This window comes from Chinchilla lanigera, unplaced genomic scaffold (genome assembly GCF_000276665.1).
Source record: "Chinchilla lanigera isolate Chin_1 unplaced genomic scaffold, ChiLan1.0 scaffold00022, whole genome shotgun sequence".
Taxonomy (NCBI): Eukaryota; Metazoa; Chordata; class Mammalia; order Rodentia; family Chinchillidae; genus Chinchilla; species Chinchilla lanigera.
The window spans coordinates 14,381,186-14,525,364 of record NW_004955423.1 but is presented as its reverse complement, the minus strand read 5'-3'; the positions used below and the strand labels follow the sequence as shown (position 1 = coordinate 14,525,364).

The 144,179-nt window shown below is 34.9% G+C and overlaps 1 protein-coding gene across 1 annotated transcript; it reads right to left on the bottom strand.

Annotated features, from left to right (window-relative positions):
* Positions 1 to 37,561: 37,561 nt before the first annotated feature.
* Adgrl4 (adhesion G protein-coupled receptor L4) lies at positions 37,562 to 129,653 on the bottom strand. The gene is made up of 16 exons (XM_005385180.2): positions 129,264 to 129,653; positions 127,790 to 127,939; positions 84,365 to 84,517; positions 79,754 to 79,903; positions 79,191 to 79,261; positions 78,147 to 78,326; positions 77,858 to 78,041; positions 76,669 to 76,785; positions 72,646 to 72,851; positions 68,703 to 68,876; positions 67,286 to 67,489; positions 65,047 to 65,267; positions 64,850 to 64,916; positions 40,857 to 40,948; positions 39,311 to 39,479; positions 37,562 to 38,955 (listed from the first exon to the last, which is right to left on the bottom strand). Exons 1-16 carry the CDS (start codon positions 129,373 to 129,375, stop codon positions 38,893 to 38,895), a joined length of 2,313 nt encoding a protein of 770 aa, XP_005385237.1. The 5' UTR covers positions 129,376 to 129,653; the 3' UTR covers positions 37,562 to 38,892.
* Positions 129,654 to 144,179: the final 14,526 nt, after the last annotated feature.

The following is a 144,179-nucleotide window of genomic DNA, read 5'->3' as shown; positions in this document are numbered from 1 at the left end:
GTAAAGATCTGTCAGCTGCTCTGGCCCCCTGCACTCTGATGCCCCACGTTTTCCACAGCTCCCTGCCCTACAGTGGGCCTGGCTCTGCCCAAGCGACTCTTAGACCATTTTCTGTGTCCTCTGAAGTTGCTTCTCTGGCACTGGTAAACTCTACTGTGTTCTCAACTTCTCATTTCCAAATTCTCTCCATCTTTTTAACTGAATACTGCTTCCTTTCTGAGGACTCCAGTTGTGCCTTTTTCTGTTACTATTTTTTTTTTTTTACCCTGGACCGAAGTCATGACCAGGAGTTAGGCTTCGGTGTCCTTAGGAATCTCCATTATTGCTTCCAACCCATTACTTTCCACTCACAGTAAAACATTATGAATTTGTTTAGCTCAAGCTGATCTACTGAAGACTGTGTGGCCTAGTTGGCTGTCATCGTCCGATGTGTCTCAGAGCTCACAGAGGGTGGCATTCTCATACCCATCTCTTTCACTTCAGTTTCATGATCTAGTTGTACTTTGCTTTGAAAATCCCAGCCAGGGTTCATCCCTAACATCATGCAATCACCCGCAATTTCTTTTCCTCTAAAAATAAGTAATTCAAAACCCGCACTCCTTCCCAGTGCCTTGTACATGCTCAGCATACTTGTTTAATTCTGCTTTTTCGCAACTGCTCATCACCGTCTGTGTTGTTTTTCACTTCTTGTTCACTTATTCCTTTGTATGTCAACAATTACCTTTCATTCCTCTTCAACAAGATCAAATTTCGTGACTGGGCGTTCTGACAGCATTCTTACTACTATCTTAGACTTCCTTGCTTTCTTTTTCTCCCATTGTGTTCATTTGGAGATGATCAAAAAATTAAGTAGTCAAAATGATCTGAATTCATTGTTGAATCCAATGGATTCAACTACTGGATTCATTGTTGAATCAAAAATTCAGATCATTTTGACTATTTAATTTTTTCATGCTTCACTGCATTATGCACTAGAGTTCTCCTATCAGGCCCTCTTCTTCTGTCCTCCTCAAAGTTCCTTTCAAACGTCTCAACATAATTGTCTAAACTTTTCCATTCTGTCCTCCCAATTTACTCAGGCATTTGGTCTTGTCAGAATGTTGACCTCATCCTTCTGCCAAAACAATATTTGATAAAACCACAAATGTCTCCATCTCCCTGAATCCCTCAGACAATTATCAGTAATATATTTGAACTTTCAGCAGAATGCTTCCCTTTGGACTCACCCTTCTTGAAATATTCTCCCTTATTGTTTTCTATGTCCTAACATGCTTTACTTCATGCTTCTCTGGTCACTTATCTTGTTTCTTTTGAGGGGTTCATTTTTCTCTAGTTGCCTAATAAACGACATGACCAAGACTCAGTGTTAGGGAGTCTTCTTTTTTCATTTTACAGCATATGTTCAACACTCTATCACTAAGTTCAATACAGTATCTGTCACACTATTATTATAGAAAAGGGTAAAGGGGAGTTTTTATTTTTTACAACTACTTTATACAATTGTATAAATGGCATTTTTTCCTTAAAGGAAAAGCTACCTTAAATTCTGTCAGTTTACAAGATGACTTTAATTCATGACTTACAACTTCATAGGTATAAAATGCTCTTCAGTTTAAGATAATGTTTAATGATCAATGTATAAAGAAAATTATACATATTTTACAGTGCAGAGAACATCTATAATATTGTTGGTCCACTTCCTTCAAAGCCTGTAAACCTTTTTGTTGAATACCTGGGTAATTCTTTTCATTCAAGAAAAGTTTGCTTCTGTACCAGTTCATATCTGAAACTGTGGAGCTGGTCGATTCCTCATTAATCTTCTATCTTTTGTCATGTGATAATTTTTTATTCATCTCCCATAGGCTTAGAAATGGTGCTGAGTATAACTTATTTGAGTGTACATGTACTGCATCATGTTTTAAAAGATTTTCTTAAAATGTCATGACAAAACAAGGTAGAATGCTTTTGGGATATAGTGAAACAGAGTGGATTCAACAATGAATTTAAGTAGAATAATACCCCAGGGAAAGTTGAAGGTCAACAAAAAGAGCACCACCTTCTGGTGTATACTCCACACACTCGTGTGTGTGTGTGTGCGTGTGCACGCACGTGTGTGTGCATGTGCACATGTGTGTGTGTGTGTGTGTGTACAACTTGATGTATATAAGGCAGCGATGAGAGACAGAAAGGATGACTAGAACCAGACAGGGATGGAGATAGATAGAATTTAAGAACTTACGAATTTTTGCTTGAGGGTGAGAACTTCTGCCACTGCTTGGAGAATTTCTTCTTATATTAAGGGAAAGTAAGCCTGGAATCCCAGTACTTGGGAAGCTGAAGCAGGAGGATCACAAATTTGAATCCAGCCTGGGCTACATAGTGAGAGCCTATCTCAAAATAAAATAAAATAAAATAAACCTTTTATTATGGTGTTGTGGACCAAACTGGACCTCATGTATGTTGAGTAACCATTCTAAAAATATGCATTTTAGCTAGATCAAACACTGTGAAACCAGTAAAACTCTTTTCAGTTGATACTTGCTCATTTGAATAGGACTTTGCTTAATTCTTTTGAAGAGAACGGCTTGGTTGGGGCATGAAGCAGAGACAGAGAAGGAGGGAGAAAGAGAGAGAGGAAGAGACCGGGAGAGAGAGAAAAGCAGTACGGCAAGTCTTCTATCACAGTGCACGAAGTGGTCTGAGCCTACTCCTGTAGAATGGTTAGAACTACAACCATGAGCAGTATTTTTGTTGTTAGATTTAAGTAAATCAATTATTTTTAAAATTAGTTCTTTTAAATAGCACCAGATAAGATAGTGCTATTTTTCTCCACTTTACCTGGAAATTTATTCCATCAGAACCCTACAGACGGTGACTGCAAACTTTCAGAAACTGGGTACTGATTTGCTCAGCAAGGCTACTTTCCCCTGGGTGTTATAAAAATACCTTTAAAATCTTCATTTATCCATGCCCTACAATGATTTTAATCATTTTGTAATACTAATGAAAATAAATTTAAAAAATTAAAAAAACAAAAGCATCATACAGCTTCAAAAAATAGTATCTCTGGGCTACGGGCACACACAGCCTGGTGTTTTCTGCTTATAGGCCGGTCTACTTTGGATTTTTACAACTTCACCTATTTCCAGAACTGTCTGTAGGGGACCTGGGGAGAGTTGCTAGAGCAATAACAAGTGGAAGAAGGGTAGAAATGGAACTCAGAGACATTATCAGTTAGGGTTAATGGGCTGATGAAGTATGATGATGCCATTGGATAATAAGGCCGTGCAAAAGTGTACAATCAAACTCTCTTACATACAATGGAGATGTGTACTGTGTAACTAAAAGAAATGCATGTAGACACACCTACTGCGTGTTTGTCAGCTGTTCATATCTTTTCCTAAACCAGTTTCAAATGGAGACAGTTTGGAGCCCAGGTACTGTTCTCCATCCATATAATTTCAGGACAGGGCAATTTGCTTTCATAAGGTACATTAGTGGAAATATAGCCCATTTTAATGCATGGCTAGCATGCATCAGGAAAGTATATCCCATATTCCTATCTGTGGAGTGAAAGCTGCTCAGGGCTACTGTGTCCCCAGGATCTGTGTGTGGAGCAATCATTAGTATTTAATAGGAACTGGGCATGTGCATCAGAAAAATAGTACTGTAGTACCCAAGAATGTGGAGAGAGCTGCATACTATTAGGTCTTTTTCTTGTGGAATAGACATAAAAATGATTGAAATCCTGGCTTTAGGAAAAAATATATTAATTTTAAGTGTTTTCTTCAGTGCTATTTATAGAAATGGCATTTCTTCTTTTACCAACAGCTTCTCTGACTGTTGAAAAAGATAAATGATCTCAATATGATTTGATATAATATATAAATCCTTAGCCTGTAGTTGTTCCAGGCCCTCTTCAAGTACAAATCATATCTGCTTTGAATCTCGAAGAGAGGTCAAGTTGGCCTACCTAAAATTTGTTTTAAATTGAAAGAATTAAAGGATTCTTTTGTGTGTCTTTGTGTATGTATTTTTGCATGTTTGTGTGAATTGATGCTGCATATCAAGATATGGAGGTAAAATATGATCTAATTTAAATAAAAATGTTTCACTTTCCAAATTCTAGTTTGATCAGAGCATGCCTTGTCAAGGTTGTTGACTTACAAAAAAATGTTTCAAGTTTTTTTAAAATTTCCTTTTTCTGTTTTCAGCAAGATAAAACCTATTTTATGTTAAAAAACATTTTAATAAACCTTGAATGATTAAAATGAAGAGTTGTAAAGCATTCTAATGGAGGCTTAGTGGCCTCCACTTGATTTTAAAAGTCACACATATCCCTGATTCTCACATTCACATTCAGTAAGTACTCCTTGGACTGTATTTACAACTCTTGATTTCTTGAGCAGCGAGCCGTGGATGAGATGGAAGGTTTTCTTCCTTTTTTGTCTAATGAGGCAGTGGGTAGGAGACCTGGGCTGGGAGGTCTTAAAGGTTGTAATGTCCCCATGCTGTGCTACATGTTAAACCCCCACCTGAGAAGACATGGTCCTCCAGACCTCCTGTCTTCAGAGACTCCATGCAATTTGTTAGAAGCTGTATTGTTCAATTCAGATAAATCAACACTTGCTTCTACAGAGGATTGTGTCTTGCATTTTATTTTACACCGAGCTCAAGGTAATTAAATTTTTAAAATTTAATTTTCTTTCTCAAACACCATATGTGCTGTTTTGACTGTGATACTGTGAGGGAATTTCATTTCTAAAAAGTCGATCTTATTATTATTTAAATCAGTTTAAATCGCACAATCTCCTGTTACTTACACTGGAACTCTTTAGTAAATCCTAAATGACTGTGACCTTGGCTACTTGTAGTCCCATGATTTTCGTGGTAATTCATCTTAAGTGCTTATTTTTATATACACTCAAAACAATTAATTTAGGATTTAAAAAAATTGTCAATAAGAAAATAAAATAAGCACTAAGTATTACCAAAAATCATTTACATCAGTCCCAATCCTATTTATTCCTGCTATAGTTATTCCAATCAATTTTCTTCTTTTTTATCATTACTTTAAAGAACAAAATAAAACAAAACCTCCTCAAACTGCCTTTCTTTGACTAGTTCCTGTTTCCTTCTTTATTTTTAAAACATCTTTTTCTTTTTTAAATGGTAAATATTAGTGGAGTCTTCGGTGAATTATTTCTTGCCTTAGGAAAGGTAAATTCGTTTAATTTTGGCATTTCTTGCTTATAAAGATTTTTTCCAGGAGGTGGCACTAAAGCACCGTGAAAAGGTTGAATCACAACGATCAATTTTAAAATGTCACCTGGAAAAAAATGTCTGAGGGGGTCACGAGGTTGCAACATATAAAGAAGGTATGTTTGCAAACAAAGAACATTTTACATTTGGAAAATCTTAAGACTGCATAGATTTACACTACAACCAATAGTTTAGTTAAACCTTTTGTCTACAAAGAAAATCAGTATTTTAGAAATAGTAGGAGTTGGTAAGAATGTGCAACTCTGTTGGGGAGAATTAATTGAGCCAATCTTTGTCTCCAAAGGGTTTGCTAAGTGTTGTATAAAATATTATGTTAAATCTGCATAAAATCAGAATTAAAAATGTATTTATTAGTATCCATATGGTTACGTTCTCATTTTGGCACAAGGGAATTGGTGCGCATACTCCAACTCCTATTAGTGTTAATGGGAATTATATGTGTAAATCCCCAAGTCCCAGTGCATACAGATGAAAATCTCCTCAAGGATTTTAAATCTGTATTTGTGCTGCTTTTGGTTATGAAGAAACTAGAAATATGGTGGCTGTTCTTACATCTTTAAACTTAGTAGGGTAAGTTGCACCTGAAACAACAGACCCCAAAGTTTTCTTTATCCCTGTTAAACATTCAGTTTTGTGTGATGATCAATTCAGAGCCAAAAGGAGAGAGATTTCTAGCATTGCCAACTCTCAATCCTGGAAGTCAGCCATCCCCAAAGAAGTACTACAGCTGTTCCCATAGTAGCAAAGGTTGCTCCTGGGTCTAGCTTCCAGGAACAAAAAAATCTTCTTTTTGATGCCAGTGTTAGCACATGAAAACCAGCAGGGCTTTATTCTCCTTCCTGATTCTTATCTAGCAGCTTTGTCAGCTTTACACAGTGGGGCTGCTCAGCCTGACTGGTGCCCATCGCTCCCAAGTCCTTGGAGCGTTACTTGGACTTGAACTTGCTCTATGTGCCCAGTGGAAGTGGGTTCTTTCCATAATGCCCCGGGTCCAGACCGCAAGCAGCAAATGTGGGCTACACAGCAGCAGCCAGCAGTTCCTGATTGACAGGGCTGCTTTGGCACTGAACCAGGAAAGTGAAGGGAGAATTTTGACAGCTGGGAGATCCTTTACCCTGCAGCCCTACAAGATTTTTGTGTGTGTGCCAAAAGGAACCCTTGCATCCAGGAATGCAAGGAGCCAGCCATTCTTTTTCTCAGCTGACCGTCTTTTCTGGCTGTTTTCCTGAGCTGTGCCCTGCTAAATGACTAATAAGCACGATTGCTTGAAGAATCTGTGTGGTCACCATGCAGCTGCATTCTCTGCCTGCATGGCCTCCAAGGCTTTCTGGCCTTAGTTAGAAGCTCTTGAGAATACACTTCCAGTAGCCAGAGACTTCAGTTTTCTATCAATGGATAAGCTGATTAGTCAACATTCATTGAGTGGCTCTGATGTGGCCAGCTTGTGTGAGGGATAGTGTGAAAGGTGCCCACTCTTTTTTCCATTTTCTCCCCAAGCATCTTGATTCAGACTAATTGGGCTTGGAAGGAAATAATCCTTTATTTCCTTTCCTTTCTCTGGGTTGGCAATGTCAACAAGTGCTGACATGGTTTGTTGTATTCGCAAAGGTGGGAACTGTCACAAATCTATCTAGCCTTCGTGTTTAATGAGCAGGTTTTATATGGTGTGATTGGAGACAATGTGCAGCTTAGATAGGTAACTCTCTTTGGCTTGAGGAGAAAGTGTCTTTTCTGTTAGCCTGGAAATTCACTCTCCTTTACGTCTTCCTGGTTTTTAATCTCGAAAGTGAAAGAAAATATTTTCTTTTCTGCCTTTTCCATTTTGTGCTCAAGACAGAATGGAAAACCAACAGCAGCACCATGTGCTTCGCAATGATTTGCTTCACTGATAGAGCAAATTGGTTGTTGACGATGGTTGACTGCAGCTGACATTGCCTAATAAGGGAGAGAGGCATTTTATTGATTATAAGACAAAAGCACCCAAAGTGAGTTTTGTCCCTTTAAATTTTATTGACTATAAAATAGAGACCTTGCACCTTAAGTTTGAATTTGGTCTGATATTACAATTACATTTACTTTCATGCTCCTTAAAAAGGATTATAAATTTATTCATAGAAAAAAATACCTCTTCTTAGGAGGTACTTTGCCTGGGAATATTTACACACTCCCACATGCAAAGAAAAGCTTAAAGAAGGAGACACATATACTTTAATTTTTAGGTCATTGCTGAATTTTTTTGATTGGATGTCATTGCCTCCAAGTTGAATAATAATAAAAAAATTCTTTAGCACAGATCCTGAGTCCATATTTCATTTACTATATTTAAATCTTTAATTCGCTATTGCTGCTTCAAGTAACAATCTACTTACTGTATTCCAGCTTCAGGTCACCATTCTATGAGAAGTGACAGGCAGTGAAATCAGAAGCACTCGCTGGCAGGTAGATAATGGATGTCAGAGAAAGCCTGCATGACTCACAAGCAGCCAGAGTTTATAAATTATCCAGTAAACAAATATTTTCTGAGCACTGCACTAGGCAGTGACCGAAATAATCACCATTCTCAAAAAATTGTCAGTGTTCTCGAGGGGCTCAAGGTCTAGCAAGGAAGATTGATATAGAGCAGCTACGAGAGCTAATAACCGTCATACCTGCTAAGCACCTAATACTCACCATCTTGCTAATCTTCAAAATCACCTCATGAAATATATATTACGATCTAGATTTTATCAATGAGATAATTAAGGCTCAGGGATTTTATATCACATGGCTAATGTGTAGCTCACGGAGGAACGAAGGCATCAGTTTAACCTAGGATTGTCAGATGCCTGAGATGGAGCCCTCTCTCTACCTCTTGCTTGTTCCTTCTCTGGAGAATGCAAATGATCAAGTCACATTGAATTGCAGGAACACAGAGGTGAACAGGTGAGACTTCACAGAGAAGGCATTGCTTGGGACTGGGGAATACATTTTCTTGGCATTTTTCATTGGCTAATTAAAAAAAGAAGTGCTAGAGTGTTGCTAGGTAGTTTATATTTTATTCCATTTCAAGTTGGGAAAATACCTTGCTTCAAAGCTTTGTTTTTGTATTCATTTTTTGTGGGGTGGATCACATTGTAGGCAATTTGGAGAAAATGTTTATAGTTGTACATGCTGAGAATCTGGTCCTTCCCCAACACATATTTTAACATATAGCAAAACACAGCCACGATATAGTCCTGCTGTTCACCAAGCAAAGCTTGATTCTGGGACATATAAACAGGAGTGTAACTATAGGAAATTTGAGTTAATCCCCTCATGGTCCTTAGCAGTTGCAATGCTTTTATTAGAGCCTCATGTTTACAACTGGCTGAAGCAATTTAAACAAGATATGTGGAAACTGAGAGAATTCAGAGGGGAGTCAAGAACGGTGTAACAATTCCTCAGTCTGCTTCATGTAAGAAAAGAATTCAGTTCAACAGCAAACACTCATGTGTAAGGCACCACAGGAAAAGCACTGCCCAAGCCGGCTGGATCCACATCTGTTTTACTAATTAACAGGTCTGCAGTTCTTGGCCCTCTTCTGGATACGTAGGAGCACCTCAGTCCATATGTCGTGAATTGGATCAATGGCCTTAGAATCTGGAAAGATGTAAAAATTAAAGAAAGCCTGTGATACAGTGAACAAGATATAAATAGATGCAGTGAATTTGCCAAAGGGAGAGGAAAGGAATTCATTCAGTTTAGACTATCTCTGAAGATGTTATAGAGAAAGATGTCAGGTGTCTGAGTGGTGGATTGTCTACAGGCGAAGGTGACACTGGAGATTTCAGCCTCTAGGCTCAATCTGTAAAATGGAATAATGATAGGATAGTTTAGGGCCATGTTTGTAAAAGGCATGGTGCTCAATCTGTGATGTTGAAGTTCATGGGGAAGAAAAAGATGAGAAATTAAGGTGATCTCATGCTACGAAAGGTTGTGTGTTAGGTTAGGAACTTTATTTGTCAGACAGTCAAGAAAATTAGACCTAAGATTTATCAAACTACGTTAATATTGAATTTTATAGTGACTAAATATACAACTTGCAAACATGGTCTTGCTTAATTCTCAAAACTCTACTGCAGAATTTAAGTAATATTTCCAAGATATCTCACGTATCTTGTTAATAGCATAACATAATGCTGAGTGAAATAAATCAGACACATGAGCATCAGTAGAGCATGGTTCCTCTTACCTGAGTAGACTAAATTATAAATAAAGATAATAGGAAGTAAGAGACAGACCTTTCTCACATGGGAAGGGGATGAAGAGACAGAGGAAAGAGGAGAAAGAAGAGAGAAAGTAGATGAAAAAAGAGGTTAGGTTGTGTACCATCCTCACTCAAGGAGTGTAAACATTTTGGGCTGCAATTATATACTAATAAAAAATAACAAACCTTTCTGAATCTAGATGTTCCTGCCCCAGATCCAGGGATACTAGCTATTAAACTAAACTCCATTAATTATCAGCTATTTTTGGAGGAGGAAGCGATACATTTGGAACCATATTATCAGTTGGAAAGATGCATTCAAAGTATGGGAAAGTAGAAGTAATAAAACCAATAAGATTACTATGACGGTCCAAGCAAAAGATCATTTCGAACATATTGATAAAAGTGAGACTTGAATTAAAAAGCATAGGACGAGGATTTAAAGCAGGGTCAAAGAATCTATCAATGACTCAGTTCAAATATAGGAATGTAGTTATCATTAATGTTATTAGCCAGATCACTCAGTTTTTTTTCCTCTTTTCAGACTAAATGTGCTTTCTGCCCTGTGTCTAGGTAGGGTAATGTGGTTAATTTGCAATAATAGGTTTTATGGCAGAGTGAAGTGTATTACTTTTTGCCTGACAATTTAATCATCAGTGTACGACTGCTCATGGTTCTCTCTTTTTCTCTATAGCTGTGACTTGAAACATTTGAGAAGGTGACTTCTTTTTCAGATTAGTCCTTCAGTGCCTGAAAGGAGCAGAGAGCTGATGACCTACAAGGGACCAGTACGTGACAAGGAACTCTCAGCTGATGCAAACCATGGTCCAGGTTTATATTTTACCCCAACAAACCTAACAGAGGCAATGAGGGAATTAACGAAGACTTATTAAGCACTTACCACGTGACATGCCCTTTTCAGAGTTATTTTAATTAGTTCTCAAAAGGAATCAATTAAGTAGATATAATTTTTAGCCTTCTATTTAGATGAAGATATGAAATATCTCATTGTTAATAGAGGTGGTTAAAGATTAGCCAAATACTCAAGTCAGAATTTGAATACAAGCAATTTTTTTTTTCTAGTGTACATATCCTTCTTTAACAGTCTCCACCTACATTGTGTTTCCTTGTCAGGATATCTGGGATAAGGTCAGAGGTGATGAGTTGGAAGAAAAGGAGTAGTGGTTTTGAATTTGTGTGAGACAGGATTACAGTTTTGAACATTTTTACAGAGAGTTGGAACTTCAAGCAGCAAAATGTTGGGGAACTTTAAGTCGATTTAACATAGGGTAGAAAAATCAAAGCTAGTGTGATAGGAAGGGCAATGTCTCCCCAAAGATGTCCACATTGTAACCCCCCAATGTCTATATGACAAAGAATTTCGCAGGTGTGATGAAGTAAAAACTTTGAGATTGGGGTTTTCCTGGATTTGCTGAGTATGACAAAAACAATCACAAAAAGGATAAGAAAGGAAAAGCAGGAGGAAATGACGAAAGCAGCAAGAAGAGTTTTAGAGTCAGAGAGTAGAAGATGCCACCTGCTGGCTTTGAAGGAGAAAGAAGGCGCTAGGAATCAAGAAAAGAGGCAACCTGTAGAAGCCACAAAAGTCCACAAAAGGAGAGCAGCTCTGTCAGCCCATTTTTGTGCTCAGACCTCAGGATCCATGATGTAATGAATATCAATACTTGGAAATTCATTTGAAGAGATTTGATCTTAGATATTTAGGTAGGGTCCTGTGGTTGATCTTTGACATTCAGGGGCTGAAGAGATTGTCCTGAAAGGGAGTGTGAAGTGAAATGAGAAGAGCTAAAACCTGAGTGTAGGACAATTACAAATTATCTTCAAGAGGAGGACAAAGAAAGAAGACAGAGGCAATGCTAGCTCAGAGAAAGGGCAGCTTTGTAAAAGGAGAGGTCAAACTAGGCTAGGCATAGGTCTGCTGCTGATGCTGTTTATTCTGGAAAGAATAGTGAAATTGATCCATATTCAACCACAAAATTAAGATCTGAGAACCTAAAACACACTCATATGAAGGCCTTACTCTTGTGAGGATCAGTAATAATCATAATACTAATAGTAACTGTCAACATCATAGAAAGAATTGACCATAGGTTGAATGATGTCTTAAGTATTTTTTTTTTTTTTTTTTTGTCAACATCATAGAAAGAATTGACCATAGGTTGAATGATGTCTTAAGTATTTTTTTTTTTTTTTTTTGGTTTTTCTCCGGTACCGGGAACTGAACTCACGACCTTGCACTTGCCAGGCAGGTGCGTTTTGCCGCTGAGCTAAATCCCCAGCCCCAGATGTCTTAAGTATTTTATGTGTATTAATATTTTGAAATGTACAACAGCCCTCTACATCTGTACTTTTTAAGCTTAGTTTTGTAGATGAGAAATTATTCGTGACAAAGTAGAATTTTCAATGAAAGAGCAAAGAGACAGGCAGTTCACTAGAGACTCTGGACTTTACCAGGTAGAGGTTAATATTTACAGGAAAAGCCAAAATAAAACTAATTCTACTTCAATTTCTTGTTAATTCACTTAGTAAATGTATAAAATGTAAAAAGAGAAATTATTCTTGTTGAGTTTCCTTTTTCTTGTTTTCAGAGTAAGTAATTGAAGAGTAGTGCTTTTTTCTTATGGCAATTGTGAGGTATGTTATTCTGGACCCTCCCGGTTGAAGATCATGGAAACCCAACTCAAAAAAGGTTAAACTACCCTCTTGTCCTACCAAATGGGGAAGGTGGACTTACTAAAATTGTCTCAAGAGGCTCCCAGCATGATAGAAAGGAGTAGGAATTTTCAAGGAGAGCAGACATCTAAGTATGTCTGGAAATTCTAGCAATTCAAACATCCTCAGGTTTTAAAAAATTTTTCTGCTAGTCTTGCACTCCTGCTTCTTCAAGCATGTAAAATTTGTCTTCATCTTCAGAAAAACGTCTCCTGCCATTCAGTGGGAATGTGGTGGTTTGGACTTCATACACTCTCCTCTACCCGCCTCATGAGTACATGTCCATGATTTGACTGGCTTAGGGATATTTCCTTCCATGCTTCCCCTGGTGTCCCCAAGCAGCCATACTGGTCTCTTTTCTCTTTCTTGAATCTGCCAAGCTTGATTAAGTCTTCTACTGTAATTCCCCACTCTAAAGTAAAAATAGTAATCTCCAATTATAATGCATTTATTATATTTAGGCCTTATCCTATGTATAATTTAACTATTATGTATAAATAACTCATTTATGTATAAATGCTCTTATGAATAAATTAACTCGTTTAATAATCAGCATTAAACCCGTGAGGAAGGTCCTATTTTTATTCTCTCTTATTTAATTCATGGACAGGTATCTGTTATGGCTTAGTTCTAAATTGTCCCCTAAAAGTGTGGGAGATGATTGGTTCACAGGGTCACTATACTCATTGTTGGGTTAATCCATTAATTTGCTCACTGCTGGGTGTGATGTTAGGATCAGGGGTTCAGTTGGAAGAGGCTGGTTATTACTAAGTGGTGAGGGAATGTTGCTGTCACTGTTTCTTCCTTCGCTCTCTGCCTCCTGGCTGGCACAGGGTAACCAGCTTTCTTCCACCAGACCCTTCTGTGATGCCATTCTGCCTCAGAGCTAACCAACCATGAACTGAATCATCTGAAATGTGAGCCAAATAAACCTCTTTCTTTAAGTTTCAAGTGTCAGGTACATTGTCCTAACAATGGGAAAGTGACTAATGTCTTAATCGGTACAGCATAGGTAATGAATCACATAGCCAGATTCATGCACTAGCAATTTGGCTGTAGAGTTTGTGTCTTTATATCATTCTTTTATTTTTTCCAAACCATTCAAATGATGCTGCCTCAATGAGTTGACTGCCCTGTCTAAGATAATGTCTCTGTCATTGTCCCAGTACTCTATTTTCTTCTATGCATCTATCAGTACTTGGCATTATACTATTTATTTATTGGCTATTGTCTGTATTCTACACTACTATGTAAGTAAATTCTATGAGAACAGAGACTTAACCTGTTTGCTTCACTCTGTGGCCTATGGCAACATTCAAATATTGGATGGATGAGCTGAATGGTTGAGTTTTTATTTCCTTTTTGCATGCTTAGTGTTTGCCAAGCATTATTCTAGATACTTGGAGAACATCCAAGATCCTGGCTTGTTTTGCAATTCACATTAGATGAGGATTTGGAAGGGAGAAAGTAACCTGTAATTATAAAATAAAAGTAAATCTTTTAGTATGTGTGAGGGTGATAAATTCTATGAAACAGTAAGAACGTAGAGTAGTGAGAAAGAATATAAAGAATGCTGTTGACATAGTTGGTTTCTAGTTCTAAATTAAAATTTGAAGGTGAGAGTGTGAAATGTGCGGGTGAGGGGTAAGCATGGAGAACATGAAGCAAATGCCCTGGCCCTAAGGCCGGGCCCTGGGAGGGGAGTTGTTGCCTCTGTGCTTGAGTGAAGTGAGGAGGAAGTTAGAGTAGTAGTTTAGGTGAATGAGGTAAGCGACAGACAAAGAAGAGAGGACTATGCACCAAGTACCTTGAGACTCAATGTAAGCACTGACTATTGGAACAGAAAAGTGACAGGGTGTTGCTGAAGGATCATAAAAAGGAAAAAAATAAACTATATTATTCTAGGCCCAGTTTTTTAAAAACTCCTGGAAATTACTGAACGGCTTTGCTCAGTAAGCTTGAGCCTATTTCCGAGCAAATTCCAAGACCAAGACTAGAAACCTAGGTAGCAAGAATAGCTCAAATTTGGTCAGTTGTCCACTTCTCAAGAACATTTTTTTTTTACATTTTAGAAATGTAGGTTTACGCTTTTGTAAGACTTAGGAAGAGAAATGATAGTTTCCAAAGCTAAGAGGGGGATCTCAGATATGACTGGGGACAGTAGATATTAGCAAGGGAATAACCAGACAAATGGTAAATTGTAATTAAATTATAATGCTCTTTTATCTCTTTTAGTCACTGGAAAACATTCTATTTGCACTTGTGGTATCAATTTAAGACTATCTTTTATTAAACTCACTGTTCCAAGCGTTGAGGACATAAACTTAATTGACCAAGACATGCCCTCAAGAAGCTCACAGTCTAGCGAGACAAAATATAAACAAATCACATCAATACGATGTGCTCCCTGACATAACAGAGATGCACTGCCTGCTATGGGGACATGCTGAATAGGGTACTTAGCTCATCACAGTTTTCTACAGCACTGACCATGGACTGCACCTATCAGAATCTCCTGGGGGAGGTATTTATTAAAAATGCAGATTCCTGGGCTCATCTCCAAACCTGCTGAATCAAAATCTCTAGATACTAGGCTTCAGAGTCCTCTTTTCTAACAAGACTCCTAATGATTCTTGCCCACATGAAAATCTGAGACTTTCTGCCACATATTCTTTCTTTCCTCCAGTGCTGCCTGCTAACAATACTGAGCACAAAACCAGCTGCAGTGAGCAGATTTTCCAGCTCAGCAGAGTCACAGGAGACTTCAGATAGCAGTCACTCTGTTGCAAGGTGCTCAGATCTGAAAATTTAGAACTGAAAATAGAACAACACAGCTCCTGAGCTATATACTTCAGATTTTAAGTCAGTGCTGTGGTTACCTGTGTTTAGAACTTAAATGGTACTGTAGGTGAAATCTTTCATTATTTTTGTATTGTCCATTGTGACTTAATTATTTTTTGAAAAGACTAGGCATTTAAGAAAGTCATTCTCTGCCAACTGAAGTTCTCCTCAGGGTCAAAGAGACACTTATCCAAGTTGACCTGATTACTTGATTGGGGTTTAGTGTTTTGCTCAATACAGTCCTCACATTAAAGAAATGCAGAAGTAGAAAGCAAATATTTTTCTCCCTTTCTCATTGAAGTTTTAGATGTAGTCCTTGCTTGTTTCTCCTTACAAGGTATTTAGATATGGAAGTACATTAGGGAATGTCCTCTGCTGAAGGTCTTTTTAGTAATTCTGGGCTTCTGTTAAATGTTAGTCCAGTCATCCAGACCTCTTCATTCTTGTTTCTCAGGGCCACATATTCATGTTTATACCTATGCTCACTCCATTTCCACGGTCTCTCACTCTCAGATTCCCAAATCCATTAGCTTCAGTACCTTCCACATAGTCCCCTTTGCTTTCCCTTAACCAGCTCCAACATTTGGCAGAGATTCCAGATAAATTTTCCTAAAGTATCACTTTTCTTCCATAACTTCAATGTGTTAGGCTTTTTGAACATTTTAAGTACTGCCTTGATAAGTATGTATCATTATTACTTATGTTCTCTATTTAGTGTGCTTTTTACAAAGTAAGTTTCTTCTTCTCTAAGTAAATATAGGGTCCACTGTATCAGTATTTTACTTCCTCTTCTCTAAGTAAATGTAGGTTTTGTGCTCAGTATTGTTAACAAGAAACACTGGAGGAAAGAGTTTATCTTTCTTTATAGCTGAGTAGCACTCTATTGCATAAAAATACCGTATCATTTTTATCCATTCCTTGGTTGATGGACATTTGGGTTGTTTCCAAGATTTAGCTGTTACAAATTGTGCTGATATAAACATGGGTGCACTTATATCACTGTTGTATGATATTTTTCATTCTTCTGGGAAAATACCCAGAAGGAGAATAGCTGGGTCGAATGGGATATATAATCCTAGTTTATTGAGAAATATCCACACTGATTTCCACAGTGGTTGCACCAGTCTACAGTCCCACCAACAGTGGATGAAGGGTTCCTTTACCCACAGCCCTACCATCATTAGTTATTGATTGATTTCTTGATGATAGCCATTGTTTCTGGGGTGACATGAAATCTCAATATTGTTTTAATTTGCATTTCTTGAATGACCAATGATGTTAAACTTTTTTTTCATATACTTATTTGCTATTTGTATTCTTTCATCTGAGAAGTGTGTATTCATCTCAGATGCCTATTTTTGGATTGGGTCTTTGAATTTGGGGGTCTGAATTTTTTCAATCCTTTATATGTTTTAGATATAAGTCCTTTGTCTGAGGGACAATTAGCTAATTTTTTTCTCACTCTGTGGGTTCTCTTTTCATTATGTTGGTGATTTCTTTTGATGTCCAAAAGTTTTTTAGTAAAATGAGATCCCAGTTGTTGATTCGTTGAAGCATTTCTCTTACAGTTTTGTTTTTTTTCTTGAACTCTCTGCCTATATCTATGTCTTTGAGATTTCTACCTACTTTTTCTTCCCATAGATTGTTTCTGTTTCAATATTTAGATCTATGATCCATTTTGACTTTGGTTTAGTGCATGGTGACAGACATGGTCTAATTTTAGTCTTTGGCATGTGGAAAGCTAGTTTCTCCTGTAGCATTTATTAAATAGATTATCTTTCTTCCAGTGACCATGTTTGGCCCCTCTGTCAAAGATAAGGTGGATGAGTGTGTTTGTAGTTGTGTCTGAATCTTCTAATCTCTTCAACTGATTTTCAGGCCTGTTTTTTTGCCAGTACTATGCTGATTTTATCATGGTACCTTTGTAGTATAATTTCAAGTCAAGGATTATGATGCCTCCTGCCTTGCCTTTGTTGCCCCAAATTGCTTTTGCTATTCTAGGTCTCTTCTGTTCCAAATGAATTTTAGGAATGTTTTCTCTAGTTCTGTTAGCTATGCTAATGGTATTTTGATTGATATTGTATTAAATCTGTATAACAATTTTGGGAGTATGTACATTTTCACTATGTTGGTTTTTCCTATCCATGAGCAATGGATAGATTTCCATTTTCTGATGTCCTTTTAAATCTTTTTTTTCAGAGTACTTAATTTTCAATGTATAGATCTTTTACTTCTTTTGTTAGATTGATTCATAAATATTTCATTTTTTTGGGTGCTATTGTGAAGGGTGTGGTTTCTCTAATTTCTCTCTCAGTGAGTTTTTTCTTTGTGTACAGGAATGTTACTGATTTTTGAGTGTTGACTTTGCATCCAGCTACACTACAGAATTACTTCTTAATTCTAGAAGTCTTTTGGTGGAGTTTTTGTGGTCTTCTATATAGAGTACCATGTCAACTGTGAATAATGATAATTTCACTTCTTTCTTTCCTAGTAAACTTGTAACTCCCAGCTGAACTGAACCAGCTTGGTGCTGGGTGTGAGAGACCCACCTGAGGATTGTTACCAGTAGCATAAAAGGCAGAACTGGAGAGTAAGAAGTATAGAAGCTGTTAGGAAGCTATTAGGGAGCTGTTGGTTCTCTTGAAGGACTTGTCATGCTTGCTTTCCTGATAGACTTGGCTTTTCTGTTTATCAAAGGAGATTGGGACCTTACTGTCACAGAGAATGGATTGGTTCACTTTTGGGGAGCTCTGGTCCTCACTTTGAGCATTCCTTCTTGGCTCCAGAGGGGAAAATGGTGCACTGCTCAGTCTCCTGGAGAAGTTTGTCACAGTTTTCCTGGTGGGAACTTGGATGACCTCATCATCTGAGGAGCTTGGGACCTCACTGTTGCTGAGGACGGCTGTGGTACTTTTTGGGGGAGCTCTGGTTCTTACTTTGAGCATCACTTCCTGGCTCCAGTGCAGATCCCTCAGCCTGCTAGCACAGAGCCTTCATCCTGCTGGCACAGACTTTCTAGCTTCCATCACTTATCTTTAGGTCTCCTCAGCATAGATCCTTGAAACAGGCCTGCATGAGACATTTTTATGGGCTCTAGACCTCCATTTGGACTCATGGGAGGCATTGTTATGGCTCTAGGTCTTTAGTGGGACTCACGCAGGACATTACTGTGGGATCCAAGCCCTTAGGTGGATTCTTTGGTCTTTGGTGTGTGGACAACTTTCCTGTAGTCTCTTTGTGCATGACTCTTTGGGTGATCATTGTAAAATAATTGTATAAATTATGTGTCCTGTACTGTTCTCATTGCTAAACCCCAAAGTACAACACTTGTCTAATTGCTCGGCTAAGTTTTCCAGAACTGTATTGAATAGGAGTGGTGATAGTGGACATCATTGTCCTCTTCCTAATTTTAGAGTGAAAGCTTTGGCTTATGTTGGCCATTGGTTTTTCATAGATAGCTTTTATCAGATTGTGGTAAAGACCATCTATTCTGATTTTTTGGAAGGTTTTTATCATGAATGAGTGTTGGACCTTATCAAAAGTTTTTCTTCATCTATTGAGATGGTCATGTAATTTTTGACTTTGGCTCTGTTGATACAATGTATTACATTTATTGATTTGCATATGGTGAACCATCCCTGCATTCATGGGATAAATCCCACTTGGTCATGGTATATAATCTTCCTGATAATTTGCTGAATTCCATTTGCTATTATCTTATTAAGGATTTTTACATCTATGTTCATTAGGGAGATTAGACTGTAGTTCTCTTTTTTGGTTGGGTCTTTCTCTGGTTTTGGTATTGGGGTAATACTTGCCTATAGGAAAGAATTAGGGAATTTTGCTTCCCTTTCAATTTCATTAATGAGTTTGCAGAGTAATGGCATTAAATATTCTCTAAATTTCTTGTAGAATTTAGCAGTGAATCCATCAGGGCCTGGACTTTTTTTGTTGGTAAGTTTTAAATTACATTTTTTATTTAATAATTTATATTGTGTTATTCAGAATGTTTTCTGCCTTCTCAATTCAGTTTTGGTAATTCATATGTATCTAGGACTCTTTCTATTTCTTCTGTTTTCCATCCTATGTGAATAAAGATTTTTGAGGTAGGTATTGATGATTTTAGGTACTTCCAGAGGATCTGCAGTGATTTTACCCTTTTCATTTCTCAACACATGAATTTGAGTATTTTCATTCCTTTTTTGGGTAAGGTTGCCTAGGGTTTATCAATTTTACTTATTCTTTCAAAGAAACATCTCTTTGATTCACTAATTCTTTGAATTGTTTTCTTAGTCTTCATTGCATTAATTTCCGCTCTAATCTTTATAATTTCCTGCCTTGTATGGCCTTTGGGCTTCTCTCGCACTTCTTTTTCTAGAAGTTTGAGTTGCAATATTAAGTTGTTTATTTGTGTTCACTCTGTTTTCTTGATGTGAGAATTCATCACTGTAATTTTCCCCTTAGGGGTGCTCTCATTGTGTCCCGTAAGTTCTGGTATGTTGTATATGCATTCTAATTTAGTTGTAGCTATTGCTTAATTTCTTCCTTAATTTCATATGTGACTAATTGATTGTTTAGGAGGGTGTTATTTAATTTCCATGTGTTTATGGAGTTTTTGAGGTTTCTTTTGCCATTAATTTCCAATTTCATTGCCCTATTGTCAGATAATATGCATGGAATTATTTCACTTCCTTTAAGTAAATAAGCATGTTCTGTGTGCTAGTATGTGGTCTATTTGAGAGAACATCCAATGTGCAGCTGAGAAGAATGTGTATTCTGATGGTGTTTGACGGAATGCTCTGTAAACATCTACTAAGTCTATTTGTTCACAGGTTTGGTTCAATTCTGGTATTTCTTTGCTGATTTTTTGTCTAGTTGATCTATCTCTTTGTGACAATGGTATTAAGGTTTCCCATACAATTGTGTTATTGCTTATTTGATTTTTCATGTCTATGAATAATTGTCTTTTATAGTTTGGTGCTCTCATATTTGGTGGATACATATTTATGATTGTTATCTCTTCTTGAAGTTTTCTTCTAACAAGTATGTAGCAACCTTCTTTATTTCTTTTGATCATTCTTGGTTTGAAGTTCACATTGTCTGCAAACAGAATGGCTACTCCTGCTTTTTTCTGGGTTCTTGTTGCATGGAAGATTATTTTTCATCCTTTGATTTTCAGTCTATGAATTTCTTTTTAAGTGTGTTTATTGTATACTGCATATTTTTGGATCTTGTTTTTTCATCCATTCTGTCAGTCTATTTCTTTTGATTGGTGAATTGAGGCCATTTACATTGATGATTATAACTGATATCTATTGGCTTACCTTTGTCATGATATTTTCCTGCTGTTGGTTCCCTTATTTTCCCCTCTCTTTAATTGCTTGCTCTTCCCCGTGGTTTTTTTCTGTTGTTGTTCTTGGAATTGTGGTCATTTTTGTATCAATCTAGAATATCTTGCAGTAGTCTTTGTAGGGTTGGTTTGGTGATCCTGAATTTCTTCAGCTGTTCTTTGTCATGGAAGTATCTTATGTCTGTTAATTTTGAAAGATAGCTTTGCAGGTTATATCACTCTGGGTTGGAAGTTGCTTTCTTTCAGGACTTGAAATATTTCCATCGAAGCTCTTCTTGACTTAATGGTTCATGTTGAGAAGTTTACCATGATTCTGATGGGTTTTCCTTCACCTGTTTCTTTTCTTTATCAGGTTTTAATATTCTTTTCTTATGCTGAATTTCTGGGATCTTGATTATTATAAGTCTGGGTATATGTTTATTTCAGTTATGGCTAATTGGAGTTCTATATTCCTCACTTACAATATGTCAAATTCTTTTCCTGTCTTTGGGATGTTTTCTGCTATTTCTGTACAAGTAGTTTTTTTAATGTCATTTGTGTTAACTGCTGTTTTTCCTTTGACACCTATCAGTCTTATTTTATTTTTCTTTGCGTCATCTTTCAGCTACTGAATTGTTATTTCCTGGTTCCTTGTTATTTTTAAGAGATAGTTTTACTTTTCATGATTGCTAGCTGCAGTCCTGTCTTCAAGGTCTGAAAGTCTACCTTCAGTTTCATTCAAATGGTTTTGCCAGTTTTCAATGGAATTTTATGTCAATTTTGTGTTGTTTGTTTTGACTCCTGTCATTTGTGTTGACTCAACTTAACTTTTTCTTCAGCACAGACATTGGAAATTCAGTTTTAATTACCATGTGTCAAAAAGTGAGCTTATTGGTTTTAATAACTTTAAAATCAAGAGTAGATTTTGGTTGTGTGCATTAAAGTGTGGGTTGTCATGATGTTATTTGATCTCCCTCTTCAACTTTGTCTCCTGTAGTATGTTTAATTTTTTTCTGATCTAGATGAGCTTCTTACTTGAGGTTAGCTAATGAAGCTACTTGAAGGCATAGTTTTCCAGCTTAATAAAATTGGAGATAATAGACATTGTGTCTCTGAACTTAGTCTTCAAAAAGGATTCTGATTGACCCTGCAAGACATAAGGCTCCTATGGACCGATTGCAGAAGTGCTTTCATTGTTAGTCCAATCTTGGTTCTGACTGTTGACATCACCTGCAGTGGCTGGGGTGCTCTGGACAGCACATGTAGCAGCACTGCACAATTTTATATGTTGAAAGGAGCATTCTACAGAAAGAAAAGAGAAAGGTGAGGATGGTCACTCAACATATGTCTATAATTATTTGTGACAATATGGAGATTATGCTTCTAGATTAAGGAAATAATGAGGTAAGTAGCACATAGCATGACATAAATTGGCATCCTAATAAGATGTATTTTTGCCTTGTGTTACTTCATAAAATTGTATTTTGTAAAGATGGCTGCATCCAAGCTCCTATGCCATGTAATGTTCTACACTATGATTTTACCAATTTCTCAACAATACACGAATCTCATTCCTGTCAGCCCTTCCATGCACAAATCTGGCTAATACCCCATTGAATATGGCACAAGTGATACTGCAAGGTATTGGAAGCTAAATTAAAAGGTGCTTGTGCCCTAGATGTTTTCTCTAGGAACTTGGAAGCCATACTGGGAGAAGCCCAAGCCACATTGCGTGGCCACATAGAGATATTCAATTGACAGTCCTTATTAACCCTAGCTTTTGAGCCATATCAGCCCAGCACTGGCCATGAGAGTGAGTCATAATTTTGGGAGTGTATTCTAGAGCCTGAGCCTTTTTAGCACTCATTCATTTGTGTCACTGCTAGCTGAGGGTCCCCACATAAAATACAAAAGTGACACCCTGCTTCTGTATCCTGGTTGAATGTCTGACCTCCTCAAACATGTGCACATACTAAAAGAGAGGCTGCTTTATGCTATTAAGTTTTGTTGATTTGTTATGCAGCAGGAGATCACTAGACCATGTCCCGTGTTCTTAGGGCTCAGCCTCAGTTTTATGGATGACAGAGAATATGTTCTACCTTTCATATTTTAGTTAGTTGCTCCAGATAATGAGCACAGAGCCTGAAAATAATTCTTAAAAGATTTTCTCTATTTTTTCACTAATACTTACTATTTATTGTTAATATTAATTTTTATACAAGGCTGTAGTAGTTGGGGTTTTCAAGAGAAACAGTTTAATACAGGAAACATAATTTATAGGATTATTTTATTATAGTCACCCAAAGAGTTAAATGCAAAAGAGTACAGGAAATCTGTCCACACACTAGAGACCCAAAGAATCCAGCTGAGGCCCTGGATCCCATAGCAATATCCTGCATTAATCCAGCTGAAGATCTAGAGTGCATGGCGATGTCTTCCACGAGTCCAACTGGAGGCCTAGAGCCTACGACAACGTCATATGCAAGTCTGTATCATGGATCTGTGCTGGGAAGGCACAAAGGTCAATGGTGGAAGTTTGAAAGTCTGCACTAGTGGGATGAAAGATCTGTACTAACAGGCTGAGGGATCTGTACTGGAGCCAGGAAGTGATGCTCAAAGTCAGGACCAGAGCTCCCCTGCAGTCATCCTCAGCAACAACAAGGTCCTGAGCTCCTCTAATGATAAGAACAACGGAGTGCATATCAGGAAAACCAGCGTCTCCAGGAAAATCCACAGTACACGCTCTTTCCCTCCAGTTTTCTTTTTATGCTGCTGGCAACAATCCTCAGGTGCGCTCTTTGCACCCAGCACCATGCTGATTCAGTTCAGGTAGGTGTTACTAGTTTACCACCAGTTGTCAGTCCACCACAAATGCTGTCCAGATATATTCAATTCCAGAATGAATATTAGGAATGTCTCGGCTAGTTTTCTCTTGTCTCTGAGACAAACTATCCAATCCCTAAGTTAAAGAGGGAAATGTTTATTTATCTAACAGTTTGTGGAGGTTTCAGTCCATGCTGAGCTGGCTGTAAGGCAGAGTGGCATATGGCAGTGGGCCACAGTTCATGGCAGTGGAAGACAGCAAACAGCAAGAGCAAAAAAGGAGGAGCACAAGAGAGCAAGCCTCTTTCCCTCTCTTGTATTTCGTGCAAACTACCCACCTCAGGGTGGATGTAGCACTCACAGCCATAATCCCAGTGTTGTACCATGAACCAATCACAAATTCTAGCAGCCCACCATGACTTCTTTTTTTTTTTTTTTTTTTTTTTTTTTTTTTTTTTTTTGGTTTTTCTCCGGTACCAGGAACCGAACTCACGACCTTGCGCTTGCCAGGCAGGCGCTTTTGCCGCTGAGCTAAATCCCCAGCCCCCCACCATGACTTCTTGAGGCTTTGGGAGGACATCTAGACCCAAACTATAGCAAGTAAACACTATTAGATGTTGAGGCAGATCCGTTCTATAGGGAAAGGAATCAGAAATGGTTGTGGAGCTAACAAGTCATAAATGGAAGTTGTGCTGAATCCAAAGGTGATAAATGAGAACTGATGATCAGAGAAACAGATTTCTGTAGCTGGAAAGAATGATAGCAGACAGATATCAAGGAGTCAGTGACAAAGTATGATCAGGTTGCTTATTTGTGGGGAATCCATCCTAAGGGAATGATTGGACATGAATATCTATTAAGAGCTACATCTCCTTCCTTTTTTAATTCTCAAGATTTCCATACCTTATACTTTGTAATATAGTTACAGGCTTCTGTCGTATTCTGCTTTGTACCTTGGAATTCCTTAACTTTCCAAATAATGATTTAAAAATTGGCATATAATAAGTTCACTTTCTATGCTATAAATTTCTATTTTTGAAGAATTTACACCCTCATGTATCCAACATGCCACTATCATAGTTTTACTGTGCTAAAATACTGTAATGTGTTTCACCTACTCATAGATCACCTTTCTATTCTCTTCTAATAACCACTGATCTATTTACTGTCTTTAAAGTTTTGCCTTTTCCAGAATTTCATATGCATGGAGTTATATATAGTCTTTTTGGATTAGCTTTGTTCAGTTAACAGTATACTCTTTTGATGATAGGCTTGTGTGACTTCATAGAGCACTGCTTTTTAACCGCTGAAAAGCATTCCATGGTGTGGATGTCTTGAGGTTTGTTTATCCATTCACCTATGGAAAGACATCTCGGTGATTATGAGTAAAGCTTTTATAAACATTCATGTGCAGGTTTGTGTAGACATTAATTTTCAAATCAGTTGGATAAATACATGGGAGCACAATTGCTGGATCATATGGTAAGACTGTATTTAGCTTTGTAAGAAGCTGCCAAACAGTCTTCCAGAGAGAAGGCACTGCATTTCCACCAGCAATGAATGAGAATCCCTATTGTTCTGCACTCCTGCCAGGAACTGATATTGTCAGTTGTTCTCATTTTAGTCATTCTAATCAGCATATGGTGCTATTTCACGTTGCACTTCCTTAATGATAAATGATGTTGAGCATCTTTTCATAAGGTTATGTGTAATATGGATATCATCTTTGTTGCAATGTCCAAATCTTTTGTCTATTGTGAATTTTTTGGTTGTTGTTGCAGTTGTAGTGCTTTAGAGTTCTTTATGCAATTTAGATACAAATCCTTTATCAGATATGTGATTTGAAAATATTTTCTCCTATCATGTGGCTTGTTTTTTATTCTCTTGACTGGGTAATTTAGAGAATAGACATTTTCAAATTTAATAAGGTCTAATTTATATTTTTTCTTGCATGGATTATGTTTTATTTGTTATCCTTAGAATTTATCATTATATTCATCTATCTGTCATCTATGTATCATCTATCTATCATTTAGATATATTTGAATACTCTCCTCTAATAAACCAGTATAACCAGAAAAAGATATATTTCTCCTATTTCACTTATAGTCTATGTTTTCTCCCTGATATATTATGGTTTAACATTTTATATTTAGGTCTATAATTCATTTTTATTTTTTGTGTGAGGTGGTGAGGTGTGCATTGCTATAGGGTTTTGCTGGCTTTGATTTTGATATATATAAACATCCAATTGTTCCTGTATCAATTGTTCAAAATACTATTCTTTCTCCATTGAATTGCCCTTATGTTTACTAAAATAATGTGAAATACACTTATGAGGTACTCTTTCTACAGTGTTGCTGGCTATACAACTTTACCAGACATTCCCCATGAACATCCCAGCCACAAATCAAGGGATCCCCATAACCACCCTCATTTCACCTGCAGGCTGGCTACTGTGATTGCTAGTTTCATGTTTCAACTTTGCTAGGCTAGAGTTCTCAGACGTTTAATCAATACACATCTAGAGGTTGTTCTAAGTGTATTTTATAGATGTGGGTAACATCTGCAATCAAATTACTTTAGGGAAAGGAGACTATCTGTACCTTGAATAATGCAAATCTTACTGATCCAACCTGTTGATCTCAAAAATAAATGATAACTTTCTCAGAGAAGAAAAAAAATTCTGGTTCAAGACTACAATATTAACTACTGTCTGAGTTTCCAATCTTCTGGGCTGTCCTACAGTGTTTGGAAGCAAGATTGCGGCATTAACTCCTGCTTGAGTCTCTAGCCTTTTAATCCACCCTATAAATTTTGAAATCATCAACTATGATATATAAAATATGTGTCTGATTACATATGCATATGCTTAATTATATATAAATTGTGTTCATTACCTCAATAAACTATATCTGTGTATGTGTGTGTATGTCTTTGTGTTTCTTGGGAGCTTTAATATCACTACAAATTCTGAAGTCCTTATCATCACCGGCAGGTTTGAAAATTTACTAGAATAACATATTCATGATTTTGGCTTCAGTGTAAGAAAGTATACGCATTAAAATCAGCTAGGGGGAGAGATGTATAAGACAGAATTTAGGAGGTGCTTCAACTTGAGAGCTCTGACTCTTCTCTGCCTGTGAAGTCATGAACAGCATCACCTCCAGCCATAAGAAGTGAAAATATGTACAGAATATTGTCCTCTAGGGAAACTCCCCTGAGCTTTTGCATGCAGTTTTCACTGAAGCCTGATGACATTAGTCTCTAGCCCTTCCAGAGATCAGGCTAACACCTTTAGTCTTTAATTCTACTGGAGGTCAGCACTAATCTAGTACGGCCCAAGTCTTCCATAATAAACAATGCTCTGAGACTGTCTTGTGGCCAAAGACTCTTTGTGAATGAAAACCCTTTGCAGAGACACAGAGACAGACCATCTTTTAGTAGTTGAGGGCAAAAGCCAGACCTTTCTTTGGGCAAGGTTAATTCTGTAGTATGTGTCACTTAATATAAGAAAAAATTATATGAAGGCTAAATGTCATCAATTTAAACTTAAAGATACTGCATATGACAATTACAATTTTTAGTGTTGCTGAGAAGTACACACTTTGAAATTTTAAAGAAATTATACGTTTTCCTCTTCTATCAGAAAATGGGCCATAAATTATAATATGTCTTAGTATATTGTAATACAAAGTTATCAAACTTTCTAAGCAGAAGTGTTAAAGTGTGTTAATTTTTGTATTTAACCATTTTAGATATTGAAGCCTATCTATATTTTCATGTGTATCCTTAAAAGATATTGTTTATTTTTTGCATAGTGTTTCCATTACAAGTGTATTCTTCCAATGAGGTCTAGTTATCTATTATTTTGTGACTATATGATGATATTCTTGTGTGTCTTTTTCAGTTTAGTTTTTTATGTGTTTCTTTTCCTTTTAGTTTGTTTTAGTCTGCAGTGCTTTTATATGTCCCCTCTTGAAAACATATTTTACTAAAGTCAAAATAGCTGTCTGTCTTCATTTCAAACACATTAGTGACTTTTGTGCCTCTAAAAGGAAATCACTAGTTACCCTGACTTGTAGCATATCAGAGACAGTTAGCCTGGCTAGTCTATAGGAAATAGGCTAACTGTCGTAGTGTTTCTTTTCTTTTTTTTTTTAAAATTAAAAATTAACTTTACTGGTACATTTTAGATGTGCATAATGATCACATTAATCATAGGGAATTTGTACCTGTACATGGTATATCTTGATTTTTCTTTTCTGCCTTTAAAAGAGAATCATGAACTGTGGAGAGACAACATGATAATGTGTGCAGTGTTTATAGATGGTTGTTTGGGTGGTTTGTTTTCAACAGAAAATTTTCACTCTTCCCCTGTTCTCTCTGGTTGCCCCTGCTGGGTGTGTAGGGTGATTATGTCTGATTCAGTGGTTTGTAATACTCTCAGCTCACTTGGAGGTGTTGCATACAAATCATTCATTAAAAGGCTAAACTGTAAGAAATCATTGAGTGCTGTTTTAGGATTCAGTAGACGCCTTTTCAATTTTGTGTAGCTTCAGGGGAGGCATCCCAGCAAACCGCTTGCACTGAAAGCTTCTTTCATGTCCACATTAATTCATAAATTCATTTTTGAACACAGTGTCATCATTTCCCTTTTCCCTTTTGTACACTTTGTAGTGAAGCAGGGAACTGGGAGTTCGTTAATGTGAGTGGTAGCACATATATTTTGGAGTCACACATTTTGTCTTAAAAACATTCTGCAACTAGATCTGGTTTAGATGAAATCTGGTCTTAACACGTGACCAGCCCTGGGTTATAGCCTTTGCCTTGGTGACCATGGAAAGAGAATGAATGATATAATTGTAATGACATACTTTTTTAAAAAGTTAATTTTAAAGGAATAAAGATAAACGTAACAGTGATGCCAAATTTCAAAACAAGTGAGTAAGACAGTGACAATAGTTGATACCTTTCATATTGTCTTTGTAGTAGCTCTTCATAGTACAAGATAGAAGCATGATATCTTTTTTTGTACTGGGAATTGAATTTAGGACCTTGTTCTTGCCAGGGAGGTACTGTGATGCTGAGCTCTATCTCTGGCTCTTAGGCATGGTATCTTGTCCAAAAAATATTAGCACAAAAATTTCTTTTCAGTGAACTAAGAGAAACTAGCTGTATAACTTTCTTAACTATCTTGTGTATACATATTTTCTGTTTTGATTCATTCAATATATCAAAGTTTGAAACAGTCTTAGATTTATTAACATTTCTTTTTAACTTTTCTGATATTAAATATTTGTGTTCTGTTATTGTAATAGCAGAAAACAAGGCATTGAAAGACAATGCTGAAACTGAATATAATTATATAGCCTTAAAGTACCTGAATATGTGTTCATTCCTTATATTGAATATTAGTTAATTTACCTTGATGTAGGGCCAGGGATATAGCTCAGAGGCACAAGTGCCTGCCTGGCAAGCATAAGGCCCTGTCTCAAAAGACAAAAAAAAAAAAAAAAAAAAAAAAAAAAAAAAAAAAAAAAACCCACAAAAAAACTCCAAAATATACTGATGTAGAAGATATAACATCATCACCAGACTTGCAATGATAAGAATTGGAATAATAATGATATATTACAATGACACAAAATAATTCATATACCATTTATAAAGAGAAAAAATAATTATTCCCTTTTTTTTGGTAACTATTTTTCAGTGCAATCTAAACTTGAAACTATTTTTGAAGTTATCAAGTAAGTGAAACAAAGATATTTGTAGATTTTCTTTTAACTCTAACTTCAGATTACACACTTACAACTTTGAAAATTCTATGGAGATCAAGTTGTTTGAAAAGTTCACTTGAGTGGATATTTCCCCATATATTGATTAGGAGGATTCTCACAGACTGAAATCCAACATACTGCACATGTGCAGAGGATCTCTGGGCTTCCAATCATTCCATTATTTGTTATGTTTTATGGGTAAGTCACCTTTTAGTTCACCTCTTAACAAAGACTTTTGCTGTCATTACAAGGATATCAACCATACAAAATATGGACACAGATTTTAAAAATCTATCTGTGTTAAACTGTAATAGCATAAAACAGTTGCCCAGATCATATAACTTAAGACTTCTGTAGATTTTATTACTGTGACTGAATTGTACTTTACTAAGATTTAAATGGTTAACACTTAAAGACACTACAGCAAACAGTCCTGTGAGACTCATTGCTTTATCTAATGTAAGAATATTGTTGTGACAAATATTAACCAGAGTATAAAACTTGTGGTGGTTTTTTTTCTCAAAATAATACTAAGAATGCTTCCCATTCCCACATGAGCTTGTGTAATGTGACCTTCTCATTTCTCTGCCAGAAAGTGGATCTCTTTCTCTTACCCCCTAAAATTGGATGGGCTTTGTGACTTTCTGCTTTGGTATGACTGCTATGATTTCAAAGGCTTGGTAGTAACAAACCTTTCAGCTTCTACCAGAGCAGTTTGAAAAGCTTGCTTTGATATTGCTGCCATTAAGGAACCAGAAGGAATGCTGAGCAGGCTGCTTTTGTTGAGACTATAGTACATGATCATCTCAGGTCACTGTTACCCTAGTTGACACCTGACTTCATGAGAAACCCAGGGTAAAAACTACTCTACTGGCACTAATCAGCCTAGGATAATGAGAGAAACAATAATATATTCTTTAAGGAACTAGGTTTCAGAGCAGTTTTTTTTATGAAGCAACATCCACACTGTCTAGTTTATACTTTAGTGATCATAGCTCTAAATTCATTTTGTAAAGAAGTACTATGTACATGATTCTTTGTATGAAAGTCACATCATGTCCAAGTCAAAGGAATATGTATTAATATACTTACCTTTTCTGAATTTTAATATGAAGATAGAGGATACTAGAAAAAAGACGTTATATTACTGCTTTCAGGAAAATAGAGTTATGGTGATCAACAGAACACTTCATAAATGAGAAGTACTGTTGGGGCAAGTAGAAAAAAAATTTGGTTATGTAATTGTTCAGCTTATTCAATTTATACATGAGAATCTACTTGGGAAAGAAAAATATGTAATATAACAACTATTGTTAATTTCTTATCATGTTGTCTTGAGATTCTGTATTGTTTTGTTTTTCTCTTTTTATTATTGCTTTGTTATTGTTTTTTCTCTTTAAAATACAAAAAAGAAAATCACATGATGTCAAGCATGTCTTATACTTCAGCACAGAGAAAAATAGAGAAGCATGTTTTTAATATATGAGATATTCTTTATCTGTTATGGTATACAGATAGTGGTGGCAGATATAGCAAAATGTCTGAATTTTCAAATTAGTAACTAATCAAATTCCTAGTTCATTTATTTCAAAAATTTGTAACATCAATTTGACTAATATAGAAATTAGAATTGTACCAAAGAAATCTTATTGTTTAGGAAATAAGGCTGAACACTTAAATAGTGGACATGGTAGGTAAAGCCAAATGCATTTTACATAAAAGTAGCAGGAATTTATCAAGAAATATTTTTTCTTTTCTGTGGCAGATTCCTTTATTATCTTTCTCCAGTGTTGAAATAACTCATTTGCTTTTACTTTTAGATATCAGAATCATGTTTCAAAGGAGTATAGTTCCTAAAGTTTTACATTAGGCAAAATAAAAGGAATGACTGCAAAGTATCTTGAAAAAAGTCTGTGAAGTACTCAAATTATGCCAGCGCAAATTTCTCCCTACTTTATGGAGACAGATGGAAAGTTGAGAATACCAAAACGCCCTTGCTTATATATTTGGTGTTTAAAGAAAAGGCAGTATTTTTCAAATTCCTGTAAATGCTAAAAGTATTTGTACTTAAAAAACTAAATGAATGCAACCTTTAACATTAAAGGAAAATCACTTTCATTTTGATAGAGTTGAGGCACATTAGACCTTTCAAGGGCAGAGTATTCATGTTTATACAGTAGTGTGGAGCTTGGCAGAAACTTAGCTTTGAAGAACAACTCAGTGATGTTGGACATATAAAATTCTATCTGCCAGAGCACTAGCTCCACAATGGGCAGCAAGGAAATTCATAGTTACTGATTTTGAGAGTGGATTTGGGGGAAAGTAGATTGTGAGGTGATAGAAAATAAAGAAAGCAAACCTATATTTTGATTTTATCATTAGTCATTTTTCTTTTCCTTGCTGATCTCAGAAATAAATTGCAGACAAATCAATACTGTGAAAATCCTCTCTGTGTACAAGAAACTTCTGTCTATTTATTATGAGTGTGTTTGATGTTTACTCTTGAATTCCACCACACATATAGAACAGTACCAGAACCTAAGAGATGCACAATCAATAGCTCTTCATCCATGCCATAATAATTACAGCTGATCTAGATGCCACTTTCCATGTGCTAAGCATTGTATGGGTTATCTCCCAGAGGCCAAGTGACTCAATTTTCCCAGTAGTGTTACCAGGGGGATACTGTTGTCTTTACCACAGAAGAAACCGAGGCATCTGGATGCTACTGCCCAAGTGACACAGCTAGCTATAATGGAATGAGAATTCTAGCCTGGGCAGTCTGACCAGTGTCACTGAACCCACAGTACCGCCCTGCCTCTCTGAAAGTAAAGTCCTAAGATGTGAGAGGTGATTGTTTATTTACACATTCCTTTAGGAGAATGTGAGAAATTGATCTGAGTGGGAAGATCAAATTCGGGAGAATTTTGGTGGTTCCACAGAGGAGTTGTGGCACTTTGAGGAACAAGAAGCGATGTTGTTTTGAATAATTACTTTCCTCACTTAGGTCACCTAAGGTCTTGCAGAAAAGCCTCCTGCATTAGATGGAGTGAAAGATGTAGTTGTCATGACTGCTGAGTGGGATGAAATGACAGAATAAATGACCTTGCCGTCACAGTGCTGCTCTCCGGGAGCTGAGCGGAACAGAAACACGGGGATTTTAGGGTAATTTGAACAATATTTGCAGTGGTGGTCAAACATAGCTGTTTCTTCACAGCAGGCAGCAGAAGCAGGGAGTCTTTTTTAAGGCTCTGTTCTTATCACCTAAAACTTCCCAAGCTTAACTGACTGCCAAGATAATTAACCTCCCTGCATACTGGAGGTTCTTTTAGATCCACTTCCAATACATTAAGGGAAAAAAAAGAAAATAATCATTTTCAGGTTGAGCAGCCTGGCCCTTACATGTGGATATATGGCAAATTGCAGCCCAATAGGAAATGAAACTACATTTCCTAAGGACAATTTTGAAAGTAACCTAGTATTTTTGCTCTTATATTCGAGGGCATAAAATTATAATATACTTTATAGATTTTATTATTTACAGTGCCTCAAAGTGGGGAGTTGAATTTAGAAACATATTACATTGGTACTGGAAGAGATCTATTGCAGCTGAGCTAACCCTTTATTTATATTAATCATAACTATCATAAAAAACCATAATGTGTAACATCTGAGTGAAATACCAAATAAAATGTTCTGTACTTTTAGCTTGCCCACTGATCTTAATGGCTCCTCAAGCCACAAGCTATGGTAAATAATTCAAATCCTTTTCACTTAAAAGGAAAATGCTCAGAAGCCTGGTGGACCTCAATTCCATGATATTGTTTTCACTGAACACTTGTAAGAAATAACAAGCAAGACTTATGTGTGCAGAAGAGTTATTGTGTTAACTCGCTATTACCATAACAAAATACCTGAGACAATCTACTTAAAATGAGGAAAGGTTTATTGTAGTGCACAGTTTTAGAAGTTTCAGTCCACTGATGTTGTTACTGGGAGCCCATTTTGGGACAGAGTGTGAAAGGATGAAAGGGAGCCTGTGATGGAGCAACCCACTCAGCTCATGACAGGTAGAAAGCCAAAAAAAAAGGGAAGGGGTGAGGGGGACAGAGAGTCAAATACCCATAATTCCCTTTGAGGATACACAAAATTTCCTCCCTCTGGGCTCCACCTCTCAAGTTCTGCCGCTTCTCAACGGCATCATGAACCCTTTAACACTTAAGCCTTTGGAGGACACTTACTCAAAGCATAGCAATTTTAGTGAAGCTTGTCAACAGGGGTCTGCATCCATCATTACAAAAAGTAACTACGAGCACATTGTATTTTCAACAACAAAATCAAGCAGTATGGTTGGACAATGTTGTTTCTGAAAAGCACTGAAGCCTCCCACTGTATTATTGCATTGATCCAAATTGTAGCATTTATTGTTCATCTTCAATATGGAATATGACTTCACCACTAAGGAGAAAAAATGTGCTCTCAAGTGAGCAAAGTAGCTAGTGACATGTTATTATAATGAGAGCTGGTATTATTTATTTCATATGATGACATAAACAGGAAGGAAATTAGGAAGAATATATAGCAGTTTGTTAAAATGAATTGCCTGCTTGAGTGTGTGAGTAGGGTAGGGGATAGAAATAAATGTGCAAAAGGACAATGAACCAAGATAGAAAGATAATCCCTTCACCTGGAACATATAGTATGTATTTATTGTAAATTGCATGCATATGTTGAAAAGACATGTTAAAATCTCATGACAAAAAAAAGTGTGTCATGTTTCCTCTGCTCCCTAGAGAACATAAACAGAAATATTGTTCATATGCTATATAAATTTATAGCTCTGCAACATTCCCTAGAGAGGCAGGAAGCTTGGGTACGAATCTAGCCATTCTTCCTTCCTATCTCAGTTAGTTTTTGAGAGATTAGATTGGGAAGCAGAGTTTGCTGAGGGTTTTGTGTTTTAACACTAGCTCTGAAATTTCCTTGTATGCGTGTCAGCTTTCTGTGGTTGCGACAAAACTTCTCAGTTAAACCAACTTGTTTGTTTTTTTCTGGTACCAGGAATTGAACTCATGACCTTGCACTTGCCAGGCAGGTGCTGTGCCACTGAACTAAATCCCCAGCCCCTCAGTTAAATCAGCTTGAAAGGAGCTAAATCAGCTTCAGTCCATGGTCACCTGACTCTGTTGTTTTGGGGCCTGTGGTGAGGCAGAACATGATAGAAAGGTTCTATGCCATGGAGCAAATCTGCTCACCACATGGTGGCCAGGAAGCAAAGAGATAGAGAGGAAGAAATGAGGATTCCTTCAGGGTGTGCCTCAAACAACTTACTTCTTCCAGCGAGATCTCACATTCTAAAGTTTCCACCACCTCCCAGAGTCCATTAAGTTACGAAAACATAAATGGGTCAATCCATGGATGAGATCAGAGCCCTCAGGATCCAATAACCTTCCCAAACCTCCACCTGTACACCTGTTGCATTGGGCTGTGTTGAAACTCATGATCCAAACTAAACACATTGTATATCCAAATGATAATGCTGTGATATTAGGCACTTCTTACACTAAAGATTAAGATTGACATTGGCTATGTTACTGTGAAAATTACATGACATAGTGTAATTTAACAATAGATATCAAAATCCAATTACAAGGAAGAAATCTTTTTCTGTAAATGCCATCAGTGAGGTATTTTTCTAATATTTCTCAACTAAACCTTAGGGGTTTTCAGCATAAACAGCAGATGAAGACTTCACAGTGAGCCCTATTAACCATGTTATCATGTTTATACTTTTTAAAAAAAAGTAATATGGTTATAGTGATTGAAGAAATTAGTTAGAACCAAATTGATAAGAGAGGCTTTGTAGATAGGGACCTTGAATGATAAGTGCAGTCTGCATATGAGAAGACATTCCAAGTAGCAGAAAATCTGAGATGCTCTTTCTGGGGTATCCATACTGGGTCTGTAATGCTTGCTTTCCTCAAAGGTTTCATGTTGAGGAAATTAAACAAAAATACTGATACCTAAAAAAGTTTTGGTAAGGACACCTAAGGTCGGTCCAGTAATTTTGACAGAATATGCAGAGATTTGAGAAAAGCAGTTATTGCTTACTTTTGAATGGCTGGCATTGAATGAAAAAGAATTAAAGAAATGATGTTTCCATCAAATTAATTTGCAAGTGTAGTTGGTTATGCTCACATGCAGATTGCCAGGTATTTGGCTATAGATTCTTTTTACACATTTTTTTTTTTTTTTTTGTACTGGGAATTGAATTCATGACCTGCACTTGCCTTTTTTAAAAAATTAGTGTACTAAATATAGAAAAATTCCCCACCACATTATAATTCAGAAATCAGCAGACATTTTTGTTAAGGAATTATTATTTCTGTAGTTAGTTAGCCAGAGAAGTTATCTTCTAATTCCATGGTATTCATCCATCTCCTTATTTGAGCCCAAGTTTCAGTATTGGATTCTCTGATTCATTTGAGATCCACTAATTCCCTCCTCCCCATCTTTGAACAAAAGGGGAATTTGTAAGTGAGTATTCATTGGTCAATTTGTGGTATATTTCAGGGGTTAAAGAAATGAGTTTACACCTTCAGTTTTACTCCATTCTCTGCCGTATGAAGAGTGGAATGGGAAATAACAGCCGAATGGGAAATGAAACACTACTTTATTAGTTTGACAAGCCCTTTTCAAATCCCTAAAGTATATCTTTTCTGGAAAATCTGAACTGAAGCACAGTATAAGCTCAAGGCTTTGTTTATAGACTCAGTTCTCTGCTACCTCTAAATTAACTTGAGATTGCTGAGCTGTCCCTTCCCACCTAATTGTGTCACGCGTGTGTTAAGGCATGGCAGGCTTGTCTCAGAGGCCACCATAGGGACGGTCTGAAGCACAAGGACAAAAGCTAGACTAGTTAGAGGTTTCCCAGCTGTTATCACATTAATTCTGTGGTCAGAAGGTAAATATCTTCCACTCAGAAGATGGAAAAGAGACAAAGTGCTTTCCCCTAAGGACAAACAAAACTAAGCACAACACAGGCCTTTAGTTGGGGCTAATTGCAGGCTTTGTGATAAATAGTAGAGAGGTTATAGAGAGAGAGGTGACACAAAGCTACGAATGATTAATTCTGGTGAGATTCGGGTAGGCCTCGGGAAGGGAGATATTAGGGAACAAGGATGTTTGTCAGAGTAATGGTTGTCACAAGGAACAAGTTGTAAAAATAGAGAAATTGATAAATTATAATAAGTTTTGGGAAAGGTAAATAGTTTAGTTTGGTTTCAGTGAAGAAACTTAAATAAAGGCAAAAAGTGGGGGGTAATGGAGATGAGAATGTCCTACATGTCATGTTAAAGTATACAGGGCTTACCTAACGACATCTAAGGGAAGGGGACACTGGATTTAAGGTTTCCCTCATGAAATGAATACTTGTCTCTAAAGATGTCATTATATAAATATTTCCTCAGAGGGGCTGGGGATTTAGCTCAGTGGCAAAAGCGCCTGCCTGGCAAGCGCAAGGTAGTGAGTTCGGTTCCCGGTACCGGAGAAAAACCAAAAAAAAAAAAATTTTTTTTTCTCAGTATTAGTTCCCTGTGGCTGCCCTAACAAATTACCACAAATTTGGTGATTTAAAACAATATATCCCTATCTGTCTATCTCTCATCTATCTATCATCTATCATCTATCTATCAATCATCTATCATCTATCTTCTATCCATCTATCAATCCTCTATCATCTCTCTATCACCTATCATCAATCATCTATCAATCATCTATCTATCTATCATCTATTATATCTATCTATCAATTATCTACCAATCATCTATCTATCATCTATCTATCTGTTTGTCTACCTATTGTCTCTTTCTGTCATCTATCTACTTTCTACTTTACTGTTCTGAAAATTAAGACTCCAAATGGATAACCCTGAGTTAAAATAAAGATATCGGAGGACTGACTTCCTTCTGGAGACTAGGGAAGAATCCATTTTCTTGCCTTTGTGAGCTTCTAGAGCTTTGTCAGCTTTCTGTGCTTTGTAGACTTTTTCCACCGCAAAGGGAGCAGTGGGTGGTAAAATCCCTTGTGCTGCCTCACTGTGACACTGACTCTGATCTCTGTCCTGCATAAGGACCAGAGTGATTGCAATGTTCCCACATGGCCGCTCAAGAATCGTCTCTCTCCCTGTCTCAAGGTCAGCTGATTAACAACCTTCATTCCTTCTGCATTCTTTATTCTCTTGGCCCTGTAATATGATATTCACAGGTTCTGAAGATTAGGACATGGATATTTTTGGAACCTCATTTTTCCACCTAGAACACATCCTTGTATACACTAACTAAACAGATTAGCTTTTCAAAATCACATTCCTATTACATTGTCCTGTAATGGAAAGGATAATAATTGGTCATAGGTTTAGCATGTAAGAAATTAGAAAATATAATGAAAGCCTATTATTACAGATCTACTAAAATGTAAAAAACCTCCTTGGTAGGTAAGTCGTAATTCTTGAGAAAACAACTTAGAAAAGCAGTGGGGGTTTGCTTCATTTAGAGAACATTTTATTTGTTAGAATAAGATTTGACAGATTTTATTTTAACAGCTGGAGAAATTAATTTAAGATTATACTGTTCAGTACATTGGCACAGTTTTACAGGTAGTTGCTGAACAACTGTAGTTTTTGAAATAAAATCAGCATTTCTACATCAGAATGAGAAAATCTGAGGATAGATAAAAGCTGTACATTTAAGCAGTACTTTTTAATAGGTAGAAGAAAATTGTCAGAAAGTAGATCCACTGTGAAAATTTTGACAGTTTCCGGTAAATTTTGTCATAAATTAAATTTTCTAAATGTGTACTTCTCTAAACAGGAAAAAATAACAATGCCCTTTATAAATACTTTCATATTTACAGCATCCTTTTAAAAATAGCAAATTAAAAGTGACTGTTGTGAGTGATATTGCCAAAATTCAAACTAAAGTATTAAAATACCAGTCTAATTTGGTTGGATAGTTTTCACTATTGTGAAAGCTTACAGAATAAAATAATTCAGCTTTATATATAATATTTTTATATTTACAAATGCACATGAAGTTACATTTTGATATATTCATGCTTTATTGATTGTGCATCTCAAGTTACAATCAGTGAAATAAGTATGGAAACAACATATACTTCAGTCTAAGTTAAAAACAGATACTTTTGTTTACATTTGTGGAGTTATATTTTAGAATATTAAAAAATGGATATTGTAAATGGAGTTCTAGGTTGTTTTGCTAAAAATTTAAGTTTGAAATAATTCACAAAATGGCCAGATGTGTTGATTCAAATTCTTTATTTTACCTCAAAGATCTCTTATCTAGCTTACAAAAAAGCAAATTTATTCAAAATACATTTTATTCTTATAACAGCCATTTCCTTTTTACTGTTTTATATTCTGCTCCTTCTTTCTCTTATGTTTTGGTTTCTGTAATGAAGCTCATTGCTAGGGTGGTAGGGTAGTAGTTTCAAAGAGAACATGAGACACAAAAATATCAAGCCAGTGGTATCTTTCAGGACATTCATATATTTCTTTTCCTAGAAAGAAATCTCTTTTTGGGCATGGTGATATCACTCTTGAGAAACCAATTACTTTCCAAATGTCTGCAGTACTATTTTTGACATAACTATGTCATGTAGTAAACATACTATAGCTATATAGTATATAACTCTACCTTTATTATATACAATTCTTACATTGGAAATAAACCCCAAACTTAAAATATTTGATTATCTAGTAATTAATAACTGGATTATAGATTGAATCATTTTTATATACTGGTCATCTACAACATGGATTTCCAATTTCTTTCAGTTGTAATTATAGTTCTTCATGTTTACCGTAAGCATCCAAAACAGCAAGGGACATTTTTGAACAATCTATAATACTCTTCTTGGATCTTGAAAAGAGAAAGTAAAAGAAATGTTAAATGTAGCTACAGCAATCACATCATATTATTTTCAAATTACAATAAATAGTTCCATTTACGTCTTTAAAGTATTATTGCTTTTTGATTATTTATCAGAACACGCTCAAGTGAATATAAGCTACTTTATGTAGCTAATAACAAGCTCCTCTAAAAAAGCCACTTTCCCAATGAACAGCTAAATGTTCTGATTAAATACTTAAATGCACTGCACTAAAACAATGCAGGCAAAAGTCATATATCTATGAGAATAAGAATTTTCTATGAATTTGGAATCTGAGGCTATATGATTGTACTATAGGGTTGGTCAAAATGAGATATTGCTTACCTTTCTGGATAAAACACACAGGAATAAGAAAATGAACATTCCCTGGAAGGCGTTGCTGATTGTGAAGAGGTAAGCCGTCACCACCGATGCATGCACCACGTGGAGAACCCCAAAGATCCAGGTAGTGCCAAGAAGGAATAAGAGAGCAAGGGCTCCCCTTGCACACGACCTGCCATACATTTGGGGTGTTTCAGTTCACTATGCCTATTCCAGGGATTCCCCAAATCCCTCAAAGTCAGTGGAAATGGATTTTCACATCAATAAGAAATCTGTTACAACAAGTATTAATGACTTCGAGTTTGACAACGTGCTCTGCAATTGGATGGGACAGCCTTTAGGGTATGTCACTGTCCTGGGGCAGGATAGGCTCCTTGAGAGGATGATTCTTCACTCAAATGTGTGATTTAAAAAACTGTTTAATTGTCAGATTTTTTTATATAGTATAGTGCAATGAGTATGGTTTGATTTTAATTCAATATGGCAGTAATTCCCCAAAGTGAGACATGTATCTATCTGGTAGAAAGTATTTTCCCTAAGAAACCCTGAAAAGTATACCATGTGGACTTGAGCCAGCACATGTTCGTAACATCAAATGAGGTTTCTGCAGGTTTCATAGAGATAAGAGTGAAGGATATAAAACTAGAAATATATATATATATATATATACACACACACACACACACATATATATAATATGTATATTTATTTTTGCAATGCAGTTACCTCAAGATAAATACTGATTTCTTAAAAATTAAGGAAAAAAATGCTCATGTATTTTCAACTGTTTGCCAGTGATTTTTGGTAAAACAATATTCAGTCCTGCTCACTGAAGACATTGCCTTGGAAATGAAGCAACTGATGATTACTCCTGCCTTCATTTTTAGTCTAATTATGCTCTACTGGAGAAAGTGTTTCAGCAGTGTGCCTCAGAAAATGAGTCATTTTCATTTTTATTAAAACTAACATACTACACAAAACTATGAATGGTGTACAGTAAAAAAAAAAAAGTAATCGATCAAGCATTTGCTAAACCTCCACCATAAATCTGGTGCAAAGTATTGAAACTACAGCAGTGTTTCCAAGCAACACAAACAGTGTGTTGTTTTCACATTCCCTATAGTATATTTCAGCTTTTCCTGAACAAACCATTTTGAAGGTCTCAATAAATCAGTTTTAAAGAGAGAAGGTTAAAGGAAAAATCATAGCAGCAGTCAAACACAGAAGTACAAGGAAGAAACATTTACTAAATTCTGCGAAATGTTTTAGAAAAGACCATCCTAACTAAGACCTCATTTTGTGTTAAAGTGGACATCATCTCTTTTCCATGGGAGAATGCATTTGAAAAGACTGATTCACTTACCACTTAATCTGGGGTGTGTACTGTTTTATTAGAGATAGTAAATGCTTTTTCCCACTGCATATTTTATGGTGGGAAGATGGTGGGAGAAAGTCTGAACTAGTCATTTTAATAATAGTAATTCCAGAAATTATTTGTACTGTAAATTTCTAAAGCTTTTAGTCAATTGACACTTCAAGAAACATTTACCTTATGTTCTCATAGCAACTAACTTCTGGCTTCAGTCCAGCAGTGTGACGAAAAACTTTGTATATGATAACTCCAAAAGCCAGGAGATTCACCTGGGAAAATAGATTAATTAGAAAAAGAGGTAATTTTTACAGTAAAGTAGAAACATATAAAAAAAAGTAGTGAGGTTTTCAATAAGATATGCACCAAAAGTATCATGACATTTGTATATACATTACACTACAAAACCCCTGGTAAATTCAGACAGACAAATTTGTGGTTGATTTTTACAGTACAACTGAACACTGTTAATATACATGGTAGTAAGTACAATTGCTGGATTTTGCTAAAAAATTTGTTTAAGAAAATCCTTCAGATATTACAGTCACATCTACAGATTGATATATCATTTGCTGCCAGTAAAGTGATTAATATACACATTAGGATAAATTAAGGCTTGGGAAGCTTCATAAGCACTTGAGAATGCAACCTTTTGTCAGATGTCATTCTCTCAACCCTTTAAAAAATTTAGTCTGGGGAGGAAAATTTGAAAGAAAATTATAAGATTCAACAAAACTCCTCACTTTCTATTGGTAGAAAAATTTTGAATATATTTCCTTCTATTTATATTTCATCTAGATAGCTCTCTTAATATTTATATTTAAATTTCATTACCCCATATTTAACCTTAGAAGTTTTTGAAACATGAATCAGTGAAATAAATGTTTGTTGTAAGACAAACACATTCCACTGATGAACACTCTAATATTTTTATTTCATACCTTTAGCTAAAGAGAATGTGTGAATTTTCACCCCTTGTAAATGTTACTGACTTAGGAAAAATTTCTTCTTTTCCTATGTTTTTGGAAGCTTTACAGTAATTATTTGTAGTCAGAAGATTAAATGAGTGTTATAATTAACATGTATATCTATTCTATTGTAAGCATACTTATAATTTAAAGTATGAACTATTCTAGAAATAATCAATAGATCAATCCTTTCTTGAATATATTTTATTAATCCAGCTTTAAAAAATTCTTTTACAGTGAAAGTAACCAAGTACAGCATTTTCAGCTAATACTACCACTAATAACCAATTTTCAGCTAATACTACCACTACTAGTAATTTAGAAGCTTATAGTTCTGAGAAACATTTTTTTCTTATATTGGAAGAAATTTTATCTAGCTTCTCAAAATGAAATTGAATATTTATTATTATAAGAAGCAATATCAAGTAATAGATCAGAGCATTTCAGATTGTCATTTCTCTATGGAGAGGGTTTTGAGAGGAAATCTTAGAGGATTATGGGGTCTAGTCCCTTCTTTCTGCTTCTGTCAGTTACTTCTAATTGCACAACTAATTAATTCTACTTACAGTAATGCTTCCATACAAATAGAAGACTTTAGCAATTGCAGAGGGAAGATAAACTGTATTTAAATTGATTTAGTTGACAGTTTCACCCTATTTATGTGCTCAGATAATTTACTGGAATGACAATTTAATAATATTTAATTTAATACCCTCCTTAAGAGTTGTGGAACAGAAATACTTTGTATCTCCCAGGTTTCAATAGCTATAGCTTTTTAAATAAAAATTTGGGAGCTATAGTTCTACTTCATTTTACACATTTACACATGTGTATTTTTAAATAATTAAAATCATTAAAATTTGGTTAGTACAAATAATGTATGCCAAAGCAGATTTCATTTGAAAGACATTTTTATGGCACATTTGTACTGAGCCTTCAACAAAGAAACATTTATGATAAAGTAACTTTAAATTATTAAAAAAGTTCTCTGGACCCCATAATTTTTCCACATAAATGAGTGATTTAAAATATGTACTAAATTTTCTCTGACTTCTGTTTTTGTTAAAGCTTTGTGTGAAAACTGGCTGTTCTTACTGGTGTGGTTTCTCTAAAGTACATGCACATTTTGGATATGCCCTTCTGTGTCACAGGGCAAGACAATGAAGATGGGAAAGGAAACATTCCCTGAGAGAGATATAGGTCTAGATCTGGAAAGTACATTTCTTTCTGCAAAAAAAGGAAAATATTTACATACTCATAAAAACCATGTGCTGCTAGGTAAGTGGAAGAATAATTCTTATTCCATGACCTCACATATTCCCAAATGCAAGAGAATAGATGTTAAGGTATTTTATCAATCAAAAACAATAAAGAGATAAATTATATTATTTGTATACATTAATAGTATAACTATTTGAATTTCAAACTTGCATTTATTCTAAGAATTTTCTAAATGATCTAAGAAGTGTCTGCTACAGTTGTGGAGGGCTTGATACATGTATGTTAATGAACAGAACTGACATGCTCTTTTGCTCTCACAGATTCTTATTTTCTGTTTCATTTTAAACTTTTATTCTTATTAGCACATATTTGCAGTACATAATGACTACTTTCATTATAGGGTGTTGGTGCATGTGTATAACACAGCTTAATTTGAAGTACTTGGGGCTTCAAGGACAGTGGGCTCTTTAGTTATGATCTGCTTGACGTATGAACAACTTGGATTATGACCAGAATTTTAGTTTTAACTTACTACCAAAGTCTCGAGTTATGACCTGAATGCTAGCTGCTTGTGCTTCCAGATGGTCTCAGGTACAGAATTAACCCTTGAAGAGTTCTGGGAGCAATGTTACAACATCCTTTCCTGCATGGGGTTAACTGAAAAATCCTGGGCCAGTGTCTCTCTAAGGACACTGAGATCTGCCTGCACACAGGAGAATGACTGTGAAGGCTGTGTGAATGACTGTGAAGGCTCAGGAGCCTGAGCCTTCCGTTGATGACTCGAGTAGCAACCAGCCCTTGGAGAATGAAATGAGTCTGTAAATCAAGGGTCCACTGTATTTGAAAGATTATAGTCCATTAGTAGATCAAAGAATGGAGACAGAAGGAACATGGTATAGAAAAAAGCCATGAGGGTTGAGGGACCTAAGAAAATGCTATCTTTTTAAACAGTTGGTAAAAGTGGCTGGATTGTAGTCAACAAAATGAAGTAGTATAAAGAACAAATATCATTTAGATTTTATCTTAAGTGCAAAGTTATTCATTCTTTCATTCAAGAATCATTTATGTGCTGTAGCTTTTCCTCAAGAACCTGCAGTACAGTGGAAGAGATGACCAACCAACAGGCAAGAGCAACAAGTTCAGGAACTCAGGGTAGTCTGCACAGTGGCATGGAAAGAAGAGGTGGTAGCACCCTAAAATAGGGTTTCTAAGCAAATCTTGAATGACCAGTAAAGACAGAGTAGGACAACCTAGAGAAACGGGAGATCATTCTGATTTCAATCAGTGGCTCATTCATTTCCTAGGTGATCAGATCCAGAGGTTCACGATGCTACCCACTTATTTCTAAGTCTTCCATTTGAAAGTATAATAAGTATGTGAGTTAAAAATGTCAAAAATAAAGTGCTATTTTCCCCAAATCAACCTGTTTTTGTTGTCATCTTCTCTACCTCAAACAAAACAAAACAAGACCAAATAAACAGAAGTAATCTCATTCTTCTAGCTGAGCATTCCTATCCACTCACAATTCTTCACCTCTAATTTCAAACTGTAGGCAAGCATGAGACCACTTCTTTCCAATTTTCACAGCTACAGTCCTGAAATAGGTCATCATCATGCCTCCCTTGGGCTGTAATGCAGAAACTTAACCAGGGATTACCTGCTGCCACCTTTGCTGGACTACAACTGACCTCTTCTCAGCAATCAGACCCATCTCTTCAAAATGTGTGCAGACCATTTCTCTATTCAGAATCCTCCACTGCTTCTACCTTACGTGAACGTAGAGCGGCAGAGCTCCCAGTGGCTTCTAAAGTCTGGCGTGATTTGATCTCTGCTGTCCCTCTCTCCCCAAGTCCTGTTCTCTGTCCTTTAGTCAATTCAGTCTATCTGCACCTTGGCTCCTATGTTGCCCCTATCATAGCTGGTGTGCTATTGGGCAGCTGTACTTAAGATAGGCTTAGATACTTGCTGGGCTCTAAGACACTCTCATGGCTTAGCCCCTCACCACCTCTGTTTATCTGTAAACTGCCTCTCGGAATATTTTTTTAAAAGCTGAAACCCAAATTCAGACCTGAGTTCAGTTCTGTGGAAATGTAGAGAGTGACCGGTATTCCACTCTGTTTTGGAAGAGGCAAACTCTATGCCAACAGGTTCTTTCCTTGTCTTAGTCACTAGTAACCAAGAAAGATTCTCTCTGTGACCAAACATTGCTCAGGCCCCTCTGGACCCTCTTGTGAACTCAGCTTTGATCCAGAGCTTCAGAGTGCATTCTTGTAGAGACCAGTTCTATCAAAATCCTGCCAAGTCAATTTAGGTCACTCTAGTGAGACTCCTCCCTCCTCTGACATCTGATCACTCTCAATGTCTAAGCAACTTCCTCATCTCTCCCTGTGCTGTCTGATCACTCGGCCCAGCCGTTCAGCGAGTCCTATTAGGTCAGTTTAACAAAAATTCTCTACCCGGGTGTCTCCTCTTAACACTCATTCCATTACCCACAGCCTGCTCCTTGGCTAGAAATACTCGGGTATCTTTACTGCTTTTAGACTTAAGCTGATCACTCTCCCCTTTTGCTAAAGTTTTGACCATAGTCCGATATAAAGCATTCCTTATCACGTGCTAAAAATGAGAATAAGATTTTAAATTAAAAATTTACATCAAAGTAATACTATTTTTTACTGGGACAGTCATTTCCTGAAATTATTTAGAGTGCTTTCTCTTCAGCTACTCTAAATTTTCTGAATATTATGACCCTGGATTATATGGTCCAGCAGACATGGGGCCTCCGTTCATACTGCTTACATTTTCTTTTTATCCATCAATACATAAGCTATTTTAAATGCTTTTCCTAACAGCTGAAGACCATATATACAGAATCAGTATTGCCTAAGGGTGTCTAAAGCCACATGACTTCACATACTGAAGAGTTAGAAATTAAGTAAAACCTCTGTGCAGTTTACGTGGTGTCAAAAGAGAATCTTCTGCAAAACAGACACTTATGAAAGATAAAGGATAAGATGAGGTAATAAACAGCAGCTCCAAATAAAATGACATAGAATAAAAAACTGCATCTGATAATAACAACTAATTTATAATTAGCTCAGAGGTAATGACCTTGAGAACAAGCGAGAAAAGTCTGCCTTTAGGTTGAACAGTTAGAAAGATGTCGGCATGAGGCTTTCGCTGGAGTGGCTGCATCTTGATGCCTGATTAAGTGCTTGAATCATTCTTTGAAATATAAAAAGAAATCATTGACGTTAACCTTATTGCAGAAAATGTCCCTTAAAAATGGTATGCATTTTGCTTATTAATGTTTACCCATATGTGCTTCTTTTACCAGTTGGGGTTCCTTTATTATTATTAGTGCCATAAAAGCCCAAGGGCTGAGTAGTGACTTCTAAATGAATATTCCTTTATTTTCACTTTGGTCTGTATTTTTAAATACAGTTTTAGATTGTCAGCTAGCAGTCTATGATTCCTTCACAGGAATAAATAAAGCAAGGGCCTTAGATTCTCCCATCCAAGAACATGAGCACTCTAATCCATCACAGCATTTTAGAATACAGAAGATACTGAAAATAGCTGTGAAGAAAAAAATCATTCAAGGTCATAAACATTTAACCCTTGAAAGAAACCAGTGTTTTAATTTAAAAATCATTTCCCTTGTTTCTTCTGAAGTGGTATCTATCTGAACGGAAATCTGCTTTTTCACTTCAGAAACAGAAAGTTACTTCAAAGATTTGCACACATTCCATTGACAGTGTGTTCAAAATTTGTCTTTCCTTTCTTTCATTAAAGAAAGCATTTAATAGATGAGCTGGCAAAGGGAGGAAGAGCTAATTCTGAAGGATTTAGACCCATAGGTACACTCAACCCAAGGGCTTCAAATGCAGATTTCAGAATGAAACATCCCAATCAGTCATTTTTCTTTTCTTAGTCCGTGTCTCAATAATTGATGAAGCCATCTATATGCTGATGTCTGATCTCACTGAATAGAATGAGAACATTTCTCTTACAGCACTTTTAGACCCATGCTTTAATTCTACATATATATATCAAACAAAATTTGGTTTGTTTAAGAATGTGTCATGATCACAACTAATATGTCCTTTGAAAATAGTTTTATTACCTTTAAATTAACCGATATAGGACAAATCTGCTTCTGCCATGGACAAAGCGTGAGTTTCTACCAGGGTATTGAGACACCATGTAAAACCGTCATTCATTTTCTTTGAAAACATTTTTTTTTGGTTCTATTGAGAATTAAACCCAGGACCTTTGCACTGAGCAACATCTCTAACCATTTAAAAAACTTTTTTTTTTTTTCTTTTTATTTTGAGACAAAGTCTCACTACGTCGCTAAATTCCTGGGCTGGTCTAGAACTCCCTCCTCAGTCTCCTAGGGAGCTGGCTTCACAGCCAGACACCACCATGCTTGGCTGTGTCTGTTCATCCTCAACCCTTAGGTCCCTGTCCAAATGGCTGACTAGTTAACAATGTAAGCATCACAATCAAAAAAGAAGCTCTACTGATTGTTCAAAAGTCAGATTGGAATCAAGTTGTTAAAATCTGTCTTCTGATCTTCTTTTACAATTTCCTAGTTGTATTCAGCCCTTTAAATGCCTATGCTACAATGCTCATCATATAGGTTATCAGAAAAAAATGAGGGAAAGCAGAATAATGTCTCCCTACAAAAGACAAGAGTCTTAGAACCTATGTACATGACAAAAGAAAAAAAAGCAAAAGACTTTACAGGTAGATTAAGGGTGTGGACTTTAGAGGAAGGAGATAATACTGGTAATTATTATCTCACTGGCCCAGTGTAACCACATGATTCCTTGAGGCAGAAGAGACACAGCAGAAGAGAAGGCAAGTGAAATACGAGTGAAAAAGTAGAAGCAGGGAGAACCGAAGCTCAAAGACTTGGCCAGCTTTCCTGTCTATGAAGATAAATGGGCCATGTATTAGGGAATGAAAGTGTCTTCTCCAAGCAAGGATTGACTCCTGACTAGCAGCTGGCAAAGAAATGGGGCTTCAGTCCAGCAGCCACAGGGAACTGAAAGTCCCAACTATGTGAGCGAATATGGAGATGATCTCCCAGCCTCCTGAAGGCCGATCCTCTGATGATAGCCCGAGAGCCTGTAGCTGAGGAGTTAGCTGAGCCATGTGATACCCAGTATTCTGTGCTACAGAACTATGAGATAATATACTTGTGTTTTACACTGATAAACCATGGTAATTTGTTACAGAAGCAATGGAAAATAGTGCAGAGAAAGATATGACAATCTACACAAATATGTACACATACACATGTATACATGCATCATACACATATACATTATATAAATACAAAAATACCTTAAAATGCCACTGCTTATTCTTTTAAATAAAATTTTCAATCTAATTTAAATAAATAGTACTTTATCAATACTTCAAGCTTGTTATTGATTTTCCAAATATTTGATGAATAATTGATTAGATTTTGAAATTATTTGTAGATTCTATGTTTCTTCAAATAAAAAAATTACAACAAATTAAAACTACTAAATAACTTCCTGGGATAGATATAAATAGACTGAAAATTCAATTTGTTCTTTCAAGTAACTATTACATTTTTTTGTATAGTACCTTCTTTCATAGTATTGCCAGATATAATAAATATAAATTTGAGACTGGCAGGTGTAAATACAAATGTAGCATCCAGATTAATTTAAATTTCAGATACACAATTTGTAATATTTCAGGGTAACTGTTTGGGACACACATATTATCTCTTTGTTTAAAATATAAGTTAATTTGGCATCATCTATTTTGTAGGGCAACTCTAACTTCACAGTTTACAAGTTTACATCTGATCTTTTTTATAAGAGATGATATTCGCTTCTTAGAGGAAAACTTCAAGGCTGTCACCCTATCCATGCAGAACAATCTCTAAGACTGATAAAAGGGATCTTGTAGGAAATGAGCACAGTTTAGATGCTCCCACTCTTGGGGAGCCTGAACATATGTGGATTTGCTAAGACTGGGAAAGTGCCCTAAAAGTATGTAACGATGAAAAGGCTCGTGAAAGGACTGAGTTAAGGAAAGAGTACACTTGAGCTTGCCCACACTCCTTCCTTTTGAACCTTGTGGTTCTGCATAGAAATGCTGTGCCAGAAAGCAAGTACAGTAACTGGAATGGTGCCTCTCGAGTACCTTTTGTTAATAAAATAATGATTAGAAAGGAAATTTTCAACGCTCAAGTACAAGCTTGCATTAATGTAAATTTAGTGAATACTCACAGAAATGATGATGCCGTAGTGTTCATCTACTTTCAAAATAGTGAAGAAAGCAGAGTAATCCCCTACCCCACACACGTACACGTACACAAAGTGTTTGAGAGTGTATCTCTCTTAACACCATGAGCCTCGTCTTGTTTTCCTGTCATTTGGCTCAGATTTAGCGTCTTGGAGAACAGCCACAGGGCTAAGAGAATTCTGCTGGGGTTACCAACACCCAGAAGGGAACAGACTTCAGGGAAATGGGAATACAGTCTACAATAACATGAAAAATGCTGAGTAAGTGGAAATATATTGTACCATCTGAAACAATTTGAATATACACTAGATATATTCAAGTAGGCTCTGAATATCAGGAGAAGAGAATATCCTCAATAGATCACTGCGGGATATTAGATTTTTCATGATGCTGCACTAATCACTTGAAATTTACATTTTAAAAGATGATGAGGTTGTCTCACAGACACTACCTGCTGGGGAATACAATTGCAAGAGGATAAATAGCTGTTCTGGAATAATCTAGCATTTTACACACACTTATTTATATAAAGGACTCTAATGTTGAGATTCAAGACAATGGCAAAAAAAACTCTCCTGAATAAGCATATATTATATACATTATTGGGTGCATTAAATATTCCAGACAATTCAGAATGACATAGTTCTAATATAATAAAGAACTGCTGTAGAAAAGTTAAACATTGGGCAGTATTGTAATTTACATTAATCATGTCACTTAATACACACAACAGGCCTATGAGATAAGTGTTAATATCACTCAAGCTTATGTGATACAGAAGCAAAATACAGAGTTCAATAATTTGCCCAATTAAAAAATGAGTTACAATTTTAATCTATGAATATGACTTTAGAAATAATATGTTCTTTATTAACTCTGCCTTCATCTGCAGTGCAGTAGTTTATAGAATGCTTGGGAGCAGAAACTACAGTTTCTTCCTTAGCTATGAATATTGACTCTGCTACCTCCTAACTATAATCTTTGGCAAGTAAGTTTTGTCCTATGTGCTTCTGTGGTCATAAATGTGAAACAAATAGAATGATAACATAAATAATAACAGTGATGTAACATGAGAAGAATACTTACACCATGAAGTCGGTATGAAGGTTAAATTAATTAAGAAGACTTGAAACACTGTCAAATAGAAATCACTCAATAAATGTTAGTGTTCAGGAGTTCTCTCTCTCAATAAATATTTCCTACTCTTAACCCCCATTGTTCCTTAGAATTCATTCTTTGGTTTTGGGGAATGTGAAGGTGGCATATCTGACTTCTAGCAAGCCGGGAGTTACATTTATTTCCCCTATATCAGTAATATGGTGCCATGCTTCAGTCTGTTCTCTTATAAATTTGAACACATATCTCCTTTGGTAGATGATATTTGATTTTTTTTGTTTGTTTGTTTTTGTTTTTCTCCGGTACCGGGAACCGAACTCACGACCTGGTGCTTGCCAGGCAGGCGCTTTGCTGCTGAACTAAGTCCCCAGCCCAGTAGATGATATTTGAAAGCGCAGTGATAAAGCATTACTGAAGATCTGAAGGAATGGATCACTGAACAGAGTACTCAGTGAGGCAGCTCTGCCACACAGTTGTGTGAAAGTATGAATTTAATGATTACTTTATGAAGTTGCAGCTCTGATAACCATTACAGCCACGCAGAAAATAAACCCATCCGACATGTATCTTTGGATTACTGTATTTAAAGTATAAGAAATATTTAATTAAGTGAACATTATGTGAAGATCATATTGAAAGTGAGGACAAAAATTAAGAAGACAAAATGAAGGACGCATTTAGATCCAGTTTACAGTGAAGATCGTATTGAACTTTGTCAAATATTATTTCAATTTTTATTCTTTAAATTTATATTTTCAAGTATGTTCCCTAATATATATAATGTATACAAACTAGCAAATGTACATATTTTTTATGCTGAAAAAACTCAAGTTTGTAAAAGTACACATTTTTGTGGATGTTCTCTTTAGTTAAAAATGTCTGGATAACACTACTTTACATGGTATGGAAATTTTAAGAAAGTAGCAAATGTACTCCTCCCTTTCCTCCAAAAAAAAAACAAAATTTCAAGGAAAAAATAAAGAACATATTATTTCTAAAGTCATATTCATAGATTAAAATTGTAACTCTGATTTTTTAATTGGGCAAATTATTGAACTCTGTATTTTGCTTCCGTATCACATAAAGCTTGAGTGATATTAACACTTATCTCATAGGCCTGTTGTGTGTATTAAGTGACATGATTAATGTAAATTACAATACTGCCCAGTGCTTACCTTTTCTACAGCTGTTCTTTATTATATTAGAACTATGTTGTTCTGAATTGTCTGGAATATTTAATGCACCCAATAATGTATATAATATATGCTTATTCAACAGCAAGAAAGCATTATTTTATGATATAGTATCATCAGACCTTTAAATAGCACCTTAAGTATCAGAACTTATATTGTCAGTATTTTGGAACATACACTCTCAAGGTAAAAGAGAGAATTACATTTTATTTTCAGGACTTTCTCCTGAAATTGTGTCAGCAAAATAAATAATGAAGTGGATGCAGTTCAAAAATAAGTCAAACAATAGTGTCACTCATGTAAATAATTCCTCATATTTATTGAAACTTCTTCAGGGTAGAGTTGTAATTTCTGGGTCCAAAACCTGGCTATCTTGAAGAGCTCCTTAGTAAAGAAAGAAATAACTATTTTCCAAGTGTTGATATACTGATCGCATCTTAAATAAAATAAATATATTGTAGAGGTGAATAGTTATCTTTTCATATATCACTCCAGTATAGAGCAGACTTCGGCAAACATTTCTGTAGAAGACCAAATACTAAGTTTTGGAAGTTTTGAGACTAAATACGAAGTATTTGAGGTTATGAGAGCTTTATGATCGCTGTCAGAAAGACTCAACTTTGCCAAATCATTAAAGCAGCCATAGACAACACTTAAGTAAATGTGTGACTGTATCACAACAAAACTTCACAAAAGCAGGCTGTCGCCATTGCCAGCTTCTGAGTTAGAATTCCATGTCCATAAGAGTATGGATTTTTAAAAAATATTTCTTTTTTTTCCAATCATAAATTCTTAAGGTCTAGGACAATGTCTACCATATAAAAAATTCTCCATAAATATTTGTTGAATGACTAGAAGGCTGAAGGCTGTAATCTATACTCAAGCCTGAGGAATCCTTAATAGTTCATATAAAGGAGCATCCAACCATTTAAACATTTAAAACACTGTATTTGTGTTTTGTCTCACATCTTTCAGATTTCAACAAAAAGGATATCACAAAGCAGATTTAAATGTAAATATGCCAATAGAAACTGAGACGTCTGTTATAAATTATCAAAATGTAATGACCTTCTAGGGCTAAGTGAAGGGGAAAAGATAAGCAAAGCAAGGGGAAAAGATAAAGTGATGTATGCTTTACTTTATGGTTAGTAGCATGGGACATCTTCAAAGGGACACCTAATGCTGAAGGTCCATGGATTTTACAAGATACATTGATTAATCTAAGACTTGGACACAGAGATAGGCTGCAACAAAAGTTTCAGTTATCAAGTTAATAATTCCTCATTAGAAAATAACCCCTACACTTCCCATGTTAGTTTAACTGCTCAGTTTTATAATGCCTAATATATAATCTTACTATATAGTCAACTTAGACAGTAAAGGCATACTCATATTTTTAATATATTTCTATTAGGAAGATTTTAATAGTTGAAGTTTTTCAGTGTTTGGGAGAATATTCTACTGGAGACCAATCAGAATCAAATGGAGGAGAGAACTTGGAAGTTTTAACCATGAAGGATAAAGGGGCCCCTTGTAGGTGTAACTGAATGTTGTGGGCTCATTTTCGTAGTGAATTTTAGCTGTAGACTGATACAAGTTACAGAAAGACACTAAAAGAGGATACAAAGGTGAAATAGAAAAAATCTATGCAAAGAATACAACAACTTCTCAGTTTAATGTGACAATAAAAACTACCTGATGAAGTCTCTTTGGCTAAGATACAAATAATGAACAATTTCCTTGTATATGAATTTGCAGAATGGAATGAAGTTGGAGGTTAAGAGAAAGGAAGAAAAAATTACAGAGTTTATAAAAATCATTTGACCAGTGCTTAGAATCTAAGATAGAACTGATATAATTAAATCCAAAGATATATCTAAAATTACTACCAAATAAAATTTTAACTTAAAAGACAAAAATAGAAGTGGCATAAGATTGTCCCCTAAATTCTTAGCAATCACTTTTTTGCTTTTACAATATGTTTTTGTCTTTTTAAACAGTAGCCTTGTATGTAGAATTGCTATCATATCTTCATGTGTATATTAGAAATCTAGGGCTTAGTACAAACCATCTTGTATACTCTTCACCAGTCATATTCTTTTGAAACTTTTGATATTGTCTGGCCAGTACTGATGGTATTTAGTTAAACATAAAATACCACTGTTAACTTTCCCAGTGAAGGCACGCCTTAGATAGGTAGACTGGCATAGGTAGATAAATGAAACAATCATTTCCTAAGAGAAGAAATCAAGGAAAAATAGTAGGTCATTATAAAGGCTTCAGTTTTTTCTTGATTCTTTTCCTTAAATTTCCTCTGTGGGAAAGCAATTAAGATTTTCCAATAACTATATTGATGGATCATTCATTTATTCTTCAGCAGTCTTAGCTGGGTAACTTTGACATGCTAAACCTTAAGACCAGTATAATGAAAGAAAAATCCCAAAGGTTTGCTCTCACAGAGCTTACACTCATCTTGGGAAGAAAGCTATTAAGCAGTTTTTCACACTACCACATGTGTAATTCTAAACTGCTATTTGTATTCAAAGAGAAAAAAAATGCCTTCTATGAAGGCATAATACAGAAGGATTTATTATAGACCAATGAGGCAGGGAGGACTTGGCCCAGGCAGTGTTTTTAATAACTCACAGATAAAAGGGGGTTAATCAGATGATGGGATGAGCAGAAGGAGGTGATAAGGAATATTTTAGAACAGAGATGTGAAGGTACAAGATGCTCCTAGGAACTGTCAAGCAGCAGTATGATTTTACAGAGAGAGCCCATATGACGGATCAGAAAGTGTCTATCACATGCAGAGTCTCATGGGTAAATTATCTGTGTGATCCCACATAACTGGGCTAGTGCTTTTAGACTCTTGACCTGTGTTCTCTTTATTGTAACATTTATCACTCATTTATCATTTGTTACTTCTTTATGAAGAAAACCACAGAGGGGTCTGAAATGCTTTACCTGCCATGTCTTCTGCAGTGCCTTGCACCGGTCTCACATGCAGTGAACGTTTCAACTCTCACGTGTTGTTGAACATGAAAAATAATGCGCAATAATATCCACCTCTCTTTTCTAATCCTATGCTGATAGAGGGTAAGCATCATCCCCCTATTCAGTTCAACTCAGACATGGGTGGTTAGAGACAGCTGCCTTCCTTCCTTGTGTATTGCGGGTAGTGAAAGAAGGATTTAAAATAGCTCTTACTGTCAGCCACCTGGGTGTTCTAGTCCAGGTAGGTTTATTTTCTAGAAACAAAGCTTACTTTCCCAATAGATTTTGGAGTAGAGCTGTTTTATAGGGCCATCAATAGAATAAACCAGTTTGAAGTGCTTTCTCAATCACTTGCATTCTCAAAAGGTATATGTTTTGGTGGTAAATAAATTAGTATTAGTCCTTCTTGCCCTAAACCACATTAAAGGTTATAGATTTGATTCCAAGAGCAATACAAGCTAAGAAAACTAGAAACTGGGGTGGAGGTGAAGAAATTATCAGATATGTTTTTCCAAAACATTATTGCAAGCTTACTAATATACTGTCTGAGATGCTCTTTCTGACTCATCCCTTTGATATACTTTTTGAGAGCCAGGTCTCTTTTGTATCCTTTTGGTTCCTGTCACAGTCTGAGGGAGGCAGTAATAGTTGAAAAAAGCATTGGCAGATAAAATATCCAAAATGTAGTTCCCATTTTTTCCAAAGTGTTTTATTTTCATACTCCCTGTACTTTTTATTTTAATGTAATTCTGCAAATATTTATAGAGTCAATATTAATGAAAATGATAAAACTTTTGTAAAGAATCCAATAGAACACATTTTTTCTAAACAAAATAGATCTGCAAATTAGAAGCCTGGCTCTGAAAGAAAATTAAAAATGGGTGAAATACTAACTTCATCTTTCTGCTTTTTCTCTACTAGAAAACATGGGGGGAAAAAAAGGAATTTGAATGCTTAGATATATTAGATGACTATTAATCAAAATAATAGTAAAAATGTGAAGTGTCTATATCTCATATCTTGATCTGTATTCTGATACATTCAGGCTTTCAGGTAGCATGTTTTGACTAGTTGTTAGATAAAATGATACTAATTGGAGGTAGAAATATGTATAGTAGATTTGATGACTTCCGTTTTCAACAAGATGGAAAGTATTTTATTTTGATGCTCTCACCGAGGAAAATAAACAATCAGAAGTTTTTGAATAATTTTTGGAGATCCAGACACTGTATTTTTACTGCTATTTTGCTTTATATTCACCTAATACATCTAACTACTCAAATTCCTTCCCCCCCCCATGTTTTCTAATAGAGAAAAAGCAGAAACATGAAGTTAGTATTTCATCCATTTTTAATTTTCTTTTAGAGTCAGGCTTCTAATTTGCAGATCTATTTTGTTTGGAAAAATGTGTTCTACTGGATTCTTTACAAAGTGTTTGTCATTTTCATTAATAGTGACTTTACTAATTACAGAATTAAATTAAAATAAAGCTGTTTTGACTTGCTGGTTCTCTGATAATTCATCTGGAAGCCATTTTTGGAAACCAGGAGACAGGTGTTAGATGTTCATGGACCTAACAAAGACCTGCTTCCTTCACATTCTGGCGCAAGGAAAGATGGAAGGCTGTGTGGCAGGCAAACTCCAGACAATGACTTTCGGCAGCCTATGGTTGCTTCTTTTAATCACTAGTTCAGGGATCCTGGGTACGTTGCTTATGCTTTCTAAACCTTACTTTCCATTTTTTAAAAATACAGTACGGACATAATGATAGCTCTTGCTCAAGTACGTATGAATTAATCTCTAGCAATTAAAAACTACACCCTAATATTGAATAAAGTGGGCTTTCTTGGTCAGATACCCCCAGGAGGCCTTTTTTTTGTTTTGTTTTTCATTAGGAGGCATTTTAAATGCTCCCTACCAAGGAGGTTTTAAATCCAGACCTGTAACATTTTCCTGTGACAGAAAGGAATCATGACAGAGCCATACCAATAGTCCTTTTTCTCAGAATTAATGAATAATTTGTATTTTATAGGGCATTTCTAAGGAGACAGAGGGATATAATAACTACCCACGAGAAGTTGAATGTTCTCAGATGTATAGAACAACAGCTACACAAATGTTAATAAAGACTGATTCAGAGAAGGGTTTACTAGTGTTGTAGACTTCCTGAGTAAGTGAACTGTGTTACGCGCAGAGGTCAACCAGAAGTCTAAGGAGGATGAGCCCATGCACTGTGCTCATTGGCCAAGTGTCAGTTGGTTTTTTTTAAATGAATTCTTAGTGAACAAATGCTTGAAAAGTAATATACATAATTTGCTTTATTATAATCAATACTTTTTAAGGAATTAGTTTCTTAAGATATAAATAACAAACTCCTTTAGGTACTGATAGATAGATGCCAAGATTTTAGTAGTAAAGTGTGAAAATCTAGTTAAATATTATCATTTACTGAATGCTGCTGCTATTTTTATTTTCATGCATCACAGAGGCTTCTGTGAGGATTAACTGAGATATATTAAAAAGTTTTGAAAACATTAAAAGATTATACAATTTTAAAGTGAATGATAATTCTAGTGACTACCTTGCTCCCTCAACGTGCACAGTTCCCTAATCACCATGTCATTGTGTAAGGTCTCTCCCTGTAAAGACATTTTCCTGAGTAAATACTTATGATTCACTTCATTCTAATCAGTTCTGTCTAATTGGATTTGAGAGACCTAGAAGATTCAAAAAACATATTTTTGGATATCTAATTTCCATAAAGTTATTCTGTTCTTGTGAAATTTCTAGGGACTCCTAAGAATATTATCTTTGAAGATATTTTGGGGAAAAATGCTACTCACATGTAGGAAGACATACTGAAGATTAGTATCATATTATGTTTTTTGAAAGCTCATCTTTATCCTTTAAAAAATTCTAGCTATCTATTGTTTCAAGAAAATTAGGATAGTATTGAAAAAGTAACAAAATGTTACAGGCATGGAAATGCTTATTAACATATAATGAACAAAGATTAGGGTGGTAAAATGCATCGAACCACAGAGATCTCTAAAAATATGATGAAAGTAAATCACAACATATTAAAATAGTGATGTTGTTATCAAAAATATTTAAATTTACAAAGGGTACTGTTTCTAAGATTGCTTTCATATGGTAGAGTACCGTGCTTAAACCCTGATTTTAATTATTTTTCTTAAATCTGTGCAGTATGACATATTTAACATGCAAATTTAGAATAGTGTCTATCAATGAAGAGAACTGGGGATATCATTCCTCAGGGAAATTTGGCTGTGTCTGGAAACATTTTTGCTGTCATGCCTAGGTGGTGCTTTTGCTAGAATCCAGTAAGTAGAAGTCAGAGTTCTTGTTAAATCCTTATAATACACAGGGAGGCCTTCACAACAAAAATTTTATCCAATGGGTCAACTGTATTACTATTGCAAAATTCTTATGATTTGTTCATTGCAACTTAGCCATCTTTTTACTGCAATAGATAATAATACCTGGTGTTGGCAAAAATGTTACAAAAAGGACACTGTCAGATATTTCTGGTTGAGAAATCAAATGAAACAATTGCCTTGAAAGACAATTTATAATTTTAAAAACTGTACATGTGCATATCTACTTCTAAGGAGCTCTTCCTAACAATTTTATTTGGCAGATAGATACAACTGTATTCAAGTAAGGAATCTTTGTGCAACATTATTTGTAATAAGGAAACACTGAAAATAAATTAAATATTTATCTGTAGGGAATTAGTTAAATATCACTGCATGCCCATAATATACAATGGTATAAATGTTAACCTGCATATTCTAATGAGGTTAGTCACAGAAGGACTAAGAATGGATGTTCAGTTTTTACTTCAATCTTCTAGTATTTATATTTCTTTCAATCTTTTATAATTTATGCAATTAAAGAGGAATATAATCATATGCATATATGTTATTTATGTGTATATTGTATATATGCTATATATACAATAATTAATTATATGCAATAAGTATTGTATATATATACTATATATATACATATATACAATAGATATGATGTCTTATAATAGGAATTCAATTTTGAGTAGGTTTTAATAGGCATTTCTTGAGGGTATAAAGGAAATTAAAGATTGTAGACATAGGAAGAACAATTACAGGAGACCATCATAAAAAGCTGAGTGGATTTCTGGGCTGATCTAAAAAGAAGTAGGTAAAAATAACAATGGAGCAACACTCAATTATAAGACTTCTGATTTAAATTCTAATGAAAGCTCACATTTTTTAAAGAAAACTTCCTTCTTTGGACATAGCTTAATTAGTATTTGGTTCAATCAAGCAAATTCTATTCTTCAATACTGAACATATCTATGAGAAAGTTCAATTTCTACTTAAAAGTTAAATTATTTTTACAAACTCTTTTTTATAGTTGTGTACTTGAGTCTAATAGGTTGCATAGTTTTTGTGGAAGGAATTCAGTACTGAAGATTAAAAATACTACAGAAAAATGATGGAAATTATCTTCAGGTTGCAGCTTGCTTTACAAAGATTTAGAAGTCTCTTTCTTGTGCTGCTCACTCTTTCAAAAACATAGCTAGGCCTTTTCATGTTTTGTTATAATCTTAAATTTTAAATGTAGTGATTAATAGATACACAACAGATATGAACTAGGGTCACTGGTTCATACTTCTGAATTTGAGAGATTCTTAACGTAAATGAGTCACCTAAGGAAGTACTTTCATGTGATCAATGCACTAAATGTTCCTGTTTAAATACCAAAGTAGTTAACACTTATCAAAGTAGATTAAAAGCTTCAATATTTGTTTGAAACAGCATACCTACAGGCAGCAAAAGCCACCAGAGCTGAACTAGTTCAGTTCTTACTCATGTACAATCATGTTCAAAGGCATCTTACACCATAATCCCAAACCAGGGCTCCTCCAGAAAGCAAATACCATTTCAGATGCCTTGTTCTTAGTCTACAAATCAAATGCAAGGATTCATGAAAATGACTGCAATTGTTGTGCAGAGATTTTTTCTCTGATTGCAGGTCTTCCTAGATTTGTTCACAGAAACTTGTGAAAGAAATCTTGTTCCTCATTTAAGGCCATAAAAATGTTGCTACTAATTTAAATTTGAAGGATCGCTTACATTTTATCTTGACTCTAGAAGACTTATTCTATTAATTTTTGTTGATTTTTTAAATTTATAACTTCTTCCTGGAAAATTGTAGTAGGAGTCTTAAACAATTCCATGTCACAACAGGTACATATATTAATCATATCTCAGTATAATTAAATGCTGTCACATATTCACCAATATTTTAAAGGTGAATATATGCAGACAGATACACACAGAGTATATTTGATGATGTACATTGTACTATATATCAGTTTTGGCTATGAATTCTGGTGTTAAAATTTTCCTTTTTGTTTAATTTTTAGTATAAAACATATAAATAGGAATACAAGATTCTCTTCTAGATTGTTGTGCATTTTCTTTTTTTAATTGTTAAAGAGTGAATGGTTTTTGTAAATGTCTTTTTGCTTTTACAGTAGCCTTGCTATATTGGGCTAGCATTATTATCTTCATTTGTATTATAGGAATCTAGGGTACAGAGTAGTTAAATAGCTTAAGAAAGATCACATGGCCTTTCTTGCTGCCTCATGTAATACTGTGGTTTTACTAATGGATCAATTAAAATGCACAGATAACTACTAAGGAGTTACATGGTGCTTCTATGTGCTAGGGTGAAAAAACAGTGTAACGCACGCAGAAAATTATCATTTGTGACAAAACAGAGTTCTAAAAGTAGTATATAGGTTTACAATCAAAATTCTATGGAAGTTTATTGGAGAAAGAATTAGTTACAAACCTAGAAAGGTTTCCCTGTCTTTCTGCACTAATTAATAAGATTTCCAGCAGTAAAACTTTGCATAAAGTGGCTGGATTACTGAGTGCAGAGGAAATATACAAGGGACAGCAAGTATTCAAACAAGGGTGAAGTTCATGGAGGGAATGTGGGATGAAGACAAACAGGGTGACATAGGCATGAAAACAGGTAAGCATTAGCTAGATTACTGCAAGCTTTATTCCCCAACCCATACCATTTGGATAACAGGCACATGAAAACTATCAGGCCTAGAATTTGGAAAGCAGGCAATGGATTCAAATCTAGGAATAGGTGCCCTGGCTAGGGCACTTACTCTCTTTTGAGCAAGTATATATACGCTCAATAGTCAATTTTCCTATTTCAAAATAAATCACAAATATACACACAACCTCCACATACACACTATTCTTTAAGGATTAAATTAAGTGTGCTAAAAATATTTATATATCAACCCCAGTTATACTAGGATTTAAATATTTTTTGTTATTATTAATAGTACCCATTATCTGCATGTACTTAAAGGCAGTTTATTCTGGGTAGTTTACCATGAAATGAGACAGAATAGCAGCAGAAAAGTAGGTTAAGGGTAATTGCAAAAGAGGCAATGTAGCAAAATGAAAGGTGAGTTTTAAATTACAACAGGAGATAGTTTCATGTCAGGTCCAACATTTATGCGTAAACATAACTTTAGGCCAATCACTTAACATTTTGAATCAATCCATCTTTTTGCTAACTATAAAATTAGACAATAAAAATTAGAGTGATTTAAGCAAATTGAGCATTAAGGTCTTAGCTATGTGTTTCAAAAGTGGTAGACACTCAATAAACCACAAATTTAAAAAATCTCATTATTAGTAGTAATACTGGAAAATGACTGATGGATAGTAAATGCTGGGCTATAAAAATAGAGAAGAAATACATAAGTTTTTAAAACAGGTATGAATTTGACAAATCATTATTACAGTCTAGATTAAAGAGTGATAAATTTACATAAAGGTAATTCTGGAAAACCATGATTAAGAGCAAAGATGGTATGTTAGCTTATTGTTGGCACTGGCTGGTGTGCAATGCTAATTTTTGCTGTGTCCTTTTTTCTTTTTCAAAAATTTCTAGGAACTACTTGACAGAAACTGAAGTTTATGTTCTGAATTCTCTTCCCATTTCTAACCATAGAAAGCAAACTCCACTTTTTGCCACATCCATAGATAGGCACCTGCCCTGTTTCAGATTGGCTGGATGAGCACGGAAGAGATACTGACCTCTCCTCCTACCTCATCGTTGTCACTCATTTTCAATCATATATCATTCCTTCCCATTTGTTTTGTCTTGTTTTCTTCTTGATAGTGTAGTAGGCAGGGATAGTTCTTATATTTTCTTTATACGGTCATCATTTTCAGAGAATCCAATTAACATGTTGAGCCTAGTGGCATGGCTCAGGGTCCTTAACTACCAGAATATTCCCAAGCATACCATAATGATTTTCCAATCAGCAGGCAATTGCTACCCCCGAAATGGAAAGTGGTGGTCAATTTAAAATATCTGAATATAATGTAGAAAGGAATCTTTACTTACTAAACATTTTTTACAGAAAAATTATTTTTTACCCTATGGGCACCGATATAAATCTATTCAACACAGCTTGTAGTAACTTTATATTGTAAAATCCATACATGGTTCTTGCTTTAGTTTTCATTACAGAACTTTGCAGGACCAGTGTTCGTGTCCATGTAGATGTGTCTGTCGGCAGCATGGTTGGTTTTGGCATACAGTCTCTCTGTATCCTGGACTCCACTCCTCTGCTCTTGGGGGTTAGAAGGGTCTGAACATCAGCTGGCAGTGGGAGGAGCTTCATTACATCATTAGTTTAATTTGGTCCTTAATGCTGCTGATATTTGTGGTTTATACAATGGCCTCCACTTAGATGACCAATATGGTATTCTTGACATTTATATTATTTCATTTCCATCTTTGCCTCTTATTCTTCAGAGACGCAGGCATTTCCCTATTTAACCCCTTCTCCTGCTTGTACATAACTCCATTAGACCCGGGAAGGCATTCAAATAGTTTTCACTTCTCTTGCCTTTCTGTGCTGATAGAACAATTAAATTTCTGTGTGTTTCCCCATCATTTGATTCCTAGGCACATGGTATAGTAATTCTTTCCTTCCTTGCTGTTGAGAGATAAGCATGCAGCCTACAGGAAATTCTGAACAAAAGCAGGTGCTAGTTTGTGTCCACACCTGGCTTCAGATCAAGAGATATTAGTCAGACTCTAGCAAAAATGTGCTCACCATACTCTATTCTTCTGTGTATCAAAACGATATGAAAATTCTCAAGTCACTCTAGCAACCTGGAGTCAGAATGATAGTTTTCCTCTTACTCTTTCTGAATCCACTTTCTACAAACCCTTTGGCATACTGTTGCACATCGTCTTCAGGAGATGGGGAAGCAGCTCTATCTTTCTTCCTCATTGCCAGGGACAAGCAAAGCTTCCTCCAGAAAACTCTGTGCTGACCCAAAGACCACACCTCCCTCACCCTGGGCCACCACTCCGTCAGACCCTCTTGCAGGTCATCTTACTGGGCTAATGCTGGTCCTACTGTCTCTTTTGAAGACCAGGGGCAAACGTCAGGTCAAAATTGTTTGGTGCTCGGTCTCTGACATTATGTTTGAGCTGGAAACTATTTTGGGCAGGGAAACTTCCTCTTAACATCATGTTATTCAGCTTTATAATAATAACAATAACAGTAATGTGCTAACATTAGTATAGAACAAGTAGAGTTAATTAACTCATTTTGGTTCAATAATTAAGAGTATCTGCTATTTTAAAAGGTATTATAAATGAAAGTACTAATTAGTTTTAGAGTAAAATTGAGATGTCTTATCCATTTCTTAAGTAACCCATTCTTCTGTTTAACCTGGGAATGATTACCATACTGAAACTATAAAGAAGATAAATCGATTTATTAATTCAAGACTAAAACAGTATAATGGTGTTCATTTAGAAAATTTGTAAGACTTGTTTTTTTTTTTTTTTGATAAGTCCTTTTACAGACTATGTGCCTCACTGTGAAGTAATCCAAAGTTAAGTCTCCTTCATAGAAGCCTGTGCTAAAGCTGATTTCATGACACACTTTCCCTTTCTTGCTTTAGAGAAATAGGCTCACATTTTTCCTGTTTCATCACAATCTCTAGTTTGGTGTATTCCATCTAAACTCTAAGAGTCATTGTTCCACAGAACTTTCACTTACCTAAAACAGTATCAGAGATGCTTCCTTCTTTAGTGAGGGAATCAGTAAAATTAGAGTATTTAGAACATCTTTCCTTCAAGTACTCTGATCAGAGCCACCAGAGGAGATGTGTAAATGGGACATCATTCACTGTATTCTTATGTAGATTGAAAATACTGGAGTTATAATAAACGAGCTCAAATTGTTTTAGCTGAAATCTAGCCAGTGGCTTTAAAAAGTGTTGCTAGATTAATTATGAGAATTTGAAACAATTTTCCATGATTAGGAAGTATAATTTTTGAATGTACTTGATTTTACCCACACTATTAAAAAATAAAGCCTGATGAAAATCCTCTGCTTTGCATTTCAAGTCTTTCTCCACTTCTCAGTTTCCTCTCCACCACAAAATACTCAAGAGAATAGTGTAAAACAGAACAGACAAATTCAGAAAAGACAGCTAGTTTATGTTCAAAATATAGGAAGAAAGTTGTCCACAATATTGTCACAATTCCTCTACTTGCAATGCACTCCATTCTAGAGTCTTGTCAGATCTCCTGGATTCATTGGTGGACTATTATATTCAGAATGGCTGCTGAAAACTTTCAGCACTTAGAAATGCTCTTGAGACATATAAAAATGTCTTTATTTAGAATGGAACATATAATACCTGCCAAATTTGTAGGTTTGAAACCACTTTCAATAAGAATTAAAAGGCTCTCTTCCTTGCTGAAATAGGACTATCAGTATACGTACGACTTGTCTGCCCACAAGAAATAGTGGGTTCTTGTCTCTGACGTTGCAATTTAGTTTAAAATCACCTTATGATGACAGGGTACATAAAGATGATAAAACTGTAAAGATGACAGTCTAATCTTCAAAGATGACTGATCATCGATAAAAGATTAAATAACATAAACATCTGAAATACCAGATTATCAGCTGGTCTGCACACTTTCAATACTGAAGTATGCTGAGACACTGCTGATGAGGGAGAAATGCTTTTTCTTATGTTAGGCAAAAATTTATCTGTCTTTTTTTTTTTTTTTTAATTTATCTGTCTTTAAAAGGGGACAAATGAATTAAATTGCATTGAGTTAACAAGCTACCTATATGTTCTTTCTCAATCACAATACAATATATATAAAATGTTAATACATGATACATTGCAAAATGTTCCAATTTTTTTAAAAAATATAATGTCTGACTACTGGGAATTTTAAGCGCCTTTTCATCATAGCTCTTTTGGATTTTCACAATAATTTAATATATACTTACAAGAATGATTAGACATGCCGGTCCTATAAAACTCCAAATAAAGTTGTTTTCTGTGCTAAGCCAACATCTAAAAAGTAAATAAAAGAGATAAAATTGATAAATATGTTTGCATTTACTTTAACACAATAATACTCTCAAGGATATGCAAAATATATACTGGATTGTGTGTTATTGCTCAAGAAATCATCTTAACTTACACTTTAGTGGTGCCATAATATCTGTATCCTAACGATGCTGAGAATCCAACTACCACAGCTGGGCTGAGATAGCCAAAGACATAAAAATTCTTGTGCAAAAATCCCTTGTTGTAGATGACTCCAACAACAATAAGATAGAGGTGTATCCCTTCAATGCACATCCAAGCAAAGGCAGCTAAAAAGAAATAATGTAGTAGCCCAGCAATAATTGAACAGAAGAGCTAGAAATCGAAGAAAGAAACCATAAGTGATGTTTGTTTTAAAATTGTCCATAACAAAAATCTCAATTTTTTCCCATGAATTATGTCACCTGATGTATGACTGATCACATTAAAATATCTGTGTCATGTCAGTTTTTTAAGATGTACTACTACTTCTAACTGGTTTTAAAATCTGTGGTTCTTCAATGCTAAGCATTATCCAATCCTGTGCTAGAGCCGTGTTCCTGCCCTCGTCCAGAGATTTGTCATGATTAGATAAACAAGATTATTCACCTATCAATTACAGCATCTTGTGCATGTGTTTAGATTTCAGTTTATTCCATTGTGGTGCTATTTCTCTTCTCCTCTATTCACACTAAAGAAGGAAAATGAATGCTAAAATGATGGTAAGCAAAAGAATATGAATATCTTGATTAAGAGACAAAATTTGTGGAACAGCTAAGAGATATGGTTTATCAAGATATCCATTATGGAACTGTTTTAGGTTGTAAGATTATTAAATAAATTGGAGATAGTTAAACATTATTCACATTACTTCACAGTAAAACTAGAGTTAGGCTTATAAGAAATAACAGAAAGAGTAATAGTTATATATTCCTTTACTTCCAGGACAAATAATAACTCTCATGAGAGAGAAAGTATAAGGCACTCATACCCATCCACTTATTAAAACTATATAATTCAAGAATGAGATTACACATTGAAATGTAGTGGAAAGTACTTTGACTGAGGAGCAGAAAGGTCACTGGTGGTTAAAATTGTGTAACCACCTTGAGTAGCTCAAGTAAGATTTGAAGGATGGCTTGAAAATGGGAATGGTTTAATAAGTGAGGAGTGAAAATGAACAAACACTACAAGGAACAGCTTTGAAGCGAAGATGATGGAAGTAACTGAAAGAGAAAATAAGTCCTGGAAGACTTTGCGAGGTAAAATTGAGAGGAATTATGAATCTTACTGCAAAACACAAAGACAGACTTAGAGTTTATAGTTGTGTGTATGCTACATCTTTAGAATGATGCTTTGTGTTGTGTATTTCAGAGGAAAACTTGACTATCTGTTACTTTCAGTCTTTAAGGGTTTCTAAGAAGAATGGAAATACGAAGGCACTTTCAGGCTCAATGGGTGAGAGAGGACACTGCTGTCATCTGCGGGTCTGAGGAGAGCCCTGGACAGCCTGCAGGGGCTGCTGCTGTGTGACATCCGCAGCAGTTCACGTGTTTCACAGGCTGCTGCCACCCAGCCACTGAGCACAGCAGACTTACTAAGAAATTCCTGCTCCTGAGAGACAGAGGATTCATCTGCCAGGTGACTTTAGCTCAAGGACTTGCCAGAGGACTCCTTGACAACTATGCTGAACCTGTCTTAGAGCTGCAGTGGGATGTAAAACCCTCCGCCCACTCTTTTCCTCTCTCTGTCTCTCCCTTGAATTTAGACTTGCATCATGGTTTGCTGGCTTTCCTAGCCTGCTTTTTCCTTTCATCTTACAGGTACCTCTAATAGACTTATTCCAAGCTTAATCTGATCTTAGTGTCTGTTTCCAGGAGGACACAGATTACTACAATATGACATTAGGTGATAAGGCCCAAGATCAAAAATCATGGGAAATAGAGTGTTTAGGAAAGTGGAAAAAACAGGTAGAGATGATGTATCATATTTCATCCTATAAATCCTAGCAGCTTTTGTGTTCAATTGGTATCATAAGGTAAACTTTATTTCCAGGCCTCTCTCTGCGATTTTTATTTAATGCCTATCTAAAAATGAAATAAGCACTTCTTTGGGGTTTCCAAAGTTTTAATCTATTTCAACAATTCATCATAAAGAGGAACATTTTGGGTTCATAGACACGTAAGCTGGCTGACTACATTTGTTAGTGTTATCAAACTTTGAAAAGATAGTTCAAGAAAAATACATTGTATGTTGGCCCTATAAACCTTTAATTATAACTCATATTTCTAAGACATATATTTAGGAAAATGCAAAATAGAAGATAAAAATAGAGACTAGGAGCATCTACATACCTTATTAGTATTTATATTAATCCCAACAAGAAAAACAAGCTCTGCAAGGAACAGGCTACAGCAGAGATTTTTGTGAATTGTTGTCCTGGTGCTTTGAATTTCACTGAAGAACCAGAAGGTAAAAATACATATGGCAAGACAAATCAGTGAAATAATTATTCCTAGTTGTGTGATCCTTGTAAGAATATTATAATCTTTAACACCCTGAGGGAAAATAATAATAAAGCTGTTAAGAGAATAACTCAGTCACTTGTCAAATGAACTACAATGTGTAATGAACTTCTTTTTCCAGTGAGGCATTAATCAAATGTTCATAAAATGTAAAAATACAAATGTGCACTTAGATGAGAAAATTTTTTCTAATTTTGAAAATCCTCAACATCCAAAAATTCTAATATAAATCATGCAGCACTTTAACAGTACTGTAATTAGGGATTTTTTTCCCCTCAGCATTGCATTTATTAGTATATGGTTTAACAATGTTATCACCATTAGCTTCATGATATTCGAAAGGCAATTCATTATTGTAATGGGAAAATCCTTAATTAAAACAGATTTATCAATGGTATGTCCAAGTCTTATTTCTATGTGGTGATTCATCTAAAATATATTAAACAAAGATATGAGAAAAGTTGAATACATAGAACACTAAAATGGTATATTTCCACAGACTTTGAAATGGGAAATATTTTTTTTTCTAACTAGAAGACTATTTATTTTTATATGTAGAATAGAGGCTATTTGGCTCTATTCTGAAAAAAATCATCTTTGTTTCATGCAGATGTACTGGGACATTTTATAAACTTAATAATGGATTCTAAGTGTGCATGGAAGTAAACTTGGAATCTGAAGCGCAGCATGACAGAGATATAAGAGATTATACAATTATATAATATAAATAAGGTATTAAAGTAAATACAAATTATGAAGTTATGCAGCTTAGAGAGATATTCCACTTTTGAAAATTTTGTGGGAGTCTATGTTGTCAAAAAATATACTGATTATAAATGTGCTAGCATTTATTGACCAGATATCACATAGTTTGGGGCACTTTGTCACTGGTAAAATGAATTTTCAATGAAAAAGGTAACAGTGCTTACAATAAAATTTGTAAATGGTTATTAAAAGCAGCATAAAAAATGAGTCGATGAATAAAGATTTCACTTAACATGTAGTTTACTAGATATTACTGACTAGATAAATCAGAAATTAGGCATAACCTAAAATCCATACTACATGTGTCCTAAAAGCCAGGGACAAAAGAGTAAAGAAATATAAGACTGAAATTATGCTTATATTAAATACTATTCACACCCAAGAGAAATATGAAAATTCATTATTCTGTTGAATAACATAGGAAAAATAGAAAAAACAGAGATAGGTTGATTTATGTGCATGGAATGGAAAACTGCCTTACAATTGAAGAGCCAGAAGACATCAAAATTGCAAAATGTGTCAGGTGATCACAACGGCATGAAGTGTGGGTCTCATTTGAGCTTGTCATCTCACAACCCTCTGGAGACCAGGTACCATTCATGGTATCAGACGAGTAGTTCCAAAATGCACATTGAATATTAGCCTTATCTGTCATCTGAAAAAGAAACATTTTACTGATGGAGAAAAAGAGAAAAAGTTACAAATCCAGCACTGCATTGTTTTTGTCATATTTAAAATACCACACACGTGATTAAAACAGCACTTAAAAATTAAAACAAATTATAACAAATGAAGGCTGTTGCTATGTGGTAAAATTGAAATTTGTATTGTAACAATACTACATTGTTTTCCAGCCTGTGTCACAGGGTACTGAGAACTTTTATTATTAATGAGACCATGTAAATATGTCATTTGGCACAGAATATGACATAATCATGTATATCTTTATGCAATAAGTATGCGTTATTGACAGAATATTTGCCATTATTCCATGGTGTAAAAACACAACATTGAACCAAATAGAAAAAGGCACTTGCCCTGTGGACCTTACATCCTAGTAAGAGATAAAAAATAATTAAAGAAGAAAATATACACAGGTAAAGAGGGCAGTGGGATGGAATATGGTCTGAGAAGGCTTTTCCTCAGAGAAAATGTCTGAACAGATACTTCGGTCCCATGAGGGTGAGCCTTGCTGACTTGGGCAGAGACAGTTCCAGACAGCTGAAACAGCATATAGAAAGCTCTGCAGTGAAACTCAACAAGCATCTTCTAGAAGCATCCAGAAGCCAGTTAAGATGGAGCACTTGAGTAAGCTGAAGTATGTGGAAGACAAGTTCAGAGACAGACAAGGGTAGCTCACATAAACAGGGGGATGGTTGCTCAATAAGCAGTATAGTATAGTTCAGTAGAGTTCCCTTTACCATATTTTTATATTAAGAAATCATGACACTGTACCCAAAGCAGTTTTAATAGGTTTTGAGCCGGCCAAAATAAATGCTATTCACAATTATGTAACAGTTCCTACTTAACTGGGTGCTTTCTCATTTATTTTATTTAGTTTAACGCTCAACACAACCCTGCGAGGTAGATGTTGTGCTAAGAGGCCAAGAAATATGAAGAAGATATATTTAAGACTCTCCATCAATAAGGGGAGCAACACAAAGTCAAACTTGAGCCTTCAGAAAACTATTTATTAATGAAAACATGTCTTAAGTGTTAAATGTGATAGGCACTATGCAAAGAGCGAAGATTCTCAGAAAGACAATGCATTTGCACTTGAAAGATAATAGAAACTCATGATAATTACTCTAATGGGGTACATGCTCAATACACTTCAACATGATATGCGCTTGTGTATCAACAGTGAGAACACTGCCGGTGATGATCTGAGTCTGACTGGAGTGAGTCTGAGAAGACAGTGATTGAGTTACAATTGGAGAAAAGGCTGGAAGCATTTCAGCGAGGTTGGACTATATGGACAAAATTGAAATACTTTATCAAATTGCTCCCAAAGGAGATTGGAAAATTCCAGTCCCAGAAGAGCCAGAAGGAGTCTAGACCTGGGAACGACAGACCACTGAAGTGTGAGATCGCTCAGAAAACAAGTTGTTAAGTGAAAGTCTTCATACACTGAACCTCCACCACCTTCTACCACTACATTTTCCTAGTTCTCTTAACTCTTGCAGCCAGGCTACCACCTTTAATTATGAAAGGAACATTGGTTGGCTCAAAAGAAACAGCTTTAGTGGCTGGCCTTATGGTTATGTCAGTACCATAGTCAGGATCCAGCCTGATGAGCAGTCCCTAGTGAAGCGTCACATTGCCACACCTACCTGAACACCCCGGGTCTCGTCAAACATGAGTCATTGGTCATGAGCCAACATACACACGAGAGGATGCTGTCAGAGGAAAGAAAGACAGGCAACCAGGGCACACCAGGAAAAGGAAAGCACGGACACCACCATACAGCAAGTAGGAAAGAGAATTTAAAATAAACACAAATAGTATTTCAGAGAGATGCAATAGCATGTCCACTAAAAATAAAAGGGTGCCAGTGAAAATTGTGTACAAGGGAAAAATAAACAGAAAAAAGAAAAGAAATAACAAGTGGGAATAAACATTTTATAAATTTGTGGCTTGACTAGAAGGGCCAGTAAATGACAGGAAAAATAGAAAAGAGAGCAGAGATACTATGTAAGGAGAAATTACCAAAGAAACAATGCTAGAAAATTCCTCAGAGCTGACACCTATGCATTTTCAGACCATACAGACACAAAAGAGCTACTATAATTAATGAAGAAAGAGCCACATCAAAGTCCATCCCAAAGCTTTTGGGATCCTAAGAATAATTTTAGAATCAAAAGTATGAGAGAGAGAAAGGGAATATGCAAGATACTGTAAATTTTAATTAAAATATTAATTGCATTTGATGTTTTGAGTTTAACCTTAGAAGTTAGAAGGTCTAGAAAACCTGTGAGACAGAAAAATTATAATGTGTCACTCTATACAAAGGTACCTATGTGCTCAAACAGCTGTTAGAGACCATGCTACCAAGCTATGTAAATAAACCGAGAAGGAGAAAACAACTGGATGGAGGAAATGTGGCATCTGACGCAGGAGAGAGTTGGGTCATACCAAGCATGGTAACTGTGTGACAGGCCAGAGTGAACCGGCCAGGATGGGGTATCAGAGGCTTTGCAAGGACAGCTCTGAGACAACAGGTCAGCTGATAGACAATCATACGTATTTTAATGTTTGGAGAGACTTGTACTGTCAAAAAATGCAGAGATAATTATGACCGGATACACAGAAATCTATACAAACTAAAATAGATAAATTTATGGGGAAATGATTCAGCCTCATAATCCAATCTAAGTTTACTTTCTATTCTTCAAAACATTTTATACTTACTCTCTCCACACAGTGCTTATCAGATTTTATACATTTCTCCTTTACATGTCTTCATTTAACACTGATACATTGGTATTTGGTGTTGACTTAGATGTTGCTCTTACTTAGAAAGTCCCTCCCTATCATGGTAAATGTATGAATATATACAACTGACCAGCTCCAGCTTTCTCCCCTGGAGCTTCTGAGGTACTCTGATCATGCACTGTAACTTAAATATTGCCAAAAGCCCAAGAAATCATTAACTAAAAATAATGACAAATAATAATTTTGTCTTTCTCCACTTGTTTTTGACAAAATGACTAAATATTTGGTTAGTTCTAACTATAGTTTTTATTATAAGCTTAGTGATACTAAATTTCTTTTGTCTTCTTGAGATACGTTTAACTATGTAGTGCAAGCTGGATTTGAACTCACTTTGTAGTCCAAGCTGGCCTTGAACTCACAGTGATCCTCCTGCCTCAGCCTCCCAAGTGCTGGGATTACAGGCATGGGCCACTATGCCAGGCTTTGTTAACTTAAATTTGGAAAACAGTTTAGAATAAAGATAAGAGCAAATTGTCTTCACTAAATACTGTAAAATTCTCTATGATTTTATTTTAATCAATATCCAACTTCCTGCAAATGTGATTTAAAGTGAAAAATATTAACTCAAGACTTCCTCTATTACACAACTCCCATTTATCTCTTTTGCTGGGATACATTTTTTTTAAAATAACTTATTCTTAGAAGGTATGGAAACTTCAAAAATAGTGGTATACTTAAAAATAAAACTAGAATATAGCCTAATTCCAGAGAATCAAATATATAAATTCTTTGATATCAGTTAGAAATTTTAAAAAGCACTGCAATACAAATATTTTGTAGAGACATTTATCAAAACCACTTACTCCTTCAATTTTATATCTGTGCTTCTAAATTCTAAAACTCGCATATCATTAATATACGACAGTAAAAAAGTCCACTTCTCTGAATGTCTCACAACCTTAATCCAAAACACTGCAAGCACAACTTACCTTCATGTGACTTAATGTAAATGTTATTTTCTCGAGTTCATACAGTGTGGGTGGGTCTGAGTTAATTGAGACAGAAACCACTGAAGAGATAACTCTTTCTCGGTCTTCAGAATTGTCAGAAGTTTGAGGATCCAATAGGAAGTTATCAGATGATGAGAGCAAGGAGCCGATATTCTTGTAATATAAAAATGCAACTGCAACATGACCTAACAAATAAGTATGCATCGTGAAATTCTCATACAACAAAAATATGTTTAAGATCTTGAAATAAGCATAAAATTTGAACAGACAAAAATTTAAAGAACTCATGTGCATACCTAGATATTGAAGTGTGGGTTACGATAATCCGTGTGTACATTGTCAAACCATATTGAGACTTAAACAGTCTGACTAGGAATCTAAAATGGTCATGAACTGTAGCCAATCCCTTATATCCTAGATGTCCTGTGTCTCAGATAAATTTACATCCAAATCTTGACAATGATTCAGAGTGTTAAGTATATTCATTTGGAGGATAGAACGTAGAGTTATTAATTCCACGTGTAAGCACATGAGTTGGCGAGGTACCGGGAGAGAATTATTGCAAGCTTATGGCATTAAGAAAGTTTAGAACTGAATGAATTGTGACATGCTGATGAGTTCAGCCTTATACTCACTGCAGTGGCTTTTCCTTAATATTGATTACATATAGTTATGTGGTGTCAAAGGAGGAAATGTAGTGCCTTCTGAGGCAGCCATATATCTGGTCCTCTGACGGTCCTCAAATGCAGTGTATCAGCACATAAGCCAATATTGTAGTGTCATAAGTACATGTACTGATAATATCACCAGAAGACAAAGGATGACTATTAAAACTATAAACTTGCAAACCACTCTAACAGTATTCCTTGGATATAATTTTGTGTGATAGAAACTCCCAACTATATCACTATTCATGTTAAGTATATAAGACACCATAGAAGATGTTAACAGCCTTGTCTAGCCTACACACATTACATAAAATATTTTGCCTGACATACTAGCTTAGGAAACACACCAAAGATATGCAAATTAATTGAACATGGGTTGGGTTAGTAAAATTATGACTCCAAAAGATGGTAATTTTGTCACAGGCTTCACTATGGATGGACCAAGAAAGACCTCAAGTAGGATCTGAAAACTGATTTGGTTAATGCTGGTAATGATAGTGAGTTTTCAGAGGTCCCAGGAAAAGACTGTCCAAAATCAAATGAAGGGTCACAAAAATGTTGGATTTTACATCTCTACTAATTATTATCTTATCTAAAGAGAAATATTTATTTAACCTTAATTTCTTGGGGGGTACAAGGGGCTCCACAAACAATGCTCTAAGTCCCTTTTGATAATCTTTATGAATGCTATTTCTGTATTTCTTCATTCTGAACATTTTGAGTCTCTTCCATGTCCCATGACCGGAATTATATGAAAAGAATGGGTAATGTGCCCTACTAAATCACCACTCATCCTTCCTTTTCTCTGTCCAACATTTATGTTAGTTTATTTTCCCCATGGTGTTTTGAATCTGATAACTGATTGTATTTTAGCCTAAGAATAAGTTTTATCTTTCAATTCAATGGCTAGAGCTTACATCTGAGTATTTGTTTGGTGTAAACAATTGTGTTAAAGTCTTGTAAACATTATTTCAAAATTAATACCTACATATATTTGTTAAAGGGTTCCCATTCACTATTTATCCTTGGATTTATCTAGTTTGTTTTATGTGAATGATATTAATACTTTCATAGTACAGTGCACTCATGAGTTGCACTCTGGACTACTGGAAAACTACGAGGGTGGCAGAAATTGAGATATTCCTCATGTCAAATCCCAAGATTGATTGTCTCAACGTGGGCTAAACAATAAACTCCTTAGAGAATCATTGCTCCTGAACTGCTTTATTGCTACTTCTTTTGAAAAAAAAAAAAACCTAAAAAAAATTCTGTTTTCTTTATTTTATTTGTTTGCATTACATAATCATTATATTAACGGGAAGGAATTGAAACATATACATATTGCATTTTAACCAGTTTTACCTCCTTTTCTTCTTTACCTTTCCATATTCCCCAGTCTCCAGATCCCCTTTCTATCCCCACAGCAGCTACTTTCCTGTTTCCAACTATTGCTTTTTTTGCTCTTTGAATTATTTATATCTTGGGTTTCTCATATAAGAGAAACCATGCGATATTTAACTTCATGTGTCTGATTTACATTACTTAGTGTTATGGCCCCAAGGTGAATCCATTTTCCTAGAAGTGACTCTAATCCCTCCTTAGGACTGAATATTGTGTGTATATACCACATTTTCCTTAATAATTCATTTATTGATGGGCATATGAAACATTTCAAAGATAACCTATGACGAGCTGTGCAGCTATAAACACAGGAGGTATGCATCACTGTAACAACCTTTAAGAACATGCCCAGGAGTATAGCTAGTCAAACATAATTTCTATTTTTAGTTTTTCTCTCAATTGGGCTTTATAAGGTGCTCCATTTTTTTCAACTAAATATTATTTCAATTTCATTTGCAACTTAGAAACAAAGATGTAGAACCTCTCTTTTTACTATAAAGCCATAGTTTAAAACATTGAATCTTGTTCTGCTCATGCTCAACATTGCCACCCTCCTGTTCTAGAATTCGGTATACATAAAAAAATTAATAATCTGCCAGTTAGTGCTCCAGGGACTTTCCTATATTTCTATGAATGTACTGTTTCATACATGTTTTTAATAATGCATGAGTCTTATTAATGAATTGTCAATAAATGAAATCACATGTTGAAATCGTTGAGAAGAAATGATTAATTTTTTAGATTTGCCCTTACTTTTTTCAAGATCCAACCTTGAGGAAAACACATTTTCTTATTCTGCTTCATGGAGAGCTGATATTACTGTCTCTTTCCTATGTCAGCTCGTATGTGTTATCATTAAATATAACAAAGCTACCATGCAATCAGACAGCATCTCTTTGAGATATTAATTCCACAACACTTTCATCATCTGTCACTAGAATAGGTATTTTCAACATCTTTTTCCTAACTCCTAACCACTACTTAATTTGTAGTTGAAATTTCAACAATACATTGTTCTCTTTAGCTTTGTTTCTAAATATATGTACATTTGGTGAATTAGAATATGATATAAAGGTAGCAACAAGAAATTCCATGGTAGTGTGGCTGTTATTTTTCCTTTGTTTTATAATCATATGTTTCTTAGTTTATGTAAAAATGACAGGAAAGAATGGAGAAGATAATATTGATGGATGAGAAAAAAAAATTCCACATCAGTGCAATATAAACACAGCACAGTGAAACAAAACAAAATGACATGCTTCTGAGAAGGCACAGCATTTTTTAATGATAAAGTAAATTCATCTTTTAATGAAATAGTCTGTACATGAGACCATATGTGTGTGCTGTATATTTTTTCATTTGTATTTATGTTCATCCACATATTCTTTAATAAAATATTCTAAATCATGTTTCCCTAGGTAATAAATATTTGCCTATATGAGAATACTACAACAACAATTCTGTTATCACCAGAGATTTTTCTAAGTGCATAAGAGAACAGATAAGTGATTAAATTAAAATAATAGCTTCTTGCTTGACTTTAGTTAAGTGACAGGGAAAGCTTGCCTGGTTGATCTCTTTGTCAACTTTCTCTTCTACTATTTTGTATCCTACTAGTTAACTACAAGTATGGAGATAAATCTATTAGCTTTTCATCTTAGTTTTATTATCTATAAAAGATTCTTTGTATTTTTCTTTTTCACAAAATCATAAATTTAAGTCCATGATGAACAATGAGCCAGATATTGAATGTCAGCTAAAATTCTTGTCAGGTATTTTTATTAAAATGAAAACCTCAAATACACATGTGGATATTATGTTTATAAACATCAAACATGTTATAGGAAATCATACACATGATATGATCAAATACATGAAAAGTATTTCTTGTAAATTCATTGATATATTGTATGCAAGACTGTTAACGTCCTACCTTCTGAATCGGAGGCAGCTTTTTTCTTTGGAAACACCTTTATATAATCTCCATCCACATTCATGTGGGGATGAGTGTATTTCATGTGATAGGAATCAAAAAAGAAAACTTGGAGAGCTGAAGAAAACCATAAGAATCATCAGTTCTCTGAAACTAGCTCATCTATATAATCACCATATTTATTCATTTAGGTACAATTTCATCCATAATTTTTGTATTTTAAATTCTTATTGATAGCTCATAAAATGAACATATTCTGAACATGTTTGCATAGTATAATTTATATATCAAATATCTGACAAGTCTTCATTTTTGCATTTCTCTGTAGCACTCATGATTGATTCTTTATTGACTCAAATAAAAGATAAATATGCATGTACTCAAGGGTATGTATACATGATTACTGAATCAAACCATGCAACTATAATGTCTTCCAGTATGTTACCTATAATTTAAATTACTATCTAAAGAGCAATTAAATTAAATTTTTGAATGATAATTTCCTTACTAATACATTATACCTTTTCATTCATCAACATCATAGAAATATAAAACATTTTACATTAATCACAATGCTTACAGACTTAATTCTGACAAATGATGAATCTTGATGAGATAATCGTTTTTGTTAATCTACTACATGGTAGCAGGCTATCACCCAGAAAATGTAATAAAGATCTATACAGGGATTATTTCAGAAAGTGTACCTTGCTTCCTCTGAACAACTTCATAATCATCTTCAGTTTAATCCAAGGTTCTGAGCATTTTTAACTACGAAACTGCATGAAGCCGGAAACTTTCTACTTTACTATGTTTGTTGCTTCATATTTTCAAAAGCCAAAAGGCAAAAGATTTCTAAACAGAAATTTAAATATACTTCGTCCAGAAAATCTGAGGGAACTGTCATTGGTCAAGGTAGTTCCTAGCAAGTCATAAAATGTATTTAAATGCTAATCAAGGATAAGCAAAGATAAATATGATAGGAAGGATATAATAGCCCTATAGTCATCCTTTTTATTAATATAGCACACTTCACTAATAGTGCTTTTATAATACAAGTGATCATTCATTTCTACACTGGCAAAAGTACTACTGATTTCCTCAAACCTCTATTGAAAACCCACCTCAATATTTCTTGAAAACAGCTTGTTTGGAAAACACTTGCTTTGAAATTGACCTTTGGTCTTACCTATGTCAGATGAATTTGTATCAAACTGAGTGGTCTTTTGGAAGTTCTGAGAAATCCTTAAGGTAGCTTGCTCGGCAGTATGCAACAGTTTCGTCAGATGAGTTTTCCTGTGACTCGAAGACAATTTGTTCCAAATTTTAAATGTATCCTTTTGAATAAAATTATTCACGGTTTTCACAAATTCCTATTTTTAAAAAGTATTACAGTTAAAAATACTGGAATCTTATACTAAACATGAATACAGGAAAGGTGTAAAGATCAATATATTTAAAAAGTTAAACATACTCACAGTAAGAGTTGTATTAGAGAGGGTGTCCTTTTCTGAGACAGTGTTATTCATATAACCTAGTAACGGGGATGATTTAGCTAGTATTTCTACATATGTGATTATATCCATCAGTGAAATATCTGTCACAGAGTTCCTATAGATTTCCTGCAGCAAAGTCAGAGGTTCCTGTATGGGTCCAATCTGAGCAAAAAGAAGGACAGAAAATGGAAGTAATTCAGAGTTCTGCTCTAACTTTGCAAGAATAAAGCTTATATGTTAAATTTATTATGAGGTTGGTGACTACAACCATAACATACAACACTGAAAGGTGAATTTATTTCAAAGATTGGGAAATAACTTAGGAAGTACAGATGTTACTTCAGCAAAGGCATAGATCATATTTGAGTGGATGATTTTCATAAAAAGAACAGGTTTAAAAATAACTGCCTATTCTCCTGTATAGAATTATACCTTCATATTTAAACCCCTTAGTACTTATAAATATTGATGTTCTAAGAAATTATAACCTAATAACTTGAATTATATTTTAATCAACCAAAAAAAATTCTTTACTATGTGGTAGAATGGAAATTTGCTTTAGCCGACAGTTGATTGCTCATGTTGAGAATCGCACGCTCAATCACATGACAATAACTGTATGAATGTCTTACTTTATTGGTTCTTTGAAGTACTCATTTTGAAGAACAAAATCTAGTTGCACTCCACTATGTCTTCTTAGAAAGGGGGAATGGGTTTGGAGTCCAAGTACATTTTTACTATTTAATTCAGTAACTTTTTTGTATGTTGAGCTTAAATATCCAGTATACTGAATAATGTAAAAGTAACATCAAGTACATGTATAAAAGTCTTCTTCAATACTTTGGAGAGTTTCAAATTAATTCTATTTCTGAAGCAAGCACAATATGTAGATCTCTATATGGAAATAATTTCAGCTGTACAAGATGTTTAGACGCTGCTGGACCTTTTGGAATATGACACTAGAAGCATTTTAACCAAGCCCCAAATGGCAAAATAAGATAAATTTAACTCAATGTGTTTACTTACTTTTTCCAACATTTTATTAACATTTGTAGCAATACAGGCATTATCTAAATAGCAGTTTGTGTTTGCATTTTCTGTAGAAAAAGACATAGATAACATAGTAAGTGTTAGAAAAAACATTTTTCCCAAGGTGATCACATTGATCCCAATGGCTTTCTTCACTCTTTTAAACATGAAAGCCCATTCATGTTTAACACCTGAGTTTCTGATTCTGTTTCAGACTATGTAATATTTTAGACAATGGAAGACAGACCATGGTAATTTTAAGGATTGGAGAATGAATATTAACTGTATAAACATGCTGTCTTCATGCTCCATTAACATAAAAAAAATACCCTCTTCTGAATTTCTCATAAGCCATAAATACAAGCTGGTACATTTTTCAAAACTGTAGATCTTTGTTACTTTAAAGTCTACAGTAAATTTTATGTAGGTTTTTTTTTTTCTTCTTGTGCTGGGATCAAATCCGGGGCCTTGTGCATGCAAAGTAAGAGTTCTAACACTGAGCCACATCCCAGCCCTTTATAGGTCTTTGACAGTACATTAAATTTAATTATATAAATTACCTTGACAATAAGAACCATCATTTGGTGTGAACCGTGGCTTTCCTGTGGATGTCTGATAACCCAGTTTGCATGAGCAGTGATAGCCCCCGTCCACATTCTCACATACTGCATGATCACCACAGACAAATGGGTCACTGCATTCATCTATATCTGGAAACAGTTGTGGAAAATTTAAGTTATGAAATGTGGTTCATGCAAGTTGCTACTTTGTTGATAATCATATTATGTACAATTAGTGATTTCTTAACAAACTGCACAGGCAAGCAAGGACAAATATTATTTGGGAACAAGGCAGAGCACACAGTTTTTAAGTGCACATCATTTTTAACTCTAAGATGGCCAATCTATGTGACAGAATTTTCCAAATATTATTCATGCACAAAACTCTCAGATTGCTTTCTAAGTAGGATAATTAATCAACAAAGTCATTAAAGTAATTTTCATCATTTATGATGAAACAGTCCTAATTTAATAAGGACCTAATTTGAAAAATATACTAAAAATTATTTGTCTTTGGTCTTAAGATGAATTGATTATAGCAATTCATTTTAGAGTAATTTGGAATATAAAAGGATGACTCGCATCCATTTAAAAGCTTTATTTTTGTATGTACATAACCTAAGAACTCATATGTAACAGAATACGTGATTAACTTCCTTAACATTTATAACATTTTTGTTAAGATTATATTTTAGTATAATTCTTAATACACAATCATCATAGATAAAATAATATATAGAATTGTCATAGATTTTCAGTGGTTATATACTGAAGCCATAGTGAAGATGCTAAGTTTTAAACTCACATCATTTATATTCTTAATTTAGAATTTTAGTGAAATTTGCCTGAAAGTTATAAGTACAGTATAAATTCTCTGCCAGAATAAGGGATAACTTCAAAGAACTAAACAGTCCAGATTCTTTCCTGGAATGTAACATTTTTTGTGTTTTTAATCTGTCTCTGATATCTCAGAGATATTTTCTATTAGATTAATGAATGAATCTGTAATTTTAAGTGTAAATTTTATTTTTTAAAAAATAACATGATGACATAGTAGTGTTTTATAAGAAGGGAGTAACCAAAAAAGGTTAAAATGAAAAATGGTTAGACTTTGACAAGTCTATGTATTCGTAATAATTACTACTCAGAAATCCAAGTACACTGCTTCTAGAGAAATAATGCACCCTCACTGTTATTTCTGTATACTCAGAAATCACCACTGCACAAAAACAAATGGACAAAAATTAATGTAGGAGACCAATGGGGATATGGAGAATTGTCAAGAAAAGCACTGTAGGCTGGGCTAAAGACCAAAAGGATCCAGGTGCTGGTGCAGATGAGGGTTATTATTTTTTATGAAGTGAAACAAAATTATGGGACTAAAGCCAAGATGAGTGTTTTTTGGAGTAAGCTGTTGAAGTAACACATGCTGAACCCAAATGGAAAAATACCCAAAAGAAACTGTGAACAGACCCAGGAAGTACAATAACATAACGTATTTCATGGGTAAGACAATATATCTTTTGCATATGCATGTTTTGTGGTTTTAGGTGCATTCCATGGATCCTGGAAATGAGTTGTTGATTTCTCTCAATTTCAAAACCATTTAATTGTGTGATAATACTGGGAACTTCATCCCAAATCCAATCACAACAACATAAAAGTCTTGGCCCCACAAACTCAATTTCCATCCATCCTTTTGCACTTTGGGTTAAAATACACACAATTTTAGTGCACTTAACTCAACTCATTTCAGCTTTTCTCTACACTTTCTCCATACCCTGTGGGGTTTTTTGGGGATTTCTGCTTTAAATTCAAGTCCTCCCACCATGGCTCAGCTTGTTACTATCCCAGAAGCTTGGATCATGTATGGTATTACAGTGTTTAAATTTGCCAAGTAAAAATAACAATTATATCCCAGGATACCAGCCTTCAAGATTAAAGTCATGCGAATTATTATAGACTCCAAATTTTATGAAAGAATATTAATTATCTCATCAACTACTACTTTGTTCATACTTTTGTTTCTATAATGCTTTACTGAAATGTGGAAGTGAGGTTTACAGAGTAGGATACTGTCACCATAGGCCTCCCTAGAAAAGTTTATACAATTAACCCAGTAATGTTGAGGTAACTACCAAACCCGGTTGTGTACCTGAATAAAAGAGCTTTCACAATTTCAGCACAATACTCTATGTTCTTTCTTTAACCTAGTAATGAACAAAACCATACAAAATTGAAAAAGCATCCCACTTCTTAATAAGGTGAAACTAGTCTGGCTAGACTGAAGAAATTTATTCAAATCCTCACTCCCACATTCATTAGTTGCATGACCTTGGGTTATACCTTTAACATTGCTAACTCAGAAGAGTTCTATTGTATGAGAAATAAGAAAAGAGAAAATGTGTTTGGAAATGTTTAGATTGGTGCCGAGGATTATATAACCAAGGTAAGTAGACCATAAAAATTTCAAGTGGATTAACACTGCTCTGAAGCACATAGTAAAAAGAAATTCCTGCATTCTGCTCATTTTGCCCTGGGAGAAGCACTATTGGATGCTTCAGTTTTCACATTTGTGGAATTCTGGCTGGGACCTAGGGACCCCCGGGAGCTGATCACCTGACATTCTGTTTTACTGTGATTCTGAGGGGAGCAAAACAGCACAATGCTCAACTTCACCCAAAACCTCTGTGACAAGTGAACTTTGCGGAAAACAGCAATTGAATATGAATTATAGGTTAAAACATTCTGCTTTGGCCATATGTTGTCCTTAATTAGAGTTTTCCATTGTCTATTTATTGAGGTTATAATGACTATAATGATCAGCCGTGCCATATTTAAGGATCCACTAAAATTTCAAATCAGAAGCAATATACTACATAGTGATATACTAATGGAAAAAGGGAATACATTTATGGCTCTCTGTTCAAATTCCCTGAGGATTATTATAGTGCACAATAAAAATTATTATAGGACTGGTAGAAAAAAAAGAAATAGCTGCACAGTCTCTCAAAAAAGCCAAATCCTTAAGGACAGCAGAAATTGGTGAGAAATAACATTTTTCTGGAGAATGAGTTTTTCACTGAATAATCCATGAAAAAAAAAAACAAAACAGGTAGAAACAAAAGGACTCAGTCCTAGGCATTATGCTTTAATTTAGTTATTGTGTTTACTGATTAATGTAGCTAAAAAGGGAACTGACAAAAACTAGGGACAATTCCAAGGTATTTCAATAAAATGAGTAAGGGAAGGAGTCTGAAATTGTAAATATACTACACTCCCTTAGAATGCTGGTGTTCAGTCATCTTTGAGTTTGTAGGTTTTCCCTGGTGTTTGTAATTCAGTTTCTTCTAGAGCAAGCAGTCTCTACTTGTAAGGAATATGAAGAGAGAAATAAAGTCCTTTATGAATTCAGGAATATTGGGAGTGCACAGGGTCAGCTGATAATACAGATTTCTTCAGGGGACAAGAGGTATTCAGAATTGGAGGACACAAAGTCTTCTTAAGTTACAGTGATTAATATGTTACAAATTAGACTTCTTCACTAACAGGGAACATTAGAACTTTACTAAAGCCAAATACATTATGTGACACATTAAGTAGATTAGCAAAAAAACATAGATTTGAAAACAACAAATAGACAGGTATTATAAATTTTCTGGGCAGAATGTCATAGATTCCTAGATCCTAAATGCATCCTAATTCTGTATTCCAATACATTTTTGCAAGCAATAAAGATAAAATTAGCGTTGAATAATAACAGCATTGTTATCTTGTATTTTAAATCACGTATACCCTTGTAAACTTGATCTATTATGTTGAGTGATTCAGTGTGAAATTTAAATGGTCTATCCATTAAAGTTTCTTGTGAAAGTGACAATGGCTTTCTAGATATAAGACTGAGTCTAGTCTTTTATCTTAAATGTGTAAACCTCAAGTACTTTACTTGGCTATAAAATGAGGAGAGTAAAATTCCTGTTTGCATGGCAGAATAAGTATGAAACATAGGTTTATGATTTCTTTGATACAGATATTTCATCAATAAAATTCTCTTTGAACACTGTCTCCTGTTTATCCTGTTTTAATATTATCAGACTTCTCCTTAGCCTACTAAAGAAAATTCCACCAGAGAAGCCATCAACGTCTTCAGTGTGATGCAGATTAACTTAAATACCACTCTTTTATCAATGTAAGGTAAAACCATTGCATTATCCTTGACTATATTTTTTGCTGTGTGTTTAAATTCACAGGGCTTTGTTAATGCATTATGTTTTTACATTATTAGTCATAATTAATTACAGAAGTTGTTGGTCAATTGAGGAACTTTGAGAAATAAGATAAAGATGATTTATCATTTATTCTTAAAGCTTTATTTCTTTAGAATATGGTTTGAAATAGTTTACTTCTTTTTCTAATATACTTTATAAGTGTTTTATAGTTATCGACACAACAATATTATAAAGATTAAAGAATTAGCAAAGTATCTGAAAGAATTTAGCAACTAGGGCTCAACCAGGGTGTGGTAGAAATTGATTCAAACATTACTGAGTCTGCAGAGAAAATGAACAATGAGACACAGGTACAAATTTTAAGTTACATCATTGAACTTACCTATGCAGAAGGTTCCATCGTTAGTGATAAACTTTTCTTGGTTACTGCTGGATCTGAACCCTGGAGCACACATACAGAAATAACTTCCCACTGTATTGGTGCAGTTTGCATTTTCACCACAGGATTGGGTTAAATTTCCACACTCATTGTCATCTGTGAACATATCAATTTAAAATAGTATTTCATACAATCATTATGCCTTTTTTGTATTTTCTCTCAGTATTTGAGAATTTTGACTATTAAATAGTTTAAGGTAATGCAGTGTTTATTTCAAAGAAAATCCTGAAGAATTCACCTTCCATTCACCATTTATAATGTGACTTTTTTTATAACTGCAAAGAAAATTAGATCTTTCAATTCCACAGCAATAAATGTAACTATCAAATCTACTAGAATAGTTTTCAATTTTTTATGTAACTTAATTACAAAAATTTCAATAAATACATGCTGAACTATGAATTTATAATATGTTATAAACATTCAAAAACATAAAATAAGTGAAGATGAAAAAGTCAGAGATTATAAATTTGCATGCTGTCATCATGTTCTATTTATGGTCATCTTTTTTTTCTTAGCAAAATTTTGCATTATTGGATGTGTACTCTATTTATTTAGTTTTTGGTTTTTTTCTGGTACCGGGAATCGAACTCACAACCTTGCACTTGCCAGGCAGACACTGTGCCTTTGAACTAACTCCCTAGCTCCTTCTTTATTCTTTAATGCACCTATTCAATACTATTTGCATTATTCACTTTCTGTCTGTACCTATGTGTATGTACATACACACAAACCCACACCGACACACAAAATAAATGATATCATGATCCTTATCCTTATAGTCTTATAGCATCCCAGAAAAGATATAGGTTCAGACACTCTTTTTAAAAATCAGGAAGCTTATGTATATTATTTATCAAATAATTAATTAGAAATTATATTCTCATAAGTGTTTACAATGGACTGGAGAGAAAGAATATTTTTGAGTCAATATAAGACCCTCCTAGGGTTGAATCATGTTCCTCAAAAAACTCTGTTCAAGTCCTATTCCATTAGAGTTTTCCATATTGACCTTGTTTGGAAATAGGAACTTTGCAGGTAGGATCAAATTAAAATGGGGTCATGCCAAATTAGGGTGGGTCCTAATCCAGTGGGCTGGAGTTCCCATAAAATTTGGATATCCAGACAAAGGTCAAGGCTATATGAAGGAAGAGGCAGAGACTGAAAGGATGTGGCTACAAGCTGAGGAATGTGAAGAAAAACCCGTTGTCACCACAAAGCTAGGAAAAGGCAAGGAAGGTTCCTTCCTTAGATCCTCTGGAGGGAACATGGCCCCATCAGCCCTTCTGTTCTGGACTTCTGGCTTCCACAGCTGTGAGAGATTAAAGGACTACTGTTTTAAACCATCAAGTAGTAGTAAGTTGCTTTGCCAGCCCTAGGACTTAAAATAATATGATAGACCTAAAAGTTACTAGAAAGAAGGTGAGAAAGAAGGAAAGTAAAGGCAAAAACTGTTGGGTAAAAGGACAGTCCTGAGGATGATTGCGGCTTTTCCCAGTGTACAGGAAGCTTAACTGGGGCACATGAAGAGATAATGTAGAGGAATCACTGTAAAAATAGGTTAGGCTTGGAAAATACATTGAATAAAATTCTTCTTCTTAAGCAAGGTTTTTTAAAGGGTGAAATGCATAGCATTTAGTACAATTACACATAGACAATATGAAAGAATGAGTTGTATATTTTTCTAAATCTGTCATAAATAACTTAAACCTTACCTAAGCTTGATAGGTAAATACTATCTTTTCTAACTGATGAGAAAAATAAAGTTAGCCTAGCTACACATTTTATGGTTTTTTGGGGGGGTCTGTATGTTGTGGCATGAAACCTCTTTCTAGCTTCCATAGCTTCCATTCTGGTATATTGAGCTGAAATCTCTAATTCCTTTGAAAATTCTAGTTGCTAGGATGTGGCCGTTTCATCCTTGTATATAGATAGGAGAACAGTACTGAACTTCCGCCAGAGGCCAAAAAATTTGAGACATATTAAAAAATAAGTTGAACTCCCTAAAGCTGATATGATGTAGGGCAGGCAGGAGCTTCGCAGTTTGACTCTGCCGGCTATGACACCAGAAATTGTTGATACTTGAAATAGTTCATCTAAAGCATCTAATTTTTTAAAAATTAAAAATAATGAAATATTTAAAATGTGCAGATTTAGTATTTGGTAAGGAAGTTTTCTTTCTTCATGTTTAGAGGAATTTAGAAGTGTTGCTGAAAATATGATGAGCAGATGAACTATGAATTATTTTATAAAAAATACTGAAGGCTAATACTTTAATAACAGGTGTATGTATATATTAAGGAAGGAAATATATATCTATACACACAGCAGAAATTAAACCATTCATTAAAATTAACTGAGTAGCTCATAAGTTGAACAAAAGCCACCAAACTCAAGTCTGAAGGAGAATATTTTACCCACATTGGATTTGATTCAGTTATTTAGTCCCTCAAATATTTATAGAGTTTCTCAGTTCCCACATGTGAAGGTCTATACTGGGAAGTAAGTAAAAATTAATCAGAAAGTCAGGATCTCTGCCCTCCTGTCAGAGTTCACATTCTAAAGGCAAGTTAATGGAGAAGCATATAATTGAGTTTTTATTAAAATAAAAGTTTTCATTTATATCTCTGAATTTGACTCCCTTCACAGCATATTGGGAGAAGTTTATATTAAACTTTAAAAGAAATTATACTCTCAGATCAGTTATTGGTAACACAGAAAACGATGAGGGCTGTATCCCTTGTGGAATATAGCTGCAAAAATTCTATGCAAAGACACAGAGTAAAAGGACCCACTAGGTTTGAGGTATTGGTCAAAATCCAAGAAAATGAAACATTTTGTTCCACCTGATCATGTTTCTAAAAATAAATTAACATACCAATATGCTATTTAATTCCCACATAATTTTACTAGTCTGGGGTAACCTATTAAAAGGCAGGAAAATTTTGACATTGAATTTTGTGTGTCTCCCTCCTGTATAGTTTTGGGCTCTGGCCTCTTAGCTTCCTTACCAAGAATTTGGAAATAAAATAAATTCTTTACCTTCCTATCTCCTGGGCTGGATATGTAATATGGTCCTAGCGTTCCCTAATGGTCACACATAAATCTTATTCAGTAACATACCACTTATTGGAAAGTTAGTTCCCTTCCTCCCTCCAGACAGTAGAGAGACAGGCAAGAAATTATCTTTGTGAAGTAAGTAATATATAAATATGAATTATTTAAATAGCCTTAAACTTTGCAGTGTCCAGCTTCATAATAATCAATCTTCAAGAAGAAAATTCCTTTAGATAGAGATAATTTCAAAAAATAAAAATCTGCTTCCTTTGTGCTCTTTTTGCTAATGTTCAAAATGAATTGACCAGTCAAAGGAGTTGCTCAGTGTAACTCAACACTTAATAGTTCCTGTGGGATGATCAAAAATAGATTTAGATTAAGATATTGCTTGAAAACACATTATAATATAGTGAACATTGAGATTAGTTTTAAAATGTTATTGAAAATTGTTAATAGGGAGAAATATTTGGCATTCTGTCATCAACACTTCTTGCTGGGCCCCCTCCAGCATGCTGAGTACAAAAACAACAAAGGCACATACACAGCCCCTAACGTAATGGGATCCATGGCAATTGGAAAAGGCATATGAGGACTGAAATTAGTTCTGTGTAGCGCATATATCAAATAAAAGAGGTATTTAGTAGTGCAGAGGGAACTCAGAGAAAGCAATGGCTTTCTGGGGTCATTTTCAGTATAAAAGAATGAAGATTATCTGAAAAGAAAGTGATGGTTGACCCAGGCATTTCAGGAAAAGGAAGAATTTAGGTGAAGAAAAGGAGTCCTGAAAATATATTCAGGTGAAGAAAAGAGTTTACTCTAATGCCTAACGTTGTGAAGGAGGAGCATAATGTAGAGGAAAATTAAACTATGAACACTGGGTATGAGGGTAGAGGCCATAGGGCAAAAGTCTCTGTGGGTAGGTATTGTTAAAACGAGAGAAAGCATGGTGAGAATCTGGAAATACTGTTAGTGGGGTTAAGGATGGCTATCAACAGATTCTAACTGATGAAAAAAACATGATTGGATCTGAGTTTCAAAATAATTTTTAAAATATAAGTAAAACTAGATAAGATCCAGATAGATCTGATGGAACACTAAAAGACTTGGAGAATTAACTAACATAGCATCAAGAAGAAAGAAATAGGCTATGTTTCAGAAATACTAAAGTTAATGGTCTGGGGAAGAGAAAGAAAGTGGATAGTATGGGTGACAGCTGAGTTCAGTTTCTTATATTATGTTCACTTTTGTCTATTTAGATCTTTTTCATGGTAAGATAACACATAACATATTACTGGATATTGGAGATTAGCTGCATATTTGAGTTGGCTGGAGAATGAAAAGATCCAGAAATGATCTTGAGGCTCCAACTGGGAGGTATTTGGTGGATAAGTTGACCTGCTTACCAGAAATGGGAGGGTCAGAGGGGCAAGTTAGTTTTTGAAAGACATGATAGTGAGTTCACTTTTGACATGGAAAGATTGATGGGCCTCCAATAATTGAAAACATTCAGATAGGAATATTAATAGGTAAATAGTCAGCTATAGAGCCACAGGTTTTGTATCCCTGAGGGATAGCTAAAGACTTACTTCTTCACTTCCGCAGGCTGTTAGATTCAAGAACATGGTATTTACTAAGCTCCAGTGCAAAGGGCAAGCCTGTTCTTTTATACTTATCTTTAGATGGAGCAGATTGTTCCCCTTTGGGCCCCTGTTTCATTCTCTGGTTAAATGAACTTACTTGTGGGCATTACTGCACCCTTGTTTTGCCTTTCTTCTCTCCTGCTTGTGTTTGTTTGCTTCATTTTCAAATAAGTGATAAAGTCTAGAGAACTGAAGGTAAGATGCAAGGATAAAGAAAAAGGCCCTTCTGTTATGGTTCATGTCTGTGTGTCCCTCCAAAGCCTCATGTGGCCATGGGGCAGGCTATTAGAGTTTAATTATGGGTGTAAGAGCTGCACCCACCCTGGGGTGGATAGTTTGCATATGTAAGAGAGAGGAAAAGAGTGCTTGAGGCCATTCCTCTGCCATTCCTCCCTGGTGTGTGCTTGTTGCTTTTGCTGTGTTCTGCGCCCTGAGCTGTAGCTCTCTGCCATATGCCAGTCTGCCTTGTAATCTGCCAAGTATGGACTGAAACCTCCACGAACTGTAAGCAAAATAAACCTTTCCTTCCTTAATTTTGGGCATCAGGTATTTTGTCCCAGCAACGAGAAAAAAGTAACCAAGACACCTTCCCAAATTTTTGTTTTCTGCTCTGATCAAAAGAACACATACAGTTCTTCATAGTTCAGCGCAGATGAGGTTTCAAAATACTAAACTGATCTATTTGTCTGAAATATTGTCTCCCCGTATATTTTGGACAGTTTGTTCCTGTGGTTGGTGGTTAGTTGCCTGCTTATTTACCTTGGGTCAACAACTGGATCAGACACAACACTTAAAGAATAAAAGAAAGGAGTTTTTCAGGCACCTTGCTAAATAGTACATTTTAATTACTTAACTATTGTAAAAGCATAATAATTGATAGTTTCCATTTTACTGGTGAGGAAAATAAATCTTAGAATCTTGGGTGGGTGCTAAGGTAGAGACAGATTCTGGTGAATTGCCTAGTTCCAAAGACAAAGTTACTTTGTTTTCTTATATTTTAGAGTGAAGTGTATCGTAAAATATGCCCCTAATTAATACAAAAATAGTGAGCACCTAATTCTCCATATGCAAGGGTGATATCGAGTATCATTTAGTAACGGCACGTTTTTGACAACAAATCACATGATTACATTACTTTCTGTGCATAAGAAAATAGAATTTTTATGAGTTTTATAAAACATGGGCATCATGTTTAAATAAGATTTTGTTTTGTATCTCATTTTTTGATCTATTGACTGAAGATGAGAAAAAATTTAAGAATAAAAAATCACCTTCTCTTTTCCTAATACTTGTGACATTATTGGCTAGAGATTTTATGTGCTCAAATTGATTAGAACAACTTGAAAACCATGGGTTTTTAACAGCACCATCACTCTTGCACACATTTTCTCTCTGACATGATTGCCAGTATTGCTCAGTAAATTTGAAGACAAAAATGACTAGAACCATTATGTGATTCCCGTGAAGCAGGCCCTCTGTGTCAAAGGTGGAGCAGTTCAGAAAGCCCCCTCCCAGTTCAGCTGGTTGGGCTCATTTGTTTTCAGGTGCACTGGACATTCCTTTCCTATATCCAATACACTAATGAACTTAGAAAAATCTTCATTAACCTTCTCAGTTTTGCATTTCTTAGGGTTTGTAATTTTTGGGTGAATACTGAAGCAAACATATAGGTAAAGAGATGGGGGAAAGGAAAGGTCAGCAGAAGGAGAGGAAAAAAAGAGAACCACAATGAAACCAGAATGGGTTCAATCAGTTAAGAGAAGTAATACAGTTACTGTTTCCACACTGGAACTGATGCCATTACCACCTCTATAAAAGACAAGGAAAAGCATAAAGGAAAGATATAGAATTATATTTCCTTTCTCCTCCTGGGAATTTCTTTTGCACCTAAATCTTTCAGTGCAGTAAAAATACAAATATGGCACCTGCATATTCTATGCTGCCACATGTATATTTTTCACATATGCAGAATTCTTGCCAAGATAAATGAAAACATAAATCCAGTGCTGAAAAAAAATTCTCACTGTCCATCAATGATTATAAAATGCTTACTGTAAACTGATATTTCCTTGTCCAAAGATTTAAAAAGTCAAATTTCTTAAAGGAAAAGGATAAAAATGAAAAACAATGCAATTATCAGGGTAAACAAGAGAGTTACAGGAGAATAAAGCATTTATTATTGGTTCTTATTCTTACCATTAAATTCTTTAGTAGAAATATGCTGAAACTCTTTCAAGTCTATGCAATATTTCTATATGTTGTGAAAGCAAAATGTGCCTTTGGGTAGTATCACATTTTTAAAAAGGGTATATAAGTGAAGTGGGGATCAAAAAATATAAACACAAAATTGTTTCTGGTTTTGCAGTTACTTACTTTTTGAATGAAATGTAGCACTTAAAATGTTCTCATTTTGTTCTACTCTCATTTTTGTCTTCTCTTTGTCAGAAGTATTAGTATGTATGTATTATAAAGTCAAGAAAAACAATATAAGTAAAGAAGGCAAACGGAAGAGAAAAGTCTTATTTTCTACACAGTAGAAATCATTGTTGTTGCTCATGGGATGCAGAGCTGGGACACAATCTTGACACATTTACTTCAAACTGTGAATCAATGATTCTAACATTTTTCATTCTTTTGCATCTATCAAGTAGGATAGGAAAGCTGAGTAATACTCTGACAGGTTCTCTGAGATTTAAATGATGGTTATGAAGTTGTTTTGTAGAAACTAGTTTTATTGACTTTTTTTCCTAATCATTGAAGTGATAAATATTCAATGGAGAAAATCAAAGCATTGATAGAAAATTCTTACAAGCTCTCAGCTGCAAAAAGTTCCTAGTTCACAAAGTAAAAATGAATAGTTATCAGATTCTAGCAGGATTGAGAGGGTGGTATAGCGTGCATAAGTCACTGATAATAAACTGAGTCCCTATAGTTCTCTAACCAGGTAGAGAAAACTTTTATTTCATTAGGTTGGAAGACATTTTTAGAATCAAAGGATCAAAAGTAGATTCCTTATGCACTGTATATAAAGCAAATGTTCAAGATAGCATTCTAACCAAATAACAATGAATTCAGAAGACAGACCTCCACACAAGGGAAGATTAAATTGAAAGAGGTAAGAATGATAGATAATAAGCTCATCATGTATACATGCACATGGAGAATGACTATGTGATTATGAATATGTAATACAAAGTCTGTCCTATCTACAGGGGACCCCAGTGGATGTCTAACATTGTGATAGTAGTAAACATGGTGTATGCTAGTGTTTCCTGTGTATACATACCCTGATAAAGCTTATAAATTAGGCTCTATAAGAGATTAACAGCAGTAGCTAATAATAACATATAATTACACTTCCATAACAAAAATTATATAAAGGTTTTCTCAAGATATTGTCCTGGAGATATTAGCAACCTCATAATAAAACAATATTTTACATGAACACAGGATTTCTTTTGCTTAGTTGAGAACTTTTACCTTTTCATTTAAAGGAAGCCCTTCACAACTTCTCTTGCGTGTTTCTGAATTTCCAGCATCAACACTTTTGTACTTTGGGACTAATATAAAGTAAATTGAAGGTTACTTGAATGCAGCATTATTAATTTTCTTTTTGATTTATATGAGCCTTTAAAAATTATTAACTGTTGCCTCTCCTGATGTGACAGATGTTTTGAAATTTACAATTCTTTTAAACTTTATTTGTGATAGAGTTTATATTGTTTTCTTGTTTGCTTTAAAGCTCCAGGAGTGTTTTTACAGTCAAATAGGAGCTTCTTTGCCTTTCCTGTTTTTGATTGTTTATCACATATGTAAAGTATTCCCACCCCTAAGGTTATAAGAAATACTTACTGGTACTTTAAAAATGAACTTTATTTTATTTTCAAGAATAAAATATTTAAATCATCAGCAATTTATTTCACTGTAAATTGTGAAGTAGAAATCTAACCAATGGTCCTAGAAGGAGCAGCTGTTTTGTTATCATTTATTGAATAACCATTTATTTTTTCATGCATTTGAAAAGTTATTTTTTTGTATTCAAACGATATGAATGGACTTAGAGCTGTTTCTGAAATCGCTCTTTTTTTCAATGGGTTTCCCATACCTACATCACTGCCTGCCTGATTTAATCATTACTGGAACCTTGTTTCCTGGATTTTAAAATGCTATAAATTATAAGAGGCATCGTCAACATAGTAAAATATTAAACTACATTTACTCCATGTTTATAGATTTATCCATACAAGTAGACCGTGCTTCCTTTAGTATATCATAAAGATTGACTCCAGTCCTTTCCACCCTGTATTCTAGTATTTCTTGGAGTAGCGTGTCATCCTACAGTACATAGTATCACGACCACATGCCGCCTTCCATAATTTGTTATGCTTATGACAGCTGAGAGTGATCAGTAGGTGGAAGCACAAAAATTATCAGAAATTTGTCTTTATTTTTTACAGTTTAACTTCGAAATTTGCTTCTTTCCTTTTTGTTGCACTGTACAGAATAAAGACTCAACACAACTTCTTAGCACTCAGTTTGAGCTCTGACGGCAGAGGTCGCCTGCCTCAGCGATATCTCTTCATGAACCCTGTACTGGCTCTGCCAACTTCAGCTACCCAGGCTCATTTTATTATCTGCACATGGAGACCCGGATGTGCTGCTATTAGAACAACAAGTGGCAAGAAACTTACGTGTGTTCCTCTATAAGCTGATAAGTACATCTTGGTATCTGATTCCTATTTGAAAAGTAGATTTACCTAATAGTCAAGTCTTTGTTTCACATCTCTCAATCTAATTTATTTTTCTCTCTTCAATTATTTTAGGTTAAATTGCGTTGCCCCATTATTATTTTGCTATGGTGCATAATAAAGAATAGCACTGCTGCCCACGGTGAATTAAAGTAGGCACCAACACGGTACAATGTAGCAAAATATTGAGATGAAAAGTAATACTTGAGAATGGAACAACATAAAACTAAAACTCTTTCTCAGTGATACATAAGACAAGAAATGAGAAGTCATAATGAAAGGTAGTATCCTTCTGAAAATAGAAATGAGTCTATAATTTACAGAAGAAAATAGAAACAACCTACTTGTTCTATAAATAGATAGTAATCTTTACAAATAATTTAAGTAGCAAATGGAAGGCCAATTATAAGCTAATATGGTCAAGATTTATTTAAAAGTGATATACTTTTAAACCTAGATATTTGTTACTTTGCAATTAATAGTCAAGTTGGGCGTGATGCTCTTCCACACTGAATACTGTGATCTGCCAGTAAAGCTGGTTTTAAAACAGAATGAGGTATAGAGTAGAAAAAGCAAAGACATCAATGCCATATTTTTTTGGGGGGTTTTGTTGTGTCTTGTTTTGTTGTTTTTTGTTTTTTTTTTCCAGTACCGGGAATCGAACTCATGACTTTGCACTTGCCAGGCAGGCGCTTATGCCACTGAGCTAAGTCTCCAGCCCCATGAATGCCATCTTTAACATCTTATGGTAGGGGTGCCTCCACCCTGATCTTTGTACATCTTCCTCCTCAACAGTGTGAGAACAGTACAGGAACTGGTGGGTCATCTGGTTCCATGGCCTTTTATTTACATGCATACATGTAGTTATGCCTATCTCTCTATATATTTATCAGCAAACAACTCACAGATATATTAAAATTTGACATATATGTCCTTTTGTTTTACTGTACAGGATTCCAGGTATTAGTATTAATTGTTACCTTAACACTTTAAGTTCTTGTAATTCTATATAAAATAATATAATTTTAGAGAATACTGAACTAGTCAGTAAGATTAGAGTAGTAAAATATCCTTCTAACAGAAGAACAGGCATCCTTATATTAAAAATGACCTAAAATTGTCATGTTGTACCCCTATGAATTCCCCCTCAGGTATTAATTTTGAGATGCATAAACCTGACAAAATTTATACATAAAAATATTCATGCAAGTAATATGTTAAGTATAAGTGAGAGTCTGCATACCCCTCAAAATATTTTGATTTCTCAAGGAATGCAGTTACTGCAAATAACATGTTGAAGAATATTAGCTAACTTCGAGATCATATTTACTGTTTAGTGTATATGCTGCCAAAGAGGGCACAATAGTTACTGCTTAGTAAATAAAAATTCTGAAAAACAAAGGTGAGCATCCCCGTTTGGTTAATGATTAGCCAATGTATCTCTTTCATCTCTTCCTTACATTTAGAATTATCATCAAATATGACAATGAACATTTAGCTTTCTGGTAACCATAAGCTTTTGGAACATACCATAAATATACCAAGAAACATGATTTCTTTCTTTTGAAATGATAGTTATTGCCCTGACCTTGTTATCGGATGATCTAACAAAATTATTCTGTGTCCTACATCAGAACCGGATCTGAGAAGTGGTATGAAGAAATTTGAGATATTTTTTTAAGTCTTCCACTTTGCTGTGTGCTTCTTAGGGTAATGTAGGGCAAATTTTTTAACAGTCTTTCAGTGAACTAAATGTTTAAGTACACCACCTGCCATGCCATCAAATTTATATGATGAAACTTGAATCTCAAGGTCAAAAGTATTAGGGGTCCAGGCCCTTGCAGGTGAATAAGATTTGTACCTTTGTAAGAGGAGCCCTGAGAGCGTTTGTCCCTTTTGCCATGTGAGTGTTCAGTGAGATGGCATCAGAAAGTGAACACTTAGAAGACGACAGATCAGTGCTTTGATCTTGGACTTCCTACGCCGTTGTTTACAAGCTGCCCAGCTTCTGGTATTTTCTTATACCAGCCAGAAAAGACTGAAACAAATCTCCTGTAAGACGTGCTTCTCCTGCCCACATAGATGGATATATTTATAAATAATTGAAATAACTTTCTCACTTAAACTTCTTCCATCATGTACTGTGTGTGCTCTTGTTTTTTATTCTATTCCGTTTCAGTACATTTCAAAATGCTACTCGTGATCCACCACATCGACTCCATGAAGCCTTAACGGTCTCAAGCCTCATTTGAACCAGCGCAGAGCAGCTCACGTGGCTTGACTGTGGGTAGTGGGATCCACTGAGACACCACTAGGTGATGACCTCTGTACGGCAAGTGTCAGACAGTGCTGTCCAATGGCTCTCACAACCACCCTGCAGCGTGACTTCAGGGCCTTACACAGCCTGATGGCTAGCGTGCGGCACTCACTAAGTGTTAGAGAAACGTGCCTCTGCATGTGGGTGCAGTTTTGCAGCCAGGGGGCTAGGTGAGCATATGGAACCTTGTGTCCCTGCTTGGGGCAGAAGCCCTCCTGCATCACAGTCCATGGCTCGGAGAGGAAAGAATGGCAGGATTTCAGACTATACTTCCCCTAATGTTCAGTGTGCCCTTACTGTGCTGCTGTTTGTGGTCCTTTCTCATAAGGATCACGTTCATTCTCCTGTGTTCAGTTATTAACGCTAGGGTATGTCTACATTTTTACTCAGTTATCTTGATTTCTCTCCATATTTTAATTCAACTGCATAGTTGAATTACTACATACTTCCATGTATCTCTCCCACTGTCTTCAACTCGTTTGCCCTCTCACGTTCTTCCCACACGCACCATGATTTCTCCAGCCCTCCTACAGACCTATATCAAAGACATCATTCTCCTTTCTCTCTGTCTTCTCCATCTGAGCAGGGACCTATCTCGGCAATGTCAGGGAAACATCTGTTTTTAAGAACAGATAAATTATCAAACATTTTAAAAATGACAGCAAAATGTCATTTTTTCCCCTAACAGTGCATGTATAGAAAGATATAGTTTTTGTTTGAAGAAAACACAATTTGACTTTAATGGCTTTTCCATTACATTCTTCATATAATATTCTTTCAAATTTGAGAAATACCTTACCAAACACAGTGAAAAGTAATAATGATGAGTATGTAGCTAAGTTCTACAGCTATGTAAAATGAGTCAGATAAGAAACAATTACCACAAAATGCAATTCCAGTCACTTAGAGAAAAATATCTGTGGATGTTTACCTTTTCTAAAGAAAACTTTATATGCCAGACTATGGCATGCAAAATATCTTCTTTTATTTCTGTATTACACTAGTAATTTGATGAACTCTATATGTCTTTTGCTAACTATGTGATTCTCATAGAGAGAGGCCCTGAAGTATTGACACTTTTACTTTGTAGGGTGAGTGCACACCTGGCACACAACAAATGCCTTTTGAGTGGGAAACTACATGTGGAGCTTTCTTACTTGCACCCAGAACTGAGTATGTCAAGCATCTATTACCGATAAGCTTTTGAAAACTTGATACGGTATTTGTTAGAGACACAGATCATTCTACCATTCAAATCACAATGCAGAAAGCACGAAACTCAAAAACCAATCCAAAACTTATATTCCTTTGGCCACAGGTCCCTTTGTTGTTTTTCTTCTGGATCTCAAATTCTTCTGAACCCAGGAAGGAGCTGAGTAGAGCCCGGCCAGATAGGAGAATTCACGCTCCTAGGTGAGGCCAAGGTAGTCTTTCTCTACATTTTGAAGTCAAAGGGAACGTCTCATTGGATTTGTATATTTTAGGTCTACTTTGAGATTGCAGAAAATGAAGTTTGGATCTTGAGTTCCTGTCATACTAGCAGGGTGAAGGATAATATTTGTTTTTAAGACAAATCTGTTATATCCTAAAGCATGTGCCGAAACTATTATCCTGTATGTCTGGCTGGCCTAAAATTATCAGTCATTTGACCTTTTTATATAATTTCTTCAAAAAATAAGATGAAAATAAGTTCATACCTAAATTCAAAACCCCAAGAAATATTTAAAGAAGCACTATTTCATGGGCCATATAATCACATATGACTACTTCAGTTCATATATTTTTAAATGGCTATCCACAGATATGATTAATTTCTAGCTGTTTAAATTGAAAAGGGTATTGCATCTACTCAGATATCAGGCCTAAACAACTGCCTAATGGGTCAATTAGAAAGTGCTTTCCTCTAGTCGTTTTTTACCGATATCCAACTTGTTAGAGACACTCAATTACATGAAGATGATTTTATTAACAGCACAGACCTTGGAGAAAGACATGATGCTTTATTTTCTGGGTCAGTGATCTAATCCAGCATGGGACAGTAAAACTCATTTCATAATTTGAGATACAAATACATAAGTGCAAAGAAAACTGATTCAAAATCTCCGTCCAATTTGAAGACGAGTGCTCAAGATCACAGTGATCCTGACACTACTATAAAATATACATTTCTTCATCGCTCGAGTGCTGTCCTAGCTCAGAGTATGCACTGACTGCACTTTTTTAGGTTTAATAACTGTCTTTTATGACATGACACTGAAGTCTTAGCTGTGTCTCATTTTTATTTCAGATGCTATTTTTGGTCAAATATAAAGCAGAAAAGGTTGCATGATAATCTTAGAATGTTGTTTATATCCAATAAACGATGCAAAAGTAAGTGAAGACAGCAAGGACATCCTGGGCAGTTTGGATTAGCTTGTATTACTATTGTCTACTTGCAATGCTTTTATGTTTATCTTTCCCTTGGCACTGTTAACAATGTCACTTCAAAAACCTAATAAAATTCTTCCTTCAAAGCCCTTTTCTTCCTACAGTGTTTCATCAGTCATCATAGTGAAACTGTGCTCTGCCAGGGGGTCATTGTGAACCTGTGTGCCGAAAAGGGTATCTACGAGTTCTGATTCCCCTTATCTTTACACTGGGCAAGGACGACAGCCAATTTATTAGTTGAGATAGTGTTAAACTCATCAAATAAAATGGTGGGTGTTTTTTGCTTCTGCAATGTTTTCTGTTACAGAATCAAAGTGTCTTCTTTCAAATCCCCATTTGAAGGTGGCTGTGATAGCGGTTAGTTATGCCTGATGACTTTTTTGTGCAGACTGGCTGAAAACAGGCACTTCATAGTCTGCCTATCTGACTCGCACTCGGTATTTTGGAGGAGAAAAGATGTTTAATCGGAAAGGACTCTGCTTATGGCTGTGATAAAAAGTATAAACACTTTAAATTGGGAAGATAAACCCTAGTTCTGGATTTATTCACAATCAGTTATTATTTTTTTTTTTATTTTGAGCACGCCATTTCGTTCTGAGTCTGTTTTTACTGACAAAATTATGATAGTAAAATTGCATTTTTAAATTTCTGTGGATTATTTTCTGCAATAAATAATATAGTGGCTGTGAATGGACGAGAGTAAATACAACTGCAAAGGTAAAATATTTCACCATTTCAATCCTCAAAAATAGAAATTGGTTTAATTCATAATATAGATACCACCTTCACACTTACCATTATCTGGTTTAGAGTTCTAGTTAAATGGAAATACATATTTTAGAAGAGAAATGTAAAATTTAAAAGCTGTTTAAAAATTTTAAGAACAATCACACTTGAAAAGGATCCAATATAAACAATCTATATAATACCTTGTTACAAAATAAAATATAGTGAAAATTTAGCTGATCATCCAATTTTAACTACGCTAGAAAAAGAAATATTTGAAGCAGTAACTCCTTATGCTTACTTGTTTATAATATCAAACCTTGCAGGTTAGCAGAAAGATAAACAATGCAGAACAACATGCTGACATTTTTATTTTTGACACAATCTTGCTATGTATTCCAAACTGGCCTTGAATATATTATGTAGCCCAGGCTGGCCTCACAGCGATTTTCCTTCCTCAACCTCCCAACTGCTAAGATTTATAGGTATGTGCCACCACATCTGTTTAACATGCTAATGTTTTAGTTGTATTCCTAAGAGTTACCCAATCAAATGGTAATTGAAGAAAAAATTTTTTATTATCTCAGAATTCATCAATTCCGTAGCAAGGAACAAAATTTTTCACTGAGCAGAAATTAATTACAGTCTTCTTTTAAACAACTTGTTTCAAAGACAAATCTCTAGAAAGAACAAGAGGTTATAAATATTAAACTCTACCATAACCAGTTCCTCCCATGTTTTCTAAGAAAATACAAGCTAATATTGATTGAGCAGTCATGTGTGAGCAAAACTAGTCATCACTTAAATATTTTAAAAAAACTTTAAAATGATATTGTCCCCATTTTATTGAGGAAAATACTGAGAGCACAGAGATGGAAAGCAATTCACTGATTGTCACAGTACAGAGTGCATCGGAGCTGGCCTTTAAATCCGACTGCTGAGCTAACACTTGAAAATGTTAAGCATAATTTATATTATTTTAAATAAAATAAATGGTGGAGAAGAAATATTCTTCAACAGGAAAATAAGGCTTATTTCATTTTACTAGAATAGCATAAAACCAAAGCTACACAAATAACTAAAAAATAAAGGTGCTGTTTGATATTTTGGTTTAAAATAGCCATTACTGAATTGGGAAATCTTTAGTGTGATTTATTCAAATTTATTTTCCTGACCTGTCTGCAAGATGGAATTAACGATACCAGCTTTTAGAATTATTTTAAGAATGGAAAAGAACCATCCTCAGGTAATACATACCACACTGCGAGTGCTGGATAAATTGTATATATAACGTATGCCAACTTTTGAACAATGATGTGTGGAAATTAATAATTGTTTTTAATGTACTGCTTAAATTATGGACTTCTGTTCATACACAACATATATTTGTCACCATATCTTGTCACCATAATGAAAATTCTGACTAGAATTTATGTCAATGTGAATGCTTAGGACTAACATTTATGGAGGAATCTTCATTAAGGCAGTAAATAGAAACCTACATGTTATTGTACAATTCTAAAAGTAAAATTAATGGGATTCATAAATCTTACTGATTCATAAGACTTTTTCCTGTTTATTCAGAACAAATGGAAATTATGGATATATTAAAAAGAATAAAATCTAACATGTTAGGAACATCCATTAAAAAATAGACAATAGTTTTATTTCTTTGAGAACAATTTTTATTAAACTAGAAAGGGAGCACACTGGGAAACCAAAAATGTTCATTGTTTGAAAGACATGAAAAAAAGTGTTGGATCATTCATACATATAATCTGCTGATTGCTAAAGCTTTCTTAAATTCTCTGCAATTCTGTTTTCTGATTTTGCAATGGTTCTGTTTTCTGATTCATTTCTCAAATTATAAGACCTTTCACACAATTTCATGGTCAGAATGCATCTGCGTATGGTTCTCAGCAAATGTTTTTCTGTGTGACAGCAGAATGCCATCTGTTGCTGCCTGCCCCGGTCTACAACAAAAGAGTGCAGAGTCTGAGGAGTAAGACTGCCGGTGGGCCCTGGCCTCAACAGGTGCAGGCCTCTCAGCCATGAGCATTAGGCTGAGTTCAGCTGCGAAGCGCATATTTCTGTAGTTTTAAAAGCCAGCCAGGTGGTACCCTTAGGTTTTAGCATTTGCATTTTCTCTCAGATATCATTTGCTCTGCTTTATTCCTTTGTTTTCCTCCTTGATTTAGTCCTTTTTGCCTTAGGTGCTGGTTTCAAAACATTTTACAAAATAAGTTCTTAATTTTGGTTTGTAATGTAGAGTTAAACGAGAAACTATTTTTATTGTGAAATTTGTAGTTTGTAAATGAGTTTATTTTAGCTCCATATAACAGAATGAATATCTTCTAACTCCCTTCTACACACATGTATATATCTATATAACAACATATCTATGTAACTATATATATGCAATGCCAATAAAATGTGGGTATGAACATTATGTATATAATTATATGGTCTTGAAAAATTCTTAAGTGATGTTAAATTTATATTTTAAAATATTCTAAAACATTTGATATATTTAAAATGTTTAAAAGATATTAAGACTATACTTAGGATATAAAATAGATACTTTTTGAAACAGTGTAATACACTAAAATATAGTTTAATAATGTAACATAAGCCTGTTTTAAGTGATGTAAGATATATTACATATAAAAATTGTCAAATGTTAATATAAATAAGTAAAGAAATATATGTGTATATGTGCATATAGTTGTATGTGTTACAATATATCTTATACAACAATATACTACATATTTTTCTTTTCCTTTCTTTTATTTTTTGATACAGGGAATTGAACTCATGACCTTGCACTTGCCAGGCAGGCTCTGTGCTGCTGAGCTATTTCCCCAGCCCTACAAAGTATTTTTCAATAAATTTTGCCTCTTAAAATCTTCATGGTGAATTGACCTGTGTTTTGTCTTTCTCCACGTGGAAAAATTGCTCAACTATACACTGATGCTAAAGTGGTTTTGTTTTGATTTACTTACCTACTAAGAATATATTTATAGTTATCTTTAGGAGCAAACCTCTCTTTTGTTTCCTTGATCTGATATACTTGTGAACAAACACACATGCAAACGACTCCCCTTCCAGCGCTCTGTCCCAGGCTGCAGAGCCACAGGGACTGCTGTACTGTCCCCGTGTCAGACCGCCTCCCTGTTACTTTCTCAAGCACATACACATACACACATACATGAGTGTGTGTGCTGTACACACACATACACACACACATAGATAACTAGAGGAGATACAGTCAATACACCAAAAAAAATGCACGCATACACACTTCAAGAAAAGAAAAATAATTTTTTTCAACACATGGTATTAACTTCACGTGGGGGACACTGGAGAACGTCATATATCGCAGAAAACTCACTACATTGCTGATGCTTAGAGAAAAAATTGAAAGTTCACATGCAGCAATCTCAGTGACCAAGGTTACCCAGTAGCAGCTCCCTGTACTAAAAAAAGTCTGGAATCTGATGGCCACCACTTTGAGCACATCTTATAATTGTAGAGGTCAAAGGTAACATATTAATCTTATGATGTCTCAGTAAATGTAGTAGCAAAATATTTATACAGGTTTTTCTTTTCCTGATATATACATTTTTGGCAGAATATATATATATATATATATATATATATATATATATATATAATTTTATTTTTTTTACATAAAGCCTTCTTAATTTCTATCCCTGGGGTTATAAATACCTACCTACCAAATTTGGGTCAAAGTCACAACTTTCTGCATCTGTCAGCTTATGGACACATACAAATTTTAGGACAATCATCATGCAACCTATTTTTCTCTATTTTTCCAGATATATATGACAACTCAATCATGATATTTATCTTTAAGTAGTCTTTTATAATGTCTCCTTTAAAAACATGACTACAGAGGCAGGCTTTTAGCTCAATGATGCAGCGACTGCCTGGCAAGCATGAGGTCCTGAGTTCGATTTCTGGTACCCAAAAAAGAAAAAAAAAGTGACTGCAAAAGTCTTATGAACCTAAAAAAGAATGGAAATTGTACATATTAATGCTTTTTACCTAAATACAACAATTTGCCCAAGGAAACATTTTCAGTTACTCTGTTAATTTTCTGTATCTATTAGAATGAGTTAGTACAAAGTTCCTGCTACAAATAACACGAGTGTATTATCTTACAGTTTTAAATACTTCTTTTTTATTTTTTCCAGTACCGGGAATCAAACTTATGACCTTGTGCTTGCCAGGCAGGTGCTGTGCCGCTGAGCTAAATCCCCAGCCCCTATCTTACAGTTTTAGAGGTTAGAGATAAATGGACTTCCGTGGGCTAGCACATGTCAGCCTGACTTGGTTCTTTCAGGAAGCACAAGGGGAGAAACTATTTTCTTGCCTTTTCTGCTTCAACAGGGTGCCAGCATCCTTGGCACATGACTTCCTTTCATCTTAAAACCCAGAAAAGGCTGGCTGAGTCTTTCTTATATTGTATCACTCTGATATTTGTCCACATTTTAGGGTCTTTGACATTACAACTGACGAACTGAGATAATCTAGAGAAAGTGCACTATTTTGGGGATGTCACATGATTAACAATTTTAATTGTAATGTTAATTTCCTCTTGCCATGGACTATATTTATCATTTTGGAGGATTAACACATGGACACAATTGGGGGCTGTTATTCTGCACAGTACTGTTACCTATTTCATGTGGTGGAGGCAAACCAACAAAACTAGCCTCAAACTCTAGTAGGCAGGTGAGAGCATGGCCCTTTCAAATTCTATTAGAATCTCAAGAAAAAAAATATGGATTAATAGTATGCCAATTATGTGACTGTCAGGTAATTTTCATGCTTGAGCATTTGTTTCTAGATGTAGTTCTGATAAATCCAGGCAAAGTAGATTATGAGTCATAACTCTGATTTAAAAAACAGTAATTAAGGCTTAGAATAAATATCCCATGCTAAATTAGAGACATGACAACTTTACTATAGGGAAATATTGATGGAAATCAATAGTTAAAATTATTAAACAATAAGAAAGTAAAATCAATTTCCAAAATAGAATCTAAGCTTACTTGAGTCACATTTTCATTTTAAAAAATCTGATGTTATTTTGTCATCCAAATGGGTGATGAGAGATGGCTAGATATTAAAACTTTTGTGTCTTTATAGTATTATCTATCTGTCCATCTCAACTCCACTATCTTATAAGGACCTTGTTAAATAGTCCCATATGGAGTTGTTACTTGGTCATTTACAATTAGACACACCCAGGTTTACCCTTGATTTTGCTTGTGTTGTAATTGTTTAGGGTTGAAAATGAAGATAAAAATAAATCCAGAGGTTATCTCAGTACTTAAATGAAATGTATGATGTATCATATGTACTGATCAAAATATTCTGGTAGTTAAACTCTGTGGAATTACTATTTTATGCATGATGAAGTCATTATTAGTTATGTACATTTTCTGGATACTGAAACCCAAAGCATTCTGATATTAGTATTAGAAAGGAATATACTTACAGAAATGTATAAAGTTTCTGAAATATGTTTCTTTATTGATACAAGGATGAAATTTACATACTTATTAGAAGAAACTATAAAAATAGTAATAAACATAAAAAAAATGTGACCAGTGGTGTCAAGAAACTGGACAATAGACCATTGAAAGACAATTGTCTCTGATTTCACTACTTTACTACTCTAAGAGAGTTTCTTGGCTGTAATCCAAATGGAACCTGAAGGATTCCTCAAATTGAGCAGGTTGAACAAATAGTCCCCTAAGACCAAGGTGATGAGAGTTCACAGCACAGGAAGAAGAAGAAGAAAAAAAATTCACACAGAGAGAGAGAGAATCCTAGAGAATCACAAATGTCTCCCTTCAGGATTCAGCAAAGTACTGGTAAGTGCTTCATGTGAAAATAAAAATATCTGAAAGTAGAGGAGAGAACAGTGGCCCCTGTTCACATAGAAATATTTTCTGTTTGCACAAACCATGTGGAAAGTAGGATAAGAGGTAGACTGTTAAACAGGGTTAGACTTGAGCAGTTCCTCCCACGTGTTGAACAACTGCACGCAGATAAGAAATATTAACAAAACAAAATGAAACAAAAGTTAGTCAGCATCCGAGGTGAAAAATACCCTGTATGTCTGTTTTACAGACAAGCTGAATTCGATTTAGTTTTCTTTTCACGGTGCTTGAACAAAGGATGGTTTTTGTACTTAAAATAATGGCTACATGTTAAATGATTCCACAAGTACATATACATAAAAGCCTTGATTTTTCTTAATACTGTAAAATACTTTCTGGTTCTTTATGAAAATGTTTTAAGACCTTAAACTTAGATAAAATGGATAAATTCCTTAAAAAAGTCAAAAGTCACTCAAGAACAAACAATTTCAGTAGCCCTGTCATTTTGAAGAAACTCAACATTTATTTAAAAGTTTTCTCAGTAATGAAAACCAAATGGCTTCAGTGGTGATTCACTTAAAATGTTAAGGAATAAAAACAAATCCATATAAATTCTTCTGAAACATTGAAGAGAAAGAAATCTTTTCCATTTAATTCTATGTGGCCATCATTATTTTGACCCCAAAATGAGACAAAGAAAATTAAAAAGAATCTATATACCAGTATCTCTCACTAACACACAGATATGAATTCTAAACATAACTGTAGCACATTTTACCCAGCTATTTATAATACATCTCGACCAAGTTCGGTTCACCTGTCTTGAAGAGTATGAGCACATATTAACTTTCAAAAAATCAGTCAGTAAATGCTCTATATTAACAAACATGAAAAATTCATAATTATTTCTATATATGCCAAAAAGTACTTAACAAGATATAACATTCATTTTTGATAAAACTACTCTTAGTGCTTTCAGTAAAAGAAAACTTCCTCAATCTCATAGAAGACATTTATGAAAAAAATCAAAACAAAACCATATTTAATTGTGAAAAATGAAATGCTTTTTTTCAGGAGAGTAATGAAAAGAGGGTGGCTGATTTCATTCTTTCTATCTAATGCTCAACTGGAATTTTTAGCCAGTGCAATGTGGTGGAAGAAAGTTAAAAGACAGTGAGTGGAACAAGTAGGACCCCACCCTTTCTATGTTAGAGTAAAATTGGTCAACATTTTTGACCAGTTCTGCTCTGCAGAACATTTTGTTAGCATTTTTATACAATTATAACTTATCTAAAAAACTAGGAATTCCATTTCAAGGGTTAGACTTGAGCAGTTCCGCCCATGTGTTGAACAACTGCACACAGATAAGGAACATTAACAAAACAAAATGAAACAAAAGTTATTCAGCACTCGAGTGAAAAATACCCTGTATGTCTGTTTTACAGTCAGGCCGAGTTTGATTTAGTTTTCTTTTCATGGTGCTTGAGCAAAGGATGGTTTTTATATTTAAAATAATGGTGGAAAGGAAGAGGTAAAACTATAATAATGGGTGACATAATAATCTATTCAGAAAGGATCCTTTTAAGCAAATGGTGATGAAATATTGGGTATTCATAAGTAAAATTGTGAATTTGGATCATCCACATTGCATTGCATATGAGGACCACAAAGTAAAACCAAGTACATGACAAATCCTTGAGACCTGAGTTATAAAAGTAACTTTAGTTATAGCAGCGATATATGTGCACCCATGTTTATAGCAGCACAATTTGTAATAGCTAAATCTTGGAAACAACCCAAATGCCCATCAACCGAGGAATGGATAAAAAGGTAGTGGTTTTATACAGTGGAGTACTCTTCAGCCATAAAGAAGGATAAACAGGAGATTTTTATAGGTAAATGGATGCAACTATAGATCACACTTAAAAGTGAAATAAATCAGACTCACATGCATAAACATCATATTGTTTCCCTAGTGTAAGAAACTGAAAGAGTAAATAAGATCCAAAGGCTACAATAGACATTATAAAAGGGAAAGAAAGTGCTCAAATGGAAAAAAAATCAACTGGGATGGGGAAGAGGAGAAAAGAACGAAGGGAAAAAAAAATATATATGTATTGTATACACACACACAAGATAGCTATGATAATTGTACTACTAATTTCTATTAGTTCATTGAAAGGAACAGCTAGTGCTTATATTGTTTGATCAGTTTTATATGCTTATATCTGATAATCTGAGCAACTACTTTGAAAATAACAATATGCAATATAATAACCATTCTTAATTTCCTATCATCTTGTTTGGAAGTTCTGTATCATTTTTATTGTTCTTTTAATTCTCTCTAAAAATGATACAGTACAAAAAGCACAATGTGAAATAAAGTTCATAAATTTAACTTCATCAGAGTTTTAATATTTCTATTCTTTGGAAAATACTATTGAGAAAATGTGAAGTCAGAGATTGGTCAAAAATATTTGCAAGGGGCTGGGGATTTAGCTCAGCAGCAAAGCGCCTGCCTGGCAAGCGCAAGGTCGTGAGTTCAGTTCCCGGTACTGGAGAAAAACCACAAAAAAAAAAAAAAAAAAAAAAAAAAAAAAAAAAAAAAAAAATTTTCAAAACAAACATCTCATGAAAGATCTAACCCATAATATAAAAAGACCTCAAAATCTGGTAATGAGAAAATAATCCAGTAACATTGGAGAAAATATTTGAACATTTTATTTAACAAGTAAGGATTGCAAATAAGCTAATGAAAAGATGTCCCACATCATTCATAACTTGGGAAATTCCAAAGAACTATCACTAAATGCCTACTTAAAAAGTGAAACTTAAAATGATGGACATGCCAAATACTTGTGATGATCTGGAAAAACAGAATCTCTAATGCATCGTGTATGGAGAAGTAAAAGGATTCTACTATGTTGCAAAATATTCTGTCAATTTCTTATATTATTAAATGTACCCTTACCCAAAAACTAGCAATTCTATTTTAGTAATTTACTCACAAAATTTAAATATCTGCCCACACTAAAACTTTTCTATGGCTGTTCATGGCAATTTTATTTATAATAATACCCAACTATAAACAATCCAACTCTACATCAACAGGTGAATGATTAACGATTATGAAATATCATTGACAAAAGAAATCAACTGCTAATATTCCCATAATATGAATCAATCACAAAGTGATTATGCTAAAAAAGTACCAGATTTTTAAAATTACATTTTTATGATTTCATGTGTTTGAGGTAGATACAGACAAGTGACAGCGAGTCAATTGGAATAGCCTCAGACTTGGTTTGGGGGTTGAAACAAGACTGACTCTGGCCGGGCATGGTGGTGTGCACCTTAATCCCAGCACTCAGGAGGCCGAGACAGGAGGATTGTCATGAGTTTGAGGTCAGCCTGGGCTACAAAGTGAGCTCAAGGCCAGCCTGAACTGCATAACAAGACCCTGTCTCAAAAAAACAAAACAAAACAAAAGACTGACTATGATGAATTATATAGGAACGTTTTAGGGCAATGAAGATGTTTATGCACTGACTGTTGTATTGGTTATTTATTTATTTATTTTTTTTGTTTTTTGTATTTTGGTTTTTCTCTGGTACCGGGAACCGAACTCACGACCTTGCGCTTGCCAGGCAGGTGCTTTTGCCGCTGAGCTAAATCCCCAGCCCCTGTTGTATTGGTTAAATGACCTTATAAATTCATAAGGCATCATAGCAAAAGATGGATGAGTATTATATAAAAATTATAGCTCGATAAGGTTAAATTTTTAAAATTCAAAGGTGTATGTTTTCTTTTAACATACTCTTGAGAAGAAAACAAGATGGAGTGACCCTATCAGTGGAAACAATATAAAGCTACACTAATTAAAACCATGTGATGTTGAAGCAAGATTAGACATGGATTGGGATCAATGAAGTAGACTACAGAGAATCTAGAGACAGACCCAAGCATAATAGTAATATGTCTGTGTGTTGGTGAGCAGTTTGGAGAACAAGTGCTATTTTTAAACCTGGTACTACCAGCATCTTCCCATAAATCATGCAGACTGGCAAGCAAAGTTTATAAGCTAAACTTTACATAACCTTTATCTGGAATAATGGGATGGTAATTAGAAAAGACTAAAACAATCAAAATAGCAAGGAAGGACCCCATAATGTGTTCATAGTATAGAACACTAGCAAAAAAAAAAAAAATATGTATAGGCCCGTAGAACAGGACAGAAATTCATTAAGTTAACAACAAATAAACAAATGAGTTTCTAAATTAACACTCAAATGATTAGTAACCCCACAGAACAATTTTTGTAGCCAAATTTCTACAAAATTTCTCCCTTTCCTGAATTTTTTCATTTAACCTGAACATGTGGAAAATGTTTGGAGATCAACTTTTCTGGCATCTATTGTAGCAGGACTTCCATTTGGCTTTTGAACCCTAACTCACCTATCAAATAAGCTCAGAATTCCAGCTGTCTACCAGTTTAAAATTAACCCATGGTGATCTATATTTCTGACTGGATAATTGTGTGCCATTGTCATGTTGCAAAAATCTGGAGCTTGGGTCCCTTGGAAGATTTTCTTGCTGTGTGTTATGAATCAACATAGATCACCTGTTGTCATAATTGAGCTTTTTACTCACATGACTGTTTTTGTTTTAAAAATATATATTTCCTGTATAGTTCACATTGTACAAGTTAAAGGGCTTGGCTTTGCCCAGAAGAAAATGAGAAACAGACCGCTGCAATTAACAGGTAGAAAGCTGCAGTAATAAGTACTTCAGTTCCTCTCCTTAGACCTTGTATTGGTTACTTTTCTCTTGTTGCTGAGACAAAATACCTGACACCCCAAAATAAGAAAGGAAAGATTTATTAAGCTTATGGTTTGTGGAGGTTTCAGTCCATAATCAGTTGGCTCCAAGGCAGGGTGGCATGGTGAGAGACAACAGTTCAAGGCAACAGAAGACCACAAAAACAATAAGAGCAGAAGGAGAAGAAGCAAGCCTCTTTTTCTCTCTTATACTGTAAAGTGCTACCCCCACTCCTCAGGCTGGTGTAGCACTCACACCATCTCCCTGCCCTCCTCTTGCACAGGATGAGAATGTTTACAAAGTGAGAATCCTGGTCCCCTGCTGAGTCCCTTCCTTGAAATTCCAAGCTTCTCAAGTTGACACAGTGTATCAACCATTACGATCCATTCCTTGTCCACTTGGCAGACAGACACATAAGTGCTTTACATGTGCTGTGTCAGTTGATACTCACAAGAATTCCCTTGGGTTACATTTTATTCTTTCTGTTTCACCAGTTAGAAAATTGGAGTCAAGAAAGGTTAACTTTCAAAGTTTGCAAAGGTGGGAGAGACTGAAACACAAGATAATCTAATTCTAAAGTTCTTACCTCTTTTTCCTTCTTTGTTTTAGCATCTGTAAGTGGATTGATAATCTAATGTCAGTGTTCCACACATAATATTTTCAAACTGTGAATATTTATTACCCGATGCAGCAGAATTTTTAAGCTCGCTGTAAGTTAATTTTAATGAAAACACATTTCCAAATGTGTTTAAAGATGACTAAAAGCTCCACAGCATTCTTTACACCTTGCATAATTTTCTTGATGTAACTGGTCTTCCTACGAAAGTAAATCTAAGATTTTATAATAATTCCTAAGTATTGAACCTAACTCCAAAATAAATTTGTTCACAGTCATGAGAGCTGTATTTTTAGTATATGTCTTTTTACTACTTAAAAAACCTTTTTAAAAAAATGAACTTCAAATCCCATAGCTCTATATACAAGTGGGTTTCCTTTAGATTTATATTAAGTCCTCCACAATCCATTCTTTAGGTACTCCTCTCGCCTCTGCTCCTCCTGGTAGCTAATATTTCAGACCTGTGAAGTACTTAAAGATTTTCAAACATTAACCTCAGAGCACTGAAAATATTGCTTCTGACACATTATTCTCCCTTAACTTTTTAATAAAGAATACTAAAGTTTTAGGATCCTGGTCAGGCTTCATAGATTTCATTTTCTAGGAGCCTTCCAAACTTGTGATCTAGGGGTGAACATGCACAAGTACACACATGCCAATACACACACACACACACACACACACAGACTAGGTGACACTCGTTTCTCCTATGAATTATGTCTTCTTATTGTGCTTATTCATGCTGAGCTCCAAATCACTTTATTTACTGTTTGACATTTTCACTGGGCCTTTGTTCTGAAGAGTAGCAACTTTGTTTCTTCCTCCTTCCTAGGACATTGTCAGCTAAAAATAGACACATAATTAATAGTACAAAAACAAAAGAAAAAAATACTCTCGTTTACAATATAACATTCTCTCCAGTAGAGACCTATAAACCCAGTCCATTGGCTTGTTTTATTGTAATACAATGCTAACTTCTACAATGAAAAGTTTTGCTTAATATTCTTAAAACAGAACATTTTATAGTCACTGAGGAGTTGAAGCTTTATTTATAAAGTCAGAAAATTTAGAAGAAATCTTTAGCAACTAGTTTACCACTGAGAATACTTACTACGGTTTAATGGAATTTATGAGTGGTTGTGAAGAAATATTCTATTTCTTCACAGAATTACAAGACTGGAAATGTACCAGGAAGGTCATGTAGTTCATCTCTCATGTTTAAATCATCCCACAGAGAGAAGAACTGTACTATTTGTAAAAACCTCCAGAAAGTGCATATGACAACTTTTCTTTGTAACTCACTCCAGTACTTAACACCTTTAACCCTAAAGATCTTTCCCTAAATGTAGCGTAAGTTTCTTGTGTTGAGAGTTTCAACCTGTTTCCTGTTTTGTGTTCCTCCTTGAAGCCTCAAGACTAGCGAATTGATCTCTTCTGTGAAAGCACATACCCCATACTGTTTCTGGTTCCTGAGTACTTCTTTTGCCTCATGTTAAATAGCCACTTTCCAAAATTGTGTTACATGTGTGACAGCTCCTGGAATTCTCGCCAAAGGCATCATCCTCTGTACAGATCTTTGAGTGGCTAATGCTGCCCTTTCACACAAATCCTTCCTCAAAGCAGTCTTACGACAATGCAAATATCAAAGGAGACAGCATAAAAAGACCAACAGATCAATAAAATCGACAGGCCAAAAGAGATCAAAAGATTTAAAATTTTTAAATTAATATTTTAGAGTAAAATAAATGCATATGAAGTGTTCACTTGTGCAGAGATGACAATATGAAAAACATACTGGCTGTTATGAAACCATAATTGCACCATGCTCATTCCCTTCATAGTATTTTAATTTTTAGTGCTAATTTATTTCACAACTGATTCAGCTACAACAGTTATGCCATAACTCTTTTTTCATCAGTAAAAGTCTTGTTTAGAAGAAGAGAATCTAGTTCATACAGTTGATGGGTAGGGATGACATAAGTGGTACATTCACAGTACACTAAATTAGCTTGCATTATTATTAATTCTTCACATTAGAAATTCTACCTGGCTCTTTTGAACAGTATTGAGACTTTCTTCATAGAACCTTGTGGCTTGTGCATGTTTTAAATTCCATTTCATCTATTTAATGTTTTAAATATAAAACTGCATAGGCTATCTCCAATAAATCCACTTCTAAGCCCCAAGAAATGGAGAATCTATAGTGAAAATGACTCAAGGAAACACTACTATATTTTGAACATAAAGTCAAGACTAAATCACTGTGTGAATCATGGAAAAACAGACTATTGGTACTATAATCCCTGACCCCTTCAAAAAATAAGTAATGAAAATGAGGTAAAAGTGGAATACAAGCAGGAGAAACTGTTAGTATAGTCATTAATTACCTTTTAGAACAATGGAATAATCAGTAATTTCTAAAATAAAAATAAGTGGTTAAAATTTATCTCAGTATTCATAGTTATATATTTTGTGTACCTATAGGTATTAAAAAATAATTTTTCTTGTACTTAAAATACAGATCTAGAATCAGTAATGATTTCTGTTTCATTTATTTCCTTTTCCTCCATTAAGGTCTAGTAAAATGAAAGTACACATCCTTCAGTGAAATAAATAATAATCTATCTGTTAAAATAGTCACCTACGTACTATCCATTCTTTACCTTATCTATAGTATTCTTTTATAAATGTTCATTTATAGAAAAATAAACTGAACAATAATCACATTTGTAAGGGTTGGTTGAAGGGTTGGAGATTGGAATTATGGTTTGCTTTTTTTCTCTTGACTTTAAAAATGGCTTGGAATTTTTAAATAAATGTATGTTACTTTTATAAAAACAAAAAATTATTCTACAGTATATTTGTAAACAAATGTGTAGTTTGTTTCTTATTTGGTCAACCTACACCATGTTATGACTAGTTGTTTCTGAACAACTAACACTGTATTATTTCTCTAATGGTAATTTGACAATAGTTGGTAATTATAATCTCTTATTTCCTACCTAAATTAAGATGGGAAACCAGAGGCAAAATATACACACAATAACTTTCTTTTAAATATCAGAAGAAAAGAGTGGCAAAACTTAAGCAATATATGAAAAATGTGACTGATTTAACTTCCTATACAGTAGAATTATGGCTAATTGATTTTGACTTTTTTTATAATGAAATCTGCAATAAGAATATCAAATATTGAAAAAGGATTATGCTTTTTTCTCTTATTCAAACTTTCAAAAGTGGGATATGAAATAATATTTTGCAGCTAATAAAATAAAACCAAAATCCAAGTGCAAACTGATTTTCTACTCAAATTCAAATATCTTTACTGACTCATCAAAATGAAGAGCAGCTGGTGTCCTACTTGAAATAACTGTAAATAATCTAAGTTAAAGACTGAAAATATTATCAAAGATGGAAAAAATGTTACATTGGAAAAGAGATTGGATAGAGAATAAAAATAAATTTGATCATAAGGGGAGGTGTTATATAGGATTAAGATGCTTTGAAGATACTTTAATCTCAGTGAGTGTCGTGAAACACAAATAGGTAAATCATGGCATGATGGTATCCTTTAAACAGTATTTTGTAAGGAGATGTAAGAAGTATTGAAATTTCCAGTTTCAGATGAAATTTTAGACCAAGAATGGTAGTGAAAAGTAGTTTCAGATCTTAATAATCTAAATCACTAACTAAAGCCATGATAATTATCATTTCTATACACAATTTAAAGTAGCAACAGTGTCTATAAATGACAAGACACCATGGTATACCTGTCACAGGCTTCTGCAGTGCTAGTTGTTTCCAGTTTACAATGGGAAAATGTGCCCCGAAGTACACACAAAGAATTCCACTGAGACACAGGAAAACAAGTTTAAAATTCCTTAACTTATTTTTATTTTTGCTACTGTTCTAGGTAATTGATTTCTTAATATAAAATAGCATAAATACAATTAAAATATAAACACATTAGGTGTTCAGACTAAAAATTTTATTGAATCAGGATGAAAATTTCAGCACCATTGACTAAAATGAGGTTTATTCCCATAATAAGTCGAATAATTTGTTAGTTACTCCTCAAAGCATTGTACAGAGAAACATCCTAACCGTGTCCACTGAGCACCTGGAAAGGACACCATGATTGTCATCTGTGTAGAAGACAGGGAGTCTGGCATATCTGGACAATTACCATGTGGTGTCCTACTGTGTGTACTGGCAAACATTGCTTGGCTAGTTGATATGGATGGTTTCTTTGCTATATACCTGTCTCTTTCAATACCACAGAGCTCTCATTTCCCTAGTCATGCCACAATCATCTGCTCTTCCGTTTCCGCCATGCAAACACTAAACACAGCAAGTGAGAGTCCTCCAAATGCCAAGCCTCTGCCTGTGTCATAGTCAGCCAGAATCTTCCCCTGCTTGATCCCCTCACTTAGCCTTGGGGATGTTTCCTGCGCTCTAGATCCCGTATAGTTTTATCTCCATTCAGCTGACTTGTTTGGCCTTTTCCTATCGCCTATGCTTCATTCAGTTTCCCCTACCAGACTTTAAACTCAGTCAGCTTCTATTTTGGCTTTTCTGCTTATATTTTTGCACACAAACTACTTAGAAGAATTAGTGACTTTTGGCTTCACTACGCTTAATTCTTTACTTCTCAAGAACTGCCCGGTCCATTGTGGACTGCATTTAACCACCCAAACTGTACCAGAACGGTTCTTGCTAATGCCACCATGGGTATCTACACTAATAATGGATGTTTCCTATCTTCAGTGCACTACTCATTTGTATTTGAAACAAAATCTTCCCCATCCCACCCTCTTCTCTCTCGCAACAATCCCTGAGGTTTCATGATATCACAAATGCTCTTTCTACCTTTCAGGCCACATTTCTAAATTCCCTGTTTCAAGTTCCCTTGTTGTCTTACTGATTTAATATTTGACTTTCTTAGAACTTGGACTTGCATTTTCCCTCTTGTGGTCTCTTAATAGTAATAATATTTGCCTTCATGGTTAACATTACAACCAGTATTCTGTTAATGACTACAAGAATTACCTACATATACAAGACAGCTCTAATTTTCAGACACACATGTACTGTTCTCAGCTTGACAATTGTTTCTCTTTCCCTGGTCATTCAGACCACTTCAATTATTAAATATTATTTACGCATTTTTGTTTTTAGTATTTAATTGTTCTTCTAGAATCAGTGAGGACACATATGCTTCTTCATTTCATTATATTTAACATAGTGAAGTACTAAATACATTACAGGTTCCACAGAAGTATTTACTGAGTGAATGAGCAAGCTTTTAATCTGATTCATCCTCACAACTTTACTGTATTTAAAAAATTATAATACACAGTAAATACAGAATGAAGTTTTAGATTTATAGTGGGGCATAATTCATCATATTATTCAAAACATTTTTAAAATGACAAGTGCACTTTTTGTTTGTATAATTTAGGAATACTAACAAATTAGAATAAAGGCTGCAATATGTATTCAAATTATGTGTCAATTTTAAAAACAAAGCAATCTAAAGTACAATCCAGTGATTTATTTTGTCATACTAAATTATAAAATAAAAGTAGTAATAGAAATGTAACTATGTGAAGGATTTAAATACTTTTTTCTGGCATTCAGAAAAGTTAAAATGACCACCAGCTCCTTAATAATATTTACAGATGATAAGTTAAAAACATTAATGTCAAATTTCCTCTAAATGTAAACTGAGAGGAAAATCATGAGAGTTTACATTGTTGTTCAACCACTAAGTAGAACTTTTCAAAAATATAAAGTGCTGGGGATTTAGCTCAGTATATAAAGTTGAAGTTCAGGGTGTCTTTTCAGTCTTTTATTAATTGAATTCATATTTGGTCTCCCTTCTTTTTTATTTATTTGACATGTCCTATTATTTAGCTTTGTGATACTACAACAAAATACCTAAACAGTTAACTTTATGAAGAGAAAAACTTTGGATATTCTGAGTATGGAGCATGCAGCAGCTGAGTTTGGGGAAAGGCCCTCCTAGCTGCACTCTTATGGCAAACACGTAGAGTAACGAAAAGCTTACACTGACAAGCAGGTGATGAGAGGTTGTGACTCTCGCATCCCATAATCCCTTTAGAGGATGTGCCCTCCACTGACCTGCGGATGTCTCATGAAGCCCCATTCCTCCAAACTTCACTCTGGGGTCAAACCTTCAATAACAATGGATCTTTATACGTAGGACATCATTCAATAATTAAAATGCATCTGAACCATGGGCAGCTTCAATTTACAAGTGATTCAATGCTACGTGTAAATATTTGATCACCTTGAATTGACATAAGTTAAACGGTAACTCAGAAATGTTGCTGAACTGAATGGAAGTGTCTTGAAATATTTCCTCTGAAATATATCTTTGTTCAGGGTGAGATATAATACTGATGGGCACTAGAAGAGTCATGAAAGAAAAGAATCACTATAGGGTAAATTCTAATAACTCCCCTCAATGTGTTTCTGTTGACAAAGGGGCTCTGGACATTCTGAAAAGTTCTGTCTCCTAAGATTTAAATAATGTGCATGTACTAATTCCCTACAGTGAATGTAATCACTATGTGGTAGAAAGCACGTATTTATAAGAGGAAAATAAAAAAGATTTAAATAAACTCATGGTGATTGAAATCATCAACATGTAGTGTTTGACTCTAAAATGCTAAGGTCCATATTTTCATAGGGGTCATAATACTTCATAATACTCCAGTGCCTACTTTGAAGTAAATATTTGCCATTTTCTCTTCTGTATTTATTATCTCTACTTGGTATCTACTTTGGAATGCTTATACTTCATACTTTACTTTAAATTCTACTCTCTAAGTGTATCACCGTCCATTCAATTTTAAATATTGTTGGAAGGGCAATTTCTTTTACATTAATAAAGCAATTCATCTGCAAATATTAAGGCATCAATAGTAGCAACTTCTTGGATCATAATTTAGACATCACTACACTCTACTAAAATTATATCACCAATAATTCATAAGATCTAGGTTTTATTTTCTCAACATAAAAATACAATTTGTACTATGGACTACTATCTAAAGCCTTATTTATTCTTAAAGCAACCATCTGATTTTAAAAGGATAAGTATAAAGAGTTTGTTGACTCTAAAAGAACAATTAATACCTCTACTGAAAATTTTCTGACATATTTGTCTACTAATAAACTGAAACTCCAAGTAGAAAACACATTTAAAAGATCATTCTTCTCCACATGGTATTCCATTATGAAATTGCTGCAATGAACATAACATTAATTGAACAAACATAACACTATAATCAAGCATCTGCTTGCCTTCCTGCATTGCATATACAACAGAGATTTGTTGTACTTTTTTTAGTATTCTCAATAGGTTTCTGTGTTTGTAAAGGTCCAGAAATAATCTTCAGAACTTATCCTCCATATGGCACCAGGAAACCTGGCATAAGAACCTTTTCAACACAAAGGATATATAACTCTTTTATTTCAGAATGTCAAAAATTTGCCATGAAAGCAAAATTATCAAACATTAGAAATGTCTTAGCTTCTGTTTATTCTCATCAAAGTAGATCTAAATGTCTGAACAGGTCATCTTTAATTATTAAAAAAAATGCACAGAACACTGCATCTTACTTTCTGATTCTAGTTTTAAGGGTTAAATCTTCCTTCAAGTGTGCTTTCAGCATTAAGGTATTTAAGATTGCTTCTCCAGCAGAGAGCCACCATTATGAAGTCAGTTGACAAACATGACCTACCTTTATGTTCTGATGCCATCTACACAAACGAATAGTAACTAGAAGATATGTATTTGTCTGGATAATTATCTTATAGACAGTTTGTCTTTTTCGTCAAACTCAGACTCTCATTGAAAGTGTATATTCTGGAAATCATTGAACATAGTTTAAAAATTTCACAATTTATTTCCATTCTTTTCTGAAGTCCATTTTTCTTGTGTCAATGCAACCAGAATCAATACCCTTCCAATAAGCTAGCAGTTAAGTTATATGGAGAATACTAACCAGTTAAATATACACCTATGTTCTAACATCTGAAAGCTACATCCTAAAATTTAATGACTATTTCAAAAAACAAATAACCTTTAAATATGTCTCGATGTGCTCATCAGTGCACATTTTATTTGTGATTTTATGAATATAACCTCTACAATGTTAGAAAATATAAAATACTGTTTTAATATTTAATAATATTTTTCAATAAATAAAGACTCAACAATGCTGCTTTCAATAGTGAGCTAACTAATTATAAAGTTAGCTATGTAAAAACTCACCCTGTTACACAATATTTACTCCCCGCAAAGCAAAAAATCTTTTCTTCCTTATAATAGTAATGAAGTGATTAACCTTGTGCTCAGTATGAATGAATACTATGGTTCCAAGTATGTATGGTTTCTTTAGCCTGGTCAAGGCATCTTGCCAGATATTTCAATTAATGTGTACCATAGTCACAAAATCAATTCCTTATCATCCAAAAACACTCATACAATAAATTTTATTTTCAAACCATATCTCTAAATTAAATCTGTGTACCTAAAAAAGTACAGTGTAGAAATTCAGTCCACGGGTTTTCTCCCTGATAGCATTTTAGCAAATGGCACAAGCTTTTGCATGCTATAGTTAGCCTTCAATATTTGGATAGACTCTAATCTTCCTACAGAAATTCATTATCTCTTTCCAGGGCAAATAAAAAGTATTAATTTCCTCCTTAAAATAAGTACAGAGTTTGAACAGTTTTGACATTCTATCTTTGAGCAATTTATTTGGAAACTTTCAAACGATTATAAAGGAATCTATGAAACTATACTAATCCATATTTCTGGATAACATAAATTATATATGTGAACATAGGACTGTAGAAAAATCATGTTAATATGGAAAACAACATTATCTTGCAGTAAACCCCATATAAAGGCATTTTGCAGAAATGGAGCTTGTCTGACCAATGACACTCAAGATGATCACATTTTTAATGAAAACTCTTTGATTTGAACATAAAACACCTTCATCTTTTACATTCAGGTGTTAAGGTTCTTTCTGTATGTTCCAGGTGTTCTCAAAACATTTTTTTGCTCTTGATATTCACCCTACTCAAACTGTACATGAAACTGTAATGATTTAAAATTGGTATCTAAGCTCAATGGTAATGAACCAAAATACTAAAAGACAATTAAAACATTTCAATAGTCTTGCTTTAATGTTTCATGTTCAGAAAGGCAGGCACTTATGCCACTGAGCTATATCTCATAATCTTTTGTTTGTTTTTTGGTTTTTTTTGGTACCGGCAATAGAACTTATGAACTCAGGACCTTGCACTTCCCAGGCAGGTTTTTATACCACTGAGCTATATCCCTGGCCTTTTTTTACACCACAAATGCAGGATTTTTTCCATCAAAATAAACAATCCAAGTGTTAGACTGTAACTTTATGTAAATGTTATACAATATACAACTCACAGTGGTATTTGCTTATGCAGCTAACAGAGTACACAAATCTACTATAATTTCAGATCCTTCAGACAAATCTGATGTTGGTGGTGGATAAAACATAGGGTATAAAATCATATCTCACAGATAAGAAGTAGAATGTTATCTGATGTTATATTTACAGCTCCTCAAATCAGTTCCCTCACATTCCTAAACATGTAATATTTTAATTGATTTGAGCAATGCTAAACAAAATGAAAAGAATTTTTGCTACAGTAAGATAAGAGGAAGTAAAGTATATTTTCACAGGGTTAAAAGATATTTTGAAAAATTGAACCAAAACTTTTATGGTTAGATATGAATTTTTCATAAACTTTATATATTAAGCATATCAAAAATTCATAAAATGATTTAAAACTGCATAGATAAAGAATATTTTATATATTTCTGGATTGTGATGATTTATTTCATTTTAATCAAATTTAGAATTCAATAATAATTTGGGAGGCCATTATGGGTTAACTCAGGGCCTTAGCTCTGAGTTACATTCTCAACTTTTTTAACCTTTATTTTTGAGATACAGTCTAGCTAAGTGGCTAAGCTGCCCAGGCTGGGCTTGAATTTGTGATCTTCCTGCCTCAGCCTCCCAGAATGATGGTATTACAGGCATTTATCACCATGCTTAGCATAAAATAAAAGATTTCAGGATAAAGTGTAAGAAAGTGAAGTTTTGCAGTTTATTTTCTAATTATTAAATTAAGAGAGCTTAAACTTTATCTTCAATAATTTATTGAGGATAAAACACAGCTCCATGTATGCTGTATTTGAAAGATGTGATTGAAATTGCATTAAAAATTTATTATAGTAAATGATACATTGCCATTAATTTCCCTCAAAAGTTGGCCCCTCTTTCTGAATATACCACATGATTCTTGGTACTCTCTGGAAGTGATTTTCTGTGAATGTTTTCCTGACATCTGATCAAAACTATAGTGCATGCTCCTGCTGAGTACCATCCATAGGAAGGCAGGCTCATAAAAATATTACCAAGGGTCCTCATCCACTTTATTCACTGGATCTTGTAAACATGGGACTTCTGGCTCTCCGCAAAGTCAAAAATGACTGTGAAGGTTGAACACTCTGAATCAGTTCAGAACACTGAGGGAGCCACAACAGTGCAACTAGACACTCACGAAAGAGAACTCCCAGAACTGCTTCAGAAGTGGTAAGAACAATGGGATAAGTGTGTTTGAAACAAAGCAGATTGTTTCAAAGGGGATAAATGTTGGCCATATGTCTTTTACTGCAGTAAATTTTTTAAAAATTGAAACAATATGCTTTAAATCATACCTCATAAAGACTGGTTCACTGAAAGGAGAGACAAGTATGAGGCAGGTGTTATGAATAATACATAAACTAAAGTTTTGTAATTGAAGAAAAACTGTCAAAATGAAATATTCATTTCTCTAAGTGCCAATGATTTAATACTTCCTAAAGTATATATGAAAAAGGAATTTGATACATAAGATGGAGAAAGAGCAAATAATTGTATAAATTCTCTAAGCAGAGGCATAGGATGCCTCAAAAATTGAAGATTATCACAAGGACAGTGCTAACATCATAAATGAATGTGGCTTTGATGTACTGCTTCTTAATTCATGGACCGGTTCAAAACAGGAACAAGCCAATTAAAATTCAGTCCTATATAATTGATCAAAATAAAGTAGGAAAACCATATTATGGAGCAAATCAATAAAAAGTCTGTGATGCTCTGACCATGTATGCACATTTTCATGTGGTTATAATGGATAATCTTCATTAATGCAAAATTCTTGGGATATGATTAAATCTAAGGTGATCCCGTTGTAATTTTATAATAAAAAATTCAACTAAGGCTAAGTGCTTCACTCACAGAAGCTTAAATTCCATACAAAATGTCCTAATAAATTCAGTATAGGTAAGGAACAGTAAAAATGAGGCACCATCCAGAACTATAGTGCTTTATAGACTGGACCCAAGGTATTCTGCAGTGTCCAAGAACACAAACAAGAACAACAACTAGTCATTGATCGGTTTCTTTATTCACTATTGAAAAACAGACAGACTCCTTGAAACTTACTTCACTAAAATGTACTGATGTAAAATAAAATGAAATCACTAGGATAACATGAAAAAAACAGTTATATTTTATGGATAGAAATTTTTTATAAGGCCTTTCAAAGAAAATGACAATGGGTTTATAATTCTCAATATTGAAAGAACCCAGTTTTCCTCTTGAACATATACCAATTGATCAGGCAACCCCATATGTCAAGCTTAACTCAAAGGTTATTTTGATGCCTAGCAATAGGTGCTATTCTTAAAATGGAGAAAGTTGGCTATGGATTCTGTTCCAGCTGAGAGAAACTGCCCATTCCACTTACAGGCCTTGGAGATTAACATTTGTTCGTCAAAGTTCTTTTGGTGTTGCAAGGCAAGGCGAATTTCCGTTGTTGCGTTTTGTTCCAATGGTCAGGCACATGGTAATTATAACATTACATGGATCACAGGCCTTCTGCTCCTGAACTGGGTGTGCACGTTACTCAGAGGTTCTACACTTGTTTACATACAACTGTGCATAAACCTCCCCAACAGGGAAGCAAATACAAACATCATGGTTTTAGAGGCTTCCCTTTGCTTTTAATTGTTCAAGTGACTCATATAACATTTCTCTCATTGATCATACTCTAAATCTTTATTGAACTTTGAAACATAGGAGGGAAATACCTTTTAAGACAGGAAACAATCAGAAAATATGGACAAAGGTTTTATTTATGTTTCAAGCTTTGCTGATGTATAACTCCTGCCTAGTAAGATTGGCATGATGTTGTGCAATGTCATGGGTGGGGCGGAGAGGGGGGGAACGAGCAGATGAAAGCATCTCTTGCCTTCCTCATGCCAACTCCAGTGATCAGAGATTCAAGGAAGAGAGGACTGCAGTGAGCTGCATTACTGTAGCCAGGACAGTTGTAAGTGAGGGAAAAGAGTTTAAGTTTAATTAAATGGGACTGAGATGCTTCTGCAGCAATGCACCAATCCTGGTTACCAGCTATGGATTCCATTTCCGTATCAATGGCATTAAAATGTGAAAAATCACAAGCAAGGCATGCAGTAAGGGTCAGAAAATACATTGACTATTGACCTGACTAACCTTTGAGATAAAGCAGAAAAGAAACTAGAGAGAGGTTTGGGCAAAGATAAAGGAAAAGCTAACAATGGGCATTATATACAGAACAATTGTACTGAACTGATATGCTCAGAATATGTTGACTAATGTAGTCCTGGTGCCCTCGACTGATGTGCAAATAAATTTGATATTTGTTGCTTTCCTACTTTATGTACTGATTATCTTTGTAGTTCAGGAAATCCAGGCATGGGAGACTTTAGCGTTGATATTATGTAGTTTTTAAGAATTGTTTGCAATATTATTTTATCAGCATATTGTGTTGATACCTCCAGTATAAAAGAAGAAAAACAGAAAGAGAATGAATAACAGCAAGGTTTTAGGCTGTATCAGAGTAGGCTGACTTTCATAGTGTGATAGCTCCATTTTAATACAAAGGGCCATTTGGTTATTTGAATGCAAAATTTTCTAGACTTTCCTTCAACATATAAATGGAACTTTTTCCTTTGACCTCTTTTGTCTCCTTAAAGTAGCACTAAAAATATCACTTTTCAGCCAGTTTTGCTATTTATTCATCTCTATATTTGCCTTCTTGTCTTTTCTTCAGTGACTGATTAGGCTTAAATGGCCTTCATATTTATAATTAAAATAGTTTCAAAAATATCTGTGAGCCATTACAACCTGTTTAGAGCAGGCAGTTTGGAATTTTTCCATATATGGGGTGAGACATTGCAAATTTCAAGCACTAGTCCAGCTATCATAGATGAGGACAGCAGAAAAGTAGTATCAACGTTCACTGCCAAGATTTGTTTCCAAGCACGGGATCATATTTGCACTGAGAATGAAGCCTCAGCTTATGGGGACAAGCCACAATGAGGGTTAGAGTGCCCAACCTGCACAGCCTTTGGAAAATAATGTTCCATCCTTTCACCTAGACTTCTCCATTTCCGGAACTGCCAGGACAAGGGAACACCGTCATCACTGAGACTGGTGCCTGTGTTTATACTTTGTGTGACACTGAATTCTTGCCTGAGTAAAAGTTCACTCTTGATTTGTGGACTTCGTCATGCATGTTCCACTCTGCTTTCCCTGCTCTTATTGTCAATTCTCTTGGCTTCCAGGAGTGGATGAAACACTTGAACCTCATCTATATACTTGTTGGAGAAACCCAGCGCATAAATTAACACGTGCAAACATTTTTAACATCCCTGAACGTACCACTCTGGAAATTATTGTAATCATTTGTTTTGATGAAGTTCTGTGGGGGTGCAGCAGAACTAAAAGTATTTGTTTTACCTCAACTTCATTATCTGCAGAGTTTGAGTTCTGGTTTTACCACTCAGCCCCGGTGCTCTGGGAAGCTCAATTAAACTTTCCCAGTCCTGTTTCCTTCACATGCAAAGAGCTTCAGTTCATAGATGAACAAAAGCTACAACCCAGTATTAATATTTATAGATAAAGACAGGACTGTCTTTTTTATTTCAAAAGTTTGATATAAAAATCAAAGATATACTGGGTAGAATTGGCAAAAAGGATAATCCATTGTACAAATACAGAGTACTACTGATTTTGTAGGCTAGGGCAAACAGCCTTTGGTGGATGTATCATTGCCCATACATCTTTATTCTAAACAGCTTGGTCATATTCCAAACATGCATGATTTACCCTATAATTGGCTACTTCATTCCTGGCAACGGATTTTTTTTTTTCCCTCAACAGAATAAAGTCCATACCCTTGACATCCCTTACATAATATGTCCTGGGATGTAAATCCTACATTAAATACTTGAAGTCCCTTAAAAAAATACCACCTATTTTCAACTTGTAGGTCTTGGTTACTGCTGACACCCTTCCCCTTCTTTCCCTTTCTTTGTTGTCTTGTAACTCTTCATAAATACGTTGATTCTTCAGCTCTCAGTTTACCTGTTACTTCCACTTGGAAGACTTTGTAGCTGATTGTGTACCTAACAGGCACCTCTGCAGATATGTTTTGTAGGATCACATCATAGTCATTAAGACAGTTGTGTACCTTTCCTCCTACTCACAAGAAGTCAAAGTCAGTATCTTATTTATGAATTCAATCACAGGCACAGAAGAATCTATTCAGCCAAAGCTGTGCCACCAAATATAACAATTAAGAAGAAAGGCTGTAGGATCGGATAGCCTTCGGTAAAGCACTGACTCTACTTGTGCTCTTCACTTAATTTTTCTAGGACTATTTTCTCACAGATGAAATTGGAATAACAACAGGTAAAGCGTGGTGCCAATTAAAACCTTGGATAACATGAACAGCATTTCCTAGCTATTTTAATGACAACAGTGGTGATAATGATGAAGTTGATCATTAAGAAATTGTTCCTAAACAAAGTAATTAAATAAAATAAATTCACTATAATTAATATTTATTTCTATGCAATCATATAATACAAGTTCTACAAGACTTGCTTAAAACCAGTTCTTGTACTACGTTTACTGAGACTGGTATTAGCATAATGCTTAGTTATCATTTAGAAAAACAAGTTTTATAAAGGTCATGATGGTGATGACCTTAAAAAGAAAGCCTTTCTTTCTAAAGAAGTAGTCATCCTACACAGTTAAGCCTCTGTCAGGACATTTCTTCTAACTACATGTAATGAGTATATTCATTTTAGAAAAAGATAAAAAAGTGAGAAATACCTTTAAAGATGAAAAAGCAAACAAGTCTTTAAACCAAAAATATAACCTATTCAGCAATTAAGAGCCCAATGGTATAAGTTGAACATCTACTGAAATGTGTCAAAACTCAAAACTTGTCAGTGAGTTAATAAGTGGCAGACAATATTGAAATCACTGTTCAATTTTAAGAAGGCATTACAAACTTCAGAAGATAAACACTATAACAAGTACATGTATAATTTCTTTACATAAAAAAGGGATTTAAGTTTATCAAAGAAAAATAACTTTTTAAAAGCAAATTGTGTTCTGAGTTAGAAGAAATTGCTAGTCAAGAGGTCTTGATGAATTGTATTTTTTCCAATGGAAAATATTTTCTGTACTATAGCTAGGTACTGACTTGGGCACTGGGGGGAAAACAACTGCTTTGGATAATGGGGTATGTTTTTAAAAGAAATCTATAAAAACATGATTATAAACCACTTGGCTAGTGCAGATCTAAATTATTAAAATATATAGATGTTAATGATGGTGATCACCACAGTTGAAAAGTATCTAAATGAAATAGCGCAATGCTGTTTATAAAGTACTGCAGCCCAATTTGTCATGATTAGTGGGAAAGCACACTGATATATTTGGTGTGATATTTTGAAGATCACTCAGCTATCAACTTGCCCTAATGCCATTCAATTAAACACACAATAAAAATCTATGATTATTTATGGAAAGAATTTTATAGTGCTGTGGAATAGTATATTACAAATTCTGGCTGTATGTTAAACCAGAAATGCCTGATCTAATGTACCATTAAGTGAACTGTAGCTTTGCTATAATTTTTTAAAGTATTAAACTAATTATGATGAGGTTTGTCATTACTATACACTGTATATTTAATCCTTTTAAGAGCCTATCAAACTGAATCACAAGACACAAGCTGTTTATGCAATAAGCAACCACACGCAATATTAACAATTAACAATATCCTGGTTTAATTAGAGAATGTCCTTGTTATATTAAATACACTTAAGAGTAAAATATCACATAGGTCTAATCTGAACTGGCCATTTAATTATATATTCAAACTAATTTATATGACTTGGAATGTTGTTTTTGTCCATTCTGTCTCTCATGCAGAGCATACTGTACTACTGACCTATTAAAACTAGCTTCTCTATTGGGACCGCAGGGTCTGATTTCATGGTGGAGTCCTGGGTTCCATCCTCAGCACAGAAAAGCAATAAAATAAATACAAGTTATACTGAAAATGAAGGGTAAAATAAAGATTGAGTGAGCCTTGAGGGGAGAGGAGGGGAAGTGGTGCTGGTAGAAATCACAGATGAGAAACCACTTAACACTAATTATCGGAGAGGATTGAGGTCATCAAGTGGATGGGTGAAGCAAGACCCCAGGAGAACCCTTTCTAGCACTCTCTGGGCTGTATCCAGGAGTTTTATGTGTAGAATCTACTTCAGAAATGAAATGCCTTTAGCACCATAGACTAGATGGGACTTCATGAACCTTCTTCTGCTCATGTGTTTTCAAAGATATGGACTGTGCCTTTTGCCCCTGGGTTTTTCAGCCTAAATTCCAGGAAAACCTTTAATCCATAGCAAAAACAATATAGACATAGAATCATGACAATGATAAAGCATAGGTTTTTGAGCCAGAAATTTCAAACTACTGCTTAGTCAGCTAAGCCCTTTCCCCCAGGAGCATGAAATCTAACAATGTATGATAAAACAAGATAATTTCTGGAGGAAAGACAGGCAGTAACAGCAGAATTTAATGCTACTATATGATACAGTCCGAAAGAGGTCATAAAGATTATTTACCTTCACAGATTGTGACGCCATTTCCCGAAAATCCCGTGTTGCAGAAGCAGGCTTCAGCGCCATTGTGTATTTCACATTTTGCGTTTGGGAGGCAACGGGTCTTAGTGCAACTTTGAGGGTGGGAGCAACTCAACAAAGTGGAAAAACCCACTAAATAAAATAGAGAAATACATCTTTTTTTAGAAAAAAAGAGAAAGAAAACCACTCCCCACCTTGTTGAGTTAGAGTACAGTAAATACAAATTTTCCTCTTTCTTTCCATTGTGATAAATAGATAACAACAATAGCATTTAGCTAAATAACAGCACAAAAACAACTAAGCAAAAACATAAAGGCTTCTTTTTTCCCATTTGATCTTTAGCAAGTAAATCTCAAGAAAACTAAAATATAATGAGCAACACGGTTTTATAATAGAAACTTTTCCATCAGTGACCCAATATCACCCTCCAGCCTGAGATGAGAGACTTTGAAAGGTAACTGCGTGTTTGTTAAGTTATTTCCCTCTTCTGAGGGCAAATTTTTGCAGGAAGCAAGGCAAACTGGGTATTTGGGTTTTTTCAAATTCACATCTGTGTTATTTAAAGATATGTTAACATCTGAGAGGACCGGTGCAATAATTTTACCCCCTCTATTGTATGGATTGCCAATTCTGCCTTTTCACAATAAAATTCTGTTTACATTTTTTACATTAAATAAAATTCAGGTAAAATTGAACACACGATTCAAAGATTGTTCTTCCAGAAATGGAACATCACTTAAACACAACTAACGAAAACGAAACAAAACACACAACAAGACTTTCAGAGTTATTGAAAGTAAAGTTGGAAATGATATTTGGTGGACTGTAAGGAAAAGATAAGAAAAAGCAAAGGATGTTCCTGTTTTTATTGTTCCAGGTCTTCCCAAAAGCGGGCTTGGGGACGAACAGCTATGAATCACAAAGTCATTGTTCTGAAAACAGTCATCGGAGATAAATTGTCCTTATCTGTACCCAGAGATTTCTAAACATCCAATTCTAAGTCCCAGCCCCACATCGGAGAGTTTATAGCGTCTAGAACAGAATTAATTCGCCTTCAGAGATATGATTTATTATCTTTCAGCACTGCATCATCATAAAGGTAATTTAAATGAACCCAAAGTCTGGGCAGGCAGGCAATCCCCTTAAAAGGTCAGGAAGCCTTCCACAAGTGTTAATGGCTTGGATTTCCCAGGTTTCTTGGGGCGGGGGGAAGATCAGAAGAAAGGTCACAGTCAAGACTTTGAGGTCTTGGGGGACTTCGCCAGGAGGAATCCAAAGGTAACAGCCCCTGGGCCCTGAATATCAAACTCGAGAGGTTGAAAGGCCAAGGGGACAAACATCCTGCGAAGCGCAGCGTCAGCTCTCCAGGGAACTTCTCCAGACACGCGGGCCACGTGAGCTGCGCGGTGCACCCCGCGCCCCGCGCCCGCCCTGCGCCCGAGGGCGCCGCACTCACCGAGCAGCGGCAGGAGTCTCATCGGAGGCGGCGGTGGCAGCGGCGGCGAGCGGCGGCGAGCGGAGGACCGGGATGCGGGGCGGGCAGCACCGGCCAGGCCCGCGTGTCCCATGACGCGCCGGCTTCCTCCGGACACTTTCCGGCCGTGTGTGTGTGTGTGTGTGTGTGTGTGTGTGTGTGTGTGTGTGTGTGTTGCCCTGATCCTGCTGGCCACGTCCGGCCTCTAACCCCTTTGCCCCAGGCCACCTGCGGTCCCTATCCTGCCTTGGGGGTTACCCACTTCAAACAGAACCGCTGACTCCCTGGGCCTCATTTTGGGGGTGCTACTCTTAGAGCCTGTGCTCACTAGCCAAAGATCTCCAAAGCCCCAGGGACACTGCTGGGAAAACCACCCAACTACACAAAACCGCCCAAGTACGTTTTTGGGGACCTCCCTGAGATCTAAAGTTCAGTACACACCCTTTTTTCCATTCATTAATTAATTTCCTGTGGAAACAATGGGCCAAGGAATCAAGAGATCTGGCCCTGTCAAAAGGGACTCTCCCAATACTTAGTACTCACCTGACCTAAAGGTTTGGGTGGAGGTTAAAACAATCCAGTGAAAAAACAAAACAGAACAAAACAAAAAAACACAAAACTCAAAAACCAAGTGTCAATAATCAAACAGATCAGGAATTATAATAAGTTGTTTTTCATGTTCAAACTAATTTTCAAGTAAAATCTACCTGTATCTCCTCTGCACCCCACCCCCAACAATTTTTGTACCAGGAAAGGTTTTTCGTGTTAATGTCTGAGTTGATATAGAAACAGCTTAGGGATGGTTCAGGTTAGGGCATAGAAACAATTTTAGCTAAAAAAACTAAAAACAACTGGCAGATAAAGTAATTTGTAAGTGACAGCAGATCAGTGGTTGCCTGAGATTGGGACAGGTCTGTATGGACTGCAGAAGTTTGGGGGTCATTGCACTGTTCTGTAGTTTTGTTGGGGTGGTGGTGACATGACTGCATAGATTTGACAAAAAGCATCAAGTCCTGTACTTACAATTGGTGCACTGTATTGTACAAGAAATCGTACATAGTTTAAGTAGAGTCCATTTAAAGAAAGGGGATGACTATTGCTCATTAATGGGAGCTGTTTTACCCTGAAACAGTTGGGCATGCTTTCATCACGTCCCATGGTTTACTTTAATAAATGTCGACTTTAATTTAATAGATCTACACTGTGTAGAGAGCAGCACCCTTATGGAGATGATCCACTGTAGCTCCTAAAAAGTCGTGGCCCATGGAACCTGTGAAATGTTAGGGGAACAACCAAATCTGTTCATAGTGACATCACAGCAAAGACGCATTGCTTGTAAGGCATGTTTCCCTGACTCTGCATAGCATTTCCTAGAGCCTTTCTGGTGTAAGCTGAGTAAAATTTTCCTGAGGGTGACACCACAATATACGAGGTAAACAAGGAACAGAGGTGTTATGTGACTTTGCCAGAGTCACACAGCCTAGTCTAAGTAACTGGCTTTCCTTCAAACCCTGCCTATTTTGCTCTGCACCCAGACTACCAGTTACCCTACTATGTTCTTTCTAGACTGGCATTGCCCCCAGGAGGTTGTTGTGAAAACGGAGAAGCCATCAGATAATGAGTGCTCCTCTGGGAGTTGAAAGAGTCATTTGAATGCTCTAAATGCCACCTTCTCCCCCAAAAGGTCTTTGATTGTCTTTTTTCTTTTAAAGACTTTTTCTTTTCCTTTTCAATGCAGACAGGGAGCAGTTCAGTGGGAAGCCTCTGGTAGAGGTCCACATGCTGGGTTTTAGGGCGACAGCAAAGGTGAGGAAGCAAGAAAAGCCTCTGAACAATCCAGGACACTGCAGTAGATGGCTACAGGAGAGTAGGAGCTTCGAGGCTGGGCCGATAGACACAGATTCCGGAAGGGACTAAGGGTGCAGGGATGTCTGGTTTGCTTGGTAAGGGTGGTGGCTATGCCTGAGACATAAGTGGAGGCCTTCCAGGGGTGGGAGTGAAAAAAGGTTGGAATTATTCACAAAAATAGGCAAGTCAGGAAAAGGACAAGCTTTGAAAGGGTAAAAGAAACGAACCCACTTGAGGAAAACAAACTTGGAAGTGCTGCAAAGATCTTACTGTGCTTTTGTGAAGCTTATTTTTTTAGTCACAGGAGTTTAGTTTCAGTGAACTGCACACACATAGAAGCTGAGGCAGAAGGCTTCCATGTAGAACTACACTATTTTCTGAGACAGTATAAACTGAAGCACAGTACTTATTTAAAAAAGCATTACATTAGTCTGTGATGATTTACTTCATATAACCACTGGACATGCTTAATATTTATTTTTATCCTCACATCACAGAGGACAACCAGATCATTTAAAATGTTATTCTTCCCTATACAATGGTGAAAAATTAGGAAAAGAGAATTATAATTTGAATTTATAATAAAAATATTCTCCAATCTTTCCTTTTGCCTGTGTGTTCTTATGAAAAAGTAAAAGCTTATTCATACTTTTCATCTAAAATGATAATCTACAGGTAGACACAAAGTGTTTAATGATGGTTCTAGTTTTAAGGTTGTTCATTGTCAAGTCAGACCATTAAAAATTTATTGCTTGAAGGAATCTGTATTTCCTAAAGGGATAGGTATAAGACAATCACTGTATAACCCCAGGTCCATTACCTTTACATTACTTGAAAAGAAACATTAAGAATTTTCAATCAAAAATTAAACGTCAGTGAGAGAAAAGCATATTTGAAAGAGATGTTCTCAAAGGAATATTGAACTATAAGTCTACACTTTTATAAAAAATGTCCCTTGGCAACCACTGACGCATGTTTAACTTTTAAAGATACAAGCCTTACTTAGAGCTAGAGTTTTAGCCTCAGTATAACACATGGAAGTTACATCACTTTAAACTGTCTACCCAATTTTGGCTTTAATGGCATACGCCAATGTATTGCAGTATTCGAAGTTGCAGTGTGAGATCTTATCGAGTCTATGCTTAGCTCTACTTTAGATGTGGTTTTTTTCAGGTATGTTTATAATTGCCAAATTAACAGGATTTCCTTGAAAAGTTCTTGGGCAGGTTGGATCTTGCTTTGAAAAGCATTTACTGTGAAGGCCTGGGGGTAGCTACAGCTTTTATCTTGAGTGAGTTCTTTAACTAGTTGGGACTCAGTTGACCTTAATACATGAAAGTAACAGTGCCCCCCATCACAGTGCTTCCCATGCAAGATATGATCTTGTAGCACATTGTGTATATAACGCTACAATGCGTAATATGCTCAGCACTATTGGACAACTGTGCTTTTAACATTCAACACATGTAAGTATATGCAGTCAGTGCACTGTTGAGAGAGAGGCCTTCTCCTGAGATGTATTTACTGTGCCTCCAGACACCCTCACTAGAAGCACAAGCCTGTTTCTGAATTTTCTTCCAGCAACCTTTGTCACAGTGCGTAATTCTCACTTAAGTGTTACTAATGTGATTGGGTTACAAACATTTGTCCAGCTCTGTGATTAAACCTCTAAATATTAGTCACCACACACGTTTGTCTTTTCTCCTTATTGAAATTTTGTCACCCACTTGTTAATTTAGATAATTCTTCAAGATTTCACATTATCACTGCTTCTACAGCAGCCCTAAATGGATTGCTGTATATGTTGCAGTTTTCCAACACGGCTCAGTTTTCATTGAAACAAACATTAACAGTGTACACTTGGCCAAAGTGCAGTAGAAAAGTAGAAGGAAAACTGAATTATATATAAGGTAGGGAAGAATAATTTGACCACTACACAAAGCTGACATTTGAAAAAGATTTAACAAAGCCTTAGAACAACACTCCCAGCATAAGAGAACTCTCAGCAATGCATGAAGCCTGAGGTGTCATAAAAAGGACCTGTTTGGTCTCTTAGAAAATGAGGGACATGGACATAGCATTATTTCTTCCTCTGCACACTGATATAAGTATGGATTTTAAAGGGAACTTATTTACTCACTTGAATGAAGGAATAAGTGATATAGTAAAGTCTTCTTTTTGGAAACTAGCTAGAAATTTCTTGCTTCAGACTTCTTTTAGGTTTCCAAATGCATGTTGTCCAATGGGATGGAGCCAAAGCTCATCTTTTACATTTAACTTAAAGAAAGAGCCAGCAAAATTTAGGCATTTATACAGTTATTTACAATTCCCAAACTGGGGAGAAATAAAGTGCTACGTTCTCTCGAGTGTTAAGTTTACGGCTTAACCAATCAGTAAGGAGAAAGAGTAATATAATGCTCTGGAAATGTGTGTCTCTATAGTCTGTAGAAAGTCTATTTAGTGCCTGTCCACACTTTTTATCAAAAATAAATTCTACTTAAATAACTTTTAACATTTTGTTCTCTAATTATGAAAGTAAGTAAATATTTCAAAGATTATTTTTAAAATTGGCTGTCAAACCTGGAACATTTTACTTTTTAAGTAGGAACTTTGTATGAGTAGGAATATTTGACTTGCTTTTCTTCTGCTAAGGTTTGCAGTGGAGGGGAATGCAAAAAGCATCTGATGCTTTTCAATACAGCATGGAAGGGAGGAGACCCAAGTTCCTTCCCAGGCTTGCTGTTCAATTGTTTTGTGACCTTCAGAAAAATCACCGAGTCTTTGCATGATTCTGGTTAACATTTGCAAATATCTCTGTTTTGTATTGTTTCTTTGCCCCTAAGATTCTGTTCATAAAGATTTATAAACTAACATCCATACACTTAGGAATAGACTTTATTTTTTGGAACCAGGCATTGATTTACAAAGAGAGAGAGAGACAGAGAGACAGAGAGAGAGAGACAGAGAGGGAGAGACAGAGAGAGACAGAGAGAGAAAGGGCATTCTGTGCTAATTGTTTGCCTTTTAGCTGAATTCCAAAGTATCCATTAATCTATTTTCTTTGGTTTGGATCTTTTCCATGTTGTACAAGTATTAAGCCAGCATCTTATACTCCTAGATGGTGATGTTAAATCACCATCTATTTAATATGTTATGCATTTTAGTCATGCTTTCAATATGTTGTATCTCTGATGTTATTCATAGTTGTTTTGCATTGACTTGTCAAAAGTAATACCTTCAGAGGTTATAGAATCCATCTGAATGTGTAAGCAGTGTAAATTATTTCTTTAGATCTGTTCTGCATTGTATTTACATTATTTTTCTGTTATCTTTGTGTTCTTTAATTACTAGCTCATTATATCTTCCAAAAATTGCTTATATCTTTAGGAGAGTTTAATATTACAACTATGTACTAAGTTTGTTACTGACATGAGTTTTAAAGATAAAGGTCTCTATTTACATTTCTAGGGAACTTCATTATTAATATCCTATGACTTTAGGGGCTGGGGATTTAGCTCAGCTGTAAAAGCGCCTGCCTGGCAAGCACAAGGTCGTGAGTTCGGTTCCCGGTACTGGAAAAAAAAACCAAAAAAAAAAAAAAAAAAACCCCACAATATCCTATGACTTTGAGAATTGTCTTTTACTTTGTCACAATTTTCAATCTTAAATAAGTTATAAATCTTTTTGTAATCTGTTATATTGATAGCCTTCTTTGAGGAGACACATTTCAAAAATAGCTATTTGGAAGGCAAAATAAAATGCACTCACTAATACTCATTTGTAATTTTTTAAAAGTTTTTTGCAAAACAAGGTTTAGACCTGAGTTTTCTCCATATTTAAATCAGTGACAATAAATATATATATGTAATACTATCCCCAACCAATGCCAAATGTAACTTTGTCTAAAATGTATTGATTAGAAAAACATTACTGATACATAACTTATAAATTAACATTTCTTAAACAAGGAACTATTATCTGGAATTAATTTCAATAATTTTACTTATTTATGTATTACAATGATTCATAAACTAGTTTTATTAACTTCTCTCCCAAATTTCATAATTTTTATTTTTCTAAATATTATTGATACTAGTAATCTTTATTCTAGCTATTTATTCCAGTAATGTAGTACACAGTACAAAGTCAGTTTTAAAACCATCAGTGAAAATATCTTTGTCACATTTGTGAACATATTCATTCATATTGAATCATATAGAATATATTGATTCATATGAAATAGGGTTATGGAAATCTAGAATGTAGTTCAGATTTGGTATGTTTCCAAAAATATTTGTAGCATGGATGAATGTCTATAGAGGAAAAAAAATATTTAAAGTAACACCTTTTGAAACTAAATCTTATATGTGAAATGTAAACACACAATTCTTTGAAGTATAAATACAGTAAAAATATTACAGATGAAAGCACATTATTTTTGTAGTGAAATGTAATCACTGAGACCAGAAGCATGAAGTGTTTTCTCATAAATAGATATCCAGATATTTACAAATAAAGCTCTTAGTGAAAATACATTTGTTTAAAATGGAAATATTTCTAAACTGCAGTTATAGTTAGCTATGAAATTGTTTAGCTATAAAAGATCAAAGTTGCAGTTGAATTATTATCAACATAATTGACTCTTAACCCTGAGCTTGAGATTCTGGTTTTCACTAATTAAATTAGAAGATAAAAATAAGATTCCATTATAAGAAGTTAATATTTTCCTTAATCTATCAGTTCTTTAAAATTGAGCTATGTATTAAGCACCTTAAGTAATATTAATTTGATTCATATTAAATAAAATATTACCATATCTATTAAAAGTACCAATGTCTTTTACTATTAGCCAGATTTTTATTATTGTTCTTCATTATGTTTTGAATATTTCCAGTCTTCTATCATTACCAATATATCTTCTAAATATATTCCTCACCACTCCCATATTTTGTGGCATAAAAGTGGTTTACTTATTCTTGAAAGGAAGCACATTTGAAAACTTTAGAATAATGCATATCACTAAAATTGTGAGTCTTTCATTGACTATCTTCCTTTCTTTAGAAAGCTGAAATTAATTTTATGCATTGCTTTCACTTTCAGGGCTGAGACTGATAAGGTTGATGTGTACAATATTTAAGTGATGTATCTTGTTTACACTTTTCTGAGGGCCATTACCATAGCATTTCAGAGGAAGCATATGATTATGGTCTTAGAGGTTGTCCTGTAAATATACTAATTTTGTTCCATTTCCCTACTGTCCTTGTCAGTGGAATGGCTAAATCTCAGATCTTTCTGTGTTTGCATTTTTGTTTTCTGAAGGGCTTATATGGCTGTCAACAGTATGGATTAATTTTGTAAGTCTGTCATCATAAAGTGATCCTACCTAACAAACAGATACGGTTGAATTTAAGGTTTTCCCCATAGTCTCATGGTGTAACAGTCTTGTTGAGAATAATAATGTCAAAAATAAATCTATTCTTATCAGACTCTTTAAATTATAACTTTATGGTTTGTGGCAAGTGCTGTGTAGCCTCTGAAATCTATGTAAAGGAGAAATAACTTGTCTGGATGCAATTCTGAATGCATGTTATTCAACTCTCAGTCTAATAGTTTATTATTAGAGTATCAAATCACTCTAGTATTGAATCATCTTCAAATATTTTTATTATCCAATGAAACAAGAATCTTCATAAGTATCTAATAATTAACTAGGATACTGGAAATAATAGAACATAAAATATTTTGAATTTCCCTACATTATCGCAAAAACTGAGTCCCAGTCCATATTTATAGTGTGATGATCACACTTCACTCATTTTATGTGCCCCAGACGGTATCCAACTTCTGCATCTTCTGAGGTCAAAACATTGTTTCATATCATGAGTCAGACAGTAAACACCAGTGTCCACCTGACCTTGCTGCCCTTCTATATACCTGCTCGCCAGCTCCAAAGGCCTAGTTGTCCCTCCCTAGTCCTCCTCGAAAAATTTATTTTACAGTTAAATTTACATTTACTTTAATTAATTACATTTATTTTACATTAATTTTACATTTATTTTACTTACATCTCCCAGTCGACCTTGCACTTGGGGTTGCTGAGACCAAGTTCTGCCCATTGAGGTATAAGTACAAGCTTTCAGTTTTACCTTTAGAGCCACCTTAAAAATCATTTTTTTTTCTTCCTGCTTCTTTTATTCTAGTGTGACACAGTGATAAAAATCAGAGCTCTAGCACTTACCTTGGACAAGAAGACGGAACCTGACCCTGGTGATGCTGCAGTAATGAACTAACATGCCTGGAAGACATCGAGCCCTATAGCTTCTCGATCTTCTTTAATGCAAAAAACAATCCTTTCTATCTTGTTGGGGCCATTGTATCTGCGGACTTAGAGACTCAGATAAGAGGAGAGGATGGTGATACAGCAGGACACAGGCATGGCGACCCAGCAATTTGCAAGGGTCCTCATTCACTGAGACGCCCATTACCTTGGAACTAACCCGAACCTTCACCTAATTTTTTCTTGGCTTTCTTGATAGTAGTTAACTATCAAGTACACAATAAAGAAAGTCAAATACTCAAGAGGGAAATCATAACATTGAGATAAGTCAGTTCTAAAGCCCGAACAGCAGTTTAGAAAATTAGATGCGTTATACATACATGCATATATATAGAAATGTACATGCATACAATACAAATAATTTTTGAAATTATAAGTTCTTTTCATACAAAAATACAATAAAAATATCTGGAATTTGAATATGTTATTCCACTTTTTCACTGAGTCTGATATTGCAATTAGAAAATGTAACTATTGTCTTAATATCTATTATGAGATAGAAGTTTAATGTTATATCACTCTATCCCAGTTCTTTAACATATTGAGTTTAAGAGAGATCCTTTAATTTGAGGATTAAGGAGATTATCCCAGTTTAAAATTTAAATGCTATAGGAGAATACCTCAGTGTGGCATGCTCAGTACAAGTGACTTAACTGCTCATGACTCTGGTCTCTGAGCGCTTGGCTTTGTCTATTAAAAATAATGACAAACCCTCAAGATTTTAAAGAAATCAGTAAAGATTTTGCTTAAAAGGTTACTGAAATGTTTTCAAAGAGTTGACATGGTGGCTTTTATGGATTATGAAGACAGTCATTAAAAAAGAAGATAGTATTTACTGGAGAAACACGAAGAAACACCCCAGTATGCTGTGTGTGATAATGGGAATCTTTATTAATTTATAATGATCACATAGTGTTTCTCAGACAGAATCCTGGATTTTGAGCGAAGCAAATGTAACTTATTGCTAGTCTTTGATAACTGCATTTGACATCATAAGTGAAATACTTAGAACTAATAAATTGCTATTAAACCTGCTGGTTCTGGTTTCCTCTCAAATGTAGTTATCAGATGGTGTTTGCCTACAAATATTGGTGGGTTTACTCCCAGGGGAAACAAGGACAGCAATTTGATCTCAACAAGTAGTCATGATCATTTTTATTAATCAAATACACTGTGTCATTTGCTATACACTAACCTTTATTTTGTATAGTAGTGATTTTTACATTTCATAGGATCTTCAAAAAGTCTTGAATTTGATAATATTCACTGAAAATAAACTTTAGGGTAAATATTAAGAAAAATTCAGAGGATGTTTCCAGGTCTAAACAAAATGTTTGGTATTATAAACCATAGGAGAATGGGGGTTATCTATGTCTTTTCACATTATGAAAACACATTGATTATGAGGGCTGCTCTTTGCTCTATGATTTGTGATTGTCCTTCATTTCCTTTTCCACATCCTCTTGGCTTTAGTTCCCTATTTTGACCTGCCTTAGTGCTATTACTTACGTGTAGCCTGGTTGGCCCACGTAGGCAAGAAATTCTTGGAGGGCCAAACCCTGATGTACCCACAAAGACACTTAATTTTTTAATTAGTTAATTAGTTTATTTATTTATCTTTTTGTTACAGGGTCTCACTATGCAGTTCAGGCTGGCCTTGAGCTCACTTTGTAACCCAGGCTGACCTCAAACACACAACGATCTTCCTGTCTCAGCCTCCCAAGTGCTGGGGCTACAGGCGTGCACCACCACACCCAGCAAGACACATAATTTTAAGTATTACCCTTGCTTATTCATTGCTGCAAAACTATATCAGGTACATTATTATAGCATCACTGCCTAAAAGTACCCCCTACTGCAAATTCTTTCACTTGCTAGTTTGTTAAACACACAAAAGCACACCAATTAAGAGAATAATTTCTCAATTTTTATGCACATCTTAAAAGAATTCTTAAGTTTTAACTCTGATGTTAGTTTTTTACATCTATGCTAAAAAGTAAAAACACTAAAATCTAGATTTGGACATATTTTATACATCAAAATTTTTACAGCCTCCCTATAGTATTCCAGAAAATAACTTTTAAAAACTCAACTGAAAAGAAATAGTTAAAAAAAAATTCTACAGCTAGTCAATGTTACATATTTATGTAAAGTCAATGTTAGCAACTCTAGGGTAAAATAAGAATATTTTTTCATTTGTTTTTCTTTTTTTTCTGTCTTTGCTAATTTCAAAATGCTAAATCAGTGTTCTTTTTTAAAAAAATAGTTTTGAACTGATAAAATAAAAATAAACAAATCTTAAACATGACAAATTTTAAATATATAATGAATTGGAGTAGAATTTAAATGTTTCCTGCCCTAATGTAAATGAACATAATGAAATATTTTCAGTGAACTAAACTAGTAAAAAATTTTTTACTATGAAGAACTTTAAATCCTTATGATATTTGATCTTTTAAAAAAATATATTATCTTAAATAAAGTATCACTATTGTCACTGTCAACTCAGGAGTTTATTTTTGTATAGATTGTTTCTTGGTCCCAAAGAAGATTTTTCTTATGTTAGGAGACAGGTGAAGAGAAAGATTGGAAAAATAACCAAATACTTTAAAACCTTCAAGCTGATAACCTTGAGGAAATCTTCAAAAATATGATTTTAGGTTTATTTTTCTGTTTCTGTAAGCTGCTTATAGATGGAGAGCTGTATATTTTGTTTTGGGTACAAAGGATATTTTCTTGATTTGTTTTTTATTTAATGTTTTGGTAAGTAGATAATGTTTTGCTGCAGACTTAACCTATATCAGTTTCAATACTTTTTTTTCCATTCTATTCACTTAGGATGTTTTGAAGTACAGTAAGAATTGTAGCCAAAAAAGAATATTTGCACTATAATAGTACATCTGCCTGTTTAGACTCACTGGTACAGATCTGGCTAGACTTATCAATTTGTAATTCATTTCTCCCTTCATATTAAGTGTAATGGAATGGATAATCTTTATCTGAATAAAGTCATGGCACAGATTTCAGATTTTAACATGCCAACATGAAGGTATAATGAGAACAAAAAGTACCAGGGTATGGGTTGTTAAAATAGCCCTCAATTAGCTGGGAATGGTAGAGCATATCTATACTTTTAACATTCCTGGAGGCTGAGGCAAGAGGATCACAAGTCTGAGCTGATTTGGACCATTTATGACTTAGCTAGACCCTGTCTGAAAAGAAGACTGGAACAAATGCTAGAGCTGTAGCTCACTGTAAAGGCCCTGAATTTAATCTTCAGTACTATAATGAATGCATGAATGAATAAGCAAAATATATTCATAAAACACTAGATACTGGAACTATGGAAAACAAATACTGCACACATTTTAAAAAGTGGTTCTTATAGACTTCTCATTGACATGAAAGATTACTCTTGCATAATTTTAACAATAGAGATACAAAAGTGATGTATAACTTATGAAATTCCATCTATCATGTATGTATGTATATATGTATGCATGTATGTATGTATGTATCTATCTACCTAATCATATCCATATGTGTATCAGGCACTTTAAAGTATTTGGTGGATGAGTTTATGAAAATTTTGTGGTAACTCCATGAAACTATGTATCACCATTTTAGAAATGAAGATCTGCACATGAAATCAATCACATACTCCATCTGTCAATGGATGGCTGGATAAAGAGATGTGGTATGTACATATATGATCTTGCCTCATGGGCTACGATACTGCTACTGGGCAAAGTGGTACATATATGATGGAATATTTATTGTTCAGTCATAAATTAGAAAGAAATTCTGCTATTTATAACAACGTGAATGAAACGGGAGAACGTTATACTGTGAAAAATAAAACAAACACAGAAGACAAATACTGCATAATCTCTTTTACAGGTGGAATCCAAAAAAGCCAAACTCATAGAAACAAAGAGCAAAATGGTGTGTGGCAAGATCAGAGTATTGGGAGCCTGTTGCTGAACGGTACAGCTTTCTTCTTGCAGGATGAGTGCATTTGCAAGACCTGTTTCAGAGCAGTTTAACTATAGTCAGTAATGGAATCCACTGCAGCTGGACATTCAGTTAAGACATGCTCTGTAGTAAGTAAGCACTTACAGATTTTTCCCTCACTGGTGACTAGCCATACAACAATATTTACATAGCTATTTACATTTTATAGGGTCGTGCAAGCATCCGGAGCTAATTTAGAGTAAAAGAGAGGATGTTCACAGATTATATACAAGTAACATGACATTTTCTATATGGGACTTGAACATCCTTGGATTTTGATATTTGAGGAGAGTTCTGAAACCACACCCCCCAAGGAATGGCAATGCTATATTGTAGGCTGGATGTTAGCTAAGATCTCACCACACACCCTAAAAATGTAACCATACTGCAGAGAGAGACCCTGTCTCAAAAGACAAAAAAATAGGGGCTGGGGATTTAGCTCAGTGGCACAGCACCGGCCTGGCAAGCACAAGGTCGTGAGTTTGATTCTCGGTACTGGAAAAAAAAAAAAAGAAAAAAAGAAAAGACAAAAAATAAAAGTAACCCTGTGAGGGGATTGATATTTTAATTAGTTTGATTTAATTAATCATTACACTATAAATACCCAAACATTGTGTTGTGTACCTTAAATTTATACAATTTTTGTTCTTCAGTTTTAACTGCATAAAACTGAACAACAACAGCAACAAAAACAAAAGAAACATAGATCTGAAGTTTAGCAAGAAAAAACGTGTCCAGTGCCATCTACTACCCAGGGACAGTGTTTAGATTCCATTTCAAAGCTTAGGACTTCATTGTCAAATAGCATTTCAGAATTGATCTGACTATCCCATAATAACAGATTTGTCTAGCATTGCAAATTCAATACGTGGATACATGCACACAAACCACACACAACTTTCATGTATAGGTATACAGTTTAGAGAGCACTATATCATACCTTACTCCTCCTTTTTATCTTGTACCCTAATACTTTGGTTTTGCATTTTTGTGAAGTACATCCACCTCTTCCTGTCAGAACAACAGGAAAACAATCTTCCTCTTTCTAGGAGTGGCTTTAGGAAGTGGTCAAATATTTTGGCCAATTGTTGTCATAAGAAAACATCTGAATATCAATTATGGAGAAATATCATGGTTTGCATTTTGCACAAAGTGATCTGGTGTTGTGATAAACTTTTTGATCAATTTATTTACTTATCCAGAGGTCTGTTTTCTAACATCTTAACAGACTCATTGTTATCACTGTTAGTGTTATTACAATAGTACTGTTCAAAATAAAGTATATTACAGGAAACATGTTAGTGTGTACAGGTGAGAAATGAATAGTTCTGGAGTTGCATTGTGAGGAAGACCCCGCCACCTATGCTCAAGTACTCCTGCTTCATGACCCCTTAGAACAGAATTATGGCAAGATTTTAAATCTCCAAAATCGAACCACTGTTACTTCATGGCTCTGAATACTTGCTGAACCCTGAGAGCGAGGAACTGTGCAAGGTAAGAGGGATGTCACAGTGAACGAGTCAGGAGGCTGGTGCAGCCTGTGTGTGCTGTTTATATTGTCGTGTTTAAGCTGTAACCTTAGCGCCTCAGCCTACTCACTAGGCTTTTCTGTTTAAATACCTAAGACATTTTGCAAACTAAAATTATCTGCTTCTGTTTCTCATTTCCCTGTTCAAGGGGAACAACAACAACAACAAAAAAAAAACCAACAAAAATTAAGACAGAAACAAACCAAAACAATGAAACACTCCCCCACCAAAATTCTGAAACTGAAATGCATCTTTTTCCACATTTAAGTTTAGAACAACTTCATCCCGTCACTCGGGACACAGTCATTTGAATCACCCTTGTGTTCTGTCTCTCCTGTCCAGTCTAACCTATCAACAAATTCCCAGGGTGATGTCTTCATGATCTGTTCAGAACCCTTTCCTTTCACTGGGAATGTCAGCTTGGCCCTTGTTCTAGCCACCAGTAGCAATATCCTGAGTTTTTCCCTTGATCTCTTAGATGGATTTTTCACTCCTCCTTTCTGCTGTAGTATGTGCTTAGCTCAGCAGTCACAGTGATCCTTTTAAAACACGAGTCGTGTGACACTCCTCCACTCAAAGCCATATAACAGCTGTGTGTCCTGAGAATTGAAGCTAGAACTCTGGCACTGACCCACGGCACCTGCATAACCTGCATTCCTCTTTAACTCTCTAACTTCACCCTCTGTAAATCCGCCCTCTCCATAACCCCAGCTCAATTCTATTGGTGCTACTGCTGACCTCACTTGGAGAATTTGTACTCACCAGTTTTCATACCACTTTGTTGCAGCTACTTGCTCAGCACGTGTACATTGCTTTTGGACTTGAGATAGGTGCTTGAATGGCGCCTTTCATGGAGGTCCTTGGTATCCACCCTGTGGAAAACCCCTACCCTTACATTTGGCACTGCTTTTTCATCTTCATTTTTTTATTTTTGTCTATGGCATTGATCACCATCTGGGAAAACTATGTGTTTAAACTATTTATTTTGTATTTCCCAATCATTTGTAAGATTCGTGAGAACAGAGATCTGAATTCTACTTTTATTAACTCAGCCTATAGTAAATGTACAAATATTTATTGGATGATTAAGTTAATATATGCCAGTATTCCCAGAGGAGCTGTCGGCTGGCCACCCTTCTGCATAGAGGTGTGATGTTTTACTCCTTGACT

Coding starts and splice junctions, on each gene's coding strand:
- Adgrl4 (XM_005385180.2), bottom strand. CDS start 129,375: ATGGGACACGCGGGCCTGGCCGGTGCTGCCCGCCCCGCATCCCGGTCC. Junction 65,268..67,285: donor TTAATATAAATACTAATAAG/GTATGTAGATGC, acceptor TTCGATTTCTAG/CTCTTCTGTTCAATTATTGC. Junction 39,480..40,856: donor AGTTGCTATGAGAACATAAG/GTAAATGTTTCT, acceptor AATGTATGGCAG/GTCGTGTGCAAGGGGAGCCC.